This window comes from Schistocerca gregaria, chromosome 1, assembly GCF_023897955.1.
Source record: "Schistocerca gregaria isolate iqSchGreg1 chromosome 1, iqSchGreg1.2, whole genome shotgun sequence".
Lineage (NCBI taxonomy): Eukaryota > Metazoa > Arthropoda > Insecta > Orthoptera > Acrididae > Schistocerca > Schistocerca gregaria.
The window spans coordinates 346,514,158-346,633,845 of record NC_064920.1 but is presented as its reverse complement, the minus strand read 5'-3'; the positions used below and the strand labels follow the sequence as shown (position 1 = coordinate 346,633,845).

The window sequence follows — 119,688 nt, the reverse complement described above, 5'->3', positions numbered from 1 at the left end:
TAGAGATCATTCATTGAATTATACTTTGTTACAGAGACTGCAGTCTAGTACACACTACCATGCGGCCACAGTTACAGTGTGCATGGTTTCCTCCAAGAAGGTGGCACTGTTCCAGATATGTCATGCCCTAGCGCCTACTCATGCCATAGTACGTGATAATATTGTGTCCAATTCACTTCTCTTGCTGACTCACCTTGTAGTGGATGTGATACAGTGTTGTAAACAATGGTTCCGTATTTGAATCGAGAGATTCCTGACATGCTGTTTACTTGCAGAAAGGCAAATGGCAATGGGCGATGGGCAGCAAGGTTGTATAAGGTGACCTATAACGTCGACACAACCACAGCATTCAAATCTTTGCAACAGTGCTTCGCCATTTGTCTGAGACAGGGTTGTTCCAGGAAGTAGGAAATCGTAAAGTATGTACTCGAAATGTTCTGACACAAGACTTGGAGGGAAATATGATTAACATTGTGGAAAGTGACTGCCATATCAGTACAAGGCAATTGGTCCGCCCGTACAGGATAAGGCAGACTACTGTGTAAAACATTCTCCATGACATTTATTACTACCCTTACCACTTACCGCGTGTGTAGGAAATTACAGCAACAGACTCTCCTTATCGGGAGCAGTTTTGCCATGATTTTCACCAGGGGATTTGTGTCACCCATTCTATTCATAGATGAGGCCATCTTTAAGCAGGGTTGTACCTTCAACTTTCTTAACGGTCATTTGTGGAATAGTTTGTAGAACGCTGATCATATGGTGACAGTGAATCATCAGCAGCAGTGCAGCAGGAATGAGAGACCTGGGATAATTGACGACTGTGTATTGGGACCAATCTTCCTTCCATATCGCCTAACAGGCTGCAACTATCAGGTGACTCTGTTCCCCTGCTGGAAGAAGTGCCACCGGTGATTCAAAGGGCTATGTGGTTCCTAGATGATGATGCTCCAGCCCACTTCGCCCGGACGCATCTCAAGCATATGTTCCATGGTCAAAGGATTGGACGAGGGACTCCAACTGCATGGCCTGCTTGTTCACCGGATTTCAACCCATGTGATTTCTGGTTATGGGGCTATCTCAGACGTATAGCGTATGCAGAGCCCATTCCAGATGTCGAGACAATGGAGCAGTGTATTCCTGCTGGCTTTGGCACTGTCTGGATGCAAGCTGGCTCATGTGGACCTGTGAAGCAGAACGTGCTATGGCATGTACACACATGTGTCAGTGCATGTGTAAACCACTTTCACCACATACTGTAACTGTGGCTGCTTGGTACAGCACATATTAGACTGCTATCTCGGTAACAATGTATGAGTTGTAAGTAGGCTGTTTAGGTTCTTATATTGGTAACGCCACCGCCAACTAGCGCTCTGTATGAAAATCACTGGCTGTGCTGTGAGCAGTCTGTGGTTGGGTGGCATTGTTGGAATTTGGTATTGTAGTGTTGGGCAGTTGGCTATTAACAGCGCGCAGCGTTGCGCAGTTGGAGGTGAGCCGCCAGCAGTGGTGGATGTGGGGAAGTGAGACGGCGGATTTTTGAGAGCGGATGACCTGGACGTGTGTCCATCAGAAACAGTACAGTTGTAAGAATGGATGTCATGAACTGCTATATTATGACTTTTGAACAGTATTAAGGTAAATACATTGTTTGTTCTCTATCAAAATGTTTCATTTGCTAACTATGCCTATCAGTAGTTAGTGCCTTCAGTAGTATGAATCTTTTATTTAGCTGGCAGTAGTGGCGCTTGCTGTATTGCAGTAGTTCGTGTAACAAAGATTTTTGTGAGGTATGTGATTTGTGAAAGGTGTAGGTTAATGTTAGTCAGGGCCAGTCTTTTGCAGGGATTATTGAAAGTCAGATTGTTTTGCACTAAAAAAATATTGTGTGTCAGTTAAGTGTTGATCAGAATAGGTAAAGAGCGAAATGTCTGAGTACGTTCAGTTCTGCTCAGCTGTTTGAAAATCAAATCATGTAAGAGATTTATCAGCACAGCAATTCAATAATTTTTCGAAGGGGACGTTTCAGAGTGACTAATAGTCTCTTGCATGGAAACAATGCATTTCCAGGCATAAGTTCGATTGACCTTTTTTCCATATCCCCTCATAATCAACCCCTAGAGTTTGTACACAGTGGAGAAAATCACAATGTATTTGACCTAAAACACCACGAACGAAGGGTTCAGGCAAATTAATGTAAATATAGTAAAATTAAAAAAAATAAATGTTTCAAACAGTTAGAGGTTAGTATTAACAGGGAAGAATGAATTCTATATACATGTATTTAGTTTTTAGTCATTTAAATGTGCTGGTTTGATGCTGCTCTCTACGATAATCTATCCTCTGCAAGCCTTATCATCTTCAAGTAGCTACTACAACCTACATCCTTCTGAATCTGCTTGGTTTATTCATCTCTTCGTTTCCCTCTACGATTTTTAACCTCCACACTTCCTCCAATACTAAACTGGTTATCCCTTGATGCCTCAGAATGTGTCCTACCAACCGATCCATTCTGCTAGTCAAATTCTACTACAAATTCCTCTTCACCCCAATTCTGTTCAGTACCTGCTCATTAGTTACATGATTCACCCGTCTACTCTTCAGCATTCTCCTGTAGCGCCAAATTTTGAGAGCTTTTATTCTCTTCTTGTCTATACTATTCATTGTCCGTGTTCCACTTCTGTACATAGCTACATTCCATACAAATACTTTCAGAAAGGGCTTCCTGACACTTAAATCTGTAATCGATGTTAACTTCACGCTTATGAAGCTGTATTTTGTCTGTACTTTGTGAACTGTTCATATTTTTTCGGAGCCATTGTGATACTATGAGAGCTTACCATAGCAAGTTTCCATTTTATATCCTCTCTACACTATCAGTTAAATTGCTTCTCAGATAGCAAATCTCATACACTACTTTAAGTGTCTCATTTCATAATTTAATTCCCTTAGCATCACCTGATTTAATTTGACTACATTCCATTATACTTGTTTTGTTTTTATTGATGTTCATCTTATATCCTCGTTTCAACTCTGTCTATTCCATTCAACTGCTCTTCTAGGTCCTTTGCTCTGTCTGACAGAATTACAATGTCATAAGCAAATATCAAAGATTTTTTTCTTGTGCATGGATTTTTATTCCTACTCCAAATTTTTCTTTTCTGTCCTTTACTGCTTGCTCAATATACAGACTGAATAACACTGGGGATAGGCTACAACCCTGTCTCACTCCCTTCTCAGTCAGTGCTTCCCTTTAATGTCCCTCAACTCTCATAACTGCCATCTGGTTTCTGTACAAATTGTAAATAGCCTTTCGCTCCCTGTATTTTACCCCTGCCACATCCAGAATTTTAAAGAGTCTATTCCAGTCAACATTGTCAAAAATCTTTATCTAAGGCTACTTATGCTAGAAAAATAGGTTTGCCTTTCTTTAACCTATTTTGTAATATAAGTTATTGGGTCAGTATTGCATCCCCTGCTCCAACATTTCTATGAAAGCTTCTACCAGTTTTTCCATTTGTCTTTAAGGAAGCTTTTGATTTCCATCTTAGCTCTTAATATTCACACAGGTGGTTCCCTTTTCTCCAAAGGTCTCTTTAATTTCCCCCTAGGCAGTATCTATCTTACTCCTAGTGATATATGCTTCTACATCCTTGGATTTGTCCTCTAGTCATCCCTGTTTAGCAATGTTGCACTTCCTGTCGATCTCATTTTTGAGACCTTTGTATTCCTTTTCGCCTGCTGCACTTATTGCATTTTTATATTTTCTCCTTTCTCAATTAAATTCAATACCTCTACTGTTAACCAAGGATTTCTACTAGCCGTCGTCTTTTTACCTACTTGATCCTCTGCTGGGTTCACTATTCATCTCTCAAAGCTACCCATTTTCTTCTATTGTATTTCTTTCCCCTGTTCTTGTCAATCGTTCCCTAACGCTCTCTCCGAAACTCTCTACAACCTGTGGTACTTTCAGTTTATCCAAGTACCATTTCCTTAAATTCCTCCCCAAATCTCTGTCTTACTATTATATAATCTATCTGAAACCTTCCAGTCTCTCCAGGCCTCTTCCACACATACAACCTTGTTTCATGATTCGTAACCCAAGTATTAGCTATGATTATGTTGTGCTCTATGCAAAATTCTACTAGGTGACTTAATCTTTCATCCCTTACCCCAGTCCATAATCACCTACTACTTTTCTTTCTCTTCCTTTTCTTACTATTGAATTCTAGTTCCCTATGGCTATTAAATTTTCTGCTCCCTTACCTTTCTAAATGATTTCCTTTATCTTTTCATACATTTCTTCAATCTCTTCAGTGTCTGTGGAGCTATTTGGCATATAAAGTTGTACTATTGTGGTAGGCATGGCCTTTGTGTATATCTTGACTGTAATAATGCATTTACTCTGCTGTTCATAGTAGCTTATCCATGTTCATATTTCTTTATTCATTATTAAGCCTCCTCCTGCATTATCCGTATGAAACTCACTGATTCCCATGAATCTAACTTTAATCTCTCCATTTCTCTTTTTAAATACTTGCCCAATTAACATTTTTATAGGCACATTAGCAGAATGGATGTGGATATATTGCAAATACGTAGATATAAGTTGAAAATATGAACAAAGAATTACTTAAAATGTTAATTAATATAAACAGTTGTATCGATAGTGACGTGCAACCGCTGAAACATTAGAATAATTGCACAGTTCAGTGGTCTGGTCGAGAAGATAGCACTTCTTTGGTTACTGAAGCGGTCCAGATTGGACGTTTATCTGCCATTGCTGCAGAGAATTATTTGGTACGCCGCCATTATTTTATCTTATTGAGGCACAGTCTCACTAGGCGTACTCCTAGTTGCACACAGGAACAGAATTGATGCGTCTATGTCATTTAGTTTATTATAATATTTTGTGAATACAATGATATTTTTTAATCTTGTGTTTCATTTCTGTTGCAAGCTACCGTTCCAATTAAATGGCGTCTTGACATAGCTAAAGTTCTGTGTAACAAATATTGACAATGGTCCAGCACAAACCAAATCTTTGAAATTATTCAATCAATGAAGTCCAATAAAGAAGTATTTCCAGAAAAATCACTCATGGTCAAATTTACAATTAATGGACCTTATGCAAAAAGCCAATACAAGCGCCCAAAGTTTGTATAAACTGATCATACACTATTATCATTACTTATTATTATTTGTCTGTTCTCTGATATACTCAAATGAGGCCGGAATAGCCATGGTAAATTCAAACTGGCGACTCGTATCTGGAGCTTTTATTGTATTTGCTACATTGTTTTTCTTTGTTGCGTGGATAATGAGGTCCAGTGAGCCATTGCCATGTTGTGCACAACACAGTAGTCGAATTTGTCAAAAATAATAAACATCTCATAGCTGAGGCAGCTAAATCCAACGCAGCACAACAGAAACAACTACGACTGGAGTGTAGTAATGCTAATAATCAAAACGCTCGCTTTGATAGTGAAAACAGATACTTGTATGACAAATATCTTCCATACACAACACATATCTCACAGCACCAACAGTACACACCCGGACACACGACACCTTATTACAACCGCAACGTATATGGGCACTAAATTCCTTTCGATTCACCAGACGATCACTACAATAATTACAGTGAAAGTAAACGAAATTTCAGAGCCAAAAAAGAGGGAAGTCTGATTAAACATCGGAAATTTCGACCTTTCATTCCAGAAAAACTTACTGTATATTCTGTAATTTTTCTGAAAGCCTTTAGAAATCGTTCCCAGGAGCAAGGAGTGACCGAAAGAGAATTTCTGTTGTAGACTACATCCAGGATGACGCAGCTGTCTGGGCATATAATGAAACTGAGAGATGGGTGACATATGAGCAACTTGAAAGAGCTTTCTTGGCCAAATTTTGGTCGCTGTCGGTACAACATCGAATAAGGAAACAGGTTGTGGAACCACAGCCTTTCAATGCCAAACATGGCATTTTGTGCCGATATTTTGAGAAGTATTTGAATATGGGACACTTTCTTGATGAACCTGTAGCAACGCGTGATATACTCTGCGCACTGAAAGCCAGTAGCCTTTTAACATTAAAAAGAAGCACATTTCAGACAGTGATACAGAATATTTTCTGACTGTGCTTCATTCTGTTGATATGTTACGAACAACAGCATTCCGCGAAGCAAAACAGGTGCCACATTGTTTACGTTAATGACATGCGAAACGCGCAGGCCAGCCAACTTAATCCTGGCGCCCCAGCTGCTTTCGGTTACATACAGCAGCAGAATCAACAGCTTCCTTCAGCAAACCAATACAAGTACCAAAATCACCTGTACAGAATCAACAGCAAAACTGAAACAGTAACTACAGTAATGCGTACCAAAATACTGGTCTAACACAGGTCAGTGGCAAATGCCGCCACAGCCTGTACAAAATCAAAATTGGGCTTTACCCAACAATCAGCAGGTAAGTCAGGGTCCTCAAACACAAAAGCCACAACAGATTGTGCCCCAGGTCGTGGCTGAAGAAGGTGGGGGGGGGGGGGGGCGACTTCAGTATCAAATCATTGCTTGATACACTCACTGATGAACAACACGATGATTATGTAGCAAATAGGTTTAAGTACCTATCACTACAATCATGATGACAGCTTACCTGATGAACTATTGCAGGTAAATACTCAATGTCGTTCATCTAGCAATGAAACAGATTTAGCTACAACTACTGGTATAGTAGGAAGTATTCCAACCAGTATTGTCTTGGACACAGGAGCGGCTTTGTGAGTTTTGTCGTATAATTTCTATAAGAAAATGACTGAAGTTGAACCCGTACCAAAGTTTCCTGTTCAAAAGTGTATGATTTTAACTGCTGTAGGTAATAGGTCTAGTAGAGTTACGAAATATGTTTTTGTGACCATTAAGATAGATAATGGAACAGTACATGGCCATTCCTTGTTGTCCAGAATCTAGTTACTAATTTTATGATAGGTTTAGATATGTTATGTGACAGTATTACTGACTTCTTGAAACGTGAATGTTTCCTTAGACATATGTTGTTGTTGTTGTTGTTGTTGTGGTCTTCAGTCCTGAGACTGGTTTGATGCAGCTCTCCATGCTACTCCATCCTGTGCAAGCTTCTTCATCTCCCAGTACCTACCGCAGCCTACTTCCTTCTGAATCTGCTTAGTGTATTCGTCTCTTGGTCTCCCTCTACGATTTTTACCCTCCACACTTTCCTCCAATACTAAATTGGTGATGCCTCGATGTCTCACAACATGTCCTACCAACCGATCCCTTCTTCTAGTCAAGTTGTGCCACAAGCTCCTCTTCTCCCCAGTTCTATTCAATACCTCCTCATTAGTTATGTGATCAACCCATCTAAGCTTCAGCGTTCTTCTGTAGCACCACATTTCGAAAGCTTCTATTCTCTTCTTGTCTAAGCTATTTATCTTCCATGTTTCACTTCCCTACATGGCTACACTCCATACAAATACTTTCAGAAACGACTTCCTGACACTTAAGTCTAACTCGATGTTAAAAAAATTTTCTTCTTCAGAAACGCTTTCCTTGCCATTGCCAGTCTACAAGGGCTGTGAAATTACGATTGACTTGGATACCTGAACTCTCAGACACGACAAGTATTGTACTGAGTACAAAATTCAATTTCTGTGAGAGATCGATGAAGCAAACATACAGATACTCGCAACTGATACAGAATATGAAGATTTTAAAACACTGGTTAGCCATAGGTTTAGTGAAACCTCTGCTATTACTTATGATGTACACAATGAAATCTATCAAGTAATATCTAAGTATGTACATGTTTTTACTAAATGACCAGGTATCATTAAGACATATGTTTATAAAATTGAAGTCAAGCCTCAACAAATTTTCTATCACAATACCTATAACATACCACCATCTTAACGACCTGCGGTGTGGCAAGAACTTAAACAGATGTTAGAGTGGAAGATCATTTATGACATTTTAAAACTTAAGAAATTTAAGTTCGAACTATAAGCGATGGATGGATTGTCAGCCATAGGCATAAGCTTTCATGTTAAGTATATAGTTGTAACTCAATATGAGTGTGAATTTTCATTGGAAACCAAACTCCATGGGAAGGAATGAACTTCAAAGACAAACAATTTATACAATGTTTCGGACAGCTATATGTGTTTCTCAACAAGTGGACGATCAAGTGTAATGAAATGAATATATGTGTGCAACGAAATAATTTCTGAGTGTTGTAGCTCACAAAGCTTGATACACTATGTGATCAAAAGTATCCAGACACCCCTAAAACATATGTTTTTCATATAAGGTGCATTGTGCTGCGACCTACTGCCACGTGCAGCTTATCAGTGACCTCAGTAGTCATTAAACATCGTGAGAGAGCAGAATGGGGCGCTCTGCGGAACTCATGGACTTTGAACGTGGTCACATGACTGGGTGTCACTTGTGTCATACCTCTGTCTGCGAGGTTCCCACACTCCTAAACATCCCTAAGTCCACTGTTTCCGATGTGATAGTGAAGTGGAAACGTGAAGGGACACGCACAGCACAAAAGTGTACAGGCCGACAGACCACCGACAGTTGAAGAGGGTCGTTATGTGTAATAGGCAGACTTCTATCCAGACCATCAAACAGAAATTCCAAACTGCTTTGGGATCCACTCCAAGTACCATGACAACTAGGCTGGAGGTGAGAAAACTTGGATTTCATGATCGAGCAGCTGCTCATAAGCCATGCATCACATCGGTAAAAGTCAAACGATACCTCGCTTGGTGTGAGGAACGTAAACATTGGACGATCGAACAGTGGAAAAACGTTGTGTGGAATGGCGAATCATAGTATGTGGCGATCCGATGGTAGAGTGTGGATATGGCGAATGCCCAGTGAACGTCATCTGTCAGAGTGTGTAGTGCCAACAGTGAAATTCGGAGGTGGTGGTGTTATGGCTTGCACCCCTTGTTGTTTTGCGTGGCACTATCACAGCACAGGCCTACATTAATGTTTTAAGCAGCTTCTTGCTTCTACTGTTGAAGATCAGTTCGAGGATGGCGATTGCATCTTTCAACACGATCGAACACCTGTTCATAATGCCCTGGTTGTGGCTGAGTGTTTACATGACAATAACATGCTTGTAATGTACTCGCTTGCACAGAGTCCTGACCTGAATCCTATAGAACACCTTTGGGATGTTTTGGAAAGCCGACTTCGTGCCAGGCCTCACCGACCGACGTCGATACCTCTCCTCTGTGCTGCACTCGGTGAAGAATGGACTGCCATTCCCCGAGAAACCTTCCAGCGCCTGATTGAAAGTATGCCTGCGAGAGTGGAAGCTGTCATAAAGGCTAAGGGTGGGCAAACACTATGTTGAATTCCAGAGTTACCGATAGAGGGCGCCACGAACTTGTAAGTAATTTTCAGGCCAGGTGTCTGGATACTTTTGATCACATAGTATACATTAATAAGTGAACTATAGTTGTTTGAGCTGGTACTTACCTCGTCAATCGATGTTGCTGGCGAGGGTTCTCTCCGCTGAAAATGCGAGTACCACCGGTAATAATGGCGCTGTAAAAATTTAGATCTTCTGCCACAGCGTCGGATTTTGAACAATAGGCACACACCCATTGCACCCAGAATGAAGACAAACATTGGGCATCGACCCTTATCGGCAAATGTAAATGTAAATTCGTACATACAAAAACATTGTACGTCTCCATACCATGTCACCTTTTAGTGTGGGGCAATTGGGCAGGTACAAGGTGGAGGAACCCATGGATATGATAGGGTTAAAATTTATTTAAAAAAAAAAGAAACAGCGATCGACCATAAGCGTTGACAAAGACGTTAATTATAAATGTGTGGTAAGGCGAAGACAAATGAAAAATTAACATTCACTTTTCTTTGTACATGATTTCTTTCACACTCTCTCATCTATAGAAGGATGGTTAAGACGTATTGCTCAAACTATGAAGTATACAAGTGTTATGTATTATATTTGACTCTGAATAAGAGAAGACTTAACAACAGCATTAAGTATTTTTATTGAAGTGAAGTGGAGCCAAGTTGGGAGGATATACTTGATTTTTTGATACGCACTGGTGTCCTTGAAGTCGGCTGCTTGCATCTACAACTGAATTGTAGGAGATGAACTCCGAATAATCTAAACTCGTACATGCAGAACATTTACTAATAATGCAATTGTACTACTCTTTAAATTTGTTGATTATTTTTTTATTATTGTAATACAATGCACATACGAATTGTATATAAACTGTGATCACCGGTTCGCAATTTCATCTAAAGCAGGTTCCACACTTGCGCGCCACAAACTCAGAGCGGTGCGCGAGCCACACGTGCGCCACTCGCCTTTTGTTCGTTGGAATTGTGGGTAGCAACGAACCTCCAGCGATCCACAGGAAACCCACGAACATATAAGTATTCAGTTTGCAGTCAAGCTGTAAACATGTCTACGCGTCGTAAAAATCTCGGGATTATGGTGATGAGTGGTGTGGCATTATTAATGGCAAGTTTGTCGAAAAAAAATAAAGCGTCGACGTTGGTGGCACACTAAACTTTTATGCAGAACTTTTGACGGATTTGTAGTCACAAAAAAAAAGAAAGAAAATCAACATCTGGTGTCGTTGGACAACTTACGGGGCAGGTCCGGCCCCCTTGGTTTAGGTCTTACTACATTCGACGCCACATTGGGTGACTTGCGCATTGGATGGGGATGAAATGATGATGAAGAGAACACAACATCCAGTCCCTGAATGGAGAAAATCTCCGATCCAGCCGAGAATCGCACCCGGGCGCCTAACGACGGCAGTCTGTCCCGCTGACCATTCAGCCCCTTTTTTTTTTTAAATCTCATTTTGCTCGATATTGTTTGTTGTATTTGTTCGGTGCGGACGTCACACGACACCCATCATTCAGGTTCATCAATGATCCATTCACTCAGTTTTTCTTTTTAATTGCAGAGGCCAGCCATCCCTCCGACCGAACACGCTGAGCTACCATGCTGGCTGCTATAGGGCCAACAGTCACAGCAAATAACTGGTCAATGTAAAAATTTCTGTCGAATGTCGCCTTCTGACTTTGAAAATCTGCTGCAGAAGATTGGCCCGCATGTTTCGAAAGAGGACGCTAATTTCTGCACGGGAATTTCCTCTCAAGGCAGGTGAGCATTAATGTTTGTTGTACGTAATTTGTTTACTTCTTGTTTATAATTCGTTGTGTATTTGTCGTAAGATCCTGACCAAATGAGCAATGATGGGTGTGGATATAAAAAAATTGACTGATCTTATATATATATATATATATATATATATATATATATATATATATATATATATATATATATATATATATATACTGGGTGATCAGAAAATGTGGAAAATGTGTGAAATGCTTGTAGAGGGATATTACAGGGCAGGTTGTACTGAGACATATATGTTAAGGAAGAAATTCGATACGTTGCGCAGTTTCCGAGTTATTTGGCATTGAAGTTAGCCAATCAGATCGTCACGTGCATAAATTAAAGTTTCAGCTTACGAGACAAAGCACTCGTTGGGCAACACTGATCCTGGCAGGCCGCTTGAATGTGAGCACGAACACTCCGATTGGCTAAATTCTATGCTGCCCTGTAACATCCCTACAAGCATTTCACACATTTTCTGACCACCCTCTATTATATATATATAATAAAAATCAATATGATTTATTCTTCCACATTAGCAGTAACACTTCGATTTCTTGCCACGCAAGATTCATTTACTAGGCTGCAGTATACTTTCAGGATTTCTAAGCAACCTATTGCACTAATAGTACCACAAGTCTGTGCAGCACTCATTCATGAGTTACAAGGATATATCAGGTAACATATTAACACCGCTGTTTAACTCTTTTAATTTTTTTAAATATTTCATATAAGTACAAAATTAAACGCATTTTACACAAAATCATTAAAATCCATTAAACTAAAGTTATGTTACACAAAATCCGAAAACTGTTCTGAAGCAGCAAGAGATGGTTGAGAAGAGGTAGGTGTCAAGGAATCAGTTGGCGATTGTATGGGAGCAGGTACTGGTTGCAAAGCGTGCAAAAAGTATTGTTGAAACTGTGTGCGGTGATACATATTTTCTGGAGTAATTTGCCAGTTGTTGGAATGCTGAGCATTTGGAGCAGCCCTATCAAAAAAACCTTTATCGGCTTTCACTTGTACGTCAAACGCGTCATGCTGTACCGTTTTTTGCGTTTCAGGCGAATATTTCTTCACTTTTGCAACGACATATTTATAAAAGGCATCGATTCGGTCGGACTTATTTACACGGCTCTTTCTGCAGTTTCTCTGCAGCAATTTGGAAAATGTCAAATGCACTCCTCATCATTGAGTCGTTAGCATCAGTTCGATTACGTTTAGTAGGTCTGGCAGTAGATGTTGACCTTGTTGGCTGTCTTTAGAAATCTTGAGTCCTGACTCGATGTCAACTTCATTTCTAATAATCTCATCCGTCTTCTGTAAATTACACGTAATAATCAATAGTAACCAATATTAATTATGTATTACTGGTTTTATGTGACTAACATAAAAATAGGAGCCTATTAAAAAACATTAAATCGTGTCGTTCGCCTCAGACCAATAACGTAGTAGCTTTCCAGTCACCAAAACAATTATCAGTCCTGTTTTACAAATATGATATATAAAATCATCCCTCCCCTCCACCACACCACATGGTTAAAGTAAGTTTGATTTCTATTTCAGCTACCTGCGACACCTGCAGCTTGGAAGGAAGTAAGCAATATATTTGAAACACGTTGGAACCTGCCTCACTGTGTTGGTGCTCTGGATGGGAAACATATTGTTTTGCAAGCTCCAATGAACTCGGGTACAGATTACAACAATTATAAATCCAGCGTCAGTATTGTGCTTTTTGCATTAGTGGACGGGAATTGTAACTTTATGTTTGCTGACGAGAGATGTCAAGGAAGAATTTCGAATGGAGGAATTTTTCAAGGGAGCAAGCTACATAGTAATGACGGGCAGCACATTGGGACTTCGGTATCGGAACAGCTGCCAGGGCATTCTATACAAATACTTTATTTCTTTGCCGGTGATAGAGCATTTGCTCTAAGTGAAAACCTCATAAGCCATACTCTGGAGACTTTGCCAAAGGATCTCACAGAATTTTTAATTATCGTTGAGCAGGACCCGCGGATAGTCGAGAACGCCTTTGGTATATCAATCTCAGTATTTCGGGTTCTAAGAAAACCAATGCTTTTGGCACCTGAAAATGCCGAAGTGATAGTGATGGCAGTCATTTTGTTACACAATTATCTAAGGATCCATTTGCCAAATTTGTTGACTCCTGCTGGCATTGAGAATAAAGAGATGGAGTTTTAATTGAAGGGTCATGGAGTGTCCAGGGAGAAGATATCATGACGTCTTTGATACTACTGAGACATGTCCCTTGACGATCCACAAATTATTGTCAAAAAATTAGGGATGAAATAGCAGATTATTGTATGAAAGAAGGATTCCCAGAATGGCAACACAGATATGCTTGAGTATATCAACATTTTCGTACCGTCGGAAGTCCTTTTGTTGGTACGTCCCTGTCCTCCAGAAACTTGAAAGTTTCATAAGGAAACCATCTGCTTACATAAACATCGTCGTCTCCTGAAACAATAAAATATAGAATGCAATAAAACCCTGTTTAAAGAAATACAAAACTGTACAGCACTTACGATTGTTATTCCAAAAGTTTGTATGATGTATGTAAATAAATCACTTAAAAATGAAAATGAAGCTTATTATTTTATAATACCATTAATTTTCTTAATATATTTTTTCCAAATACAAAATTCTTCGAATAATAATAAATTACAGTTGTGATCAGCCACATCTCTAAACTTCCCAACTAATTTAATTATCACAATTAAGAGATTTAGGTACATAATATCTTATTACATTGACAACTTTTCCCATTCCCATACTGTTTTTCAATTTGCCCTTCTCCTGTCGGTATGAAGACAGCAAAGATATTATTTTTTTGCACTGGTCCGCAGATACAGTCATCTCCTCAGATATTTCTCGCCAAGCATCTGCTTTCATGTGTTTCCTGTAATGATACTGAAGATCGAAAAGACTTGATTGTTTTCTATATTCATCACTTAGTTTAATTTAAGTCACTCCCGACCACTCCATACTTAATCTCTGGAAAATCAATCACAAAATCCCTTTATTGAATCCTGACAATAATCTAAAGATATGAATTAAAATGTAACATCTTAGTTCAACATAAAAATCCCTCTCTTCTCATTAACATCTTGCAAAACAATATTCACATGCAGGGTAAAAACGGCAAACATTTCGCTTCCGTATAGATCTGAACTGCGAACATTCAAAGTGCTCGTTGGAAAAACCGACAGGAGATGAATCGCGGTGCGTCGCTCATGTGGAGCGCGCACACCCAGTCCCAATATGACGAATTCAATGCACACGGGCGCGCGCGCGCCGCGCAGCGCGCTAGTGTGAACTAGAGGTCGCAAAAAATAACGTAACTGATAGAAATAACCTGTTACTGAGAAGTATCGGTTACTGCGATAACCGTTCCTCTGATACAGGCAGTTATTTCAATAACTGTCTAATGTCAACAGTGCTTCGCGCCATCTGTTGAACGAAGATCGTACTACGCTTTCCGTCAACTCATTGGAGATCTGGCTAGGAACTAAGGGGAGGGTAGACCATTTGGAAGGCGTGCTATAGGCCATGTGAGACTGCGCGCCATCTGTTGATAAGAACTGTGTACTATATCGTGCGTATTCGTTACTTTTAGCAGAAACAATTAAATAAAGTTAATGTCCGAGCAGTGGCTGACAGGAGGTGTAGTACAGGCATTAACAAGTACGGTCGTTCTCTTAAGTCATCGCCTCATATGTCAATTTAGCTTTGACGGGTAGTATAAAGAGAGGTACCATAAGGAACTCGAACGACTATGGAAATAACTGTCAGAGATCGGTATTTTCCTCTGGCAGTTATCGTTATTGGCTCACAGTTCTCGCTATCTGGCAGTTATCGGGCTACCATTACAGGTAACCTGGAAGTTGGTAACGGAATAACTGTGTGTCTGTGTTCCTGACACAGTGACTCCAGTCTTAGACCCCGGTGGTATTTCAGAGACGATAGTTACTGCAGTGAACAAATATTTACGTACTTCGGAAATAGCCTCTGGCCATCGCGAATGACAAATAACATGTCAGGAAGTATAACATAATACAGTTGAATATAATAATTATTATCCTCATCATTTGTCAGGATATTGTCAAAGTATGTGAATATATTACAGTAACTGCTAATATTTACAGAATTGATACACTGTCAGAATAAAACACAGTTATGCGCTTTTAATAAATTTATCATACACAGAATACCCGATGTTGACTGTTACAACCAAGTGCTGTCAAAACTGAAATATAGCAGAATTTTTACCTAAGCTGGTCTATCACTCTCTGTTACAATATTCATCTACAGAGTAGGAGGGGTCAATGGAAGCGTCCGATTCCACCAGTCTGCTTCGACGTAAAAAGGTGTTCTGGTGTGTGAATGTCATTATGGCACGGTGTTCATGAGTTGGTTTTAGAGTGTGTGTGTGGGGGGGGGGGGGGGGAAGGTGGCGATCTAGTTTACAGTGCCGGAATTTGCTGGTGGTAATTAATTTTTTTTTTAGCTGTGATGTTTTGTGTATTTATGGAGTATTGAATGTGATTTAATTTATGTAGGGATGATTGATTTGTGGACTTTTGGGATTGTGGTTTTATTTTTCGCTGTTTTAGGTGTTGGTTTTTTGGCATAAGTAGCTGTGGTGGACCTATATAGGTCATCGGAAATGACCGATTCCCATTTTCATAGTTGTACGTGTTGATAGGTATCGTCATCTGAGGTTTACCTATGTAGGTCCATTTCCAATTTTCGTGCTTTTTGTTGTGGGTATTGAGGTTTTGGTATGGTCACCTATGGTTGACCTATAGTGTTCAAGGGAAGTGTCCGATTCCTGCAGATTTTTGTTGGTGTAGCAGAATGCTGTATTTTTTTCTTTTTGTTCTTCATTTTGTGTTTTGGGATCATGGTGTGTTTTTTTATTAGCTTGTCCTCACCCTAAAACCCCCAACTTCCCACAGTTGTCCCATTGGTTTGATTGTGTTTTTGGTGGGAGATGTTATTGTATTATTTATATGTATCTTCGTGTTTGCTGCCATGTGTATGTAGTGATGTCATAGACACACTTAAAATAGCCGTTTCCAGCATTGATGATGGGTGGTATCAGACACTTCTGTATCATAAAGTCTTTCAAACACACTGTAAACCGTGCTTTATCTGAAACCAAGTTTTTAATGGTTGCTGACTTGCTGGCAGTTTATTGAAAATGCATGTTCCTGAATATTGGACCCCTTTTGGACCAAGGTAAGTGATTTTAAGTCTTTATGTAGATTGCTGTTTCTATTTCTAGTACTGATATTATGTATTGAGCTGTTGGTTGGAAATACTTGTATCAAACTTCGCTAGGAAGCAAGGTTAGAATACAAAGTTCCTTGAACAGGTTCTTACATGATGTTCTTGAATTTATACCACAAACGATTTTTATTACACACTTTTACATGCGAAAAACTTTTACTACGTTTGATGAGTTACCACAGAATATGCTCCCTTACGAAATAATAGAGTGAAAAAATGTGGTATTCCCTTCCCAACTGAATTTATTATCGAGTTGTAGTCCCAGAAATATAACACTGTCGACCTTTACGATCTGCATGTCTTCATATGTTGAAAACATGCTCTAGCTGGAGAAATCGAGCAGTTTCCAAATCTCACATAAAACGTGGAGTAGCGTACTCACACTTACCCCAATAGGACTACTTTTTAGAGCATAGGAGTAAACGAATCTGTCACATTACGTAGATTTTTTGTTGTATTACAAGTCTGTACACTTTATTCTATTATGCGAGCAGCACAAGAAATTAAGCTTCGTATTTCACCTACAGTACTCAGTTTACATATTACTTCATACTTAAAAACGCACGTTGTTAACATTTTACTTAAACAATGCTGTGGCGAAATTTCGCGTACTTTCTGTTGCAGCTGCGAAGATAATATTTCTATAGCGACCGATAACCTACAAACATAAAATATGAAACACTGATAATCGTTCTAACATCAACTAAAATGTTCCCGGAGTTAATAAACTAAGGTTATGAAACGATTCATACGACATTCCTGCCATTTCATACTACTCGCAGTTATACTGATAACCAAACTGATGGATTCCAACTATGTCGTTATTTAACTGTAGCTCCTCGGAGTATTTGGTATTCGCTAACGGAAAATAACTTGGCAGTTATTAGTAACCGTTAACAATAACGGTTATCAAAGAATAACTGCAACTGTGATAACGGTTACTCCAGAATAACCGTTTGACCCACCTCTAGTGTGAACGCACCTTAAGGGCTACTGCCGCACTGATGTACATACGACTGCGTATACGCTGTGGCGCGATACCAACATTGAAATCTTCTGGGCGCACTCGCCTCATTCAAATATTGTATACCATGAATTGTATTTGAACATGAATGTAAATGTTGTACTGAATGTGCTTTAGGGTGAATTGCTCGCCTGTAGGTGCGTTATTCCGCCTCGCAATTCAGGGTGCAATTTAAAGCCACGTATGTAGGATGGGCGGGTATATATTGGAAAAACGTAGATATAAGCTAAGAATATAAATAAAGAATTACTTAGGATCTCAATTAGAATAAGCGGTTGTATCGATTGTGGCGTGCAACCGCTGAAACCGGTTGAGGACAATGAGAAGATAAGCCCTACCTGTTCCGTGATGGCGTTAGTCGACAATAGTGAATGAATCACTACAGCACGTGCTATCTGAGCTCATGACCGTCCTTCACTCACATTGAGTAGTTCACTAAGAAGTTGATCAGTTAGGATCTGTCAGTTAAGTGACCAGCTGGTTTCATATTACGCATCTTGCGTTACAATGGTAGAGAAAACAGCGCGTAGCCACGAGAAATGAGGCAAACAATTGCTCAAAATCGACGAGTAGCCCCTTACAACGTTCTTTTTTGCATGTATGTCTGTGAAACAACAGTTGAGCAACTGTAACCATTCATAAAGTAAACCGTTTCTAGCCATCTTGTTACATTTTCGTAAGGGTACATTCTAACTGCACAGTTCCTCTTTCAGCTCAGCCGAAAACAGTTGGGTTCCCCATTTCGTCGCCTGCTCACGAGGCGCTGGTTATATGTGCAAGTCTGAAGGGTTGATGCTCCAGGAACACTGCCATTTCCGCTTCGTGTGTAGTGAGCCATGACAGGACCAGAAACTACTTCACGTGTTGTCCGACCAGGAACGAGTCAGCTACAAAAGCAGGATCTGTTATCGCGGTACGGCCGATTCGCCGCACTTGCGTGTACACATGCTAATCAGAATAGTAGGAAACGAGACCCTTGTTCTCTGTCCGCAACTAATCTTCTCGATCTATTCCTGAGAGTGTCACCCTTGTGCCACACCTCCACAAGCAACGACTGTACAGTGAGTCGACGCTGGTGGTCACATTCCTCTGTTCACAAAGTAGTTACTGTCACGACAGATTGGACCCTTACAGTTCTGTAAACAGTAAACTTCTCCTCTCATGGATGGTACTATCTGACTGGCCACACATGAAACTTCATGTCTGAGGGAAAAATGGTTCAAATGGCTCTGAGCACTATGGGACTTAACATGTCTGAGGGAAGAGTGACTTTTCGTTTCTCTCGCCTTACTGGCTGAATGTTGCTTGTACGATTTTGACTGGATGAATCTAGTCACACGTGTTTTCCTTTTTCTTTTTTTTTTCAGGGAGGCTAAGTGAAATACCAATATATCCTGAAGGAACGTAACTAATGTATGCATCACAATACATATACCTAGTCCAAAAAAATTCCTTTAACAACAAAATGGAAAAAGAAGTAAAACGAAGATTTTCCTTAGCTTGGAAAGCATTCTGAGCCTTAAAGCTCATATTGCTAGACAGAACCCTGAAAAGAAGGCTCAAAATGGAGTCACTCGAAAGCTGCGGTTTTTCAGTGTTGGTATATGGTTGTCAGACACAGCCTCTCAAAGCCAAAGAGAGAAACACTCGTCAGGTATGGCAAAGGAAAATGCAGAGATAGATCCTTGGCATCTCTCTGAAAGACAGTATATGTAACACATCGATACACAAGATGTCAGCAACAACAGACATAGCACAACAAGCTATGAAGACGAAATGGAAATGAGGCGGCCACCTGTCGAGGCTGTAAGACGACAGATGGACGGCACGAGCTTCCACACGGGAACCCTGCATCGGCAAGAGACTTCCAGGAAGACAAAGACGCAAGTGGTAGGGATTATTCAGAAAACAAGCAGGAAGGCAGTGGGCCAGCATACCCAGAAACAGAAAGGAAGGGAAAGCATGGGAACTGCAGCTAAGTGATGGAGTGTAATTCAATGTGTAGTGTGCATTAAGTGTGGTAAGCTCATACACGGACTAGCTCACTGCGTGAGATTTTAAAAGCAGTTACCCATACTTGTAGGAGGCCTTTGCACTCAATAGGACAACACAGGCTATTTCCATTCATTTGTTCATTCATTCATCCCAGTGAAACTCAGATGCCAAGAACCTCCGAGTGGAGCAGAAGGGCCCTGGTGCCGGCAGACTTCAATCCTGAGGAACAATCACGAGTGGCGCGGACTCCGAGTCTCAGGGAGCAGTGTCTGGAGCTGCTTAAGCTCCCTCCACTCTACAATACCAGGCGCAGGACGCTAGGCCCGAGCCAGCTTTGTCAAGCCTCAGGGACATTATGGAAGTGCAGGTTTCATTCGTTAGTGCAACTAGCCACTTCTCTTTAGTGACAAACTCGTGATTGCTTACTCATTGCCAAACAAATGTAGTTTCACCTTATGCATGCTAAACTAACGCTCCTGTTGAACAATATGATCAAAGAACTTGTTTTTGTCCCACAGTATCGTAGGTTCTCGCTGAGCTCTTTTCAAGTAGTAGTTTTCATTTCAACTAGCTAGTTTTCCTGCACCCTAAACACTAATGTAACATGTCCATTCCTTACCTTATCTGAAGATGTTAATTGATGTTCAGATATCCATTTAAGATGGAAACAACTTGCGAAATCCTTACTGCTATTGTGATGTTTATATTAAACAATCTAATGTATTCTGGACTTGTAGATTCCCTTAAGCAGTTAATATCAGCAAACAGACCCTTTTCACTGTAAACAGTACTATCAACTCAGAGGAATGTAAATGACACTCAAAAGCTCTTGGGGTTCTGTTCAGCAACCAACACACCCTATTGGGATGTACCAGAAACGAATAAATCGACCAATAGCATCGAAGCAAGTGGAAAAGCCAAGCAGTTAGTGGTCTGTAGCACACGTTCGGCGAAAATTGCCTTCCCTCTCCCAACAGTAACCGCTTTATCATTGCTCATCAGCAAATGCGTGGTGGTACAATGCAAGGTCAGCATAGCTAGGACAGAAACCTCGCTCAGAGAAAAAGGGTAAAAGCTGGCACTCAGTATGCATAAAACATGTGGCAGTGCAACCACTAAATGATAACTCACACCCATATATAATTCCCAGGAACAGGAACACATGTTGGTAACTGGAGACATGATGGTTAAACGGTGGTCATAGAGCTATGGCACTACAGGCCTCTCACTTTACATTTATCGCAGTTAAACATAAGCAAAACACATAAGGAGAACACATTCTCGACATGCTAGAAGTTCACATGTGGAGATATCTACATATTAATGGGACGAGAAGCACATAAAATGTAATTCGCTGGACAGCAGCAATGACAGACATTGCACCAAGTAATGCCAAAAGGAAAAGTGGGTTTATTAGTGCAGTGTGTTGTAGTGTGAGGACAGGGTATCTTATTTGGAAGCCAGACATGACATTTGCAAGTTTGAAATGTGTTCAGTGAAGTTGAAAAATTGCTAGTACCGTTCATAAATTTGGCGTGGAGCCATAAAAAGGAAGGGCAGACTTATTGATGGCATGGCAGAAGTGACAATTACCAGCGGCATAGTATGAGTAATCTATTGAGCCCATAAACAGTATAATCACACTGACGGCATGCAGGTAAAGGGACAACTAATAAGGAGCTATCGGTTCCTATGGAATTGCAAATAAAAAAGGTGATGCATCCACAGGGCGTTGAACTGGTGCTTCTCTCAGGATTAAACAGGAAACAATGGCACCTCAGTGCATACATCACAATTGGAAAAGTTTGTAGCCACTGAATTGCACTTCAGCCTCATAGTCATACACATCAAATTGTTATAACCCACCATGTGATGCAAATGACTGACAAATGTTATTCTCTGGAGACTCCAGGTGAGCTATGCACAAATTCTGTTACAGAGGCACAGTAATATCGTAGATATTTCTAAACAACTTGCATACACGAGATCCGTGTAAAAGTGTAACGTGTTACTGGAAGGAGCGTAAATAATTTGTGTTAAGGGTTTGTTTGAGCATCCTTCCATAATGGTGCAAAGAGATAAATCACTATACGCTCAAACTAAAGCAGTATAAAGCAACATTCCGTACATAGGTACATAGCGCCTCAAAACTGAGTGCATTCTCATGCCAAAGTCGTGGTATCTACTCTTACTTCCTCCACGTGTATAATAAACACATAAAATTACATAAAAGATGAAAATAAAGGCGTTATACAAAGTCGATTTGCTGCAAGAAAGCGGCGCAGTTCAGGATACGATGCAAGACACTTGACGACGTCACATTGACCCACTCTTGTGAAAACAAAGGCAGGAGCCTGATACGGGTGGCTCAAGATAGGGTAATACCACATACAGAAGAATACTGGTTGCAAACCCGCACGGGGGTGTAGAGAATCGGTACATATACCTCAAAAGTCACGCAGAAAAAAGACCAGTCAAGAGATTGTAGAAACTGTCCCCAGAATGAAGACCTCTGCAGAAACAACGCCAAAGGAAGAATAACTGTAGGCAGAGAACGTCACAACAGAAAAACGAAAGAGAATAACTACTGTAGTAATCAGCTATAAAAAGTTCGTGAATACCAGCCGCGTCATTCCATTCGTGACTTCCTGGTGAATAAGGGGTCAGAGCACGGTTTGTGAAGATATCTTAGTGCATAAGGAGGTTTCGAATGTCAGGTATAGGGATGGTAGCGATAGCTTCATCCTCTTAGATGGTAGCAGATGGTGGAGGCACAGTGTTTCCCAGGTAAGACCTTAGCCTGCCATAATTAACCATCACTGAGCATTCAGCCAGCTATATCTCTACGTTAACATGGGACGTTAAATGCGTAACCTGATAGATATGTTTATAAGGGGAATAAATTTCTCTATCTTGCTCTTCTTAATTGCCAGGTTTTTCAGTAGTATCCCATCACCAAGCTGATATGGGGTCCTCCTTTATTTCCCTCTCTGTAATTTCTTGGTTATGGGTTTAGTATTATTTTGTACTCGCTTCCAGATCAACCTGACTTGGTGCACAAGACATCTTACTTCCTTCGGTTTTACTCCCAAATGTAGTTTACCTCTTTCAAAGAGTGATCTCATAGGATGGCCATATATTATCTCATAGGTTGTGAAACCTGTTGCCACATGAATTCGGCTTTTGTAAGCAGATTGAATGTATGGAATATAACGGTTCCAGTTGGATTATGTTCAATTCATGTAATAAGATAACATCTGAACAATAGCCTTATGGACCTGTTGGACATGGTCTTTGGCCTTGGGACAAAAGGGTGGTGGTCCTCCACTTTTTTGTTCTGAATATTTCACAAAGAAAGAGGACATGAAATTTGCTCCTAGCTCTGTTAATATAGCATCATGACTGCGAGAAGTTAGTACCAAGTGGTTTGCAAATACCTTTGCCACAGTTTATGCCATTGTATCAGCAAGCAATAATTGCACAAAGTAATGTGAAAATCAGTCATTAATTGACAAGATATGTTTATTTTTTGGTGCCTTTAGGAAAATCGTTCCATTATATATAAAATCACAATTTCAAGAGATCTCAAAACTTCCAGTAAGGTCTGCGATGGAATTTATCACTGCATCTATATGGAGTGATGTGTGCACAGCAAGCACTTGTCTATATATAGTGTGTTCATAAAGTCCGGGAACACTTTCAATTATTTATTTCACAAGAACCAAACATTGTACAGATATCATACATATATAATTTTGAAGAGAAACCCTGAAAGTTGTTTTTCGTATATACCACCACAGTGTAGTTTGGTAATTTGCAGATAGTTAGCACTAGTCCCGCCCCAATAGCTGGGTGGTTGTCGGCACGGTAGCTCAGCGTGTGCGGCCAGAGAGCCAGTTGGCCTCTGTAATAAAAAACTGAGTGGAAGGATCAACAAATGAACTTGAACAGGATGTCTTGCGATGTCCGCAACGACCAAACACAACGATCAATGACGGAAAAAAGTGGCCAGCGCGACGGATTGCCGTCCTACGGGCCCAGGTTCGATTCCCGGCTGGGTAGGAGATTTTTTTCCGTTCAGGGACTGGGTGTTGTGTAGTCTTCATCATCATTTCATCCCATCCGTTGTGCAGGTCGCCCAATGTAGCGTCGAATGTAATAACAACCGCACCAAGGCTGTCGGACCTACCCAGTACGGGGCCTGGAACGAGCTTTCTGTGTGTTGGAGTTCGATAAAAACAAGTGAGCTGCAGCTGTTCAAAGGCTGTTTAGAACCAAGTACGGTAAGAAGCCACCAACAAGGAAGGCCATTTACCATTGGCACAACAAATTCGTTACGACAGCTGTAGCACACTCGTTTCTGTCGAACTCGAACACACAGAAAGCCCCCTCCACACCTGAACTTGCCATGTTTGCGACTAGCTCTGACTATCGGCAGATTACTAAACCACGCTGTGGCGGTACACATGAAACAAAAATTTCAGTGTTTCTCTTCAAAATGACGTATGTATGATATCTGTACAATGTTTGGTTCTTGTGCAATAAATAATTGACAGTGTTTCCGGACTATAGGTACACCCTGTACTTATCAACATCATAGAGTTTATTCCACTATCAATTGTGGGTAGCAATATGGATGTTTGTGCCCATTTGCTGCTGTGACGAGTTTGGATGCTATCATGACAGTGAGCAATGATAGCGACTAGAGTGTTTTCAAGGGGGTTTTGCAGTGTACTTCGGACAGAAAATCCGGGAGTATGGCATACAGCTTACAACTGGCGTCTTCTCTCTGAGCACCCTTTAAGTCTGCTATGAGCACTTCATCTGCTGGCACCACCTGAACCTTCCCACTCAACGTATATGCAGTTTCATGGTATACTTCACAGTTATACTTAGAAAAACTTTAAAGCTCGGCATGTTGGATGTCTACTGAGGCCCTTTAAATTCAAGAGCCATAAGAGGGCAGTGTGGTCAGTTACAATTGTAAACTTCTTACCATATAGAGAACATCTAAAGGAGTTAATGTCAAAGATAGCAAGTCTTTTTCTGTGATACTATAATTAACTTCAGCCTTATTTAGTTGGAGAGAAGCATAACCAGGCGGTTTTCTTCGCCATTATGTTCTTGGCTCAAGATACATCTCACAGCAAAATTTGAAACATTGCAGGACAGAATAAATGGCTTTTCAAAGTCATGGTTCACCAGCAAAGGTGAACTTGTCAATACACCTTTAACTTGTTGCATGGCAATTTCACACTTGGTGGACCATCCAAAAGTTACTCCTTTTTTAAATAACCTCGTTAAAGGTTTAGTCTCAGTAGCATAGTCTTCTACAAAATGGCAACAGTAGTCCCCAGCCCTAGGGAACTCTGCCACTCTTTTACATTAACAAGGACGCGGAATTTATCTGTATCTCCTGTCAGCCATGGATCAACTTTTACTTGGCAGAAGTAATATTGTACCCCATGAACAGTACTTGTGACTCTGCAAAGGTACATTTCTCCAGCTACAAACTTCAACGTGCACTATGCAGTCAGCCCGGTAACCTTAAATACATTTCTTAATCACTCAGCGTGCTTCTCAGCTGTTTGAGAGAACATTATAACCTCATCTAAAGAGATCAAAGAACTGGTGGCTCTCAATCCAGCAATAACAAATTGCAAAATCTCTGGAATGTGGCGGGCACTCTCCTCAGCCCAAAAAGCATCTGTAGAAAGTCCTATAGTTCTGAAGATATGACAAAAGCTATCTTTGGATGGTGCTGAGGAGCTATTGGGATCTGATGATATGCTTATCACGTGTCTGGAGTACTGGAAAACGTAATGTTCCCCATTATGTCAATGGTTTCATGGATTGATGACAAGGAGTACGTTTCAGGGGTAGTAACTTTGTTTGCTGCCCTCATATTTACACTTAGGCGATAGGTCTTCTCACAAATTATGGACTTCTTAGGCAGAGATACGACTGAAGTTAACCAGAGTCTGGCAGATGGTTGAGGGTCTTGTGCATCAAGTTGATTCTTGATTGTTTCTTCGACAACAGATGGTAGCTGATGCCGAACTCTGTACATTTTCAGGGCTATTGGCCTTGCATTTCCAGTAGGTCTCTCATGGTGTATGAGGCCAGTAGCAGACAAGTACCGCCTCTCCTCAAACAACCATGAATATTCGTCCAAAACTGGGTTCTACAGACTCTGTTCATAGTCAGTTAAATGCATCTGCTTACTGTACAACTGCATTTTAAGGGCCAGCATTATTGTTCATACTTCTCAAATAGATGGTGGCCTCTGTTTGCTCTACTCTAAATTGTCTCTTTGGAAAAGGGTTCCTCATCCTTAGCTATTTTCTGCATACTGACCAATATGGTTTCTCTCAGTAATACTATGCCTTGTATATAAAAATTATGTAGGCAAGGTGGACTCTCACCTTCGTCCCCACAGTTTTGGCTTTAACCAAACCTGTCTGGGGATAGAGCAAGATGGAGCACTGGTTAGCACACTGGAACCGCATGCAGGAGGATGTTGGTTCAAACCTGTGTAATTCCATCCTAGTTTACGTTTCCCATAATTTCCTCAAATTGCTCCTTTGAAAGGGAGTTTGTACTCTGTCTTAATGGCCTTGCTGTCGATAAGACGTTAAACCAATCTTTCTTCCTTCTCTTTAGATGGACTTCCATTCTATCAAGAACGTCATTTTGTCAACTATAAAGACAGTTCCTGTAGGCTCCTGAGTTTTGACAATCGGCCAGAGAACTATTGACAGTGCCACTATTTAAGGTTACCGGGCTGACTGCCTTCGCCACCAAAACGTTGGATTACTCAGCGGATTACTCAACTGAATGTGACAGTAAGGTAATGGTAATCAACTGCGCCATGAAAATGAGGCAGGAACTCATTTCCTAGTATGACATCAAAGCTACATCTTTTTTCCCCTTATAACCTCCGTCCCTAATTCGTATTATGTATCATCTATCGACAAGCTCATCACACATGCTCTTGCAGGTTTTATTATTTCGGCACGTGGACCAGTAATGCAACAGTGGGGCTTGTCACCAGGCCAGATAAAAACTTAACTTGTGTGTGCACCTGTGTCCACCAAAAAGTGGGCTGGTTTTCCATGCGTCTCTCCCTTCACAATCATTCTTTCCAACTCCTCTAAACCTTGAAAATTTGCGAGGTTTACTGCTCTTACTTTGGACAGGCTTGGGTAAGTCAGCATGCCCCCACGCCATTTCTCTGATTGGAGCGGCCTTTCCTTCTATTATAGGATTGTGGCCATGGGTATTGCATTTCAGGACCACCATGGGCATGCATTTTTAAGTGGCCAAACTCCCAACAATTAGGTTAGTATGGAGCCAAACAGCTGTTGACCATATGACTGGGTCGCTGACATCATCTGGAAACCGTAGACTTACTGTATGACTTCGAAGCTGCCACCACTTTGCATGTGGTATGCACTGAACATTTACCACACAATGTATCATATGTCCAACCACCTACTTTGAATGGCAGTTCAATCATACCACGTGAACTAAATTTCCAATCAAGGCTACCACGACAACCACACAGTACGCTCATACCACAAACTACGCCATGTATGGAAAGGGGACATTCAACTGCGTTATCGCTGCGCATGCTTCCATGCCAACACATGCCAACAGATGCAATCAATCACCGATATCAAACCTCCACGATTTGGTGTTCAACCATCATTTCGCTTGGATCAGTCGTTCATATGGTTTAGCACAGTGGGTAGCATCATTCCTGACAAGTGACACACTTAAATTCGTCACACTCCTAACCAACCTGGGGGAACATGAAGTTGTGATTAGCGACATCATCCTGAGACCACCAAGGGAAAATAAAAATTTGACAGCAAGGTCAACACTACAGCAACATCTCTACAGGACGCCAGAAGAATAATTACAACATGTAATATAAGATGAACATTTAATGAACAACATGCTGTCCCAACTATGGCCCCAGATATGAACTTCAATTGATTCATAAATAATGCCTGATCATACAGTGCTGACATTGTGGGTAAGTAAACTTCCACCTCAGGTTCAAGTTGCCATGAACACCAATGATTGGGAGCCATTTGATCATAAACTGGCAGACAAAATTTTCGCTGTTACACAACACTGACAATGTATCAATTTAATTGATAACATTGCCACTTTCTGCAGCCAGAATCATTAGTCTCACCATGCACTGCTTCCTGCACCCACCAAAATAAACTGATCGTGACTGATGCCTGTCGACTGCAATGTCACAACTCCTGCCTGGAACAGTGACCTCCATCAAGCTGGGACAACACAACTGGCAACTGTGCTCCGCCAGCTATCGCCATACACTGCCCATGGTATCATGCACAATTCAGTGACCCCACCTACAACTGTCGCCTGTCCTACAACCACCCAAAAAATTCAGCTAGCCTTCAATAGGTACGCCAAGTCGCAATGAACATGCAAATTGCCTTGTTTCATGTGTTGAGAGTTCACCATTATGCCCCAATTACTAGGAATATTAGCAAGCTTTACATCCTTGACAAACTTGGACAGTTATATTATTTGATCGATTCTGGCTCAGATGTTAGTTTGGTATTCCAGACTGAAAACAGCACAGATGACAGTAAAATGGCTATGCAACTTTGGTAAGTGAAACAGCTCTACAATTACTGTTTACAGCTCCTAAAGACACACATTGAACTTGGCTACAAAACGACTATTCTATAGAAGTTTCAAATTATATAAGTTACCAAAACCATTGTCAGAGGTGATTTCTTCTGTTACTCTTGGCTACTACCAGGTTTAGGCAAAGGCATGTTCATCCAACATTATACTGGCCACATAATCTCCGGTGTCATCAGCCATGCCCTTACACCACACTTCTTTGCAATAAAGAATATCACAATACTGATACAGCTGAACATTATCATAATCTCTCGACTATCTCACCACACTTGAACAAATTCAACGGGACCAGTGATGTTACGTTGAAGAATGCTTAGAATCTTTCTGTCTTAAAGTGAACAGTGAAATGCTTCGACAGTCGATACAAATAACATTCAATGAGCTCACCACAGCACATCTTCATCTCCATGATCTGTGACCAGCTGAAGCCATCGATTATAACTCCACCACATAGACGCCACATAGTCTCAGCATACCTCCATCCACCTCACAGCAAGTGCCACTGCCTACACTACATTCTCATACCAATGAGGTCAGTCATGTGCTCCCCAAAAATGTCCACCCTACTCCTCCCCTATCTATTTCACATCTGCAGCCACCCACAGACCCTCCATGTGTTAGTTTCTCCTAATGTACAGTCAAAAATGGTACAGTACACCTAATCCTTATAATACCATAGCCTCCCTTCGTCACAGATCACGCGGCTCCCTCTCAATAAACTTCGCACACTGAAAGCAGCAGTCGATGAGCTTTTAAAATCTGGAATATTTTAGACCCTCAAACAGCCCAGGTGCTTCACCCAACAAGCTATCGTCGAAAATTCTCTGCGCCTATGTGACGATTACAGTGTCCTTAATAGACGCATATCGACAGTTATCTGGCACCTAACATACAGGACTCTACCGACTATCTTGTAGGACATCTGCATGCAGTGTGTTGGAATGTAAACGGAATTATCACCAAATACCGATGCATACATATGATGTTCAGAAGATGGCAATTATTACACCATTTGGCTTTTTTAAATATCTCTTTCTGCTGTACAGCCTCAAAAACGCCGTCAGATGTGACACTGATTCTTTGATAACATCCTCTTTGAGCTACCCTTCTGCTATGCACACTTGGATGACATTTTCATTTTCATGCAAGATATGGCAATCGCGAGACTCAACTCCAACAAGTTCTCAATGTCCTACATTACCTTTCAAGGCGTGTTTTACCCCTTAAAATTGAAATTGCGCACAAACAAAAAAAATGCATATTGCGCTAATAACCACCTTGAGGTTTGCTAACATATAGATTTGTTTTTGGAGAGGGCTCACTTTGAGCGAAATATAATTTTTCTTTCTTCTTTTTATTTTCCTGATATCTTTCACTGAATTTTCAGCATCATACGCTGGTTTTTTATTATCTTTATATAAGATAATAAAAACGCACTGACAATGTTGTAACTTCAGTGAAACATGCCTGGGAAATAAAAATTTGTTTTTCTCCACAACAAATCTATGTATTGCACTATTTCGCCCCCTCTGCAAACCCACTAGGTTTCATCAAGATCGTTTATTAACACTTGGGAATGTATCCTTGTCAGTGACCATGCATTAAGAAAGCCTTTATATTCTTCATCACCAACTGAAACTATATCTTAGATCGGTGAAGCAACGAAGGGTACCTAGCAATTGGAAAAAGTGCATGTCATTCCATTTTCAAGGCAGTGTTTACGACAGATTCACATAATTACAATGCTGTATCGTTGATGTTGATCTGAATATAATTATAGAACATGTTTTATGCTTAAAAATTATGACTGTTTAGAGGACGAAAATCTCCTTTATACAAATCAACACGGATTGTACAGAGATCTTGCGAAACGCAGCTTGATCTGTTCCCACATGAGATGTATAAGTCTGCAGACAATGGCGCTCAGGTTGATGCCGTGTTCGTTGACTCCAGGAATACCTTCGACACTGCCCGTACTATAGCTTAGTGAAAAAAAAATTACGAGCTTACTGAGTATCAGACCAGATCTGCTGCTCCATTCAAGGCTTCCTTGCAGATATAACTCAGCATTTCGTCCTTAATAGAACAAAATCGAAGTATATAAAGCAATTTCTGGAGTACACCAAGAAAGTGTGGTAGAGTAATTACTCGTTACATTAGATATAAGTGACCTAGTAGAAAGAGTCAGAAAGACTGTTCATAGATGGTGTGGTTGTCTATAGGAATGTAGCAACACCAGATCGCAGTATCGATTTGCAGAATAACCTGCTGACGTTTGATGAATAGTGCAGTCTCTGGTAGAGGACATGTGAGTGAATAAATGTAACATATTGTTCAGAAGTAGGAAAAGAAGTCCACTACTGTACAACTAGACTATTGATGTCAAACTGCTGGAAGCAGTATCTACTGTAAGATATCTAGAAGTAACTACCAAGAGCGACCTGTGAGTGGATAAATGTAACATATTGTACAGACATAGGAAAAGAAGTCCACTACTGTACAACTACACTATTGATGACTAACTGCTGGAAGCAGTATCTACTGCAAGATATCTAGAAGTGACTACCAAGAGCGACCTGAAGTAGTAGGAAAAGCAGATGCCAGGCTGAGTATGTAGGAAGAATTTTAGGGAAAAATAACCCATACACCTTCTAAAGCGCTTGTTCGACCGATTCTTGAGTACTGTTATTCAATATGGGATCCTTATCAGGAGGGTTGTTAACAACAACAACAACATCAGGAGGGACTAATAGAATAAAAAATATATAACGAAGAGTGGCGCGTTTCGTCACGGGTGCGTTACAGAGACGTTGAATAATCTCCAGTGGCAGACATGAGAAGGGAGATGTTGTGCATGACGGATGGGTTTACTACTGAAAAAAAAAAGGTTCAAATGGCTCTAAGCACCATGGAACTTAACATTTGAGGTCGTCAGTCCCCTAGATTTAGAATTACTTGAACCTAACTAACCTAAGGACATCACACACATCCATGTCTGAGACAGGCTTCGAACCTGCGGCCATAGCAGCAGCGCGGTTCAGGACTGAAGCTCCTAGAACTGCTTGTCAACAGCAGCTGGCTACTACTGAAAGTTTGAGAGAACACTTTCTGGGAGGAGTCGGACAATATATTTCCTCTTTCCACATACACCTCGCGAAATGACCATGTCGAGAAAATTCGAGAAATTGGAGCTAATACAGAGACTTACCGACGATCATTCTTCCCACACGCTATTCATGAATAGAACAGGGAAGAGGGGATAAGTTAGTGGTACCAAGTACCCTCTGTCACACACCGTTAGAAGGCTTTTTAGATGTAGATGTAAATGTTATTTCAGTTCTGGCGACAATGCTTCATGTATTAAGGTTCTGGTAAGGTCTGTGCAAATGTCTGTGTAATTCACATCCGTGCAGACAAATTGTTGCTGTGAACAGGAGATATGCATAACACAACGATCTGCCTGCGCAAATCACTACGCACATAACATCCACGCAGACAGGTCGATGCTTGTGAGATATACACAAATATGAATGCGTCCAAACCTGGAAGATGGAGTTGGAGGTTTGAGCGAAATTGCCCAATTCTGTGGCTTCAAATACATATGAGCAGGCAAACTGGAGCGTGTGAACTGGAGATCGCTGATAATATCAGTCAGCTATTTCTTCAGTCTATTCTTTCTCGTCTGTGTCTGCATAGTGAATTTTAAAATTTCATATAAACGTCAGTGGTCTAGAGAGTAATTACGGAATTTATCGAAATTTATACAAGTGACACATGCTCAGAAAATGAAGAACACAGAATACAGCAATAGAGGTAAGAAGGCGGGTGCTTGTATGAGTTATGCATTAAGAGGGAAATTACGAGTGGTCGACTCTACGGCAAAAAAAGTCATTGCTAACTGTTTACTGGAAAGAGCTAAGCAAAGTAACGAAATGCGTTCGATCTGGCGCCGAGTGGTTTCTAGCACACTTTCACTCAGTACTGTCCTGTGACATAATCTTCTGAGACAGTGTAGCAAAACAAAAGTTGGCCCTAGAGGTGAACTGTAGAATTCACTGCCACTATACTAGAAGTAAAACTTTCTAGATAAACAATGAATCCCTGCCTGCAGTTCAGAAAGGAGTTTTAAATACTGATGCAAAAATCCTTTAACAGGTTCCTAGTAGGCATGAGACAGGCAACTAAACATCTGGATTCTGGGACACCTTGGCCAGATTTATAATTTCCAGGAATATATTGTCTTTCAGACATGTCTAAAATATAAACTTTCACGGCCGGAACTGTCATGATTAATAAAATTCTTTTCCGGGCTATTATGCCGTGGTCTGATGGATTTCGCATTGTAACCCAACGTTTCGTCCCCATCTGCGGAGGACATCTTCAAGGGGGTTCGTGGCTTCTGTTAACTTCCGAAACACACACTGTCTCACTACTGACTGCAGCAAATTTTTGTTTTCGCGTGCTCCCGCGCATAGGCGTGACGACACATGTTTTGAATACGCTAGCGCAATTGGCCGTTGTCGGTTGCCGCCGTCCGCTGTTGCTATCATCCCATGGCGGAAGACTGGTACACATCTTCTTCAGCACCGGCATCCAGATGTCATTCAATTTCACGCCCTCCTCCTTCCTATTAAAATTCCTGGGGTGTTTCATAATCTCTATAGCCTCTCTGTAAAGCCTTTCATGATATCCGCTTGTGGCTGCCAGTACTTGAGTTCTATCAAAATAAATGTGGTGGTCTCCTGACTGCAAAGCGTGTTCTGCAACAGCTGATCTATCAATCTCTCCCCTTCTGCAATTGCCCTTGTGCTCTTCTAGTCGTTTTTTGACCGTTCTTTTTGTGGTACCCACATATACCTCCCCACAACTACACGGGATCCTGTAAATTCCTGCTTTTTCCAGCGGTTTACGAGCATCCTTAGCCAATCTCAGGTGTTCTTGTATCTTCCGGGTAGGTTTGTAAATCACCGCGATATTCCGTTTTTTTCAATATTTTCCCTATGCGGTCAGTGACGTCCTTAATGATAAAACGGAATATCGCGGTGATTTACAAACCTACCCGGAAGATACAAGAACACCTGAGATTGGCTAAGGATGCTCGTAAACCGCTGGAAAAAGCAGGAATTTACAGGATCCCGTGTAGTTGTGGGGAGGTATATGTGGGTACCACAAAAAGAACGGTCAAAAAACGACTAGAAGAGCACAAGGGCAATTGCAGAAGGGGAGAGATTGATAGATCAGCTGTTGCAGAACACGCTTTGCAGTCAGGAGACCACCACATTTATTTTGATAGAACTCAAGTACTGGCAGCCACAAGCGGATATCATGAAAGGCTTTACAGAGAGGCTATAGAGATTATGAAACACCCCAGGAATTTTAATAGGAAGGAGGAGGGCGTGAAATTGAATGACATCTGGATGCCGGTGCTGAAGAAGATGTGTACCAGTCTTCCGCCATGGGATGATAGCAACAGCGGACGGCGGCAACCGACAACGGCCAATTGCGCTAGCGTATTCAAAACATGTGTCGTCACGCCTATGCGCGGGAGCACGCGAAAACAAAAATTTGCTGCAGTCAGTAGTGAGACAGTGTGTGTTTCGGAAGTTAACAGAAGCCACGAACCCCCTTGAAGATGTCCTCCGCAGATGGGGACGAAACGTTGGGTTACAATGCGAAATCCATCAGACCACGGCATAATAGCCCGGAAAAGAATTTTATTAATCATGATGTCTAAAATAACATCTGTAACTTGTCAGAATTGAGGTACCAGTATAGTATTTTACTTGCCAACATGAAATCGACGATCAGCACAGCGTAAATGCATTCACTGATGTTGGATGTTATTGGACTCAATGCTTGTTTCGACAGCGCAGTAGAAAATTCTAGATCATTGTAGCTTCTTCCCATTACCAGGAATTGTCAGCTGCTCATGTGGAGAAGTTTCTATCTGCATACAAGTATTTTCCGTGTTATATGAGGAGTAATTCAAAGGTGGCAAGCCCCTCCCTCTCTTCAACTACTCTGTCAGTCAGTTAATATTCATATTTTAGGTCATGTTTCCCAATATTACATCTGATATGTGTGGCTTATGATTTTTTTTACATGAGGAAATTTTGAGCATAATTTTCTTATAACTGCTTGTGTAGCCTGTATAGAACTTGTACCTAAATGTCCATAGTCGAGGGGATGGAGAACAAGGAGGAAGATGGATTCTGGGTCATAAATGTTGTGTCCAGCGACCTCGCTGTGCGAGTGATTTGGGAAAGCAGCTTTCTGTGAGTTGTACCAGCATGGGGACCTCAGGCCATGCGCTCCACTCTTCCCACATAGGGTCAGAGCAGGAAGGCGCCAGCTCACAAAACATTTTTCCTGGGCCAGATGGCAGAAAGTGGATGGAGGAAGCCATTTAAGAGAGACTGCTGTGATCTGAGCTTTTGTGCAAACGATTGGACGGTCATACAACTGTAAGCATTCTCATGTTAGAAGCTGGGACGATGTGATCAGAGTGGCTGGTGCACATGTTTAGTGAAAGCAAGACATAACTCCCTTGAGGCAAGGTTCTTTTAGAGAGCGAAAAAAAACCCATATATTTCTCAGACACGACTGTTTGGGAAGCTTAACAGCCTTCTGTCAGAAATTGGAAATGGTCGGCCTGGAAAGACTAGGTCTCTTTGTAAATGAGGGACTGTGAACCCTTCTAGGTAGACGTTTTTTTGCCTAAACATGGCCATGTTTATCATGAGAATCACGCCTTCCAAGTTTAAAATCTTATTTTCAGACAAGAGAGACTTTGAGTCGCTGACTGGCTCCCCTCTGGATATCCGAAGCAGAGGCTTCATCTGCCAGTCTGGGAACCCCAGTGCCTTGTCGGGATTGGCTACCACGCAAGCAGAACAGTCAGGAGGGGAGATTCAGTGCGTGGAGGACAGATCAGTTGGTTTTTACAATGTGGAAGCAGGTTTTTTCTGCTAATTCGGCTCCTGTGCGAGGCTTGGTGGATGGTTTTTGTGATTCTTTGGCTTCTTCGTTTTCTGGTCATCCCCTGCTGAAGAACTTCAGGCCTTTTTCTAGTGGATGAGACTTGTGGTATGCAACTTGTGGTGGATTAAGAGCCAGTGGCAGTTTCCAACTATACTGACAGAGGAACTACATATAATCTCAGACATATCGTGACTCACAAGAGTGAACTTATTTATCCTGAGTCATCTGTCTGATGTTTGACAATTCCAGCATGTGCCGTCGTGCCAGTGTGTGCCAAATTGGTTGGCCAGACAGAGAATGGGTGCACCTCACACTGAAATGTGCAGGGATTTAAGGGCTCTGATCGGGAAATTTGCCGCTTTCTAATAATTAGAACGCCAGTCCGCGTAGTTTGCAAGTTTTTTGCACGTTTCAGAACATTACAGCTGCCACCACGACCCGACCCTTGCCCACAGCATGCCATTTCCTGCTGCTGCCTGAACCAAAGTGAAAGGGTAAAGTATTGTTGCACCAGCGCAGATTTGTTAAACGATATTCACAGCTCTCTGTTCTCAATGTACCATAATTTTTGGTATAAATGGTCACAGTTGATTCTATTTGAATAAAATTTTGCCTCTCAGAGGATTCATGTAAATGAAGTCTGACTGAGTTGTAAAAGGGATTAATTCAGGGAGAACTTGTATGGTTTCCACCCCAATGAATGCTTTGGCAATCAAGTACCATTCTTTTTTTTGTAAGATTATCAGCTCGATTGTAGTTGTAAAGGAATGAATAAAAACTTGTCATTATTTTTGTAAACTTAAATATGCCACTGTTCCCATTCATACTCCCACAGCCATCAAATTTTATTTTATTGTGGCGATAGTACATGGATACACCAGCTATCCAGAAGTTAATCGTACTAAATTATTTAACTTGATGATTAATTTGGGTTCTGAAAGTAACCACAGACTAAGGCAACAAAAGTGTCATGAGTAAATTTATTAATGTCACATATAAAAATTAAGTGTGTAGCTCGCGATTTGAAGACTGTTGAGAAGATAATATTTTTCTATTATCATCATTTGCTTTGGGCCTTTGTACCACTTCAATGCGGGGTCGGCCTTTTTACTATAGATTTGGCGATGTTAGTGTCAGAGGTTGGCCACATGCCCTTCCTGTCACCGCCCTGTATCCCCTTGGATGGAATTAGTGCACCCCAGCTGCCTGCATCTAGTGCAATCCACGAAATAGTTTCAACGTTTACAAATGTCTGTGAGGGATGTAACTGAGATGGGGCGTGGGGACCAGCCTGGTAATTAACCTAGGGGGATGTGGAAAACCCCTTAAAAACCACATCCAGGCTGGCCAGCACACCAGCCCTCGTCATTAATCTGCCGGGCGGATTCGATACAGGGCTGGCGCGCCTACCTGAGTCCAGGAAGCATCGTACTAGTGCTCTTGGCTAACCTGGTGGGTAAGGTAATATTTTTACATATGTAAAGTTTATAATATTTAGCATCACTTGGACATATTTGTATGATAAAGCAAGCGACTGCTTGCATTATGAGTGTCAAAAAATAATTATACATTTTATACCAGTTGTTGGGTTCCCCCTGCAACTCATTAAGCAAATATATGTGCGGAAAATTACAATAGTTTTACAGTTGCAGCCATGTTTGAAACACAGTAAATTGTTAGTAATTATATATGTGGCCAGTGGGCTATAGTTTAGTTTGTTTCTGAGTTGGAATTATCAAGTTTCGCCCGAAGTTTACTAGCAACCTGTTTTTAGACTTTTGTGGCAGAGTATAAAATTCTATTCTGAACACTAGACACGGATTCATGGTCTATCTGCAAAGTCTTACTTCTAGCATTGTGATTGTGAATTCTACAGTTCATCTCTAAATCACTCTTGTTATAAATCAAGTTATATTAGGAAGTAAGGAAAGCAAGTGACGCAATCCGTATGTCCCCGCAGGCACTGTTGCAACATCTTGCATTACCGCCTTCACACTACAGTCTATCCCCAATCTTCTTTTTTTTCCACTACAATGTCACATAAAATTACGTCATAGGTTAGTACTGAGTGAAACCATGCTAGTGATCCCACCAGCATCAGTTCGAACAGTTTTCGTTAATTTGTTCAGCTCTTTCCGGTAAACGATACCAAAGGATTTTTTAATTGCCCTTTCCATTTGCTGTAGAGTCAACCGCCCGTAATTTCTCTATTACAGGATTATAAGCAGCGGCCTTCTTATCTCTTCGTGTATTCCCTGTTCTTGAATTTGCACCAAAATGAATGACTACTATACATTTCAATAAATTCGGCAGCGGTCTTTTCAGAACACTGACGTACATCTGCCATTTCAAAATTCACTATGTACGCACAGAAGAGAAAGACTAGACTAAACAAACAGCCGACTAAACGTGTTTCGCGCACCAGAGCTGCTGCAGTCTCCTATCCACATACTCTAGTTTGTCTGCATATATGTTCTTTGAACACGCAGATTTGAGGAAGTTCTCTCAAACCTTCAACTTCAACCTCCAGTTTTGCGCACGTCTCATATTTCCGTAAAACTCTTGTTCACACGCAAATATCTGTCTGTGCGGATGTGGTGTGCGTAGACATTTGTGCAAACACATAGTTGCCTCCAGACAGGGTTTTAGATACCTGAGGTAACTTCTCAGGTGTTTCACTACAATGTTTATCCACTTACGTACCCAAATACGTTTCTTATATCGTTTCTTATGCAGTGATTTTATGTAAGCAAGTATTAACTCCACCACAACACCTGCAGCTACTAAATTTTTTATTTTAGACACTACCATGGCAATGAGAACACGACACGCCCTCTTTAATCATCTAGTTTTTGGGTCTATGGAACGAAAAGTGAATCTAATCTAATTTAAACAAAATTAAAGTGTATACTAGTGTTTCCTTGTCGTATACACAATCATCTGCTTGCAACTCATTTCGCGCATCCCACTAACATTGTACAGCATTGTGTAACCTCCATAGATTGTAATCACCTTGGTATGTACCAACGATTTTTACCTCTTCTGGCTAGTTCTCATTCCGGTTTTCAGTGTTGGTACTTGTATAAAGATTAGCGTTTGTTTTTTGGCAGAGCGAGATAGATTTGTTGTTGTTTACATGAAATTTGTGTACATTATTTAATAAACACTATGTTTAAAAATACATTCCAGAGTGGCTTCTTGTCAATTTTATATAGTATCGGGAGTAAACCGCTACAGATATGGGACAAAAAAGTCAGGAATGGTCATATAAAGAGAATAACTGATAATGATATCCAATCTTTAGTTTTGGAAATAGTGGGTTCTAACGTAAGCACAACGTATATAACGTGCCCAGCAGACCCGAAAAAAACCCTTGGTATTAAGTTGCCGTTCCTGGTCATGATAATAAAGAATTTGAAGAAATATTTTACATTTGAAGTTCAGGTGAGTTAAGTTCTTACTGTCTCTATTTATCTTATTAATGTAACCGATTCAAAGGTGTGTTACCAATTCCACCCAGACGACAACTATAATGATTTAATCACTTATTAGAAAAAATGTCAGTTATGTAAATATCTGAAATCTGTGCAATGATCTGTATGATTACAAACGACGTTTACTGTGCGAAAGAGTTAAAGTTTAATCTTCATTTGAACTAAGAAGGGATTCTTTTGACAGCTATCCTGTGTGAAGGCTTTTTGATTTTTACAAACGTTATACTTGTCCCTACCGTTGCATGCCATGCATTTTCTTTCTGGAGGTTTTGTTTATAATATCTTCAAAACAGTGACACATTATCTTCGGTGTGCTACGCCTGTAGGAGTGTGTGTCCAAAAATTTCTGATTTTATTTAAATATTGTGTACTATGTATGTAATGTGTAAGTTGTCTTACAGTTTTAAATTTTAATGTGATAGTGCCCGTCCCACACATGAAATCTTGGTTGTAGTGACAGACTATTAGATTAGCCCATGGTCAAGGTTAGGTGGAAAGGCGACTACTTTGGTTGGAAGTTGGCGAAGTCAACAGTGTGAATACAAAATAAATGTTGTGGTAAAAGACTGATGTATAGTGTACCCTGATGTCTGTGTTAGTGCTATATTTAACGTCCTGTGCAAAATCGCCAAAGAAAGGAATATGTGGAAAACAATGAGAAGAAGGAGGGACACTTTAAGAAATTAGGCAATAAATTCTATGATACTAGAGGAAGCTGTAGAGAGTAAAAACTGCAGTGGAAGACAATATTTGGAATACATCCAACAAATAATTGAGGATCTATGATCCGAGTGTTACTCTGGGATGAAAAGGATGTCACTAGAGAGGAATTGTTCATGGACCATGCCAGAGCAGTCAGAGGTTGGATAATTTTATGATTCAAAACCGTTAAGAAGATAAGGCTTTGATAAATTAAAAGAACCAGAGGTTGTTAAAAGTTTCATAGGGAGCATTAGGTAACAACTGACTGAAATGGGTAAGGAATGCAGCAGAAGAGGGATGAGTAGCTCTGAGAGATGAAGTAGTGACGACAATGGGCCATAATAGGCTTAGTCCATGTCAAGTCAGGCAGGCTAGGGAAAAATCTTACCTTCATAGTCTTGGATGTTACTGAATGTTAAAATGAAGCACTAAGTAAGGAAGAAATATTTCTTTGCTTTCTCCCAAAACATTTCTGCTCCGTAATACTTCCCTCCAAAGATGACACTGCGCATACCATTTTGAAGATGCGAATTTTGGAAGTTTTGTATCTCTGGAACTGTTCTAGATATGGTCTTGTTTATTTATTTATTTTTATTTTATTTGAAAGATAATTACATTATGATTACAAGGAAATCCTCTATTTGGACTTACCTGTCAAAGTTCTTTTTCCATAGCATTCTGAAATTTTTTAAAAATAATGTATAGATTTTTTTTCAGATATGTCAATTGATAATTTTTTTTTCTTTTGATTAGTACCATATAGTTCTTCATTCCCTGAAAAGGAAAGCTTCCACTTTTTGGCTGAACATGTTTTATAAACAATTGAAATTTTTGCCATACAGAAAACCTGTTATACTACCACATTATCACATAACAGGCTTATAAAAATCAAAACAAAATTTTAGTTTTGAAAGATGAGTAAGATACTCATTTTTCAAGCATTTTAAATGGTTCCAAAATGTATGTGAAAGGTCCAAAGACATAAAGGTTTCAATTTATACAAATTCTGTGCATTCTGTTTTGTACTGAAAGTAGCCAGTCATTAAACAAAAAATGTGTTCTGCTGCTTAAGTATCTTGCTTTGATATAGAGTGATGCCTTTCTGTTGAACCAGTAGGAACAGGAGCACTCTTCTTCAGCACTCTGGAGCAATCTTCAAAACATTGTGGACAGGAAGTGAGCACTGAGCACTGATGGCGTTGTTGCTGTTCTTCAGCTGGAAATATATATCTGACCACTGGTCCGTGTGATAGCATGAAGTTCACTACAATTTCATTTAACTCATAATTGGTGTCTATAATCTCTGCAATCCACAAGACACAGTCATACACACACGCCACAACCATCCCCCTTCTCAGGTTGTGAATCTGAATGTTATTCTGCTGTTTCTGAGTTGTTGGCCGAAGAAATGAAATTTCTTCTTTGTTGCTCTTTAAAGTGCATGCAATATGAGTTCACCCATCACTTTATAAGTCCAAAAATGTGTCTTCTGAATTACTTCCACAGGAGTAGTTTGTTTGGACCGTTCTTCTTTTTTCTGTTCAAGGAATTCTTTGATTTCCTCTTTGGACAAAGGAATGAGGGCTGTGGATGTGTAAGATTTCACAACTCTCGTAAAATCCTCAGCATTCTGAATCATAGCTGTTTTGGGTCTGGAAAGATTATGTTTTGTAACATGGTGCTTCAGCAGTCCTCCTACACCATCACAAGGCCCCTTCCTGTGTCCAGTCGCACTGTATACCCAGTCAGTTGGCCCAAGTGACTTACTCGATTCAAATAGCTGGTAATGATTTTTAGAATGACTAGGAGCACCATCAGAAATAATAATGATCTTTTCTGCCCATTTGCAGTTGAAGAATTTTGTGCATTGCTAGCAAAGCATATGCTGAATCATGTCCTCTGTCATAACTTATAACTTCAACACTTGTGGTCTTCTTTTGAAAATATGTCACTCTCGTGAAAATTGAAACCTGGTCGTTACTCCAATGATACCCTTGTACTTCTTGTGGGAGAGTTACAGACCAGTTCTCAACAAAATCACAGTGAAACACCAAACATAGTTCTTCAGCCAGTACACACCCTTCCACTTCTGCAGTGTGTTGTTACAATTTCTTCAGGTGCTGGTGTGTTACTGCTTCACTGACCATTTACCAAGTTCATCAGTGAAACTTTCAAAGGCAACAGTTTTCTTAATTAGTTTATTTTCCTCCCATGTTGCATATGTAATTTCTACAGAGTTATTTGCTACGTCTTCCAGGTCAAGTGTCTGTAAAGACAGTCCTCCCTTTCCAGGGCAGTCACCACATTCTTGAAACAAACAAGTATCTCACTTTATGTCACAGACTACTAATGACTTAACATGGCCAACCAAGGTGTCATATGTTATGTGCTCCAGTAAGTTCTTTAAAGTTACCACACAAGGTTCAAAATTTGTGCAGTACACACATAAAGAAACATCTCTCGGTGGGTGTGGAACTACCCACTTAGGTCATAGTGCATAAAATTTTGATCTTCCACTATGTGAGGTTGTATATTTCCTCTTATAAATTGCAAAAGTTTCTTTAATACTGCGAGTCATGTACCTAGCTTCACTTTCACAACTTTTTGACCTGCCACTGTTACAGTTAAAGTGTCTTTTTTGAGAACAGTGCCATTTATCTTCCAGATACAATGACTGCACTATTTGAACTTGAGATATGTCTACAGGGTGACCGTAATAGGGATCCTGTCTTCCAAGGACTCCACTTACAGACCTCACATTTATTGGTTTGTCGACCATGTACTGTGATACTGATGGAATGTGGTTCAAAATTGTTTGCTTTGAAAATGTCTCTGGAATAATAGTTAAAACTTGCACCTTTTCACTGTAGGATGCACAACAGCTGAGTTGATATTTGTGAAAAATTCCTGGCAAGAGTGCTTTGGTGCATTTTCTTCTGAAGATGGGATTTCTACTTTGAAGAGTCTGGCGAGTTTTGCTGTAATGTATTCATCCATAGCTTTAGTAATTTCTCTGTGTTTTCATGATGCATAGAGCTTATGACTCAGCTTCACTGACCACAGTTTCTTAACAGTTCTAACACCTACCTCTGTAGTTGACTGATTCAAGGTATTTAATTCTTCTCAGTTGATACAAAATCTGCATCATCTGCACCATGGAAGGCTTCACCTTGTTCAGATACTATCATTGTTGTTATTCTGTCAAAACATTTAGAACACAAAAAGTCGTCACTGGAAACATCTTTACTTAGAAAACAGAGTCTTCAAATGAGAACACTTATTCCAAACCTGAACAAAGTCCTTTTTTTTTGTCTTATATATCACTCTTTTGTGGATATGCAAACAGTCAGCACAATTCACTCTCCTGTGACCCCAGTCAGAAGACATTTCAAACATTCCTTTTCACAAAACAAACTGCAACTGTGTCAACTGGCAAATTCCTCATGAAAACACAGAACTCACTGGATGGTCTCAGATTTCTTAGAAGCCTCCTCAGTAAACAAATTAGCACTGAACAACTACAATACAGAAACCCGCAATGAATAACCACGACAAAGAAACTGACAAGAAGTGTAAGAAATCTGCAATAGTGAAAGTGAAAGGAAATAAATGGAACAAAGAAAGTGATAAGAAGTAACTGCAACAAAGACAATAGAAATAAGCATTGTAACAAAGAAACTAGTAAGAAACAACTTCAGTCCAACTTAAAAGTGGAAGCTCTCATTTACAGATAATATACTACTACATGGTACTAATCAACAGAAAAAGTCTAACTTTCTTGGATTGTCATTTCTGAAAAAAAATATTTCTGTAAATTAAAAAAAAATCAAAAAGTGCCAGTAAAAGAACTTTGACAGATATGTCCAAATGGAGGGTACCACTGTAATAATAAAGCAATTATCTTTCAAATGAAAAAAAAAAAAAACTCTAACAAAATATCTGTAACTGTTACAGAGATACAGCATTTAAAAAAGTTTTCCCGTCTTCAAAATGGTGTTTGCAGTGCCATCTTTGGAGGCCTGTATCTCGGGGCAGGAATTTTTTTGGAGAAAACAAAAAATAATATGTGTTTCCTGCTTACTCCTGAATTTTAACATATGCTGAATTCAATAACATCTGAGGCTATGGAGGTAATCCCCTGCCTGAAGTGATATGGATTATGCTAATATAAGTAAAAAGACAAAGACCAAGAAGAAATCCTTAAATCACACACAACATATTGAATTCAACTGATAAAAAGAGGAAATATAAAAATGCTTTGAGTGAAGCAGATTGTAGGGAATACAAATGTCTAATAATGAGATTGACAGAAAAAAATTAAACAGAGCTTTGGAGAAAAGAGAAACCTCTGTCTGAATAATAAAACTCAGATGGCAAGATGGTTATTAGTAAATAGGGGAAAGTTGAAAGCTGAAATGAGTACATTGCAGAACTTCAAGGAAACCAAACTTGAGTGGGAAGAGAAAGTGGGGGAGATGAAAGTAGATGACAGTTGAGAGTGACACAGAATTATTGAGCTCCTTGGGAGAACATACCATAACAAAACTATTTCAGCTACTGCAGTAATCATGATCTTCAGTCTGAGAACTGCTTTGATACAGCTCTCTCAGGGTGTATATGGCTCGGGAGATTCGGGAAAAATCTAGGAATTTTTTCATCCGGGAGAAAACCGGGAAAAACCTGGGAATTTTTTAGAATTCTGAGAATGTTTCATTGTTTTAGTTTTCAGTTAAATTTTTATGATTTTGACTAGTAAGAACCAATACACCAACACAGGATATTACTGTATCCCGCATCTGCAGGATAATACTGCAGCAACAAAACATTAAAAAGAGAAAGAAAAAACGAAAATAAAACTTAAGTCTCAAAGGAAATCCATCATATACAACAACAAAACATAGTGCCCATACAAGCGTCTGCCAACAGCAAAGTGTGTCAAAGGCTATAGAAACACTATGCAATGATTCATTATGACACATTGCTTCCGATGAACATGACGTGACAGCTGTTGACATTAGATTCGTTTGCGCAGTTGAGTCGCGTATGGGTAGTACCTTCTCTCGCTTCTGGCTATGGATGTGTGGCTGGGCGCCACTATCTAGTATTGCCCCGGTTCGGAAATATCGTACCACCGGGGCTGTTGCACAGAGAAGTCTGAGTTGTGGTGGGGAGGTGGGTAGTCTCCACATGATCTGTGTTTTCGTGTAGTGATTTTGCTGTTTCCTCTTCATTTATTACTCTCACATCAAATGAAAACAAAATGGAGTCTTTGGCCGGGAGCTATCAAATGAATTAAAATACTTTCACATAATTACAGAAGTCTAAAATATGTTATTATTTTCAGGTTTTATTTCCACCTTTCTGACAGTCAAGCATTAGTCACCTTGCAGAACAATGAAGTTATTTTTGCTCCTTTGCTAAAGAGATTTGGCTTTTATTCATCTTTTGCGCTGAGGCAGTCAATTTATTTGAAACAAAGTGTTTAATTTCACACTGTTGGCTAGTTTCAACTGTTCGCTGCATTTCATGTGCATGTTTTCCATATTCTAGCTCGCATGGCATTATGCCATAATAAAGAACCAAACATGAGATAATACAGTACTGGTACACGAGAAAATTTACATCCAAATCTGGACGTACGAATGTGCACTTTAAGCCAAATTATGCATTTTAGGAAATTCCAATGAGCTTGAAGTGTCCTCTGATGTCTTGTTTCTTTTGTGACATAGTGCAAGGTCTTTTAATGTTTTAAACATACGAACATACGCGCTTCCTGTGTCATCAAAGCTGCACAAGAGCAGTGGCACCTGTTATCTGGCGCTCTCTGGCAACTGCTGAAATGAATAAGTTTCTAACAGGTCACGGGAAAACATTGCGGATGGTGATTTGAAAAGCGTTACTTTCAAAGTAAATTTCCTTTTACACAAGATGAACTATATGCTAGAACGTACGATGAATTTCTTAAATCACAGAGTGTTTGACTTTCAATTAAAAATCAACTCTTTGTAGACGACCATCTAGAAGAATTTCGAGCCCAGAAAATCAGACATTTACGTTGTTATTAAAAATTTTACTGGCGCATTTGTGTGATATATCTTAAAGTGTAAGAGGCGCAAAAAGATCAACAATATATGTAGAAGCTTAGCTTCACTTGTGGCTTATTAATCTTCGAGACTACAATTATATGTGAAACCTCTGTTTTTCTTGTAGCAACACTATGTTTATTAATTTAAACCATCAACTTTTCTTGTTTGTGTGTTTGCGCTACTTAAGAGTGATCTTGCTATTGGCTGACTACGTCACGTGTCCTATGCTGTCATCAGCTGGCGAGATCACATGACATGAGCTATGACTGGTTTACAAAAGTGCGTCGCAATCTCGATTTCAATGCCTTGGAAAGTAATATGTGGTGTTTGGTGGAATTCGAATTTATATCTTCGTAACACGAAAAAATATGCAGCGTACATGTTGGTGCTGCGCATCAAAGATCTATCCGAAACGTGCCCCTCCTCCCATTTTCGTTTTCTAAAGTGCTGGGAAATTCTGTGTCGGTATATAGAACCATAAACATTCAAAAGACTGACAACTGATAAGTTTTACAGTGCCAAGGAAAAGTATGTTATGTTAACCGGGGACCTAGAAACGACGGATAGGCTACACCCCCGCTGCTGCGCAGTGGTCTGCAACCTCACGATGACTACCACAGTCCACGTCACCCCTCCGCCATCCCACACCGAACCCAGGGTTATCGTGCTGTTTGGCCCCTGGTAGACCCTCCAGGTAACATCTCACACCGGGCGAGTGTAACCCCTATGTTTGTGTGGTAGAGTAATGGTGGTGTACACGTACATGTAGAACTTGTTTGAGCAGCAATTGCCGACATTGTGTAACTGAGACGGAATAAGAGGAACCAGCCCGCTCCGCCGAGGCAGATGGAAAACCGCCTAAAAACCATTCACAGACAGGCCTGTTCACCGGACCTGGACACAAATCCGCCGGGCTGATTCGTACCAGGGACCGGCACTCCTTCCCGCATGGAAAGCCGTGCGTTAGACCGCACGGCTAACCGGGCGGGCAATGAAAAATATATTCTCACATAACATGGGGAAAAATGTTCTTTCACCTGGGAGAAAGTGTATTTTCAACTGAGAAATCCAGGAAAAACCTAGGAATTTTTTTTCTTTGTCCATGTATACACCCTGTCTCTGCACTGGTCTGTCATGTGCAAGTCTCTTCATCTCAGCATGACTCCAACGTACATCCATTTGTACATGTCGGATTATCAAAAGCTGGGATTTCGTTCATCTACTTTGACCTATGACATGATCAGGATGATGGACATGCATAATATTTAACTCCAGCAATAAAATGAAATGTACAGGACAGCCATGGGAAATACGGAGTTTTGGAGGGGGCAAACTAAATGTATGACAGTAAGAATAAGAACACCATTCCAAAACAGATATCAAGCATGTATAATTCTCAACATTCAACACAACAATAAAATTCAAAAATAAAAACTGTTGGTATTGTAAATTTCACTTGACCCGTAGGGAGTCCTCAATACCAGGCACCCACACAGAACTCAAAAACCTAGTACCTCATTATTAGCTATTCGAGCTGCCCCTCGGACCTTCAGCTTTGTACTGTAGCTTCTATTTCAAAAGTTTCTATTCCCTTCTTGTCTGAACTGATTATCATCTATATTTTACTTCTTTTGCAAGGCTACTCTCCTAACAGATACCTAGAGAAAAGACTTCCTCACATTTAAATCAATACTTGGTTTTAAACTGCTTTTTGAGAAATGCCTTTCTTGCCATTGCTAATTTGCCTCTTATATCCTCTCTATTTTGACCATGATCAGTTATTTTCTGCTCAAAGAACAAAACTCATTTCCTATTTTGTCTCATTTCCCTCAGCTTTGTTCTATTTAATTTGATTGCCTTCTCTTGATGTTGTATTACTTTTCTTGAAACTCATCTTAGAATCTGTTTTCAAGACACCATCTACTCTGTTCAGCCCACCTTCCAAGACCCTTGTCATCACTGACATAATTACAATGTCATCGCCATAACCCAAAGTTTTATTTCTTCTTGAATTTTAATTCCCTTTCCAAATACCTCATTGGTTTCCTTTACTGTTTGCTCAATTGAATAACATTGATGGTCAACTGCGCATAATGTTGTTACTTCATATCTGTGTAAACAGGAAGCAAACAGAACAGTGACAGTATTTCTTTTGTGTCTGTATTAGTTTTTGGAATGTAGATTGTGCTAACAGACTGGTCTATAGCATATCTAGAAATCTGAGTTGGAAGGTGACAGTTTGTTAGTTGGGAAAGCCCACAAATGTAAATACAGAATCATAGATGTGGTGGCGTACTAATCTTTAGCGTAGTGTGAAGTCTAGATAAGGTAGAAACACAACAGGTCATGTATAGTGAAGCGGTACTGAATGCTTCATTCAATCCATTTTGGAGATAGGCTTCAAACCTAGCACACTGCCTTCTCAGCTTCTGCCGCCCCTTCATGTTCAGTTATTATAAATGCAGTAAGATTTCTGTACAAATTGAAGATAGTCATTTGTTCTCAGTATTTTGTCCCTGCTATCTTCAGAATTTCAACAAGTACAATCTAGTTAACACTGCCAAATGCTTTCTCTAAATATACAAATGGCAAAAACATAGGTTTGCCTTTTTAAAATCTATTTTATAAGGTAAGTCATAGGATCAGTATTGCCAGGTGCATTCCTGCATTTCTATGGAACCAAAACTGACCTCCTTGAGATGGGCTGCTGTCTGTTTTTTCATTGTGTCATGCTAATATTTTGCCACCAAGACTTCTAAAACAATGATCCGGTAGCATTCACACCTCTCAGCAGTGCTTACTTTGGAACTTCAGTTCTTACAGTCTTCTTGAAGTCTAAGGGTGTTTTGTATATCGTACGTACTAGGTGGAATCTCCCCATGAACCGTGGGCCTTGCCGAGGTGGGGGTGACTTTCGCACCTCACTATCAGTGATACACAGTTGTACTGTAGGTGCAACAACAGTGGAGGGGTATCTGTGTAAAGGCCACACAAACATATAGTTCCTGATGAGAGATATCAGCCTTTTCAGTAATTGCAGGGGCAGGAATAACAGGACTTCTCCTTAGGTTAGTACAGGATTATAAAAACAGTATATCAAACAGAGATAACGCAGTAGGAGATCTAATATTGAATAATCAAATACGAATAACACTGTAAATGTTGATGAGATAAAATAAATGTATAATGAGATAAAAGAAATTTTTCAGATAGCTAAGGAAGTTGAAACTTCTATCATAGTGGGGTACTGGAACTTGAAAGTATCTAAAGGAAGAGAAAGAAAAACAATAGGAGAATATGGACTAAGGAAAAAGAATGGTAAAAGGTAAATTTTTGCACAGAGCATAATCATCACTAACACTTGGTTTCAGAATTACGTAAGTATGTTATATACATGGAGGAAACATGGAGATACCAGAAGGTTTCAGAGCGATTACTGAATGGTGTGATAGAGATTTCAGAACCAGATTTTAAACTGTAATACATTTCCAGGGGTGGTTCTGGACTTTGACCATAATTTATTGGTTATGAACTTTAAATTAAAACTGAAGAAATTACAAGAAAAGGTAGTAAATTAAGGAGCTGGCACCTGCATAAATTGAAAGAAACATAGATTGTTGATAGTTTCAGAGAAAGCGTTCAGTGATTGACTCAAACAGGAAAGAAATACAGTAGAAGAACAATGGGTAGCTTTGAGAGATGAAATAGTGAGTCATGCAGAGATGAAATAGGCTAAATGACAAGCCTAATCTTGTATAACACAGGTGATCATGAATTTAATTCACAAAATGAAGTGAAGCATCCCAAAGGCATGGGGAGATGTCAACATACACGCCATCAGTAGATACTTTAATGATTTTAGTTACAGCTCGCTGTGAAAGTTGGAATGGCCACTAGAGTGCATAAGGTGTTGTTCATGTATAGTGTTCTTATCAGGCCTGGTATGTTACTTGAGGAATATGAATAGTGTCTTATGTTTAGTGCTCACTTGGAGGGCAAGCAGATGCCGTATCCTCATATGAGACAGTGTTATCAGGACATGAGAAGAGTTCAGAAGGACTACATGGTGGGTCTCCATTTGATTTAATTGTTATTGCATGCAACATCCAGACGCGTGAGGCATTTAGGATGTGACAGTCACCTGATCTTTGTTGCATGGAATGTGCTGGCAGGCTAACTCGTCATTAAGAGTCCAGTCAACCATTACTGATCACCACAAGGGAGGAGCACCAACGACCTTGCAATCTCTTTACATGTGCGCCTGCCCTCAAAACAAGTAATGGGCTCCAAGCAATATTTTGTGTCGTCCCATGCTGTTAGTCAGAAATAAGAAGTAGTTGGATGAAGGAATTATTGTGAGGTCAACGGAGGCTTCCGATCCCACCCGTCAGCTTTGACCCTTGACGTAGGGGTGTTGTGGTGTGTGATGCCATGACGGCGCAGAGTTTAGTTCATAAGTTGGTTGTGTTTGTAGATGTCGTCTTGTTGTGCATGATGGTGTCCTCTAGTTGTGTGTGTAAGGTCCGAGTGTTATGTGGATTATTGGATTCATTTGAGTGTTGTTGGTCGCAGTGTGCAGTAATTTGGATTGCCTGTGATTGAAGGATGGAAATTAGTTTCAGTGAGTTATCAATTAATTTTTTTGTTTTGTTTATGTGGTTGCAGTGTTGATTGGTGTTATTGGTTTGCTGTTTGTTGTGCGGTAAGGTGTTTAATTTATTTTGTGGCTTCTTTTGTCAGGTAAGGATATGACAGTGAAATTTCATAGTTCGCGGTTGTGTGCTGAGGTGGGGGAGGATATGATGTCCCTCATAAAATATTTGCAGGTGTTTGGACTGCTAGCTGAAATAGTCAAGTACAGTCTCTGTAAAGAAAATACACGGTTGACGAGAGTTCTGGCGTCTCAGACCAGGAACTTACATGTGGCGGTGCCAAAGGGATAATATTTGGCGCTCCATTAGACACGGTACCTAGTTTGAGAAGTCTAGGTTGACCATGAGATGAATTGTTTTGATGACTTGTTATTTTTGTTATAGATCCTCCTCCAGTTTTCGTGCACAGGAGACTGATGTGAGTGAAAGGATAGTTTTGGTTGGTTTTCTTGTTGTTGGGAAGTGTGTTCAGAATATGTGAAGCATAGGGGTAAGTTGGGTGGGCCGGGGATGCCGGTTGAGATAGATGAATCACAGTTTGGAAAGAGAAAATATGGGAGAGGTAAGTCTCCGCTATCATGTGTGTGTGTGTGTGTGTGTGTGTGTGTGTGTGGGCGGCCGTACTTTTGGGGGGGGGGGGGGGGGGAGTGGGTATGCAGATTGTGTTTTCAGTGTTTTGGAGGGGTGTAGGGAATTGGTGGGGTTAATTGAAGAGTATATAGAGGATGGTAGTACGGTAGTGTCAGATGCTTTTTCATCATATAGGGGGTTGAGGAAGTGGGGTTATGATCATTTAGTTGTAAATCACAGAGTTCAAAAACTACGAAACTGGGCCGTGTACTAACACAATAGACGTTTTTTTTTTTTTTTTTTTGGGGGGGGGGGGGGGGTGGGTGGTTAAATCAGTCATGGGGAGGGTAAGAGGTTCTCTTCTAACCTGCAATCTCATTTAGGTGAGTATTGCAGGCAGAGGAGTGTCCCTGGGGAGTATTGCATTTTTTGCGTCTTTTTGAGGGCTGTTAGTAATAAGTACAGGCCAAGGGTGGTTAGTTGAACGGTTTTTGTATGTGGTTGGGGGGGGGGGGGGGGCAGGGTTGTTGGTAATGTTTGTGGATTTAGGTGGGTTACATGGGGGGGGGGCATTGTTTTATGATTATGTAGCGGAGGATCTGTTTCGTTGCAGTTGTTTTTGAGTTGTAGTGTGTGATTGTGTTTCATTTATTTTTTGGTTTTTATTTGTTGGTGCCCCCCCATGAACCATGGACCTTGCCGTTGGTGGGGAGGCTTGCGTGCCTCAGCGATACAGATGGCCGTACCGTAGGTGCAACCACAACGGAGGGGTATCTGTTGAGAGGCCAGACAAACGTGTGGTTCCTGAAGAGGGGCAGCAGCCTTTTCAGTAGTTGCAGGGGCAACAGTCTGGATGATTGACTGATCTGGCCTTGCAACATTAACCAAAACGGCCTTGCTGTGCTGGTACTGCGAACGGCTGAAAGCAAGGGGAAACTACAGCCGTAATTTTTCCCGAGGACATGCAGCTTTACTGTATGATTAAATGATGATGGCATCCTCTTGGGTAAAATATTCCAGAGGTAAAATAGTCCCCCATTCGGATCTCCGGGCGGGGACTACTCAGGAGGATGTCGTTATCAGGAGAAAGAAAACTGGCGTTCTACGGATCGGAGCGTGGAATGTCAGATCCCTTAATCGAGCAGGTAGGTTAGAAAATTTAAAAAGGGAAATGAATAGGTTAAAGTTAGATATAGTGGGAATTAGTGAAGTTCGGTGGCAGGAGGAACAAGACTTCTGGTCAGGTGACTACAGGGTTATAAACACAAAATCAAATAGGGGTAATGCAGGAGTAGGTTTAATAATGAATAGGAAAATAGGAATGCGGGTAAGCTACTACAAACAGCATAGTGAACGCATTATTGTGGCCAAGATAGATACGAAGCCCACACCTACTACAGTAGTACAAGTTTATATGCCAACTAGCTCTGCAGATGATGAAGAAATTGAAGAAATGTACGATGAAATAAAAGAAATTATTCAGATAGTGAAGGGAGACGAAAATTTAATAGTAATGGGTGACTGGAATTCGAGTGTAGGGAAAGGGAGAGAAGGAAACATAGTAGGTGAATATGGATTGGGGCTAAGAAATGAAAGAGGAAGCCGCCTAGTAGAATTTTGCACGGAGCACAACTTAATCATAGCTAACACTTGGTTTAAGAATCATGAAAGAAGGTTGTATATGTGGAAGAACCCTGGAGATACTAAAAGGTATCAGATAGATTATATAATGGTAAGACAGAGATTTAGGAACCAGGTTTTAAGTTGTAAAACATTTCCAGGGGCAGATGTGGACTCTGACCACAATCTATTGGTTATGACCTGTAGATTAAAACTGAAGAAACTGCAAAAATGTGGGAAATTAAGGAGATGGGACCTGGATAAACTGAAAGAACCAGAGGTTGTACAGAGTTTCAGAGAGAGCATAAGGGAACAATTGACTGGAATAGGGGAAAGAAGTACAGTAGAAGAAGAATGGGTAGCTCTGAGGGATGTAGTAGTGAAGGCAGCAGAGGATAAAGTAGGTACAAAGACGAGGGCTGCTAGAAATCCTTGGGTAACAGAAGAAATATTGAATTTAATTGATGAAAGGAGAAAATATAAAAATGCAGTAAATGAAGCAGGCAAAAAGGAATACAAACGTCTCAAAAATGCGATCGACAGGAAGTGCAAAGTGGCTAAACAGGGATGGCTAGAGGACAAATGTAAGGATGTAGAAGCTTATCTCACTAGGGGTAAGATAGATACTGCCCACAGGAAAATTAAAGAGACCTTTGGAGAGAAGAGTACCACGTGTATGAATATCAAGAGCTCAGATGGCAGCCCAGTTCTAAGCAAAGAAGGGAAGGCAGAAAGGTGGAAGGAGTATATAGAAGGTTTATACAAGGGCGATGTACTTGAGGACAATATTATGGAAATAGAAGAGGATGTAGATGAAGACGAAATGGGAGATACGATACTGCGTGAAGAGTTTGACAGAGCACTGAAAGACCTGAGTCGAAACAAGGCCCCCGGAGTAGACAACATTACATTAGAACTACTGACGGCCTTGGGAGAGCCAGTCATGACAAAACTCTACCAGCTGGTGAGCAAGATGTATGAGACAGGCGAAATACCCTCAGACTTCAAGAAGAATATAATAATTCCAATCCCAAAGAAAGCAGGTGCTGACAGATGTGAAAATTACCGAACTATCAGTTTAATAAGCCACGGCTGCAAAATACTAACGCGAATTCTTTATAGACGAATGGAAAAACTGGTAGATGCAGACCTCGGGGAGGATCAGTTTGGATTCCGTCGAAATGTTGGAACACGTGAGGCAATACTGACCTTACGACTTATCTTAGAAGAAAGATTAAGAAAAGGCAAACCTATGTTTCTAGCATTTGTAGACTTAGAGAAAGCTTTTGACAATGTTGACTGGAATACTCTTTTTCAAATTCTAAAGGTGGCAGGTGTAAAATACAGGGAGCGAAAGGCTATTTATAATTTGTACAGAAACCAGATGGCAGTAATAAGAGTTGAGGGGCATGAAAGGGAAGCAGTGGTTGGGAAAGGAGTGAGACAGGGTTGTAGCCTCTCCCCGATGTTATTCAATCTGTATATTGAGCAAGCAGTAAAGGAAACAAAAGAAAAATTTGGAGCAGGTATTAAAATTCATGGAGACGAAGTAAAAACTTTGAGGTTCGCCGATGACATTGTAATTCTGTCAGAGACGGCAAAGGACTTGGAAGAGCAGTTGAACGGAATGGACAGTGTCTTGAAAGGAGGATATAAGATGAACATTAACAAAAGCAAAACGAGGATAATGGAATGTAGTCAAATTAAATCGGGTGATGCTGAGGGAATTAGATTAGGAAATGAGACACTTAAAGTAGTAAAGGAGTTTTGCTATTTAGGAAGTAAAATAACTGATGATGGTCGAAGTAGAGAGGATATAAAATGTAGACTGGCAATGGCAAGGAAAGCGTTTCTGAAGAAGAGAAATTTGTTAACATCGAATATAGATTTATGTATCAGGAAGTCGTTTCTGAAAGTATTTGTTTGGAGTGTAGCCATGTATGGAAGTGAAACATGGACGATAACTAGTTTGGACAAGAAGAGAATAGAAGCTTTCGAAATGTGGTGCTACAGAAGAATACTGAAGATAAGGTGGATAGATCACGTAACTAATGAGGAGGTATTGAATAGGATTGGGGAGAAGAGAAGTTTGTGGCACAACTTGACTAGAAGAAGGGATCGGTTGGTAGGACATGTTTTGAGGCATCAAGGGATCACAAATTTAGCATTGGAGGGCAGCGTGGAGGGTAAAAATCGTAGAGGGAGACCGAGAGATGAGTACACTAAGCAGATTCAGAAGGATGTAGGTTGCAGTAGGTACTGGGAGATGAAGCAGCTTGCACAGGATAGAGTAGCATGGAGAGCTGCATCAAACCAGTCTCAGGACTGATGACAACAACAACAACATTTGTTGGTGGATTTTTTTTTTGGGGGGGGGGGGGAAGGGTGCAGTTTGGCGGGGGGGGGGGGGGGGGGTTGGTAGGTTGTGGGTGAGTTGGGAGATTTTTTAGTGTGTGTGTGTGTGTGTGTGTGTGTGTGTGTGTGTGTGTGTGTATGTGTGTGGCTTTGTTCGAAGCGGTGGCAGGGTTTGATTGGGGTGTCTGACCTAGTGTGTAGTGCCAGAATTTTTTCGTGGTAAGTAGTTGGTTTTTTTTGGGTCTATTGTTCGTGAGTTGTGATGTTTTGTGGGTTTTTCATGTGCTGTTGGTTTGGTATTATTTATCGCAGGTGTAGGTGATTGATGTTTTGGTATTGTCAACTGTGGTTGATTTATGTAGTTTAAGGGAAGTATCCGATTCCAATTTTTGTAGTTGTAGAAGTATTTTGGTATTGTGAGCTGTTGTTGACCTATATATGCCAAGGGAAGTGTCCATTTGCAACATGTCAGCTTAGCTCTGTGTGTTTTGATATCATCAATTGTTGTTGACCTATATAGGTCAAGGGAAGTGTCCATTTCCAATTATGCCATCGTAGGTGTATGTGTTTTGGTATCGTCAGTTGTAATTGACCTATATAGGTCAAGTGAAGTGTGTGATTCCAATTTTTGTTGTTTTAGGTGTTGGTTTTGTGGTATAAATAGTTGCGATCTGATTATAATTTTTGGGTGTGTTGGTTTTTATTTTGTAGTATCGACAACTGTGCTTGAGCTATGTAGGTGAAGAGAAGTGACCGATTCCTGTGGATATTGTGAGTATAGCAGAATGTGGGAATTTTGTGTTGTTTTTCTGTCGTCGTTTTGTGTGTTTTGTGATCATGGTGTGTGGTTTTATATTTTTATATTTAGTTTGTCCCCAACCAAAAATCCCCAATTTCTCACACTGATGCCGTTAGTTTGACTATGTTTTTAGAGGGAGATGTGTTTGTTGTTTTTATATGTATTGCTGTGTTTGTTGTCATGTTTATATAATGACGACATAGGCGCAATATTGAATTCGTTGAGAATGGTGGTTTCCGCCATATTGGTGACGTCGTGAGTCAGAGCAGACGAGTGGAATTGGACATTTCTGTAATCCCATAATCATTCCATGTGTATGCTATATTAACACTGCAACACAAATGGATGTTTTTGAAGTATTGCCATGACAGGGAAGCATGGACTGTTGGTTAATGGTGTTCCATTGTGTCCAGTGATGAATCATGGTTGTGCACTACCTCGAATGACTGTTATTGGGGAATATGGTGGCAAACTACTCAGATTTCCCATTCTTGCAATGCTTTGGGCAGTTACAGTAATGTTACTCCTATCATTATGGTGTGAGATGCCATCCGGTGTGACTTCAGGCCACAGCTGGTACTGATTAAGGGAATGTATAATGTCATGGTCATCCTGTGTCCTGATATGCAAAGATGGGAAAATAAAAGGTGGAAAGTAATATACAGAGGGGCTGAACAAAGAGATGTGAATTGGGAAACAGTAGTATAGAAAGGGAAGAGGAAGCAGAGTTAAGTGAGATTGGTGATATGATACTATGAGAAGAATTCGACAGCTGATTGGAAGACTAGGAGTAGACAATGATATTCCCACAGAACTGTGGAGATTCTTGTAAGGGTCAGGCAAGATAAAACTATTGCATCTGGTAGTGTGGCTTCCTAGTTTTTAACTATAAAATATTCACATATGTTTCTAGTTATAAAAGTAGGTTATGAGTCCAGAGCAAAGTGTTAAATTGTGACAGTAACAATGGTGGGAAAATGAATTCATTAGTTCACTGTTGTTGTGGTCTTCAGTCCAGAGACTGGTTTGATGCAGCTCTCCATGCCACTCTATCCTGTGCAAGCTTCATCATCTCCCAGTACCTACTGCAACCTACACCCTTCTGAATCTATTTAGTGTATTCATCTCTTTGTATCCCTCTATGATTTTTACCCTCCACATTGCCCTCCAATACTAAATCGGTGATCCCTTGATGCCTCAGAATATGCCCTACCAACCGATACCTTCTTCTAGTCAAGTTGTGCCACAAATTTCTCTTCTCTCCATTTCTATTCAATACCTATTCCTTAGTTATGTGATCTACCCATCTAATCTTCAGCATTCTTCTGTAGCACCACAGATGGCTTTAAACAGGGGGACTCTGTTGGTTGTGCTGTTGTTTTCCCTGATCGAGTCATCAAGTTACGGCTTCCTGCGGCGTTTACCATCCTCGATACCGAATTGTTTGCAATCTTGCGGGCATTGGAGCAGATGAGATGTGTTCCCAGTCTTAAGTTCCTCATCTGTTCTGACTCCCTGAGTGCCCTTCAGACCTTGCAACACTTGTACCCAGCAGATACGGTCGTCCAGAACATCCATGATGCCCTACTCCACCTGCAACGGTAGGGGAAGGAGGTTTCTTTCTGTTGGGTGCCGGGGCACGTGGGTATTAGGGGAAACGAACTGGCGGATGTGGCTGCCAAAGATGCATGTTCCCTCCCTCACGGTGTTGAATGTGCCGTCCCCCTCCATGCTGTAACCTCCCTTTTGCGTTTTTGTGTTATGCATCAATGGGAAGAGGAGTGGCTGGCAGTTTCTGACACTAAGCTGCATCTGGTAAAGGCCACTACGCGACCATGGCGTACGTCCTACAAGTCATACAGGCGGGATGAGGTTCTCCTCACTCGCCTCCGCATCGGGCACAGTCCCTTAACGCATGGTTTTTTACTCCGGCGGGAGGACCCCCCAATCTGCAGTGCTTGTGGCGTCCAGATTACTGTCCGCCACATTTTACTTGACTGTCTTTTATTCTCTGACCAGAGGGCGGTGGTTTCTTTGCCACCGGATTTGCCCTCTATTTTGTAAGACGACGCAGCGACTGTGGTTAAGGTCTTACGGTTTTGTGTCCTGTCCAATCTGTTGCCTCGGATTTTAGGGAGAGGGTTTTAATGTGCTGCTGGGTGACTGGGTCACCCAGGTTTTAGGTAAGAGGTCCGCCAGTCACGATTACCTCCTCGTTTCCCTTCGGTTTCTGTTCTCTTTTCCTTGTGTTTCCTTTCCTTTTTTAGTGTGTTTCTTCTCCTCTCGTTTTGCCTCTGTATGTGAGCATTTGGAACTGCGTCAGGCCTGTGTCTTTTAGCCGTTCTCCTTGTTCAGTGTCCGTCTTTGTCCCTTCACCGCATGTGTTCCTGTTTCTATGCGTTTGGGCGCTGGTGACCACGCTGTTTAGCGCCCGTAAACCTCAAACACACACACACTTCTGTAGCACCACATTTCAAAAGCTTCTATTCTCTTCTTGTCTAAACTATTTATCATCCACATTTCGCTTTCAAACATGGCTACACTCCATACAAATATTTTCTGGAACGACTTCCTGACACTTAAATCTATACTTGATGTTAAAAAATTTCTCTTCTTCAGATATGCTTTCCGTGCCATTGCCAGTCTACATTTTATATCATCTCTGCTTCAACCATCATGAGTTATTTTGCTTCCCAAATAGCAAAACTCATTTACTGCTTTAAGCGTCTCAGCTCCTAATCTAGTTCCCGCAGCATCACCCGATTTAATTAGACTACATTCCATTATCTTCATGTTGCTTTTGTTGATGTTCATCTTATATTCTCTTTTCAAGACACTGTCCATTCCATTCAACTGCTCTTCCAAGTCCTTTGCTGTCTCTGACAGAATTACAATGTCATTGGTGAACTTCAAAGTTTGTATTTCTTCTCCATGAATTTTAATTCCTACTATGAATTTTCTTTTGTTTCCTTTACTGCTTGCTCAATGTACAGATTGAATAACATCAGGGAGAGGCTGCAACTCTGTCTTACTCCCTTCCCAACCACTGCTTCCCTTTCATGTCCCTCGACTCTTATAACCGCCATCTGGTTCCTGTACAAATTGTAAATAGCCTTTCGCTCCCTGTATTTTACCATTGCCACCGTCAGAATTTGAAAGAGAGTATTCCAGTCAACATTGTCAAAAGCTTTCTCTAAGTCTACAAATGCTAGAAACATGGGTTTGCCTTTGCTTAATCTATCTTCTAAGATAAGTCGTAGGGTCAGTATTGCCTCACGTGCTCCAAAATTTCTATCGAATCCAAATTTATCTTCCTTAGGGTCGGCTTCTACCAGGTTTTCCATTTGTCTGCAAAGAATTTGTGTTATTATTTTGCAGCCGTGACTTATTAAACTGATGGTTCGGTAATTTTCACATCTGTCAACACCTACTTTCTTTGGGATTGGAATTATTATATTCTTCTTGAAGTCTGAGGGTATTTTGCCTGCCTCATACATCTGTCTCACTAGATGGTAGAGTTTTGTTTGGCCTGGCTCTCCGAAGGCTGTCAGTAGTTCTAATGGAGCGTTTTCTACTCCCGGGGCCTTGTTTTGATTTAGATCTTTCAGTGCTCTATCAAACTCTTTATGCAGTATCATATCACCTATTTCATCTTCGTCTATGCCCTCTTCCATTTCTATAATACTGTCCTCAAGAACATTGCCCTTGTATAGACCCTCTGTATACTCCTTCCACCTTTCAGCTTTCCCTTCTTGTCTCAGAAATGGGTTTCCATCTGAGCTTTTGATATTGATACAGGTGGTTCTCTTTTCTTCAAAGGTGTCTTTAATTTTCCTGTAGGCAGTATTTATCTTACCCCTTGTGATATGCACCTCTACACCCCTACATTTGTCCTTAGCCATTTTGTACTTCCTGTCTATCTCATTTTGAGACGTTTGTATTCCTTTTTGCCTACTTCATTTACTGCATTTTTGTATTTTCTCCTTTCATCAGTTAAATTCAATATCTCTTCTGTTACCCAAGGATTTCCATTAGCCCTCGTCTTTTTACCTACTTGATCCTCTGCTACCTTCACTATTTCATCTCTCAAAGCTACCCATTCTTCTTCTACTATATTTCTTTCCCCCATTCTTATCAATCATTCCCCAATGCTCTCCCTGAAGCTTTCTACAACCGCTGTATCTGTCAGTTTATCGAGGTCCCATCTCCTCAAATTCCCACCTTTTTGCAGCCTCTTCAGTTTTAATCTACTGTTCATAACCAATAGATTGTGGTCAGAGTCCACATCTGCCCCTGGAAATGTCTTCCAATTTAAAACTTGGTTCCTGAATCTCTGTTTACCATTATGTAATCTATCTGATACCTTCTAGTATCTCCAAGCTTCTTCCATGTATAAAACCTTCTTGCATGATTCTTGAACCATGTGTTAGCAATGATTAAGTTACGCTCTGTCCAAAATTCTACCACTTCCTCTTTCATTTCTTCCCCCCATTCCATATTCACCTACTACGTTTCCTTCTCTTCCTTTTCCTACTATCGAATTCCAGTCACCCATGAGTATTAAATTTCTGTCTCCCTTTACTATCTGAATAATTTCTTTTATCTCGTCATACATTTCATCATTATCTTCATCATCTGCGGAGCTATTTGGCATATAAATTTGTACTACTACTGTGGTAGGCGTGGGCTTTCTATCTATCTTGGCCACAATAATTCGTTGACTATGACTAGTAGCTTATCCGCATTCCTATTTTCCTATTCATTATTAAACCTACTCCTGTGTTACCCCTATTTGATTTTGTATTTATAACGCCATATTCCACCTGACCAGAAGTCTTGTTCCTCCTGCCACCGAAATTCACTAATTCCCACTACATCTAACTTTAACCTATCCATTTTCCTTTTTAAATTTTCTAACCAACCTGCCCGATTAAGGGATCTGACATTCCACCTTCTGATCCGTAAAATGCCAATTTTCTTTCTCCTGATAACAACGTCCTCCTGAGTGGTCCTTGCCTGAGACCCGAAAGGGGAACTATTTTACCTCCAGAATATTTTACCCAAGAGGACGCCATTATCGTTTAACCATACAGTAAAGCTGCATGCCCTCGGGAAAAATTACGGTTGTAGTTTCCCCTTGCAGTGTTTGCAGTACCAGCGCAGCAAGGCCGTTTTGGTTAGTGTTACAAGGCCAGTTCAGTCAATCATCCAAACTATTGCCCCTGCAACTACTGAAAAGGCTGCTGCCCCTCCTCAGGAACCACACATTTGTCTGGCCTCTCAACAGATACCCCTCCGTTGTGGTTGCAGCTATGGTATGGCCATCTGTATCGCTAAGGCACACAAGCCTCCCCACCAATGGCAAGGTCCATGGTTCAGGGGGGTTTCACTAATAATCTTTCTTTGGCAAGAAACTTCAGCAATTGGAAACTTAGATTTGAAGCTGTTTTAAGTGAGTTGCAATTATTGAGTGTTTTGGAACAGCCACACATGGAAGTGGAGCAGCCTGCTCTAGATGACGTAGCTGAATAATTTGCACAGAAGAAGGCTCTTCTGAGAGAACATCTCAAAAACAACACAAAATCACAAACAATCCTATGAATTTCACGCTATCTCTTGGGGTACCCCAATGACAAGGAAACTGCTCATGGTTTGCAGAGTTCATTAACTAAAAATTTTGAGCAGAAAGGCATGGCTTATTAGCTTTTGTTATAAAAAACAATTTTGCTTTTTTCAGAGGCAACAGAACATTTACTTAATAAATCTATTCCTTTGATGAATATAAAACAACTAAGAACCATTGACATTGCCGTTGGCAGGGAGGGTTGACTGCCTCAGCAATACAGATACCTGCACCGTAGGTGCCACGACTACGGTGGGATTTCTTTTGAGAGGCCAGACAAACGTGTGGCTCCTGAAGAGGGGCAGCAGCCTTTTCAGTAGTGACAGGGGCAACAGTCTGGACGATTGACTGATCTGGCTTTGTAACATCAACCAAAATGGCCTTGCTGTGCTGGTACTGCAAACACCTGAAAGCAAGGAGAAGCTACAGCCATAATTTTTCCCAAGGGCATGTAGCTCTACTGTATGGTTAAATGATGATGGCAGCCTCCTGGGTAAAATACTCCAGAGGTAAAATAGTTCCCCATTTCGATCTCCGGGTGAGGACTACTCAAGAGGACGTCGTCATCACAAGAAATAAAACTGGTGTTGTATGGATCGGAGCATGGAATGTCAGATCTCTTAATTGGGCAGGTAGGTGGAAAATTTGAAAAGGGAAATATACAGGTTAAAGTTAGGTATAGTGGGAATCAGTGAAGTTCGGTGGCAGAAGGAACAAGACTTCTGGTCAGGTGAATACAGGATTATAAATACAAAATCAAACAGGGGTAATGAAGGAGTAGGTTTAATAATGAATAGGAAAATAGGAATGTGGGTAAGCTACTACAAACAGCATAGTGAACCCATTATTGTAACCAAGATTGATCCAAAGTCCACCACAGTAGTACAAGTTTATATGCCAACTAGCTCTGCAGATGAGGAGGAGATTGAGGAAAGGTATGATGATATAAAAGAAATTATGCAGATAATAAGGGAGCATAAAATTTAATAGTCATGGAGTTCTGGGCTGGGATTTGATAGTAGGGAAAGGAAGAGAAGGAAAAGTAGTTGGTGAATATTGATGGGGAGAAAGGAATGAAACAGGAAGCCACCTGATAGAATTTTGCACCTGGAGGTACCGGAAGGGTTTAAATTGATTAAATAATGGTTATACAGAGATTTAGAAACCAGATTTTAAATTGTAACACATTTCCAGGAGCAGATGCGGACTCTGACTACAATTTATTGGTTATGAACTGCAGATTAAAACTAAAGAAGCTGCAAAAAAGGCAGGAATTTAATGATATGGGACCTGGATAAACTGAAAGAACCTGAGGTAGTAGAGGGTTTCCAAGGGGAGCATTAGGGAATGATTGATAAGAACAGGGTAAAGGAATAGCGAATGAGTAGCTCTGAGAGATGAACTAGTAAAGGCAGCAGAGAAGCCAGTAGGTAAAAAGATGAGGGTTACACAAAAAATATTAAATTCAATTGATGAAAGTGGTAAACATAAAAATGCAATAAACGAAGCAGGCGAAAGGGAATACAAACATCTAAAAATGAGATTGACAGGAAGTGAAAAATGGCTAAGCAGGAATGGCTAGAGGACAAATTAAAGGATGTAGTAGCATATATCACTAAGGATAAGATAGATACTGCCTACATGAAAATTAAAGAGACGTTTGGAGAAAAGAGAATCACCTGTATGAATATCAAGTGCTCAGATGGAAAACCAGTCCTAAGCAAAAAAGGGAAAGCAGAAAGGTGGAAGGACTGTATAGAGGGTCTATGCAAGGGACATGCACTTGAGGGCAGGAAGATGAGATGGTTGATGTGGTACTATGTGAAGAATTTGACAAAGCACTGAAAGACCTAAGTCAAAACAAGGCTCCAGGAGTAGAGAACATTCCATTAGAGCTGCTGATAGCCTTGGGATAGCTAGCCATGACAAAACTCTTTCCATCTGGCGCGCAAGATGTATGAGATAGCTGAAATACCCTCAAACTTCAAAAAGAATATAATAATTCCAATTCCAAAGAAAGCAGGTGCTAACAGGTGTGAAAGTTACCGAACTACCAGTTTAATAATTCATGGCTGCAAAATGCTAACACAAATTCTTTACCGAAGAATGGAAAAACTTGTAGAAGCCGACCTTGGGAAAGATCAGTTTGGATTTTGGAGAAATGTAGGAACACACAAGGCAATACCAACCCTATGACTTCTCATAGAACATAAGTTAAGGAAAGGCAAACCTATAGTTATAGCATTTGTAGACATAGAGAAAGCTTTTCACAATCTTGACTGGAATGCTCTCTTTCAAATTCTAAAGATACCAGGGGTAAAATACAGGGAGTGAAAGGCTATTTATAATTTGCACAGAAACCAGAGGGCAGTTATAAGAGTCGAAGGTCATGGAAGAGAAGCTGTGGTTGAGAAGGGAGTGAGGCAGGGTTGTAGCCTATCCCCAGTGTTATTCAATCTGTATTTTGAGCAAGCAGTAAAGGAAACAAAAGATAAATTTGATGTAGGAATTAAAGTCCAGGGAGAGTAAATAAAAATTTTGAGGTTTGCTGATGACATTGCAGTTTTGGCAGAGGCACCAAAGGACTTGGAAAAAGCAGATGAACAGAATGAACAGTATCTTGAAAGAAGGATATAAGAAGAACATCAACAAAAGCAAAATGATGGTAATGGAATGTAGTCGAATTAAATCCGGTGACGCTGAGGGTATTAGGAAATGAGACACTTAAAGTAGTAAATGAGATTTGCTACTTGGTTGAAGTAGGGAGGATATAAAACATAGACTGGCTACGGAAAGAAAATCATATCTGAAGAAGAGAAATTTGTTAACATCAAACATAGCTGTAAGTGTCAGGAAGTCCTTTTGGAAAGTATGTGTGTGGATTTTAGTGATGGAAGTGAAACATGGATGATAAACAGTTTTAGACAAGACGAAAATAGAAGCTTTGGAAATGTGGTGCTACAGAACAATGCTGAAGATTAGATAGGTAGATCACATAACTAATGAGGAGGTACCGAACAGAATTGGGGAGAAGGGAAATTTATGCTACAACCTGACCAAAAGGAGGGTTTGGTTGGTAGAGCTCATTCTGAGGTATCAAGTGATCACCAATTTAGTACTGGAGGGAACCATGTGGGGTAAAAATAAAAGAAGGAGACAAGAGATGAATACAGTAAGCAGATTCAGAGGGATGTAGGTTGCAGTAGTTTCTTGGAGATGAAGAGCCTTGCACGGGATAGAGTAGCATGGAGAGCTGCATAAAACCAGTCTTTGGACTGAAGACCACATCAAAAAGAAATTCTAAATAAAAATAAAAGATGTTCTTTTGATGTCAATTCACTAAATAATCTGTGTCAGTATGTAAACTAGAAATGGCTGGATTCTACATTGTTTTTGATAGTTCAACAGGCTCACTTAAAAAAAAGTGATAAAGTTATAGCTTTAGCTCAAAGAAGACACTCAGACTTGTCTACCCTTTTTGTTCAAACATGCTACAAGTGCTGTGGATAGTGCTCGTGAATCAGACAGGAATCTAAACTTCTGGCATAGATGTTTAGGATATTTGAAATTGGCACAGGGACTGGACAAAATATGTAAATAAATTTTTGAGCTGCATAAAAGGTAAATAAGCATGGTTACCACGTATCCAGTCTCGGGTTTGAGCCAGCTGAGAAACAGCGATATGCTTGGTTCTATAATGCCAGTTTTTTTTTTTTTATGGAAAGAAATATATAGTGACTTTCACTAATGATTATAATCTCTTTACAGCAGCTTGTACTTGTCAGTCAGTCAGTCAGAACTGTTTCATTATTTTGAGATATATCATGGACTAGCTACAGCTTATTTTAACATGACAATTAGCAGAATTAGATATGACAATGGTTGTGAAATCATTTAAAATAAAATGATGAAATTCTTTGAGAAAAAAAGGTTGGAGTCTTAGTTCATTATAAAGTTCACCCAACAAAACAGGCTAAATCCATCAGATAGTACTATCATTGAAAAAGCTCATTTTGTGGTTCTTGGATGGAAACTTGGAAAGCTGTTTATATGATTGCAATATTATGAAAAGCAACAGAAAATCAGAGCTGGAAAAATTACATTATTATGAAAAGGATAGACTGCTCCTCACTATATAATGGACATTTTGAATCACAGTGAGCCACGATAAATGACTGCTGAACATGTGAGTTTTTGGACAAAAGACATCCTTCTCAAGTAGATAAAATACACATTCACACATGCACAACTCACACAGACATGTCAACTTTGTGGCCGAGCAGTTCTAGGCGCTACAGTCTAGAACTGCACAACCGCTACGGTCGCAGGTTCGAATCCTGCCTCGGGCATGGATGTATGTGATGTCCTTAGGTTAGTTAGGTTTAAGTAGTTCTAAGTTCTAGGGGACTGATGACCACAAAAGCTAAGTCCCATAGTGCTCAGAGCCATTTGAACCATGTCAACTTTCTCTGTCCACTGAGGCCAGACTGCAAGCAACTGCCAGTTGCTCACAGTCTGTCCTCAGTGGCCAGAGACAATGGTCATGTGTGTGTGAGTTGTGCTTCCACAAATGTGCATTTGTTATCTACTTTACAAGAAGGCCCTTTGGCTGGAAGCTCACATGTTCAGCAGTCTTTTTGTCTCTCTATGACTCTACATCTCCATTATATGGTGAGTGGCAATCTATCCTTTTTACAATATTGTGATTATTCCATCCTGGACTTTCCATTGTTTTTATATTTCATCATAGACCTACTTCGGCTTTATATGCAGAAATTTCAGCAGTATGTGGCAGGAAAGTAAGCCCAACTTGAAGAAACTACATGTGTTTGGGTGTGTTGTGTGCTTGCACATTCCAAAGAAATTAATGATTGAAAGTTTGGCAGTGGGTTATTACAGTGCTTCATGACTGGATATTGTTCCAATGGTTATAGATTATGGTGTCCCAAAAAACATAAAATTGTATTTGGAAGCTATGTAATTTTTGAAGAGGACAATTCCTGAAACTTGCTGGTAGATTAAAACTGTGTGCCGGACTGAGACTTGAACTCAGGTCCTTTGCCTTTCATGGGCAAGTGCTCTACCATCTGAGCTACCCAAGCACGACTCATGCCCCATCCTCACAGCTTTACTTCTGCCAGTACCTCATCTCCTACCTTCCAGGACAATTCCTATTTGAAGGTGGAGGTAGATGCAAATGAGATGGGTGATATGATACTACGAGAAAAATTTGGAAAAAAAAAAAAAAAAATGGAAGACCTAAGTCAACCAGGTCCATGAAGTAGACAACCTTTCCTCAGAATCAACATCATCCTTGGGAAAGCCGGCCATGACAAAACTATTCCATTTGGTGTGCAAGACATATGGGACTGGATAATGAAGGAGACTATTCAAATGGACACCCACAGAACAAAGCAGAAGATCAAGATCATCAGAATGAAATGAACTTTGAGATAACCAAACAAATTGCTGAAAATAACTCAGAACTTGTGACTTCAGAAGAGGTGAGGGGAACAGAACCTCTGCAGAAAAGCAATAGAATAATGAGAAGTCCTAGATACTTGGGTGACTACACACTGTTGGCAATGAATGTAGAAGCATTTATGGGAAACGGCCCTCTAAATTTTGGCATTCTCTTAAATTTCAGTTTCATCTTTATAATAACTAAAGTGTAGTTTGAATATATATCTGCTACTAGACACACCTTACAATCCAATATCTAATTTTGAAATCTCTGTCTGACAATAATGTAATCCACATAGAATCTACCCATGTCTCCAGACCTTACCCAAGTACACCACCTCCTCTTGTGATTTTTGAACAGTGTATTTGCTGTTAATAGCTGAAATTTATTACAGAACCTAATATGTCTTTCTCCTCTCTTTCCTGTGATCAAGCCCTTAACTCTCATAGCTGTCTTCTGTTCCTTTTCCTAGTACAGCCTTCAAATTCCCCATAATTATTAGATTATCATCTCCCTTTACATACCGAATTACCATTTAATATCCTCATACACTCTCTCTCTCTCTCTCTCTCTCTCTCTCTCTCTCTCTCTCTTTTCTTTTTCTGCTTATGACTTAAGCATGTATATCTGAACTACAATTGTATCACTCAACTGTTCTCAGCCATTCACACTCTGGGCTACTTTCCTATCCATAATAAATCATACTCCTGTTAGATCATTTTCTGCTGATACTATTTGTCTGGCCAGGAATCTTTATCTTCTTTCCATTTAATTTCACTAACTCTCAGTATCTAGGATGAGTTTCTGCATTTCCCTTTTCAGATTTTCTAACATCCGTACCGCATTCAAACATTTGACATTCTACACTCCGACATGTAGTGTGTTATACTTCCATTGATCATTCAGTCTTTTCCTCATGGTCGTCTCTTTGTTGGCAGGCCCCACTTGAAGGTATGAAAGGGGATGTAATCTAGAATTTTTTTGCAATAGAGAGCTCCAAGATAAGAGTGAGGACAACATCAGCTGCAAATGACTGATGCTGTCCTACCTTATATCCTGGTTCTCATTAATATGGTTGTGGAGCACAGTGTTCCTGATGGAAACAACCTGAAGAAATAGATAGATCATTATGACATTTTGACCATTACAGGCCACTTGCCCTGTGGATCTAATTTATGTGTCTATTTAATGCTGTAGTTTTCATTGCTTCTTGCATCTTCATGTTGTTGATTATTGCTGATTAGGCTGGCTTTTAGGGCCAGTCTCCATGCTGAAGGCAAGAGGTGGCCCTGAAACTCTGTGCACTCCTCCACCCTCTTTGACAGGGCCCTTTGCAGAATGAGAGTGATTACTATACCAAAAGTCTTTTGCCGCCATCACTGATGATTTTTGTTAAAACTGTAAGCAGTGGCTGGGGTCTAACCTGGAACCCAGGAATTTCTTGAATTTTAATCTGCAGTTCATGGTTAATAGATTGTGGTCAGAGTACAAATATGCACCAGAAGATAGTGTGTGTGTGGACAAACATATGGTAACACTATAAACACAACACATTATCATGCCTAATACATGTAGGAAAACTGTTGGCATTCAAAACAGCTTACAGTCACCACTGAATGGTTAAACAAAATCCTCATATGGTTTTCAAGAGAACCTTATACTATTCTTTCTGCAAAATGGTGGCAAGATCAGGTATCGATTATGTGGTCAGGGGACTATGACAGTTCATCCTCATGCTCACAAAACCAGTCCTGGAGGATGCGAGCTATGCGAACAGGGCCCCTGCCATCTTGTAACATTGCAGCCATTGGGGTACAAACATTGTACCACAGGATGGTCCTGATCAGCCAAAATGGTCACATAATTCTTGGCAGTAATGTGACCTTGCAGAGTGCAATGGGGCCTAATGAATACCACAATATGGCTGCCCAAACCGTTACTGAACCCCACCACATTTCACGTTTGGGGCATTAACTTGGCTAGAAGTTGAAAGCAGTGTCAAACAATATTCATGGGACCAAATGACTTTCTTCAGTTGCTCCGTAGTCCAGGTTTATGGCTTCGGCACCATGTTTTCGTGCTACAGGCATATTATGACTGATGTGTTGTTTTGGAATTTCAGCTCGCCCTACAGTTCCCAGCATATGGAGCTCCCTGCACGTTGTTTTGGTGCTGACAGGGTTCATGAGTGCAATATTCAGTTCTGCAGTGGCTTTTGCAGTTGTTGCCCTCTTATATTTTTGACAAAACCCTCTTCAGTGACCATCTGCCACAACCATTCAACCCACACTTTCATCCATGTTGTGACCTAGTGGATGATATTTTTCCGTGTTCTGTGTTCCCGGTATGCAGTGTAAATCTTTGATATGGTGCCTCTTGGAACGCCAAACACTTGGGCTCTCTTGGTTACAGAAGCACCACCAACAAGTTGCCCACATTCAAATTCATTTAGCCGAACATAATACACTCACAACTACACAGAACACTGTTCTGACTGACACTTGCATCATATTGAGGACAGTGCACAGTGCTGTTTGTTATCAAATACGACAATGTGATCTGCAAAACTTGACTAGAATTGAGTTTGTGTTCAAGCATTCATTACTTGCATGTATTTCTCCAGCATCTGTATCTTGCATTGTAAAATCTGGTTTTGAAATCTCTATTGTAGCATTATATAATGTATCTAAAACTGTTGGGTATCTCCAGACCTCTTTGATATGCATAACATTCCTTCATGATTCTTAAATTACATATCAACAATGATTAGGCTTAAATTATGTACAAAATTCTGCATCCCTACCTTTTCTCCAGCCCCACTTCTCCCACTATTTTTCCTTCTCTTCCTTTTTCTAATGTTCAATTGTAGTCTGTTATCACAATCAAGTTTTTACCTCCATGAAATATGTTAGTGATTTATTATATCTCTTTATACCTCTCTTCAGTCTTTTCATAATTTGTTGAACTAGTAGACATAAAAACTTGTGCTATTATGGTGGGAGTTGGTTGTGTATCTCTCTTGCAAAATGGTTCAAATGGCTCTGAGCACTATGGGACTTAACTGCTGAGGTCATCAGTCCCGTAGAACTTAGAACTACTTAAACCTAACTAACCTAAGGACATCACAAACATCCATGCCCGAGGCAGAATTCGAACCTGCGACCGTAGCAGCACTGCAGTTCCGGACTGCAGCGCCTAGAACTGCGTGGCCACTGCGGTCGGCTATCTCTCTTGCCTATGATAATTCAGTCACTATGCCATTCATAGTAGCTTACCTACATTTCTATTTTCTTATTCATTATTGGACTTATTTCTGCATGACCCTTAGTAAATGTATAATCACCTGACCATAACTACTGTTCTTCCTACCAGTAAACGTCACTAATTCCCACCATATCTATATTGTATTCAGCAGTGGTAGATGTTCAACATAGAGTTAAAAGGCAGTGAACCCCCTATGTGTGATCTCTGTAGCTAAATTGATGTTGCCTACTTTCACACTATCTACATATCCTTCAGAGGGCACTGTTTCTAAAACAGAATAACTAGCGGCAGTCACGAGTACTGTAACACTTATTTATTAAAATAATATACAACACAAATTAGATACTCATCCTGTGGTTTTGTGAGAATTCATGGCACTGATGAACCTAATGTACCCCAGTGCAGTAGATGATTTCTGATAACACTAATTGAAATTCAGAAGAGTTTGAGTCTCTCTGTAGGTATGCACTTTCACTATCGCACAAAAATTTGCAAGGCTCTACATGAACTGTCCAATGACTAGACTAGTTCACACTGCAAGAAAACATGTAGGCAACTGTAGAATTGCAGTTTCGACAGCTGATGATTCCTGGGTGATTGCTGTTGGAACTGGAACTGGCCATATGTTGGCAGCAGTCCCTTAAATCATGTGCTCGGTATATGATTGTAATCTTGGTAACTATTGGGTGGATGAATCAAATATTTCTGCTTGCCATTGCTCTCCATGTTGGCAGACAGAACTATCGTTAGATGAATGGCGTATTAGAAAGTCTAGAACATTATTATGCGAAGGATAGATTGCTACTCACATGACACATTGAGTTGCAGGCAGGCACAATGAAAAGACTGTTACACATTGAGCCTTCAGCAAAAGCCTTCTTCAGAAAAGGAAACACACACACATTTGCACAACACCTCACGCACGCATGACCGCTACCTCTACCAATAATGAAACTGTTGGGTTGAATGAAAGCAGCAATCCAGAGTGGGGTGGGTAAGGGGGAAAGATGGTAGGATGGTAGGGTACTAGTTGGGGGAGGGGGGGGGGGGGGAGAAGTTGGCGTTGTCTGGTGGAGCAAACAGGGACTAGATGGCTGCAGGATAAGGCTGCCAGGTGGAGTGTCAGGAGACTGTTGGAGAGAGAGAGGGGGGGGGGGGGGGAGGACAAAGAATGTAAAACAAGAGGATAAGAGAAAAGGAAAGTACCAGTGGGTGTCTTGGCAGAGAGCAGCACATAATGAGGGTGAAGGAACGTGAATTGGGAGGAGATGATAGGACGGTGGTGGGGAGGGGGGAAGGAAAGGGAACTGTTGGGTGGAGGGAGTGGGGACAGTAGGTTATTGTACATTAAGGCCAGCTTAATTTTGAGAGCAGAGAATGTGTTGCAAGGATAACTCCTATCTGCACAATTCACAAAAGCTGGTGGAAATCACACCATTCCATGTTTTGACTAATGGTACAGCAGCCTCTTGAAATGCTCAGGAGAGAACAAGCAGCTTTGGTTGTAGAATGTTTTTTTTTTATTTATATAATTTATGCAAGGTTGCCACAAGTTCTGAAAATCATCATGAAAATATCAGGGAAATTTGAAAAAAAATACTGGAAAAATCTCATTTTTGTTTCGGTAGCATGAAATCGATATCTTGGATGAAGTGCCATTTTAGGTAATAGCAGGACATTCTATACTCTTTCCAGTGGTCTTCCAGTGTTTTTACCTGCTGGATGTGTCCTATAAATTTTATTTGATGACGTGCCATTTTTGGTGATTGCAGACTTCCTGTACATTTTCCAGCGGTCCTTGAGTGATTTTAGCCAGTGAGTTTGTCTTTGGTTACACTCTTTTCACAACTCAGGTCATGGTTCCAGTTGCTTTATTTAACTGATAATGTAGCTTTATAGCTGATTCCTGGCTCATAAATTTGTACTGAGGAAACTTGTTCTTTCCCAGATGTCTGAAAATGTCATGTGAAATTGAAACGTGTCACAAATTAAGTAAATAAAAAACCAATTTGCAATTGTGACTGCCTATTCTTTCTTGAATGAAAGCTGGTGGTGGAGGGGAGGATCCAGATAGCTCGCATTGTGGAGCAGGCATCAAAACCAAGTGGCCTATGTTCAGCAGCATGTTGTGCCACGGGTGGTGCTTGTTGCTCTTGGCTACAGTTTGGCAGTGGCCATTCATCTTGGTGGACAGTTGGTTTGTAGTCATACTGGTATGAAAAGCTGTGCAGTGATTCAGCACATCTAGTATATAGTGCTGGTTTCACTGGTGGTCCTGCCTTCGATGGGATAAGATAAGCCCATATACAGGACAGGAATAGGAACTGCTTTGTGGGTGTATGGAGCAGGTCTTGCAACTGGGTCTTCCACAGGGATATGATCCCTAAGCAATAGGTTGGGATCAGGAATGACATAGGGATGGACTAGGGTGTTGTGAAGGTTGGGTGGGCAAAGGAACACCAGTCTAGGACGGGTGGGAAGAATCCTGGCTATACCCTGGCCACTGAAGCATGTCACTTCAAGGCCACTCCCCAAGTGCCGTAAAGTTGGTAATATAACTGACAAACAAGTGAGGCATGCGAGGCGCTGTGTCTTCTGAACCAATAACAGCACCGAACAAAAGCTAGTTCCGGTGTTGACGCTAACATGTTTGCTGGCTTCCGTGTAAACATTGTATGTATGTGTGCGAATACCTGCTTCTGTGTTGTGTTGTTTTGTGTTGTGTTATGTTACCAACTTGATTACAGTTTCTGTTTATTAAATAATGTCACCAAAAAGATGTCGTTCACCATGTGACAATCTGCTGCGCCGTGGAGTGCCATTAAATAGTCAGGCTTTGGAATTGCTATGGAGGATGCGTGAATTTCACGAGCACAAAAAAGAATTTATTTCTGTTTGTGGACATGCGTTGACTCCTGCAAATAAAGTTTTAGAGCGTAAGCGGTGTTACTTCAAGACTTATGAGACACTGAAGTAAACAGTGTGGAAGAAAGCCTCTGTGGGAAAAACAGTTTATTTTTAAGTACTCCTGGAAATAAAAAAAAAAATCTGTGTCATCCTGTTACAGATATTGATTCTTTCCAGTCCGATGCAATTCATCCACACATATATTGATACTCTAGAAGGAAAGAATACCCCACAATAACGAAGTTGCTGAATTCTTTAAAAGAAAGTGAACTTTTATCAGGAGGGAAAAGTCACTTAAGATTGCATTAAAAAGTATGGGCTTCTATTTTAAAAAGTTAGATGGACAAAAACTGTTACTTTAAAAAGCTCATGTCATTGCAGCTCACACTATTGTAGGAAAGGACATACACTCAGTCTTATGGTTGGACAAAACCTGCGTCAATGCTGGAGAATCAGTTGAGAAATGCTGGACAGATGATACTCCGAATAGCAGTGGTCATCAGACAACAGGAAGAGGATCTCGATTAATTGTGGCCCATGCAGGATCTTCAAATGGCTTTGTGCCTGAAGGACTTTTGGTTCGAGAAAAACTGGTGACTATCATGAGGATATGGACCACCCACGGTTTCTACGGTGGTTTAAAAATTTGTTGCTCCAGTTTAGTATCCCGGCAGTGTTTGTAATGAACAATTCACCATGCCATTCCATGATTTTAGATAAAACTCCTACCACTAGTGACTGTAAATGAACTATGGTGAAGTGGTTGCAGGCGAGAGACATTGCTGTGGACATGACCGTGACAAGCTGCTAGACTAGCTTGTAAAACAAAATAAGCCTGTGACACCTAAATACACTTGCAAAATTGCAAGCAAACAGGGTCACTTGGTAACTGGGCTACCACCTTCTCACTGCCATTTTAATCCAATTGAATTGGTTTGGAGTGAAGTCAAGGCATACATTAGAAGTAATAACAAGACTTTTACTATAATAGAAGTGCAAAGACTGCTGTGCGAAGGTCTTGCTAATGTAGACGCTAACTCATGGGGGAAGAAAGTAGACAATGTTGCTGAACTCATAAGAGAAGCACATACTATAGACAGTATTATAAATGAAAATGAACAATTAATGATTTCTCTTGGTGATGATGATGAAGTTGAAGACAACGGTTTTGGCACCGATTCTGATGATAGTGAAGGAGAACTGAATGGAACTGCGTCATTGACATCGTAAATTGGTGAGTGTAAATGTATACAGATTAATTATTTCTCTCTGCAGTCGAGTAGACTATGCATTTTTGCTTTATTTCTTTCTATGATTGTGGATTGTGTGTTCTTTGGTATGCTTAGGTTTACATTATTGTGCAACATTTTACATGCAGCTACTATGGTAACAATTTGGAATGACTTTTCATAGATATTGTCATTAACTCTGGGTGTTTTTATTTCTCAGTTTCACTTACTATCAAATGCTTAGTCTTCATCGTTGTTCTCTCCATTGCTAGAAAAACGTACTTTGTTGCACTTGCGTATAAGCATTGATTGTGGCTTACATTTACAAAATGTACTTCGGAGTTGTGGGCGTGTGCAGTTGCAGCTATTGCAAGCTCGCAATCACAGTATAGCCAACTTCACGCATGCTGTCAAGTGACATGTTTCACCCGTCCAGATATAGGCCATCTCTCATTTCAGTGCATGATGATAGGTATTCAAAGTCTCAACAAAGGAGGTGCTCATTTGTAGTTGGTTCTTGGATATAGTGGAAGGATTTGGGGTGTGTGGGAATATGTAACGGGAAATCTGTTTGCAGATTGGGTCTGGGGGATAGTGCCTGTTAGTGAAGACCTTTGTGATATCTTCAGCATACTGTGCAGTGAAGTTCTTGCCACTGCAGATAAGCTGACCCTGGATGCCCAGGCTCTATGGGAGGGACTTTTTTTTTAATGAAGAAGCTATGGCAACTATCAAAATGCAGATACTGTTGGTGGTTAGTAGGTTCAATGTGGACAGAGGTGTGGATGGAGTCATCAGAGAGGAAGAGATCAATGTCTGGGAGGGTAGCACACAGATTTGAGGTGGACCAGGTGAAGTGGATGGGAGAGATGTCGACGTTGTGTAGGAATGAGAAAGGGTGTCTTGGCTGTGAGTCCAGATTATTAACATATCATCAAGGAACATGGATGAGACCAGGGTTTTTGGGTTTTCGGAGGCTAGGAAGGTATCCTCTAGATGGCTCATAAACAGGTTGGCATAAGAGTGCGCCTTATGGGTGCCCATGGCTGTGCTGTGGATTTGTTTGGTTACTTTCCCTTCAAAGGAGAAAAAGGCAACATAGGTGTGTGTTAGTTGTATGAGGAATGAGGTAGTGGGTTTGCAGTCCGAAGAACATTGGGAGAGGTAGTGTTATTGTACTTTCTTACTCTTCTTTCATGTGTTTTTTTGTTGCCTTCCAAATACCACATATTCCAACATCTGAGACACATCAAAGCAGCAGTCCTGTCTGTGCACCACACACAGCTATATGGCGATTTGGATCATCTCATGCCTCAGATTCTTCCAGCTGATAATGATGATAATAATTATTCCTGTTGGTCACATTTCCTCCCTCATGTAATTTCTCATGGTATTTTCAACACTTCCCTGTGCTACACTAACTTGTGAACTTTGACCTAACCAATCGCCCTTATCCCAACACTTGTGTTGCACTCACATCTGATTGCTATAGCACATTGTGACACCAGACTATTTCTGTTTTATACAGGACATTGCCGAGCTGCTATATGACTTTGGTTGGTACGGTTTCTTTCTAGAGTCATGAGTAACAGTTCATGTATTTTTTTTTAAACCTGTTTTGTTGACCATTGTTGATGCTCAGACTATGGAGGCATGAGCACATTAAAGTACAATGTGGTCCCCAATTGGACATTTTGCATCATGTAAAGTGGCCCTGTCCTGAGAAAGAAATATTAGCGAAGTGTTAGCCTTACTATACTAAGTGAACTTTGTCACATTTGACTTTAACATCTATACAAATTTTTCTATAAGTTTATTGGCTTCTGAGTAAAATGGTGAGGTTTAAAGTATGAAATGCCATTCCTTTCACACAAAGTTTGAACTCTTGAGAAGAAAATTGAGTGACATTGTCAGTAACTACTGCTGTAGGCAAACCTTCAGTGGAGAAAATATTAGACAAAGCCTGAATTATTTTCATAGAATAATTAGCGATATTTGGATCACAAAAGGAAATCTGAAAATACATAAATATTGGTAAGCCGGTAGCTTCCTATAAATGGACCAGCAAAGTTGACGTGCAAACCTGACCTGGGTTCTGATGCATGTGACCAAGGAAAATATTGTCAAGGAGGAGCTGACTGGTGGCATTTAGCGAGCATTATTTCTGTGTCTTTATCTATAATTTTCCAGTAGCAATACTCTCAGGCAGTGTTTTGGTACATACTGTGCCCATGTCATATTGATGTAACATTTGCAGTACTTTGGATTGAAGTACCTCGGGAACATTGCTTGTGTCTTACCAAATTCTGAATGTACCAGAATAACACCTTTTTACACTAGGAGAGCATGTTCTGTGTCAGTATGCTTTAATTTCAGGTTGATTGGTCAGCTTTCTGTTTGTAGGCCACTCAGAATGCACTGGTAATCTTAGATCAAACTGGATCCTTTGATACAAGCTTTGCCATTAAATTAGAATCCAAAGGAAATTTTTCCAGATTGTCTTGACTGATTAAATATAGTGAAAAACATGCATCTGCAAAAGAATCGAAATTTTTATCGTGCCCAATTGGCAGTGGGGAAAGCAAATATGCATTCACATATTATGCTATGGACCTGAAAATTATTTCAGAGTCATAATTGGACAAAAATGGCCCCCTGAACTGCAATCATTGACATGTCCTGGAAGAAACAGCAATATTTGGTTGAAAGATAGCCATGAGAAGCAAGAGTTTACTGCTGTAGATAGATTCGTGAAGCTTTTTAACTGCAAAAATAATTGCAAGTGATTGTTCAAAATATGTTGTCGATGCAACAAAATGGTGCCAGTTGAGTAGTCTGATGCATCAGCTGGAGTTATCACATTTTATGTGGATGACTCGTGACAGTAATTACAGTATGTGTTTCAAAAGAAGCAATGTTCTCTCTTGTGCACAAGACTTTAATTTAGTAGTAAGTAATTCATTTACAGAACATAGATTCTGTCGTGGTCTTTGCATGCTTTGTGACTTGTGTATTCAGCCACTCTGAATGCTAGGCCATGCCTGCTACCTCTGCCACGTGTATTATCATGCCCTGGAGCACATCAACAGATATCTGTATCTCCTCATGTTCCTAACCTAATGACAGACAGTCTGGCAAAGATGGATTAGTTAAGCTAAGCAGTTCTTTCTTGAATATAGTGTTTGGAGAGTGCATGAATGAGAGTATGTGCATACGACTTTTTACAGTTGCTGTTTCACATAGAAACTTGCTACCTCCAGTTAAGCCCTGTATTTGTGCTAACTACTCTTTGTAACCTTTATTTGATTTCTTAAAACATGGAAAAAGTTATGCCTGCAGCTGCAACATTTACTTGAGCCTCAAAGTATTCTTCCACTTTATCTTTAATTTTTGAGTAGCATTGGATCAACTTCAGGCAGAGTTTTTTGATGAACTGAAAGACATCAATTCTGTCATCGGCAATAAGGAAAACTTTGTGCTCAACGTCACTTGATACGTGACATGTTGTGAAATTTCATTACAGTCTGTTGGTGTAATTTGTTCTGGGGCTTCAATTTTTCAGTCAAATGCTGGATATAATGGTGACAGCACCTTTAAAAGTTCATGGCCATGTTGCTTCTCAGCCACTAGTTTGGCCAGCTGTGCTACAAATAGCTCTTGCAAATCGGAAAATTGTTGGACAAAGAGCATCATAGGGTGTAACAGTGTGGTTGGACCATGTCTGAAAAATATAACTCAAAACATTATATAATAATCATTTAAATCTCCTCAATAAGGAAACAGCAGTGTGCAGGCAGGTCATATATTAACTGAAAGGCCATGCAAAATTGTTGCCACATAAAATGCACTCACCCAAAATTTGTTTGCTAATTATGATGTATTGGCAGAAATCCTTTCTGATATTTCTCTCAAATTTTCATCACCATTTATGGAGGATTTCCTTTATTGGCCAGATGTTTTCTTGTTTACCTCTTTGCTAGTAAGTGTATGATAAGAATTATCCTTTGAATGCAAACAACATCATCATCATTGCAAGTAGTATCAGTGGTTTACCTTTTGTTTCCCTTGTCACCAAACTTTACTCACCTTACCATAACTACAGTGCTTCCTGCCACTGCTACTACAATCATAATATTCCTGAGGATGCGCAACTCTACTACAGCCCTACTATAAGGCTTAATGCTGGTGGCATCCTCTGAGGCATAATATTCTGTAGGTAAATAGCGCCCACCTGGATCTCCAGGCAGGGACTACCCACAAGCATGCATTTGTCAGGAAAAACTAATCTGGCTTCTTGCAACTAAGAACATTATATAATAATCACTTAAATATTCTCAAAAAGGAAACTGAATTAGCAGTGTGCAAGCAGATAAGAAATTAATTGAAAGGCCATGCAAAAGTATAGTTTTATCTTGCTTTCAGCTGTTCAAAGTCTCAGCACATCAAGGTGATGTAGGCTGTTACAAGACCAGATCAGTCAATCATGCAGAATGAATACCCCGTACTGCTGAAAAGGCTGCTGCCCATCTTCCGAAACCATATATGTCAGTTTGGCGTTCTCCAGTTTGGCGTTTTCTCCAGTTTGACGTTCTCCTCAGCTACACTTCCGATGTGGGTGCACCCACACTATAACTATCTGTGTTGTTGAGACATGCAACCCATGTAACTGGAGTGAAGTCCTTGGTCCAAGGGGTGGAGGAATTTTTGTGTATAAACATAACATGTTACGAAGTAGGCCACATATAGTTACATTGGTTGCATTTGTGTGCCTTTTCAGTATGACTTCAGTGTTCATATTATCATTTCCCTTGATTTTATGCTGTCCATCTGAAACTGTGTCTGTAAAATGAAAAACGTGTGGTAACACTGAACATAGGAGCAAAGAGCAAGTATGACAATTGCTGTCATAGTGCCAGTGGATATAAAAAAAAGTTGATTTTGAAACATTTTTTTATCCACTCCTTTGGCAGGAGAAAGTAGAATGTAATAAATAAAGAAAAGTAGTAGGAAAGGGATGAAATGCAGAAAAGAATACATTAAATCTTTATTCAGATTATAGAGTTTTGATAGTAAATTGCCAAAATCTTTAGATAAAAAATGAGAATAAATATTCAAATGAAGCAAGTTACAAATAGAAACAGAATATGAATAATATCCATGCTTACAAAATTGGAAGTTCAGTCAAATATAATTAAACAAGATCCAACAAAAAACGTTTTATATGTAACAAGCAAATTGTAGGTAATTTTTCTCTGTTGTTTTTAAAGGAAACATTGCATATGTAACAGTTGTTATTGCTCATGTTTCTTTTCTTGGCTTTGGTAGGTCGTTTGTTTGAATACTTTATTTAATATGTGATTATTTTGTCAGTCTTGTTTATGTGCTTATTGATCATCCAACACCTCAAGTTTGTTTATACCTTCCATTATTTGGACTCTTTTTTGCAGTGACAATGCATCAATCTTTGTTTCCAAATCATACCACGAAACCATGACAGGCCAGTCCCATTGTTTTTTCCTATTTTTAGTGCTTATTTATGTAGAGCACAAAACACTGGATGCAGTCAGTGAATGAATGATTGAGAGTGTGCTATCGGTAATACCCACCATTTGAGTTTCATAATCATTTCAGATTGGGTGGTTAAAGTTGCACATGAGGTGGCAGAACTATTCCTACACACACTAATGAAATTTCTGTGGCAACCTTTGTAATAAAAATTTAAGAGATTATCAAGATGGGTGACAGATGTTGGTGGAGAGAAGATTCAAACACAAAAAAGGGAGACAAAAATACTGTAGGAGAGAACTGTAAAGATGAAAGGAAAACAAACAAAGATATATTGAAAATTAAGGCAAGACAGCTGTTTTGAGTATATGACTTTCTCTTTTCTCCACAGTTCTCCCCTGCTGTTACCTGCAACTGCCTTTGTAACCATTCTTCGTTATTCCATCAGCTGCTCTTCTATTTGATAATTTCTTATAATATATTGTAATTTGAACCCCTTCTCCCTGAATTTTTATTCCTTTCCTTTTTCTATAGTTTGTTTCCACCTACATTGAGGTGACAAAAGTCACGGGATACATTCTGACTTCATGTCAGACCTCCTCCTGCCCAGCGTATTGCAGCAGCTCGATGTGGCTTACTGCAGGTGATGTCGCGCTGTTAGCAAAGGCACTCTCATTGGACATCTGCTGCCATAGCCCATTAACACCAAATTTCACCTAAAGGATATGTTCATCGTACATCTCACATTGATTTCTGTGGTTATTCCGCAGATTGTTGCTTGTCTGTTAGCACTGACAGCTCTCTGCCAATGCCATTGCTCTCAGTGTTAAGCGAAGGCCGTTGGCCATTACGTTTTACGTAATGAGAGGTAATAGCTGAAATTTGTTATTCTTGACACACTCTTGACTCTGTGGATTACGGAACATTCAATTCCCTAACTATTTCCGAAATGGAATGCCCCATGTGCCTAGCTCTACCTACCATTGTGTATTCAGAGTCACTTACATCTACATCTACATGGATACTCTGCAAATCACATTCAAGTGCCTGGCAGAGGGTCCATCAAACCACCTTCACAATTTTCTATTATTCCAATCACGTATAGGGCACGGAAGTGTCAACAAAATATTTTTGCATTCGGAGGAGAAAGTTGGTGATTGAAATTTTGTGAGAAGATTCCATCGCAACAAAAACCGCCTTTCTTTTAATGATTTCCAGCCCAAACCCTGCATAATTTCTTTGACACTCTCTCCCATATTTCACGATAACACAAAACATGCTGCCTTTCTTTGACCTTTTTCGATGTACTCCATCAGTCCTATCTGGTAAGGGTCCCACATCATGCAGCAGTATTCTAAAAGAGGATGAACAAGCGTAGTGTAGGCAGTCTCCTTAGTAGGTCTGTTACATTTTCTAAGTGCCCTGCCAACAAAACACAGTCTTTGGTTAGCCTTCTCCCCAACATTGTTCCTTGTAATTTAACTTGTTCGTAAATGTAATATATAAGTATTTAGTTGAATTTACGGCTTTTAGATTAGACTGATATATCGTGTAACTGAAGTTTAACGAGTTACTATTAGCACTCTGTGGATGACCTCACACTTTTCATTATTGAGGGTCAACTTCCACGTTTTGCACCATTCAGATATCTTTTCTAAATAGTTTTGCAGTTTGTTTTGATCTTCTGATGACTGTTAGTTGATAAACGACAGCGTCATCCGAGACAACGGAAGATAGCTTCTCAGATTGTCTCCAAAATCGTTTATATAGATAAGGAGCAGCAGAGGGCCTATAACACTACATTGGGGAATGCCAGAAATCACTTCTGTTGTACTCGATGACTTTCCATGACCTGTGACCTCTCTCACAGGAAATCACAAATCCAGTCACATAACTGAGACGATATTCCATAAGCACGTAATTTCACTACGAGCCGCTTGTGTGGTACAGTGTCAAAAGCCTTTCGGAAATCTAGAAATACCAAATCGATCTGAAATCCTTTGTCAATAGCACTCAACGCTTCATGTGAATAAAGAGATAGTTGTGTTTCACAGGAACGATGTTTTCTAAACCCTTGTTGACTGTATGTCAATAGACCGTTTTCTTCGAGGTAATTCATAATGTTCGAACACAATAACTGTTCTAAAATCCTAGTGCATATCAAAGTTAAAGGAATGGGCCTGTAATTTAGTGGATTACCCCTACTACCTTTCTTGAATATTGGTGTGACCTTTGCAACTTTCCAGTCTTTGGGTACGGATCTTTCGTCGAGCGAATGGTTATATATGATTGTTAAGTATGGAGCTAATGCATCAGCATACTCCGAAAGGAACCTAATTGGTATACAGTCTGGACCAGAAGACTTGCTTTTATTAAGTGATTTAAGTTGCTTCACTACTCCGAGGCGATTTACTTCTACATTACTCATGTTGGCAGCTGTTGTCGATTTGAATTCTGGAATATTTACTTCGTCTTCTTTTGTGAAGGCATTTCTGCAGGCTGTGCTTAGTAACTCTGCTTTGGCAGCACTGTCTTTGATAGTATTTCCATTGCTATCACGCAGAGAATGCATTGATTGTTTCTTGCCACTAACATACTTCATGTACAACCAGAATCTCTTAGGATTTTCTGCCAGGTTTTGAGACAAAGTTTCATTGTGGAAACTGTTATAGGCATCTCGCATTGAAGTTGCTAAATTTCGAGCTTCTGTAAAAGATCCCCAATCTTGGGAATTTTGTGTCTTTTTAAATTTGGCATGTTTGTTTCGTTGTTTATGCAACAGTGTTCTAACCCGTTTTGTGTTCCAGTGAGAATCAGCTCCATTGTTTGTTAATTTATTTGGTATTTCTCTCTCAATTGCTGCCAATACTATTTCTCTGAATCTAAGCCACATCTGATTTCACTTATATTATTAATTTCGAATGAGTGGAGATTGTCTCTTAGGAAGGCGTCAAGTGAATTTTTATCTGCTTTTTGGAATAGGTATATTTTTCGCTTATTTTTTGAGGATTTGGGGGTTACAGTATTCAGCCTTGCTATGACAACTCTGTGTTCACTAATCCCTGAATCGGTTTTGATGCTCATTATTATCTCAGGATTATTTGTTGCTAAGAGGTCAAGTGTGTTTTCACAACCGTTTACTATTCGCATGGGCTCATGAACTAACTGCTCGAAATAATTTTCAGAGAATGCGTTAAGCACAATTTCGGATGATATTTTATGCGTATGTCCAGAATTAAACATGTATTTTTGTTAACATATTGAGGGTACATTAAAGTCACCACCAACTAATATTATATGAGTCAGATACGTGTTTGAAATCAAACTCAAGTTTTCTTTGAACCATTCAGCAAGTGTATAATCTCAATTGGGAGGTCAGTAAAAGGGCCCAATTATAATTTTATTCTGGTTGCCAACAATAACGTTTGCCCATACTAACTCACTGGAAGTATGTACTTCAATTTCACGTCAAGATAAACTAATTCTGACAGCAACTAACATGCCACCACCAACCGTGTTTAGCCTATCCTTTCGGAACACCATTAGGTGCTTCGCAAAAATTTTGGCTGAGCTTATATCTGGCTTCAGCCAGCTATCAGTGCCTATAACAATTTGCTTTCTATTAGCACTTGGAGCTCTGGTACTTTCCTAACACAGCTATGACAATTTACAACTGTTATACCAATGGTTCCTGTATCTATGTTCTTCCTGTGTTTAGCCTGCGCCCTTTGTGACTGAAGCCCTTCTTGTGTTTTCCCAAGAGCCTCTAACCTAAAAAACCGTCCAGTCCATGCCACACAGCCTCTGCTACCTATGTAGCCACCTCCTGCATATAGTGGATACCAGACCTATTCAAGCGGAATCCGAAACCCAAACTCCCTTTGACACAAGTCGAGGAATCTGCAGCCTACACGGTTGCAGAACCGTCTGAGCCTCTGATTCAGACCCTCCACTTTGCTCTGTGCCAGAGGTCTGCAATTGGTCCTGTCGACTAAACTACAAATGGTCAGCTCTGCTATCATCTTGCAAGCAAGACTGGCAGACTTTACCACTTCTGTTAGCCGCTCGAATCCAGAGAGAATCTTTTATGATCCAAAGTGACACACATCATTGGTACCGACGTGAGCAACCATCTAGCTGCATCCTGTGCTCTTCATGGCATCTGGGAGGACCCTTTCCATACCTGGAATGACTCCACCCAGTACGCATAAGGGGCCCCATAATGCACCTAATGTTGGAGCTTCCAACTGCCAATAATCCCATCCTCTGCAATTGCCTGGATCTTGCAGGCTGAGTGGTTTCCTCTGAAACAGGACAGGCGACAGCATCTGGCTCAGTGACAGTGTCAGCCACAGACAGCACCTAGAACCTGTTTGTTAGACAAACCGAGGAGGCTTTATGTGCGGCTGCCTGGGAAGTCTTTCGCCGCCTGCTTCGCCCCGGGGCGATCTCCCACTCGACCACAGGTGAAAGGTCAGCCTCAGTGTGAGGAGTAACTGGGTTGGCCACCGGTGAGGACTGATTGGAGGACTCTGACATGCTGCACGTCCATTGGATCCCCAAGGTCAGCCCACAATAGTGGTGCCCATCCTCTGCAACCTCAAACTGTGTAACCGAAGCCATCACAGCCTGAAGCTGAGAGCGAAGTGTCACCAACTCGGCTCACATCCGCACACAACAATCGCAGTCCCTGTCCATACTAAAGACCATGGAAAACTAAACTTTGAGATAAATGGACTATCGGCATGTGCTGCGCAACTCTACTCTAGACCCTGACGGAAACACATGAAATATGTCTAGTAGCACTCAGGTGAAACTAAATAATTTGCCCCTGATTATGAACTTGTAATATCTCACAAAATTGGTTTACGTTCCGAAGCAAATGAAAATGCAACAACTGTGGCTATTATATATTAAATTTACACACAGAAACTGAAGAAACTAAACTATTAAAGCAGACAGGTGATACAATAAAATTTGATCCTGGTTAGGAACTCGTAAATGACACAAAAGCGGTTACTTCCCTGTTGCTGCTTCTGTCTCGGTCGCCTACTGCTGCCTGACTGACTGACTCTTAATTCCCATCATGCCTCCATAATCGTGCTGGAAACCTTTTCACATAAATCACCTGAGAACAGGTGACAGCTCCACTGATGCACTGTGTACGTGATACTAGCACCATCTGCAAGTGTACATATCACACACAATTCCATGACTTCTGTGTATATCATTAAAATCCTCCTCAGTCTGTGCTTTCCTCTTTGATCCATAGCCTGCATACTTGTCATTTGTATTGTATAATATGATTCTTACAAATTGCAGATCATATTATGGTTATAAAAAATATATAAGACTGAATGCAGTGCTGTAGAAACTGCATCAATCAAAAAATTATATAAAACTGACTTTTTCCACTTTCAATATAGTTACCATTAATAGATACACACTAGTCCTATCTTTTCACTCAGTTCAAAACCCACATTTAAGACCTCCACTGTACTACACCAGTAGTCATATTATCATGCTTTGAGTTCATTTTTGACATCTGGAAAATCAGAGAGAGAAGAATAAAATAAAATAAATGTGACATCACCAGGGCTTATTGTGGGAACGGGCTATAACAATGTACTTGTTTACCTAAAAGCTCATGACACTTGTCACCTTTTGAGGCCTTAGATTGTAACGGAAGAGATTCTGCTTGCTGCCAAGAGCTTTCATTTTTTGGGAGTAGTTATTCATTAATTGCTGAATGATAAGTTTTGTACCAAACTGCATGCTTTTTCTGACCTGCAAATTTGTGAATGCTCTTGTTTTTGGGTGGGATTGTCCATCTTCCCAGTCCTGGGTCATAATAGCCAATGATGACATGGCCAAAGTGATACTGGTTTTCAACTGATCACCTCCTTGTTTCTTAATGTACTGTTTCCAGAAGTTGAAAATATCAATGCAGCTACGTTTTTGCTAGAGGACTCAGCAGTCTGGGAATCAGGGACCACACTGTTCTAATTACCATTTCAAATAATGTGGGAACTTCTCACTGATGCATACAACAGTTTTTATTAGGCTTCCCACATTACTTCGTGTGATTCTCTCATCTTGTTTTTAATGTGCAACATGAGACATGAACCAAAGTTTTGTGAAGATTTTTGACTGTTTAATAGTTGTGGTCTCATTCAGTGATCTGCAACATGATCTTAGAACATTGATCTTGCATTTCTGTACACCACAGACTTTAACATTCCTCAAACTACAGCCATCTTTAAGACATTACTGATAATACTGGTAACTTCAACAAATAATGTCTGTTTTAACTAAACAGTCTTCTCAGTTACATTTAATTTTCATCATGTAGTTTTTTTGTCTTTCCTGACTCAGGGTTTAGGGTGGCTTTTCCTTATTTGTACAGTCGTTTATATTTTCTCATTTATATTGTCTTGCTTTCTGTGTGTGCTATTTTCCCCAAACAAATGCACTGCATACAATCCACGCTTCATTGCATACTCTACAAGATGCTCTACAGTTTATTGCTATGTATATTAACTGCTCACTGTTTTATTGCACTTATAAAAGTGGTAGAAGAAGAGGACCTGGTAGATAGACTCTGAACTTGATATAAACTTTCTGACAGAGTCAAAGGTTTAGTCTCTCTTAGTGTGTTTCTGAGTCTGTTAACTCTGCTACTTTTATTTTCCTTGGCTTTTATAGCAATTGGTTTGTATTCAGTCCCACACAATGTGTATTTGCATATTAATCTTCTATGTTAGCATGACCCCATCAGTTAAAGTTATACCTGTTTAACAAATTTTTATATTATTATAGGTCTTAGACGACAGAAATATTCGCCGACAATTTTGTGCAAGCAACTCTCGTTCTGGTACTTCAGTAAGACCGCATACTTGCAGTGTTCCACTGTTACTGGAGGATGGCTGGAATATAATACAAATAAATCTAGCTGAATTCACACAAAAAGCATTTGGAACAAGCTATAAGGAAACTGTAAGGATTCAGATACATTCAAATTGCCGATTAAGACGAATATATTTCTGTGATAGAATATATTCTGATGAAGAGCTAAAAAGGCATAACTGGAGTTACTAATGAGAAGTACGGAAATAAAAAATGATGCTTCTGTGAAAACTCTACTGTAAATTTCAATGAATTATTTGAAACAGAATTATTTTGGATTTCAATGTGTGAAAAAGTGTAACCATATCAGTTGCCTTGAGGGTGTAGCTTGTAGTACCCAAAATTGTTTTTCTGAAATTTTTTATTAAGACAATGAAAAATACAACAAATAAACTGCTTTTATAAATGAACTGCTTAAGTATTTCTTGTGTATCTGTAGTATTGTCAGATTATGTCTTTCTTAATGAGAAAATAAATATTGCATCTCTTGCTGTATATAACTGTCAAAGCACTAACAGTATGTAATTTGCTGTCAACTGTTTGAGGATGTGTTGTGCCATAGAGCAGTTGGCCCAAATTGAGTATTTATGCAGCCCTCAGTCATTTTTTTATAAAAATATACATCAAGCAGCTAACAGCCAAATCCAAAAACATCAAGTAAAAGATCATCTTAAAATTATAGTTTTCCTGTTCAGTAACAAACAAAAATACTAACAGAGACAGTAATGTCTAGATATGCGTAATTTTAATCGACTTTGGTGAAATTGGAAGTGAACTAAGTGAAGTTGGCATCTTGCCTCAGGAGGAGAGGAGATAGTGGCACTGCCACTGCTGGCTTAGAGGATCTGTAAGAGGGAATGCTTTCTCGTTTATTATAAGTTCTGACCAATCAGCTGTGATGATATAAATTTTGACACTGAAGTAGCAGGGACTCAAGAATGCTTATTATGATCATCTTTGTTTGTACCAGTGAATGTGAAATTAAATGGAGGCTGTTGTAATACAGTGCATTGAGAAGCAGAAAAGTGATATTCAAAACATTTAGCAAACACTTTTAATCATGTATCATATTAAGCACAAAGATTGGAGATTAACATACTGATGATGTCAGGGTCATTAGAGACAGAGGGTAAGCTCAAATTAAGGATGGGGAAGGATATTGGCCATGCAATTTCACAGGAACCAACTGGCATTTGCCACAAGCAGTTTAGAGAAGTCTTGGAAAAACTTCTTGTCAAGGCCAGACAGGGGTTTGAACCGTGATCCTTCCAAGTGCGAGTCCAATCTGCTAACCACTGGTGTCTCATCTTGCATAATGCATTTAAGTATAAGTACAATTCCTGTTATTAACCAGTTAATAATCTGCTCACAAAGAGAATAAAACAGTACTGCATCAGTCAATTACAGTGTCACAAATCTGGGATCATGGAGGGTGGCTGCAATCTTAAACAGAAGAGTCAACAGAAAGTGTACTGAATGGCGCCGACTTTTACTGATCAGTGCTTAAGCGACCAGCGGCCATCTCGTCACACCATTACTATAGCTCGTCTGTTGCGGGCTCATAACATACAAATTTACAGAAGTTATCAATTAATCATAAGATCTGTACATATGTCCAAGGGTTGCCTTAAAATGTCAGATTTGGCCCTCGAGCAAAAAAGTTTGACAACCATTGCTATAAAGTGTATCTGAAGAAAGTTAATGTTAAATGAAGACTGTATAATGGCTTTGTTTGTACTGGATGAGTAAGACTTGGTGAATCAAGGTGCTCCTAGAATTTGTGGCTGGGTTAAAACCAGGTGAGACAAAAAGTGTGGTCTTTCACGGTTCAGTGTTGAATCTCATTGTAACACACTGTACTTCAGAGACTCATTCTTTACACTCTTTTTAGATTTCTTAGGTACTTGTTTGTATAGCTTATTAGCTTTGTGATGTATATATTAGCTGTTACCCGGGGCTGTGCTTGCATATCAGTAGTGTTATTATGATGAGTGATGGCGAGTAAGCAAGCTAGTGATTTGTAAATGTCTGTTTGTATACTGTTGTAGAGATGTATGTGTGTATGTATAAAAAGTATGTAGTGCAGCTATGTAAGTAGATGATGAATGTGTTTCTATTACTTCGTCATATCTCAAATATGAAAGCATGCATTATATTTTCTAACTACGTTTAAAAAATGCCTCGGTTCATTACATTTGTACAGAAATAGAGTTTTTGGAGGTTTTACTGGCTCACAGACTACTGAAAGTGAGATTGCCACCAGAGCAACATATACCAACAGTTTTTCTTTCCATTTCAATGCATTACATTGCCTACATTTTTGATCTGTTCCCTTAAGATGACTGTTCAGTGATTAACATAGTCACTTAATGGATAATAATCAAATGCAACTTCACTAAAAGCTTCCCATGCTCTACATGTAAAATTACAATGTCTCTCTGTCATACATCCCTTTCTGTCACCATTGTTTCCTCCATGAGGAGGGTGTCAGCTATGTATTGTTAATAATTCTAGCTTGGAGTGCGTAAGAAGCATTGAGTAGGTTTTATTCTTCTTTGGTTCTCAGAGACATTTCTTCCTGCTTTTTTGTAGAATGGTGTCACCTCCATGTCTTCCAAAATTCAAGTGCCACCCTCAGCATGCATTCAAGAGCCTCATTCATAATATGAATTCTCTGTATTTAAGGAGTTCTAAGTTGATTCCATCATATCCTGCAGCTTTTCTGTTTTTCAACTGTCTAAGGAGCTCCTGTATCACATCTAGTATGATGTCATCCCCCTGGTCCCATCTGTCCTTTGAAGTTGTTATATCTTCAACTTTGTCATCTTTTCGAGTCCATAGTTCTTCGTAGTATTGTATCCAAGTCCCTTTATCTTTGACACTTATTCTTGTAGCTTCTCTTTCTTGCTTGTTAAGTCATTTGATGAGTTTATAGAGCATCTCTTGTCTGCCATGCACATAATTTTCTGTTGTTGAATTAAATTGGTCCTATTATTCTTGATGAGCTTTCCTCATTCCTATTTTTGGTGAAGTTCCATTTTTCTGCATGTATTGGTTGTGTCTCATCATGTAGATTCTTTGTTCTTTTCCTGTATACCTTCCATTGCTGTTCTGTTAATGCATGACTTGATATTTCCCGTTCTGTGTTTACATTATTTTCTGTAATTTTGTTATGTAGATATTGTGCAATTTATTGTTGGTATTTACATTTTATACTGTTATCTTATAACAGATACTCCTCCTTTGATGTTGTGTAATTTACATACTTGTTTCTTCTGTCTGGTTGACAGGTTTGTTTATGCTATAACAAAATAGTGGTCTGAATTAATATTGTGTGCTCTTTGGTGGACTCTTACATCTTGGACAAGTGATCTAAGTATTCAGTTTGATATACAATTAACAATAAAAGATCCATGACCTCTTGCACTCCTCGTATATTTATAAATGTCTTTATCCTAAAGAATGTGTTGGTAATTTTCATATTGTTGAATGAAAGTTGCAAAATGTTTTAGTTCTTGTCCATTATCATTATATATTGTATGTGCTCTCTGTATGTTCCTCCAATTCCAAGTCTTGGTGTCTCCCCCGTACTTCCATTCAAGTCTCCGCTTATTAGCAAGTGGTCAGATTTACTTTCATCTATCTACTTTTGTAAATTCAATGATGTAGGAAAAGACAGATTGCTACTTACCATAAACAAGACACATCAAGTTGCGGACAGGCAAAATTAAAAAACTCTTACATAAAGCTTTCAGCCACAGCCTTCATTAGCAAAAGAGAGATACACACATCTTTTACACACACACACAAGCAAGCACACCTAACGCACAGACGACCGCCAACTCCAACATCTTGGGCTGGAATGCCATGCAGTTAGAAATTGCAAATTGAAGAGACATTTTTCAAGGTTTTAATAGACTTATCCTCCAGCAGGAGCCAGATCCCCCAAGACCATACCTGCCTTTGCCCCCCCCCCCTCCCCCCCTTTCCTTTACCGAGATATAAACAGATTTATTTTCAGTTCCAATCATAAACTTTTATTGCTGTAGTCAGTTTTAACTAATTCATCACATAGCAACTCATATTGTGACCCTTTATTGATCTGGGAATGTTGTCATCGCTAATCTTCTACAGCTGCTGGTCAGTTGTGAGAAGCTTTATATTATTAGCTCTGCTTGTTGCATCCATGATTAAAAAAAGGTCACTGAGAAATGGCTATACTACTAAAATTACAATTAATGAGGAACTGAAAATAGGAAAGAAGCATGGCCGTACAGAAAATTGGAAAGAAGCATGGCCATATTAGTTTTTGAAGTCAAAAGTTCCTCATTTAGATGCTACGAGCATTCTGCATTGTAATATTGTATAGCTTGAAAGCAAATTATCTAACAACTCACATAATCTGAGTATTACTTTGTGACCATGAATAATCCCAGTCATTCATATGAAAAATAAGATTTGCATTACATATTTGTCTCTGTCTCTGCTACCTCTCTTGTTGCCCCTTTCTGGTCTTCTATTCCTCACAAGTGGACCATTTAATTCTTGTCTCCTACATCACACCTTAGGCTTGCTTATACAATTAGCATGTTATTCTACTTTATCTGTTCCTATTCCCACATTCCCCCCTTTCCCTGAAACTACCTATTTTACCTTCCTCCTTATTTTACTTTTTACATTAATCAGCGTTTGTTCATTCATCGCAGAAACTTCTCATGCATTTCATTTTTACTTCTAAAATTTTGTTGTATTCTGTATGCCAAGTTCTTAGTGTTGATAGCTATAATCTTCGCTCTGCCACCTTAAACACAGTTTAATCTCTTGTTAACATCTGAATAACTGATAATCTTTAATTGTCAGTTTCCTGTAATACATTTTCTTTCGCTTTTACTTTACGATAAGATGTTGTTTTAGGAAAACCAAGCTTTTGCTTTGTTCCATCTGTTTTCTTTATCCTGCTTGCTGATTTGGAAACAATATTTTAGAATAGCTGAGTGTTAAAGTTGATCCTCATCGTGTTCTAAAATTATGTTTCTAGTTGTTATTTTCTTTGTTTGAACCTGCATTGTTTCCATATATATACCATGTTGGTCCAGTGTCTCCATAGTAGGAAATGGTACTGATAAGTTGATCTCCACTCATGATTTAATGAATGTGAGAGCTCCAGTTGCAGTTGAGGTTATTGTCAATCATTCAGATATGTATACAAAAGGAGCTTACCAATTTTCAGAGTGGTTACCATTGAAAGGCTGGTCAATGAATACAGGAGTTATTACACCCTCTGTAGTGCCACACATACTCTATTACATGGAAAATAGTGACACATTGTAGTCACTTGATACTTCTGAGTACGTCTTATATCATTGCTTTATTAGCTCGCTAATATCAACATATCACTAGTTATTACAAATTATATTTGCTGATGCTTTAAGAAACATTCACATTGAAGTTTACGTATCATTTACATGCCTTAATACTTAGTTGTCATATAATTATATACTCAACATCACTGCTCAACTGATGGCGGACTGCCATTTCAAAAACTAACTACCAAAGCCTGTCACCAGGTTGCATAATTTATATGGTTGGTTGTGTTAAAAAGTGCACATTAAAAATGAATGGAAAATTAATAACAAAAATAATATTAGAAAAAAAATGTATGGATAATAGGAGCAAGTGCGTATAAAGATAAAATAAAAGCCTGAATTGTATAAATAAAAGTACATCAATAAATCATGTAATTTGTATGAGGGCTGATGGAAAGGTGATGAAGGGAGGACAGGGAGGAGAATACTGGGAAAGTCACAAAGAAAATGTAATTCAGACAGGTTTAGAGCCAATAAAATAGAGCATTCTTGATTCTTTGTAGAAGAAATCAACTTAAATTGGGGTGAGAAGAGGGAGGAGGAGAGGCATCAGGTATGGGGAGAAGTATCAGAATGCTACTGCACTAACAAAATTTACAAAACAATATAATCTAAAATAGTTATGTAGTACATGATTTGCAAATATCATTAAAAATGCTGATATTATTAAGCGTTTTTATTGATTTAATTGCCATCTCACCAACAATGTTAATATACAGGATGGATAAAATTAAACTTTCGCTACTTGAGCCAGTGTAGATGAAAAACTATGTACTGTATGGGTACCCACTTTTAATAGGAATATGTTCAGATGGTGTGCTGCATGCGCTACAGGATGTGCATTGTTAGTAATGTGTGTCCTGACATACAGTTAGTTGTTGGTATTGCTACGGTGATGTAGGGTTGAGACACAAGCAAGCATCATTGTGCATTACAGTGACAGACAGTTAACATGGTTCTGGACAAGGCAGAGAGGGCTTTACTTGTAAAGCTGTTTTTAACTGTGGCAGTGATGCTGCTGCTCTTTGTGAGTTATTGATAAATTAAGCAGAGGTCCTCTTTCCACAGTGGGACTGAAGAACATGGGAGTCCGAATTAACTGGCGATTTAGTAATTGCTCCTGGGAGAGGCCAACAGCCAAGACAAGAAGAAGAAGACAAATTCATTATAGGCAGCAGATCTTTGAGGTTATAGGTCCTGTATTACCTGGGTGTGTCAGCTTCTCGGTTTTAGATTTTTGATTTGAAGTGTCTGTTCTTTAGCAACCAAAATACCTTGGGATCACAATAAATAGGACACTGTCTTTGAAGGAGCACTTGACACAAACTTCTGCTGAGCTCAAAAACCAAAACAACTTTCACCATAAGCTCTGCAGCACTCGTTAGGTATCGTCAGCAGCAGAGTATTGTGTGCTTGTCTGCCATAGTAGTCGACACGTAAAAAAGATAGACATACACTTTAATGAGACTATACATATTGTTAGTAGGTCAATGCAATTGACTCCCACATACTATTTAGCTGTCTTGAGCCACATTCTACCACCTGATATCAGGCAAAAGAGCACTCAAATGCAGTGAATACCAGAAGATTGCTGAAAACAGTGACCTCCCAATATTGAACAGTGTATTATGTGCAGAACAAGAAAGACTAAGACAAAGCCCAAGACATCCACTCTCGTAACAGCCAGGACTTTCATGGAAACTGAATTCAATACCATTGATGAACAGAAGTACTGCTGGAAATAGAACTGTCCTCCACAATGCCTGAAATTGCCTTGCATCCAAAGAAACCCCCTGGATTCAATAAGGATCGGACAGTTTGAACTAGCCCAAACTAAGTCTGAACGGACCATAGCAGATGCGCAGACACTCTTGATGACTGGGGCAAATCATCATCATTGTGTGACTGTAGTGGGGAATGATAATTGCTCATGTCGTATTGACGTGTCACGCAGGTGCCTGTAAAGGTCATTTCACAGATTTGCTGATAGCAACGAATGATGTGATAAAGTACATAAAAGATCTTGATATCTGTATATAGCTGTTGTCATTTGCGTTATTTTATGCTAGAGAGCAGTGTTTAAATGTTGACATGTAGTAGTTTTGTATATGTATTGCCATACGATAAATAAATAATGTTGAAGAAGTTACTGTGGCTTAGAATGCTGGATCAATGTGGTATCTTCAAGCAGTGTATGAGCTGTGTCATGACAGCTGAACATTCCATGGTCCATCATTGTTTTGGGCAGCAGTAGAGCAATCTCTAGTGCAGTGTGGATGCAGATGGTCATCACATAGAGCAACATTGTAACCTGTAATGTAAACATGGTATACAATTAACAAATGTTACCCTCTTATATGAAAATGTGATTCTTTCAATGGTTTATTCAGTATTTCTCTTCTGCATATCCTTACAAATGTTTCCATAAAGTTTCATTGTTCTACAACCATGTTTGTCAATTGGTGAAAGTTTAATTAAAACCTCCCTGTACAATACATAAATTTAGAAATATTTCTAAAAATATTTACAATAAAGCAGCTATGAAAAATACTTAATGTTGAACAAGTTCTGTACTATAGAACAGATATGTACAAGAAATAATATGTATTTATGAAATCTTGAAAAGTATTGGCAACATTAAAAACATTGCTAGATTTGTTTGAGTCCACAAAGGCACATCATATTTCATCAGTAATCCAAGAGGCTAAAAGTCTGAGTGGTGTGCTAAATGTGGGTGTAGCTGAAAGCTGTGATATATCGGCATGGTGCCATGAGCTGTAAATGTTTGTCATTTCCGGGCAGTTCTGGTGACGTCTGGTATCCATCTTGGGACTCTTCTAAGGGTATGAGCCCAAACCTCTGTACACAGCAAGCAGCGGCATTGATGAGCAGACTGGCAAGGGCATATTGTGTAGGCCTCGTAGGGTCTGGTGTCAGCGCTGCTTTAATTCTGCCAAAGTGCATTCCAGTATCGATGTGGTCCCGTAGGAGCCCATGTTATGGATTATAATCTTATTCTTGGGTGCAACTGGCAGCATCCTCTGCACCTGTATCCTAAAGGTGTGGACAAACTACTTGGTTTCACTGCTGGAGACTGAGTGGTATAGTGTTGTTATCAGGAACATGACAAGGCAGAACATATTGTGCGAAAATTGAGGACCATTGTCCGAAATGATTGTCTTTGGACTCCTTTTAGTGGCAAATATTTTCTGTAAGCCACATATTGTCTATCTTGCTATGATATTTGACATTTGAACTACTTAAAGGCTCTTGGAAGAGTCCATGACAGTGGGTCCGGCCAGGCACAGAACCATTGAGGGGGTGCTTGTAGGGATAAAACACAGCACACACATCTTGCAAGAGCAGGCTGTCTTCTTGATATCCTGCATAATGATGGGCCAGTAGGTGTGCTGCCTTGTAAGCATCTTCCAGAGTGTTATCCCCTAGTGGTGAGCATGCAGGAAATTTATGACACACTGATGCAGTGGTGGCTGGATGACCATCTGGCAGCCATTGTCGCCTTATACCAGTATTAGTACTCCAGTGCCATCTGGATCCTGTTTTTTTGGGAAAAATATGTGCTGAGTTCTGGAAGGGAATGGGGTGAGGGGTGCTCTGAACCTTGGCAAATGTATTTCACAGGTGGTCTGAGTCTATGGTCCTCAGCTGTATCCTTTGTGATTATGGATGGATGGCAGGAAAATCTCATAGGCAGTTTTGTAAGACATCATTTATTTGGAAGCACACCATTTTCTGAAGATCAAACGAGGAATCTAGTCCCATAGGTACTTTAAACTGGGCATCAGCATTAGCCTGTTGTGCAGTCCACTGATAGAAAAATTAAATATTTGTAATTTCTGAGGAAGAGGAACCCTAAATTTTAAACATTTTGCCATTTTTTCTGGAAGGTGGTTGTTAGGACTGAACAAGGAAATTAATGGCTTGTGATCTGTTATGAGGAGAAATTTTGTGCCATAAAGAAACATATGGAATTTTTGTATGTGAAATATGATACCCAGTGCTCCTTTTCGATTTGTAACTGATCTTGGCTGAAGTTAGCACTTTAGACATATTCCATTAGCGCTGTTCATGCCCATCATCACCTTTGTGAGAAAGAACGGCCTCAGTGCTATGTTAAAACATGTTGGCCAGGATAAGGAATTCTGCTGGGTCGTAGGTCACTAGATAAGGACTGTAGATAATGTTTTAACTTGGAAAAGGCTCTTGATGCTGCTGTGTGACCATTCATATTTTGCACCTTTCTTGCATAGTTTATTTAGGGGTCTAGGTATATTTGTGAGATTTGGTGTAAATTTTGCATAATAATTTATTTTTCTGAGAAATAACTGAAGATCTTTGAGTTTGTAGGCACTTGGTTTTTTTCCAGGACTTCCACATGTTGCTGAGAGAGTTAAAGTCCTTTATGACTTGGTATGCAGCCTAAGTACTCTACATGCACTTTTGTCTGTTTTGTTGTAGTTTCTGAAACAGTGGGCCCAAGCTCTCCAGATGTCAATCTCTTGTAGCGCCACTTACTAATACATCATACACATAAAATTGTGCTTGGAATATTGGAATTAGTGGCTCCAAAAAAATTTAGAAAATTGCTAGTGCATTGGCAATTCCAAGAGGCAATATGGGGTATCTGTACAGTCCAAATGGAATGTTGATGATCTTGAATTGGGGACCTGTTTGTCTAGCAATGATAGTAAATAAGCTTCAGATAGATCAGTTTTAGAGAATTACTCTCCATCTCATAATATTGACATATGAGCTCTTATGGCCTTGGAATGGGATCAGTGCCAAAATGTGACTGCTTTTATAGTTGATTTAAAGTCAGCACAAACACAAGGAAGTCATTTGATTTTCATAACAGTACCAGTGGTCTTGCCCATTGAGTAGATGTGATGGGTGTGAGGCAGTCTTGATGTACTAGCTGATCTAATTCTGACTTGAGGTCATCTTGCAACTCTTCTGCCACTCTAAAGAAGACTTGAGCTGAATGTGAGTCACATAATATTTGCACACCCTAAGCCTGGTGAAAATAGGTCTGAAAATTTGGTGCATAGTGAGTCAAGCTCATTGATGGAACAGTTGCTGAGGAAACGTTGCTGTCACCTACTGTTTTAAAACCTGAAGACGAAAAAGCATCCATGTCTTGTGCATGATGGGAAAGTACGCAGATGGCTGAATTTTATTTTGTACAATGCTTTAAATGTGCATTTACCACTTATGTGCAGTGTGGTGGTTGCTGTAGGATTATAACATTTATAATGTCAGCAGAAGAGGCATGGAGAATCAATCTGAGCATAGAAGTTGGTGTACTGGTGTCAACAAGAAATTTTATTATATGGGTGTTGAGTGTTAGTGGGAGAGGAAACTTTTGCAGTTGCTCTGTAAAATGCTTCAGCTGTCGCTGCATATGTTTATGCTGCTGTGGAATTTTTTGTTATGACATAATGCCACTTTTGGGAACTTCCACCGCATTGTCTTTGTTTACAACACTGTACACAGCCCATTTCTCTATATGGGCACTAAGTGCACATGTGTTTAGCAAAACAGTCTGGACTCTCTGGATACCACTTCCCACTATTGTTATAGCGAGATTGGTTGGTAGAAGGACTATGTGAAGACTCTTGAATTAAGTATGTGCCTCTGCTGATTTTTTGTAAGCGCTTTCTCCCTAAATGGACGTTGTGGTTTGCACCCCAATTTGGATAATGAAGATAAACTTGATGAGTTCTTATCACACTTACTTTGGTGTGAATGGGAATGTTGTTTTATGGGTTCTGTTTCATTTTCATCAAAATTCTATCATGCTGCACTAGATATTTTAAATGGTTTTATAGAAGGTACAAAAATAGTGCTTTGCTGCATCTGACATTTCAAAAGTCTTCACTGTTGTTAACACTCCTTTGAGAGTAGGATTTGAAATTTCAGTGCCTGGGCATCAACTTCCGTATTGAGTGCATATGTAATTTTTACAAGTCACATACTAGCGATTTAGCATTTTATTATTTACAGTTTTGATTTTCACAAAAAAAAACTCGCACTTACAGGTCAACCTCTTGAGATCAGCTTCCTGTGCAGCCTATGACTGATACAAACAACTTCTTGTGACAACTAAAAAATCTGTGCCTAGCTTCTATAACACATGTTTTCTGATGTTACACTTAGAGAGAAAACTATGGATTCCAGACACATCTTAACACTCATGTTTATTGTGAGAGTGTAATTTTTGTAGAAGACACAGTATTATGGGTGTTAGCAGATAGCAAAAAAGCGCTCTGTTTAACAACATTGGTTATGCTAATTGTGTGGAAGTGAGCTGCAGACGTCTGTAGCATCACTCGCAGTCCACTTTCTGTATGAAGAGGAGTGCTGTGTTGGTTTTACGAGCTGCTATAATATAAGCTGCTATCATTCTATAATTTGCACCTGCTGCCTTTGTTGTAGTGGTTGTTCCAGCATTTGCTTCTGTAGTTGCTCTTGTTGTGCCTGTGTTGCATTTGAAGTTGCAATCACACTTTCATAAATTCTGGTCACATGATCGCTGAACTTAATCCATTATCCTCTCTCTCTCTCTTTAATATTGAATTCTTGACACTGGTATTACATCTGCTATGGTACAACACCCTCTTTATGACACAGAAAACAAGAACACATTGTAATCACTTCGAAGTTCACAATTCCAGTCCATACAGGGCAATCATAAATTGTAGAACACACCAAGATAATAATCCAGATAGTGTAGGGTCAAGCAAATCAGTCAGTAATTTGTAGAGCAGCAGTTCAGAAGGTAATCCAGTTGAAATGCAGTAAATAGCTATGTTTTCAAAAGAGCCATTGATAGTGGCCGTTATAGAGTATCAACCAACCTGTCAGATGACTGAAATATAGCAGATTTGGTGTTTTTTTTACACTTCCCATGGCTTCCTTGGTTTTTCTTGACTTATGTTTCAAAATGGGTTAAATCTTCTTATCTGGAGAGGTAATCTTTCTTCACTCATTCTTCTGAGATGCTAGTTCCAATTACTTGTATTTTATTCAGAATATTAAATATATCCCGTTCTTCCCTAATTTTTGAGGTTTGCAATCTCTTGTGCATTTCTTTACTGCTCTTAGAAATGTCATATCTGTTGCTCATAATTTCAACATTGTTTCTCTCCTAATTTTATTTTTTAGACATCTTTTAATCGTTCCACATATATTCCTAAACTTTACTTATTCTTTATCAGTATCTGCATCATAATCTTATGTGATGCATCAAATTAAATACCGAAACTGTTTTACGTGCTATGTTATTTAGTAACAGTTTTTGTCCACACAGGTTGTTTTCCTGTAGAAACCATTAATTTTGTCTTCTTTTCCGAAATTGTCATATAGTACTCTTCACAAATCTTGCCTAATAAATGTATTCCCCTTTGTATGTCATTATCTTTCTCTGTCTGCAATGTATTATCGTCTGCATGTAAAATGCATTTCAAATTGGAATTTCTGTTAATCTTAATCCCACTGTAAAAACTCTTTCCATTTCTGAACTGCATAAATTATTAGTAATATAAAACTATTTTAAAAATTAATTTTTGTAAATAAGCTGTCTTGAAAAGTCAACCAAAACAATTGTTTTCTAGTTTTCTGCTTCTGAAAGTAATCTTATTTGCAGTTGCACAATTCTTGTTTTGAACCAATGATATTGTTATCTTCTTTCCCGAATGAGAATCTCATAGTAATTAACATACACTTTTTTCTGGTTGATTATGAGCATATCTTGTAACTGGAAATCTATTTTTCTATTGCTACAAATGTTCTGTCTTACTATGAGCAATTACAGATGTGTTAAATGTTTCAGTTCAGTTCATATGTTTGTAGATAATTGTTTTTTGGCAGAAAAATCTTTGATATGATGATTAAACAACCCATTGTCAATTTACCACCAATAGCAGTATTGACTGTGATCATAGGAACAATCATGACAGAAGGCACTGGCACAGTAATCAGTAGCACCATTGCTGCATTGGAAAGAGAACAGTGCTGTTGTTATAGCAAGTTCACTACTTTACCATGTATGGCTCAGATGTCATCAGACCTTGTACTTGCAATCAGCATGATAGAGAGTGGCAAAATGGCCAGCATGATAAGGAACTGCAAAATGGCCAGACTGTGAGAGCACAACTTGTGGGATACTCCATATTTGAGGTTGTAAGGGTATTGTGACTTTTGTATGCCAATGGGATTCACCTCTAATTCGGGGAATACTGCTGTCACAGTGAGCATAAAATTCGTGAAGACTGTGGTTGCTATCAGCTTACCAAATGTCTCAAGCTGATTAAATGCTACTCACCATATAGCAGGGATACTGAGTTGCAGATAGGCGTAACAGAAAGACTCCCATGAATAACATTTGGCCTTTAAGGCGTTCATCAAAAATAGACGAGACACACACACACACACACACACACACACACACACACACACACACACACACAACTGTAGTCTCAGGCAGCTGTAACCACACTGTTACATTCCATCCTGGATTTTCCATTGTTTGATTGATTAAGTGCTGTGCAACAACAATCACCCGTTAGGAATCATTCCATGCCAAGCTACTACCTTGCTACTGGTTACAGAAGTGACAACCTTATAAGTGTACTTCTGCTCACTCCACATTACATGTCTCAGAGACTGGTACTTGTGTTGGGAAATCCCAGTTGGATACTTGATGCATTGAAGGAGGTTGCCTGGGCTGATTGTATACATTGCTACCTCAGTCTTAGGGTAAAATGTAATGGTTACCACAATTATTTCTACGTTCTAACGAGCTCTAGGCAAGTACATGTTGGAAGAATGTTTTGTGTGGTAGTGTTTATTTTATATGAATTTGGGCCCTAGTACGTCTGCCACTGTCTGTCCTTTGTGAACGTCGACAACCAATCTCTGTGAATTATGGATGATGATTGACTGGTCTATCATCTAGATGGCCCCTAAAATACTTTTGATGTCTCATGAAGTGCCACAAAGTGTCACCATCTCCATAAGGGTAAAATTGGTTGTTATACCCTGCTAGGTAGGCATCTGAATCAATTGATTATAGTCGATACAATTGATGATAATGTGAACTGAATAGGTGATCTTCAAAAGCTCTCATCCCTGTTACAAGTGGGTCTCTCTCATTAATTTCTGAGTGACTTGGCCTTCCTTTTTAACTATAAGTACTAGCCAGCAATTCTGTCTCATAATTTAGTAGTGTTCTCAATTGAATTATCATTTTGATACAATTTAATAGAATATTTTACAGAAATAAAAAAAGCAGAACCATGAAGCCATAAAATTTTGTTAAAAATAAACCAAGAGACAAAAGCCATCATATGAGCAGAGGACATAAAAGATTGGAAAGAAAACAACTCAGAAGAAGAAAGTTTTAAAACACCTGTACTACAGAAGCTAATAGAAATGAGTACCAGCAAAATGAAAGTAAATAAATACATAGTTTATGAGAATTACAATACAATTTGAAATACTGCTGGGGAAAAGTGTGATGAAGTCTTGCACAAAATAATTTATGTTGTAAAATACTTTACAGAAGCATTAAAGAATGGAAATCAGAAAACTGACTACTGGATTGAGGAATGAGGCTATGAAAACAGAGTAATGCATCGTTGGGAAAAGAAAAGTTTATTAGTTCAATGTGAATATTATGAAGGAAGCAACACTCTTCCAGTGTTTGTGATTCATTTACACACAATGCTTCCTAGATACCATCATAAAGGAGAATTATCATGGATTTGGAATGAGTCTGAAAATTCACAACCATGAAGATGCAGACATGCTTATATAATGAGTAGTTGATGAGATATGGCATGAGCTCTGAGATGTGCACCAGCAGAAGATGACAGCAGTGCATGGGGAGGATGGGTGCAAGTCCATGCTTCTCTCACTTTTACAAATACGTCAAATGACATTTACTGTTACAGTACATTCTGTATTTTATCTTGGTTATCACTGTTGTTATGGTCATTACCATCAGTAATATTGCATTGCAATATGACAAATTAGATGATGGAAACAGGTATAGCACTCCTTCAGGGTCACCTATTTAGAGGCAGGGTCAAAGTGATGAGCCGATGCCTCATTACATACCAAATCATGGCAAGACATCAGTTTCATATTTTGTATATTGCACGCGCACACACACACACACACACACACACACACACACACACACACACACACACACACACACACATGTTATTTTTGGGGCCTTTGGCACATTTTCAGATGCAGCGATAAGAGGATTCTGATGAATAAGACAATCCACAAGTAAAACCAGTGTTGTTAGTGACAACAGGCACCTGTCTGGACCATGGCAAGTCCTTGATTCTTTTGCATTCCACTTCATAGCAATGACTTTAGCAAAATATGGTGCTGTGAAATGCTGCCCTCTGTATGCCTCCTTTATCCTCTGGTTAAAATCTCAGGTATGCTCGCCTTTGTGCTGCCTTGGAAGAATCCCACTTGCATTTCATTTTGCATAATAACTTTCTAAAAGTTATAAACAGTGAATCCATTCACAAAATATGCACAACTAGGAAAAATGCTATGTCATATATTAGCAAAGGCATTAACCCGCTAGAACCAAAAGACAGTCTTAATATAACAAAAGTCTTTAGTTCAGTATGCTTTACAGTTCCCATCAGGATGCTTGTACCTTTCGTTTCTTGGCAGTGATGAGATATGGGAGAACTTACAACACTCTAGTTATTCTTTTGTTGTGGCTTGCTACAACAGTAGTTGCTTTGTTACCTTCTGTCTCTTGTTACTATTTGTCTTCCAAACACATAGATATGTAGGATGGAAAAAGTTACTTAGCTTACAAACGAAATCCCTCAGAGCGCTCTCTCTCTCTCACCCCCCCCCCCCCCCCCCCCTCTCCATCCCAATGCACACCTTCTGAGCAGGCACAAAGAAGTGGACCTTCCTTGCTCAGTAATTCTGACAACTGGAGCAGTCAAATGACAAATGAGCTATCCTGTCACAAGACACCTACAAAAATTAAATTCTACCAGAACCTTATCTCCTGTTTCACAAAATCTAGTGCAGCTCAGCTGCATACCTTGTTGGGTTACAACTACTAAGAGAAATGATATATTGGAGTAACAGCTTAACATAAGACTAGGGCTTGTTTCCAGAACAAATTCTTCACTGTAAAGCAGAGTGTACACTGTTTTGAAGCTTCCTGGCAGATTAAAACTGATTGTCTGACGAAGTCTCCAACTGAAAACCTTATGTCATCTGTCTGACTGTAAAAGCAGTGCTCCTACAAGACGAGGTTCTGGGCTCAAGTTCCAGTTCAGGACACAGTTTTAATCTGGTTTCACAGCTGGTCACATTTCACATCATACTGAACAACTAAATCATGTTTCCACTAGCACTTCAAATGCCAGTGTCACTCTCACCCTCTCAAACATTGCTCCATGGTTCACATCCTTGTGAAAGATCTACATGCATGAACTGTAGCATACATTAGCCCACCAACATCTATTCCTGCCCATTTGTTATCCACCAAAGGCACGATCACTTAAGCTGTATAATAATTTATGTATCATTTATGGTTGTGAATAATAATTACGTGTTGTTAATGATTGTTCAAAGCAGAGATCAGGCAAAAAAATACGCAAAGACTTATTATAGGTTAAGTGAACATTTTAGAGACTTTTACACATTAAGCCACAATGTTCTGAAGCGGCAGCTGTCTAACAAGAAAGCTGATGAACAGCGAATTTTGCGCAGCAGCAGTCAGCATTTCAACAGACCAAATACCGTACAGACGAGCAATGCTTCCAAGGAGAATAACGACCATCGCTTTTTGCACATCAATGGTCAGTGCTCCAGGAACTGTCAGCATACTGAATTCATGTGCATGACATATCTGGCAACGTGGAGGAGAACGACAGTGCAGTGCCCAACCACACCAGTATAGAGGTAAAAAAGGAAAGCCAGCACAAGTGCTGACATTGTTCAAGTTTCTGCCCAATATGAGAAACATAAATCAATGACCGAAGAGTCAGTTGCCACCCTAGAAACTTCGTGACATGGCCAAAACATTGAATAAATACTTCCAACAAAGAGGCATGGCGGGTCCTTTGGGGAGAGAAAGAACAAACATCACCTTGATGGATGGACTGATGGTTAGTCAGTGTACATTATACTTCACTGCAACAACTTAGCTGCTACACTGCTCGACAGAGGTAGATGTCGGTACAGCGCCAATTGATCAGTGCAGAAGATGCTACCCAAGATGCTGTCAGAAAAAAGTTCACATGGTACTTACCCAGATGGCTGGTGAGGACAAAGGGATTGCGGCCTCACAAAATGGGTGACCTGTGAATCTAGAGGCTGATGAAGGCGCCGAATCTGAGGGTCACTGTTTTGATTCTGGGATGGAGCACACCGTGCCAAACCGTAGCTGCTTTTTAATAATGCAGCAAGTGACTTGACAAGGATAAGACCGCACCGCCGCCACAGATGGTCATGGGCACAGTACTGAGAGAAGAATAAGCTGCCTGGCACTCCGCTGCAACACAAGCTGTCACCATACCAGTGATCACTGAAATCTGCATGCCGATCTGCAGTCGCAGCGAATTGAGCGAGTTAAAACACATTGTATTACTGTGTTTGTTTAAAGGGTCTTATGTCTCAATAAATGGCTGATACTGAAACCACCAATGTTTCGCTCACATCTCACCCACCAAGCCAAGGAAAGAACCACCCACTCCATCACCCACAAAGTGTCGCTTTCCCTCCTGCCACCCCTGAGAAAATAATGACCTTTGCTCCCCTTTGTCACTGATGCTCTATCTCTAGTGTCACAAAACCTCTACTTATATTACTACACCACATAACCAAACACCAACTTCATTCAAACCACTAAAGCGCATTCTAGATGGGCTTGACCACAAAAAACTATCCATTCAGATGAATTTCTACTATCAAACTGTGGCAAAATGTCAACTGAAGCCTAACACACTGTGACTTCAATGGCTATTCCACAACCTATACCATTTTGATTAGTCTCCCAGTATTATCTTTTCTGAATTGTGCAGCTAGTAAGTGACACTGCACTGCAGTATATTCTCTGTTCCTGCAACTCTGTGGGCCATATCCTCTGTCTGCTTCTCTTCTTGTTTCTACCTAGTTCTGCTGCCCACACACACCAGCCTCTAACTCGCCCTCCTTTTACTTAAAATGTCCCTCTACTCCACTCACCATTGTAATCTCTTTCACTCTTTCTTCTTCTCTGGAAAGTTAATTTTATTATTGTTTAATTAAACAGTGCTTTAGCCCATATAATTGAAGTTTATTTTATCATTGTTGAATTAACCTAAGATTAAACTGTGATTATGCTCATACATGTTTACCTTGGTAACATGAAGATGGCTATTCCCTGCATGTGCACAGCGAGCCTGCCCACGTTATGAAAATCAGCACTCCCACTCGAGGGTTACATAAATGAATGTATGCTTTCCAAATTATAGCAAGATTTTCCACATATGGGCAAACATAATACAAAAATAACAAAAACTAAACTTTCTCAAAAATTACTTCTCTCATCATTTCAAATGATTATATTTGCTAGTGCTTGGAACTGTTTCTTGTTTTTCTTTTCCTTTCATGATAATGTACTTCTTATTACCTTTCTGGCAATTTATTGGCTCTGTGTTATATTCCATTCAGAGCAACAAGCCACTTATTATGTTCTGATGATTGCGAATTGAGATTTTCCATTACATAGTGGTGGGTGTGTCAGTTGTAACTGACAACATCCCTAGTGTATGAGCAAGAAATGGTCGAATGCATTCTATATATGAGAAAACACTTTTCCCTTTGTCAAGGCCCCAATAGGAAGCACTAACCAAATATTTTAGTTACCTCCACAAGTATTCAAAATGTTAATATGGGTAAACAAATCCAGTAACAATTATCTGCACCTCAAGTCTCTGCCATTCTCCCCCGGTGCAGCAGGAACTGCTATTACAAATGGCAATTACAAAAAAATGTTAATCACTTGAAGAATAGCTTTCAGTGCTCGAAATACACCATGAATTTAAATATGACCCAACACTTGAAAGCATAAGGCAGTTGAAGAAGAATAATTTAAATAATAATAATAATAAGAAGAAGAAGAAGAAGAAGAAAAACATAATTTCTTATGTTTTTTCTTCCACATATTGTGTTTAAGGATAAGGGGAGTGCTCACCAATCATTCGGTGTTTCTTCCTGTATATGTTTTTCCTTCAAATCCCCACTCTATTATTCTTAGCATAATAATAAAATAAACTACTTCTTCTTCTGTGGCTATGTTACCAAATGTTTCCCATGAACAGGATATTCAGGGGGCATATAAAATATAAAATTTTCATTGTGGGCTTAAGGATTATGAAGACAAGGAAATAGCCTCATTCTTTTAAACATCTTAGAGTTTCTAAGTTACGTATCACATAATGTCAGATATATTTAAAAACGTTTCTGTCTTTGAATGAAAAATGTATTAACTAAGAGTAATTTTTTCTTACAGATTCTGGATGACAAAAATGTTCGCAGACGATTTCGTGCAAGTAACTACCAATCCACTACTCGTGTTAAGCCGTTTATTTGCACAATGCCTATGCGGCTGGACGATGGATGGAACCAAATACAGTTTAACTTAGCAGATTTTACTCGCAGAGCTTATGGGACAAATTATATTGAAACTTTGCGAGTACAGATTCATGCAAATTGTAGAATAAGAAGAGTTTATTTCTCAGACAGGTTATATTCTGAGGATGAACTGCCAGCAGAATTCAAATTATTTCTTCCAATACAAAATAAAGCAAAGGCATAGTGTTGCAAACATGGGTTGACAGAAATGGATGAATGGTTTTGTAGACATGTGTCATTGATACATAGATGTTCTTAATGGATCCTCAGATAATCATTCTTATTCAAGATCATAATTCATCATTACATAAGTGATGTATGTCATTCTCACAGTATTTCTCTGTCTCGTGTACTGTATAACAGTAACAACTCTCACAAACACTTGTCGAAAAGTAACAGTTATGAAGAAATAAACAAATGTATGCTTGTTAATTATGAAGTCTTAGTTGGTACACAGACACATACAAAAGATGTTCTTTAGTTTCTGAATTTATTTTTGTCAAGACAAGTTGTGTTAATGGATCAGAGAGTGATCTTGAATGTGTGTGTTTCAGCACTTGACACTATTCCCTTCCTTTTGGCGAAAACATCGATAAGTGTACAAGCCAAAGAACATTGATGTTATTTAATATCAGTGGGTTTTCGCAAATAAGTTTAATACTGTTCTCAACATTTCATATTTGGATATTATCGACCTTATTTATACATATAGCAGCACAAACTGTATAATTGATCCAGTTTCCATTACATTTAATTTGTGAGAATTTTAGTAACATAGAGGCAAATTATCACACCAAAACAAAAGATTAATAATGTTCGTAATAAAAACGTAAAGAAAGGACATTAAATGATGAAGTGGGCAAATAAGAAATTCCATGCTAAGATTGTCACATGTTGAATGTAGATAGTAGACCCACTGGACAATTTATTGACTGGATTTTATTATAATTATTTGCATTTAGCATTATTTCCTTTTGTTGTGCACAGGTGTTATCTTGATATGTGTAAATAAATTGAATTTTTCAGTTTTTATTTATTTACTTTTTTCCTTGTAAAATGTGAATAAAAATTACTTAATTTTTCTCTTAAATTATATCTTTTTGTAAAAAAAAGATTACTTATTACAGAAATTAATATGAACTATAAGCATATTTGACAAAAAAGCACACTGGATCTTTTATCTTGGTTTGGAAGATTTGAACTACACGCAGTTCACACTTTTAGATCTTTGTTTATTTGGTCTCAATAGAAACCACAGCTGTAAATCTTTTAGACAAAAACTACTGCTGCTACTACTACTACTCTTACCCAGAAAAGCCATTTTCTGTAAACATACCTCATTCAATTTTACCCTGCCATAATTTTCGTTACTCATCAGTTCTGTTTCTCATAACATTGGAAAAATGGAACAGTTTTTGTATGTGTTTCTAGATGTATTATGGGTGACACAAAGACAGGCAGACTGCTAAATTGTGGTGTTGATTAGGGATGAGAAGGCACTGTTGGCACAAGATCAGTATGAAAACTGGTCTTTTGTATCCCAGGCTTTGAAATGCAGAAGGCCTCAGGTCTGGGCTAAGATGCTTGAGCATAGCTCTGCTGATGTTTGACATGTATTGTTGAACTATTCAGGCTCTGGCAGGCTAATGTACTGTGGACAAGCTTTTCTGGAGAGCCTGCTGTCATGTGCAAATCAAGTGACGTAAGTCTTCTGACCCAGGTGAAAAAAATGTTAGGAATAGCAGCAGACAGAGAACTAGGACAAAGGGTTGTGGCCATGATCAAAGAATGGAAATCCAGGGTGGAATGTAACAATATTATGAGAAGGAAAGTTGCTACTCACCATAGAGCAGAGATGCTGAGTTGCAGATAGGCACAACAAAAAAGACTCTCAAAATTATAGCTTTCAGCCATTAAGGCCTTTGTCAACAATAGACACACATATGCACACGCACACACACTCACACTCATGTAAATGCAACTCACACACACGACTGCAGTCTCAGGCAACTGAAGGTTTCAGTTGCCTGAGACTGTAGATGTGTGTGAGAGTTGCGTTTGCAGGAGTGTGTGAGAGTGCATGTTGTTGTTGTTGACAAAGGCCTCAATGGCTGAAAGCTATGAGAGTGAGAGTCTTTTTGTTGCACCTATCTGCGACTCAGCATCTCTGCTATATGGTTAAGGCCATGGACACACACAGCTGCTTCAGCAGCCTTACCTTGCCACATGAGGTTCAGCCAAACAGACAACATTATGGACCTTGAAAACCCTATTACTTTGTCTGCTTCTTATTTAGGTATAAGAAATTACAGAAATTTAGAATCTGAATATAGGCTAATGGGGTTGGAAAATAAGTAAGACCAATTGGGGTAAATATGTCAGGTTATCAGAAGTGCAGTGACAAAATGAAAATCAATTATAATTAAAATCAGGACATATACAGGGTGTTACAAAAAGGTACGGCCAGACTTTCAGGAAGCATTCTTCACACACAAATAAAGAAAATATGTTATGTGGACATGTGTCCGGAAACACTTAATTTCCATGTTAGAGCTCATTTTAGTTTCTTCAGTATGTACTGTACTTCCTCGATTCACCGCCATGATTTCATACGGGATGCTCTACCTGTGCTGCTAGAACATGTGCATTTACAAGTACGATACAACATGTGGTTCATGCACGATGGAGCTCCTGCACATTTCAGTCGAAGTGTTCGTATGCTTCTCAACAACAGATTCGGTGACCGATGGATTGGTAGAGGCGGACCAATTCCGTGGCCTCCACGCTCTCCTGACCTCAACCCTCTTGACTTTCATTTATGGGGGCATTTGAAAGCTCTTGTCTACGCAATCCCGGTACCAAATGTAGAGACTCTATGTGCTCGTATTGTGGACGGCTGTGATACAATACGCCATTCTCCAGGGCTGCATGAGCGCATCAGGGATTCCATGGGACGGAGGGTGGATGCATGTATCCTCGCTAACAGAGGACATTTCGAACATTTCCTGTAACAAAGTGTTTGAAGTCACACTGGTACATTCTGTTGCTGTGTGTTTCCATTCCATGATAAATGTTATTTGAAGAGAAGTAATAAAATGAGCTCTAACATGGAAAGTAAGTGTTTCTGGACACATGTCCACGTAACATATTTTTTTTCGTTGTATGTGAGGAATGTTTCCTGAAAGTTTGGCCGTACCTTTTTGTAACACCCAGTATATGTTTTATTAAAGAACAGGGTGGAAATGCAGGTTATCTTTATTGTAAACAAGAAAGTTAAAAACAATGACAAGTCTTATTGTAAAAATATATGTATGTCTTCAGTCCAAAGAGCAGTTAGATGGACTGTGCCACAGTAGTCTATCCTGAGCAGATCCAATCATGTCACATACATTGCAAACTACATCCACACCAATACTCTGCAAACCACTGTTAAAGGCATGGCAGAAGATACTTCTCATTGTACCGGTTATTAGGAGTTCTTCCTGTTCCAGAAATGTGGGAAGAATGATTGTTTTCCTTTGTGTCTCAAATTTGTTCTATTAATCTATCTCTCTTTTAATAAATTATGCTGTAAAGTTCTTTTTTCCCCAACTCAATCCACTGCGTTTAAGATTACAGTTCTTTTCCTGAAAGATTCCCTGTCAGAAGTTCTCATTAGTTTCCTTCATTGATTGGCCAATATACAGATTGAATAACATAGGGGAATGACTACAACCCTGTCTACACCCATGATTTATTAAACTATGGTTTAGGAATAGACTCAGCTGTTACCATCTGCCTTCTTTGGCACTGTTGACTATTACGTTCTTCTTGTTATTATGGCTGGTCCTTCCAAGGATTTCAATAATTCTCTAGGAATGTTGTCTACTTCATGTGCCTTGTTTTGATTTGACCTTTCAGCGCACTGTCAATTTCTTCTCACAGTGTCACATGCCCCATCTCATCTCCATCCCCTGTCTTTTATTCTTTCCATAATATTGTCATCAAATTTCTTTCCTTTACATAGCTCTTCTACAAATTACTTTTACCTTTCAGACTTCTCTTCTTTGCTGTACTGGCTTGTCACTTGTGCATTTGATGTTTACACAGAACTTTTTATTTCATCATGTGAGTATGTACAACATTGCATTCCTTCTGTAGCCATTCCAGCTTGGTACTTTGTACTTCCTGTCAATATACTCTTTCACAATTCTGTATTTCTTCTGGCCTGTTTCATTTTCAGTATTTTTATATTTCCTGTTGGACTTGTCTTTTTGCCTATATTCCCCCCTGCTACATCTCTCATACAAATCCGTTCATATTTTATTGTATTTCTTTCACCTAGTTTAAAATTCATTGCCTAATGCTAAGATCTTAACAGTCTGTGGTTGTTTCAACTTATCAATGTACAAGGGGTGCCCAGGAAGTAATGCACCACATTTTATTTCTCAGTTGAAAGCAATGCTATGAATGCAAAACATTACGTATGTATTATTTGAAGTCTCCTGAGTAAGTGTGCCAAGTTTCCGTCACTTCCGACAGGTAGTGTAGCTGCAGGAGTTTCAAAATGGCATCTGTAGATGATGTACGTTACAAGCAATGTGCTGTCATTGAATTTCTCACTGCAGAGAAAGGAACTGTAGGGAATATTTACAAACACTTGTGCAAAGTCTATGGAGCATCTGTTGTCGACAGAAGTACACTTAGTCACTGGGACTGAGGGTGAGGTCATCAGAAGGTGGTTTGGCGGAGCTCCATGATTTGCAGTGGTTGAGGAGCCCATCCACAGCTGTCACACCTGACATGTTGCAGGAAGAGAGAGGCTAATTTAACATGGAGGCCCAGCTTTAAATCAAGATTTGCAAATTTGTTATGGTGTAAAAGGCACTCCACTTGAATGGATATAGTCATATAGTAACAGAAACAGAGGTTCATGGCTTTTGAAAATGCTAGTTGCTTCCTCAGGGAAGAAAGTAGCGTAAGTTAGGGTAGACTGGGAAGGAATCAGATCCCAAGTTGAGAGGTATACAATTGTGAGGATGAAGGGAGACAAAGTTGAAAGGGAATGGATCAGAGAGAGAGTAGGAAGTCAAAGATAGTACATCGGTAAATGCTGTGCAATTTGGTGCAGATATGATGAAAGTAAAGATGGATTGAGAAAACGGATGGAAAATTCATGATGGAATATTGACAATATTGTAAAAAGAATTGATTTCTACTCACATATAGTGGGGATGTTGAGTTGCAGACAGCCACAAGAAATAGACTTCAAAACAAGTAAGTTTTCTGTCAAAAAGCCTTCTTCTGACTGCTAGTCTGGCTTTGGCAGCCGCAGACAGTGGTTAAGTTGTGTTTGTATGAATATGTGTGTGTGTGTGTGTGTGTGTGTGTGTGTGTTTTGTCAGTAACTCCTGTTGCAGAACCTGAAAGACAGACGTCTCACAAAACCCAAAGAAATGCTGATCATATCTGTAGGCTGACAGTAGCACCAAACCTGTTGTCTACATACTCATGGTTGACACAGTAACCAAAATTGATGATAGCAAGGCAAAAGTAGAAATGCTGAATTCCATTTTCAAATGTTCCTTTGAAAAGGAAAATACGGAAGTACTGACCCAGTTTAATTCTTGCATCACTGAAAACATGTGTGATATACATATTAGTGTCAGTAGCATTGAGATACAGCTGAAATCACTAATCCTGAACATGGCTACAGAGAATCACTGTCAGATTCTATATAAAATTTGGAGCTGAGTTAGCTCCCATTTTACCATTATTTACCACAGAGTCCTTGAGCAAAATTATGTCCAGTAGCAAAGAAATGTACACACATCAAAAAAAGTTTAACATGGCCTCGGTTCCAAGAGTTCTGGAACCTGTACAGAAAATTGGAATAGAGATCAACATAAACATCATTTCCACCCTTTTTATTCCTCATTAAAACCACACGGAGGATGTTGTACAACCATGCAGCGAGACCTTCAGAGGTGTTGGTCCAGATTGCTGTATACACCAGTATCTCTAACACCCAGTAGCACGCCCTCTTGAATTGATGCATGCCTGTATTCATCATCGCATTATATCCACAAGTTGATCAAGGCACTATTGGTCCAGATTGTCCCACTCCTCAACAGCAATTAGGCGTAGATCCCTCAGAGTGGTTGGTGGGTCACGTCATCCATAAACAAACAGCCCTTTTCAACCAATCCCAGGCACGTTCGATAGGGTTCATGTCTGGAGAAAATGCTGGCAACTCTAGTCGAGCAATGTCATTATCCTGCATAATGCCACCCCAAAAGAGCAGGGAACCTCCACCTTGCTGCACAGTGTGTCTAAGGCATTCAGCCTGACCGGATTGCCTCCAAACATGTCTCTGACGATTGTCTGGTTGTAGACATATGTGACACTAATCAGTGAAGAGAACATGATGCCAATCCAGAGTGGGCCATTCAGCATGTTGTCGGGCCCATCTGTACTGCGCTGCAGGGTGTCATGGTTGCAATGCCATGGGCACTGGAAGTGAAGTTGCACATCATGCAGCCTATTGCGCACAGTTTGAGTCGTAATAAGACATCCTGTGGCTGCACACAAAGCATTACTCAACATGGTGGCATTGGTGTCAGGGTTCCTCCGAGCCATAATCCGTAGTTAGCAGTTATCCATTGCAGTAGTAGCCCTTGTGTTGCATGAGCGACGCATGTCATTGACGGTTCCTGTCTCTCTGTATCTCCTACATATCCGAACAACATTGCTCTGATTCACTGCGAGACACCTGGACACTTGCCTTGTTGAGAGCCCTTCCTGCATGAAGTAACAATGTGGACATGATCAAACTCCAGTATTGACTACCTAGGCATGGTTGAAGTACAGAAAACACGAGCCGCGTACCTCCTTCCTGGTGTAATGACTGGAACTGATAGGCTGTCGGATCCTTTCTGTCTAATAGGCACTGCTCATGCGTGGTTGTTTACATCTGTGGGCAGGTTTAGTGACATCTCTGAACAGTGAAAGTGACTGTGTCTGTGATACAATATCCACAGTCAACGTCTGTCTTCTGGAGTTATGGGAACTGGGGTGGCGCAAAACTTTTTTTTATGTGTGTAAAAAAAAAGGGGCTAACTTATCTGGAAATGCTGTACAAAATATGATTTGAGATTCTGTTGGATCCTGATTATTTCAAGATCCCATATCTACAAGGTAAAAGTAATGTTGTACCAAATACTCAATCAGAACTGCAGCAGGTTTAAGGTTTCTGAACAGAGCATAATCTAATGAATGAAATTTATTTATTTATCCACAAAATCATGTTCGTGATATGGGATATGTGTTATTACAAATATTGAGAAAATGTCTATTTCTCATCATGACAGTTTATGGATATTCATGTATTGTAAATAAGAGCATATACATATTAACCAGAGCATTAATGATAGGTTAACTTACCATTACATTCAAGATTACAGTGTTGTAAGTAAAATTAATAGTTATATTTGACATAAATTGGTCTCCATAAATTCTGCAATCAAATAAAAACAGTGCTGCAGCATTATTGTGATTATGTTCTTCCTCAATGAGTACTATTATTTTTAACTGAATGAGTCTACTAATTACTAAGTATGTTGCCTGTGTGTCTCGTACTTCATAATTGCTTTCCTCTGTCAAAAATAAAGTACTTTTTCAGGAAGTTTGCCACCAGGATACTGCTCCAGGATTGTTTTTATCTGGTTCCTGAATTTGTGTAGATTGCACATTAATTTTAAGAATGGCATGGAAGGCGAGAAGTTTGTTTGTAAGTTGCTCAGGAATGTAATGAATGAACCTGCCACAGACCCTATCTTCAGAATGATTAGGGAGATTTTAATGACATAAAGGAAGTAAAGATACATACAAACACATTGGAACAACAGTACATTCTGTATAAATAATTGCAGGCTGTGTAACCAAGCTAGACTGTACATGTCAGCTTATTTTGGCCCCGGTAATGTCTGGGGAAGCTGCACGTGCATTTTATTTATGACAATATGGTGCAACTGATACTGAAATCATACACTCATTACAAAGAAAGCAAATCTTCACTAATCAGCATAAAGACATCAACACGTACACAATTACTCTGCAGTGTTGGTAAAGGGTCCAAAGTACCACTTCCGAACCATTATCTCAACCGTTCCAGTTTTGAATAGCACATGGAAATAATGAACCATAATACACCAAGCTATTCCAGTCAAATTTGTCAAAACAACTGCAAATATAAATTGGAAATATTAAGCATGAAGAGTTTTACAAGTAAGTAAGTTAGCAGTAAAACAAGTATTAATGCAAAAAAATTTATAGTTTTTTTTTTTTTTTTTTTTTTTTTTTTTTGCAATAATGACAAATGAAAACATTGGTCTTAATTTGTTTGACCACATGCTCAAATGTTTCTTAATAAGTTATAAATAAAGTTCACAGCAAACGAAGGTAAAGCCAACTAGAGGTGATTGATAAGAGAACACTAGAGATTAATGGTAATGAATGTTCACTTGATAAAAAAAATTGATGCAGTCACGCTGTAATAACACCTCCTCCCTGAACACTTTAAGCAGGTAGCCTGCCTTAACAATAAATTGCAACATTTGTGTTGGCATCACACGAAATTGATGGCAATTTCTTGGGAAATCTTAGGGCAACTCTCTTGTTAGCAAATGAAACACACTATGTTAAAACAATTTTCAGACATGCTTACACTGAAAGCATTGCTTAACAGTGAGTGGTCTTACTGTCTAAAAAGTTAACTGTGGGTAATGGGACAAGATTCCATTCTGAGTCTGATGAGCACCACTTTCTTCCATCTCTGTTGCAATTTGGATGTGTACCCTGCTGGGCTTCACTGATCATATCTTGTTTATTACTTATGTTTTTTTCTGCTAGTACAGCATATATGGGGATAGAACTTCTGCATCTACTGTAATATGGAGGTGACGAAAGTCATGGGATAGTGATATGCACATATATAGATGGCAGAAGTATCGTGTACACAAGATGTAAAAGGGTAATGTATTGGCAGAGCTGTCATTTGTTCTCAGGCGATTCATGTGAAAAGATTTCCACCGTGATTATGGCCACATGGCAGTAATTAACAGATTCTGAATGCAGAATAGTAGTTGGAGCTAGATGCATGGGACATTCCATTTCAGAAATTGTTAGTGAATTCAATATTCTGAGGTCCACAGTGTCAAGAGAGTGCCAAGAATAGCAAATTTTAGGCATTACCTTTCACCACAGACAGCACTGTTGCCGAATGGCCTTCACTTAATGACTGACAGCAGTGGCGTTTTAGTAGAGTTGTCAGAACTAACAGTCAAGCAATACTTTGTGGAATAACCACAGAATCAATGTGGGGCATATAACGAACATCACCATTAGTGCAGTGCGGTGAAATTTGGCAGTAATGGGCTATGGCGCAGATGTCCGATTAGAGTGCCTTTGCTAATGGGACATCACCACCTGCAGCACAACTCCTGAGCTCATAACCATATTGCTTGCACCCTACATGACTGAGAAACTGTGGCCTGGTCAGATGAGTCCTTATTTCAGTTGGTAAGAGCTGATGGTAGGGTTCAAGAGTTGCACTGACTCCCATGAAGCCATGGACTGAAGTTGTCAACAAGGCACTGTGCAAGCTGATGGTGGCTCCATAATGGTGTGGGCTGTGTTTATATGGAGTGGATTGGGTGCTCTGGTCCAACTGACCTGATCATTGACTGGATATGGTTATGTTCTGCTAGTTGGAGACCATTTGCAGCCATTCCTAGACTTCAAGTATCCAAACAACAATGTGTCATGTCAGTGGGCCACAGTTATTCGCATTTGTTTTGAAGAACATTCTGGACAATTTGTGTAAATGAATTGGCCATCCATACTGCCCGACACGAATCAAAATGAACTTTGCGGGACATAATTGAGAAGTCAGTTTGTGCCCAACATCCTGCACTATAAACGCTTTCACAGTTATGGATGGCTATAGAGGCAGGATGGCTCAGTATTTCTGCAGGGAACTTTCACTGACTTATTGAGTTCATGCCATGTCGAGTTGCTGCACTATGTTGGGCAAAAGGTGGTCCAACATGATATTAGGAGGTATCCCGTGACTTTTCTCGCTGTCCCTAATTCCTGTATGCCCTGGCACCCAACAAAAAGATACTTATTACCTTTAATTCTGAATGTGTAACAGAATGTTTTTAACATTTTGAATCATTACATTGGGTATGTTTATGAGAAAAAAATGAAGATTAGGTTTTAACACAGTCAGTGATGTCTTGAGGAAAGTGAAGAATTGATGGAGAAGGAAATAGGCTAAGCCCTTTCAAAGTAGCCATTCCAGCATTTGACGTAAGACCTTTAGGAAAATCACAGAAAAGCTAAATGTGGATGGCCAGAGGGGGATTTGAAGTGCCATCCTTATAAATATGAGTTCAGTGTCTTACCACTATGCCACATTGTGTAATGGTATATTTCCAGTACTGACTTGAGGGCACAGAGAGTGTCTAAACTAGCATTCACATGTACTGACTTGAGGACACAGAGAGTGACTAAACTAACATTCCCATGCATCCCAATTTTAACAGAAATATGCCAGAATACCCAAACCCTCTTTGTCCTGATACAATGCTTTGTTTGCCTGAAGTTTTGGAACATAAGCATTAAGCTTCATTCAGTCAAAAAAACTAAAACTATTGGTAATCCATTCCAATATAATATAGAAATTCTTTTGGAAACTTGATGGTACCATCATCTTGTAAACTATTACATGTCTTCTAACTTCATTGTGTTATACTGTAGTTTGTTTCCAAGGGTTATGGCAGTGACATGCAGAACTTTCTGTTAATATTGCCTGTGTTAATCATGGGAAAATGCAAGCACAAACTAAACAATAAGAAACTGTAAGAATTACTGTTTATAAAGAATGTGGTGAGAAGCTGAGTGCACAGTTTGTGGTGTGAAATTTAGCAGTGGATATAGATGATGCACTGGCTCAGCAACTTAGATGAAGTCCAACAAATATGAAACTACACTCCACATTAACCCATCAAGATTAAAAAGTTAATACTACTTTTTGGTGAAAGTAGTTTCAAATATGCACAAGGAGCCACATTTGAATACCACACAGTAATGGACACATAGATTTCTGGCCCATGGACTGCACCACTGACAATTAAGTCATTGATCTACTAGGAGGTCTCACACTTGTAGATCGAAATAAAATCTATTATCATTAACATGATTGTGTCACTAAATAATTAAGGAACTGAAAGCAGCACAGTTTATTTCAGTGATGATAGATTTTTAACAAGATAGACTTCAAGCTGCTTCCTTTTATGTTTAGGTTTTAAATTCAAATAAACACATGATAATGGGAGTGTTGGATTTGGTGAACTTTGATGCTGAAAGTGTAAAGTATTTAGCTGTATTTATAATACTTGTTTAGCAGTCATTATGTTGTACCTGTCAGCAACTCAACATCTCAACTATAAGGTGAGTAAAATGAGTTTGACTAGTTTGTACATCAACTCAATCCCAGTGCAAGTATCAGCTACAAGGGTCACTCCAAAAGAAATGTACACTATTTTTTTTAATCCATCTTTTATTTTACATGTTGAAAAGTTTTACTGTGTGTAGATACATCCTTTAGGAACAATATTTTCATTTCTCCACATAATTTCCATCCCTCTCAACTGCCTTACGCCATCTTGGAACCAGCGCCCGTATACCAGGTAAAATTCTGGACCAACCTGTTGGAGCCGCTATTTGGCAGCATGCACAAGGGAGTCATCATCTTCAAACTGTGTTCCACGAAGAGAGTCTTTCAGTTTCCCAAAGGGATGATAGTCACATGGAGCCAGGTCATGACTGTAAGGCGGACGCATAAGAATTTATGGTGGTTCCACACGGAATCGAAAAACACTGTAGCCATAACTTTTCCAGCAGAAGGTGTGGTTTTGAATTTTTTTTTCTTAGGTGAATTTGCATGATGCCACTCCACTGATTGCCTCTTCGTCTCTGGTGAAAAATGATGGAGCCATGTTTTATCACCTGTCACAGTTCTTCCAAGAACATCATCTCCACCATTCTTGTACTGTTCCAAAAGTTTGCTGCATGCTGTTTTTCTTGTTTCTTTGTGAGCCACTGTCAACATCCTGGGAGCTCACCTGGCACAAACCTTTTTTAACACCAACACTTTCAGTATCATGCAATCGCTACCTTCCCCTATCCCAACGTAGCGTGACAATTCGTTCACTGTGATGCATGTGTCAGCAGTCACCAGTTCGTTAACTCTCTGTACATTGTCTGCAGTGTGTGCAGTACGAGGCCTGCCGTTGCAAGGACAATCCTCAATATTGCCGTGTCCGCTTTCATCACGTAACCTGCTTGCCCACTGAGTAACTGTACTGCGATCGACAGCAGCATCTCCATACACCTTTTTCAACCTCTTGTGGATGTTTCCCACTGTCTCATTTTCACAACAGCACAGGAATTCTATGACAGCATATTGCTTCTGACGAATGTCAAGTGTAGCAGCCAACTTGAAGACATGCTGTGACGGTGCCACTCACAGGAACAGGTTGAACTAAGTTTGAAAACAAGTGGGAAGGATGTATCTACACACTGTAAAACTTTCACATATGCAAAATGAAAACTGTATTTTTACAAAATTTGTGTGCATTTCTTTTGGAGTGACCCTCATACTACAGTTGTGGGCTAGCTTGCTTCAGGAGGTGATACAATGGCTTTATGACACCCCTCCCAACTGAATCAGTGCAAGCATCCAGGCCAGATGGAGTGCAACACAACACTGATAAGTGGTCTCATATTGCTGAATTCTTTCTCACCCATGAAGTTTTATTTTGTTTCCTCCATCTCTTCTGGGTGCTTCACTCTTTTTATCTGGTACTGCAATAGGTGTAGGACATTCTGCTCAAATAGTGTACAATGCTGTCCACACTGGAAGAGATGGCTTATCCATTGATATCTACAAACATTTTGATATCTATGCTGCACATGTTGAAGAACTAAAATCATTCTTTGAGTTCACTGAAGTAGAATACAAGGAACTTTTGGGTCATAGTGAAACTAGATGATTCTCTCTTCTATTAGCTGTTGAAAGAGTCACAGGTGTTTTCCCAAGCTTTAAAATCCTACTACCCATTCCTTGACAAATGTCCTAACCACCCAGAATTTTTTTTTAATCCACTCTCCTCCATAAACCTTCCGTT

At 39.7% G+C, this 119,688-nt stretch overlaps 1 protein-coding gene across 2 annotated transcripts; it reads left to right on the top strand.

Moving 5' to 3' along the window:
* The first annotated feature begins 38,257 nt into the window (after positions 1 to 38,257).
* On the top strand, positions 38,258 to 107,492 carry LOC126344845 (cilia- and flagella-associated protein 20). 2 transcript variants are annotated; one of them, XM_050002055.1, is made up of 2 exons: positions 38,258 to 38,661; positions 86,307 to 86,791. In XM_050002055.1, the coding sequence occupies exons 1-2, from the start codon at positions 38,386 to 38,388 to the stop codon at positions 86,583 to 86,585; spliced, it is 555 nt and encodes a 184-aa protein (XP_049858012.1). In that variant the 5' UTR covers positions 38,258 to 38,385; the 3' UTR covers positions 86,586 to 86,791. The 2 variants fall into 2 exon arrangements, with proteins under 2 accessions (XP_049858012.1, XP_049858011.1); XM_050002054.1 differs by lacking the exon at positions 86,307 to 86,791 and adding an exon at positions 106,335 to 107,492 and having other exon boundaries at positions 38,271 to 38,661.
* The last annotated feature ends 12,196 nt before the right edge of the window (positions 107,493 to 119,688 follow it).

Bases quoted from the DNA above. Each gene is read 5' to 3' on its own strand.
- LOC126344845 (XM_050002054.1), top strand. From the start codon at position 38,386: ATGTTTAAAAATACATTCCAGAGTGGCTTCTTGTCAATTTTATATAGT. The intron at 38,662-106,334 runs GTGAGTTAAGTT...TTTTTCTTACAG, and splicing joins ATTTTACATTTGAAGTTCAG to ATTCTGGATGACAAAAATGT.